Raw genomic sequence first — 121,896 nt, 5'->3', positions numbered from 1 at the left:
GTATTTTCTTCTCTCTCCAGGATGCCTATAATTCTTATGTTTGGTTTCTTTACATATCCCACATTTCTTGTATGTTTTAAGTCTCTTGCTTCTGTGTTCTTTTTCTTCATCTGATTTGTTTAGCACATAGGCATTATCTTCAAACTCTGAGATTCTCTCCTCTGCGTAATCAAACCTATTCTTAAGGCTTTCCATTGTGTTTTATAGTTCCTTGAATGCCTGTTTCATTTCCAGTATTTCTTTTTGGTTCTTCTGTACTACTTTAATTTCTCTGGATAATTTTTCATTCATTTCCTATATTATTCTTGTGTCTTCTTTGTGTTGGGTTTCTATTTTTTCTTCAATTCCATTGAGTTTTCTTATAATCCATATTTGGAATTCTTCCTCTGTCATTTTAATCATTTTGTTTAAGTTAGTATCCATTGTTGAGGATCTAATGGTTTCTTTTGGGGGTGACTTTTCTCTCTGATCTTTCATGGTTCCTGCATTCTTTCACTGATTCTTTCTCATCAGGCTTCTTGGTCATGAGCTGGGGATGCTAGGACTGGTTTATGGCCCTATCTCCAAGTCCCTGTGGGTCTTTCCTTGACAGTGCTGGGGAGAGGCATGCTGGTCCTGTATTGCCTTAGGGTTACTTTAGCAAGTTGGGTTACCTCTGACCTGTTGTCTTCACCTATTGCCAATGGAGACTAGTGAGTTTGATCCCCCAGCTTGAGCTCCAAGCTGGTTGATTGCCCTTGTGGGTGTGACTCCACTGCCCTCTAATAGCTTGAGATGGAAGGCACTGTGTTAAGCTATTGGGATAAACTCTCTGTCATTGATTGTAGTTTGCATTGAGGAGCCAGTTATCAAGGTAATCTGATGTCTCTGTGGTAGGTTCTGGTCCCCTGGATGGAGTGTACAATTGCCCTGATCTTTGGGAGAGCCTTTCCAGCCCTGAGGGTTGCTTGGACCCTGTTCCCCCTGAAGGTGGGGATAGGAGCAAGATAGATCACAGCTGGTGCCTGCAAGCCTGGGTGTGTGTGCTGCTATGGTTGCTTGACCTGCTGCTGAGGGAGCCGCTACTTCAGGGCTCTTTCACCACACTAGGGAGGCTGCTTCTGATGGGAGGGGTCAATTGGTGCAATTGCTGAGGTCTCTGGCCAGGTTTTTCCTTCCCTGGCCACAAACCTCAATGTTGGTGGTTGCCTGAACCCAGAAAGCAAGCCCTGGAGTTATGTTCTTATTAGATGACCTAAGCTGGTCTGGCAGGCAGAATCAACAGGCCGCCAACTGCTTTTCAGCACCAAAGTCCCGCGGATTCACTCCACTTGCACGGAGAAAGCAGCTTTTCTCACTTCTCCCCACCTCCAAGGGTGTAGTCCTCTGTGCCTAGCAGGAAAGTCCTTGGGCTGGGGGAAGGAGTGTTGACTGAAACCGCTGCAAGCAGCAGTGTCTCCAGGCTGGGGTCCCCAAAGATGGCAGCTGCCTACTCCTGGGGAGCTAGCATTGGGGGTGACCACTCAGGAACTGGCAGAAGCCAGTCTGGCAGGCTGAATCAACAGGCTGCCTGCTGTCACCTCTGCATCACAGTCTTGCAGTCTCGCATCTGTCTAGCAAAGGGCCCTGCTCTTTTTGTCCTGTCCTGAGTCTGCTGAATCTCTAGTGATTTCCAGGGGCAGTGCCCCCTTCAGCATTCACCTCCTGTGCTCTGGTCCCAGTGCCCACCAGAGGCAAGGTGCCTGTCTCCAAACTCCTTTGGGTGGTCCCGGTCACAGGGAGTAACCACTCAGACCAGTCCCTCCCCCGCCCAGCACATTCTCAGCACAGAGCACCAGGGAGTTCAAAACGTTTCCCACTATTGTCTCCTCTCCACAGAGCCTGTCATCCCATGCCGTGATTTTGCGCCGATTTCAGGTGCGTCCCTGTCTGAGTGGGTGTGGAGTCTGTGGGGGAGCCAGGCATCCTCCTGTGGGTCAGACCACACAGCACTGGCTGGCTGGGCAGGCACGGCCCTCCGGCACTGCTCTCTATTCCCTATTGTATTTCTTGCACTCTCTAGTCTTTGTGGACTTACCTCCCTTTCACCTTTTTTCCTGTGCTGCAAGTCCTACGCTGTTTCTCTGCAGATTCACAACGCTGTTTCTGGGGGGCAGCGGGGTGCAGTTGAGTGATCCACTCATGTGTAGCTGTCTGAGTTCTTCACCTCCTTCTCTGGGAGCAGTGAGCCTGGAGGCACTACTGATCTGCCATTTTCCCTCAACCCCACCATACTTAACATTTACTTGTTTATTACAAAAGATGCAACCCAGGAACAGCCAGATGGAAGAGATGCATAAGACAAGGTAGAGGGAGGGCATGGGGAAGGTTTCTCCCAAACTTCTGTAGCCATCACTGAACACTAGAATGTTTCACATCCCTGGGAGGGGTTGCCCAGAATATGGAGCTTTTAGTGCTAAAACTGCAACAGTCAGTCCAGAGCAAGCCAAGACAGTTGCTCATCCTGGTTTTCTGTCATGCTTGCTCACCCTATATGCCCCCTTCATTTTCTTCACCCTTTTCCAAATATCCCCTGCCCAGTTTTGATTCCCTTCCTCATAGAAAGCTTCCGTGTTTCCTCCAGGCACATCACCCTCCCAGCACCTCCATGTATTCACCAGCCCAGAAACTCTCTGAACTCCAGCATTTAGGGATTCTATTACACAGGCATGATTAATTAAAGTATTGGCTGTTGGTGATTGAACTCAACCTCCAGCCCCTCCTGGCTCCCTGGAGGTATGGGTTGGAGACCGAAAGTTCCAACCCTCTAATCACATGGTTGGTTTCTCTGGTAACCAGCCTCTGTTTTCCAAAAGTCATCTCATTAGCATAAACTCAGATATGGTTGAAACAGGCATTTTATGCATAACAAAATTCATTTCTCTTACCCCTAACACTCAGGAAATTCCAAGTGTTTCAGAAGCTCTGTGCCAGGAACTGAGGGCAGAGACCCAATATATATTTCTTATTATGTCACGGGTCCTGTTGCACCTGTGTACACCATGGCTCAGTCCCACCACCTCCGTTAGCCTCAATCTAGGAAGAATGATGACCAGATCTCCGTGCTAAAAGCCTTGTTATCTCATCACAGTCCTCACCAGGCCCTGAGTTCCAGCTTCGTTTCCACATGAGCTTAGGCATACTTAACTGGCATTGAGCTTCTCCTATGTCTAACATTTTAACGTGGTGTCCTGCTTTCTACTGATCCTTCTGGCTATTTTTTCCCTTGCTATTTACTTTTTTAATGGAGACAGCTAGTATAGCTTGTTCTTGAACCTTTTTTTAGATGCTCCCTGTTATTTGGAAGCTTTGCATCTCTTTGTTTTGATCAAAAGTCACATAGCCCTACATTCGCTTATTAAAGAAAATTTGACCTAAAATACAGTTGTATTTTAAAAATAACAAATAAATATATTGCCAGCTTGGGGAGACCTGGGGACCTGATGTTGTCATTATCATTTCTCTACAAGTGTTGCTGCCCCCATCAGAGTCCTTATGTTTCCTCTTGCTGAAGCTGTCAATTCTTCACTCTCGGCATTTAATTTACCCATTCCATTGCTTCTTGGCCTTTGTTAGCATTTGAATATATCCTACTTGTCATCAGTCCTTCAAAGTTAACTGCTGAGGCTGACTCCTTGCACAATGACTATGACAGCGTGAGTCAAAATAGTTTTTTCTGGGTTCTGAGAATGTGGTTTGTATATGTCTCTCATTCACTGAAACCATATTTGTAAATGAAATATTGGTATATTTAAGTTCCATTGTTTTCTCTATAGGATCAACACTGAATGTTTTTGCACGTATGTTTTGGTTCTTGATGCACCAATAAGAGACTTCACAATGGAAATGAAATCTACTCTGTGCTGAGAAATCTATGGCTGTACAGCTTTCCAGAGAGATCTATGTCTGTTCAACACATCAACTCCAACCACACTCAGGTTCATAGGGTTTGGGTATTTCTGCATTGCAGCTGTTGTGACAGTTTCCCACAGGTGGTCAAAGACATGCTCCAAAGTCTAGATCTTCATGGTGCCAGTGGCCAGTATGATGTCTTCTTGAACCTCATTTGAACAGAATCATCTGGCTTCATTTGAGCCACACCATGTCTGTGGGATTCATTCATGTCATTGGTGTAGCACAGTGCGTTCATTTTCACTGTGCATGATATGCCACAATTTATTTATCTGTTCCACTATTGATGGACATTTGGGTTGTTTCCAGCATTTGGCTTTTGGGAATAATGCTGCTAAGAACATTCTGGCACATGCCTTTTGGTAGATACAAGTACTTATTTCCATTGGGCATATACCCATATCACCTGTATTTTAAAGCCTAAATAATAAAGGCCCTTCCTCCGTGTCTAACTTTATTGATATTTGTTTTAGGAACAAAAAATCCTCATGTGACTATATTAGAGGAGTTGCCACCTGGGTCTTTGCCCCTCATTAAATTCTACAAGTTCACTAGCTATTTGGGAAAAAATAAAGTTAGGTCACTAGCATATGACAGATTTCAGGATAAATTCCACATAAATAAATTTTTGAAATTACTTTTATTGTAAAATAATACACGGACACAGTAAACCAACATATAACTTAATATGTTTATACGAGGTGCCACCTCTGTAACTTTCTTTGTAGTTTTATCATCCAAATGAGCATCCCTGGATCCTATAATTTAGTCTTACCCTACATGCTTTTACAATTCAAAATCTCTTTTAAGTCTCTCTTAATTTTCGTGTTCCCCCTCCATCTCTTTTTTCCCTTATACTTCATCTGTTAAAGGGCCATGTCATTAGAGTTGTATTTCCTTGCTTTCATCAACAGCATTTGTTAAGGCACAGTAAGGAGGACCATTGGGACCACTGTGGTAGGTATAAGGACCATGGCAATGGGGTTTTGCCGTGGGAGAGATGGGGCTCAATTTCCAACACTGCACGGGCAAATGGGATTGACAGCCAAGGAGCAGGGCTGGGGATCACTAATTACTAAGAAGAAACAGGAGTAGGGGGATTTTGGCTAACTCTACCTAACAGGATTCTTGATGAAGGCAGGACAGGGTAATCAGACATGACCTAGGGGACGGTGGAGGATGAGGAACCCAATCAGATGGATGGTGAGGGTGGGAGTTCTTGCTAACCCGAGTTAGAAGTGCTCTTTGCTAAAACTGGATTTTGCTAGGAAGTGTACAGATGGCCTCGGAGAAGGTTCAGGAGTCTGACTAAAGTTTGGCCAAGCAAAGAATCTTCGTCACCCTCATGGTCTGGATGTTGCTGTTTTTGTGTTAATTGTGCTTTTTAGCCTGCTTCTCTGTCCTTGAAGTTTCCTGCAAGCTGGGTCAGAGGCTTGGTTAGACCCAGGTTCAGGCCCTTTGGCAGGAAACTGGATACTGATGGTGTGTTTCTTCATCAGCAAGCACCTCATGTCTAATTTGTCTTTTTGTGATATTAGCAGCTATTGATGCTCAATACCTAAATCTGCTAAATCCATCAATTTATTAGGGGTTACAAACTTTAATATTCTAAATTTATCATTTTCTTTTTCTTATTAGCTGAAATGCTTTTATTAAAATACACAAACACAAGCGAATGGGAATGGAATGCTTTTATAAAGAGACATTTCCCCTTCTCTATTATTTGTTTATCCATCAGTATAAATCACACAGGAAAAGCAGGGTAAATGCCTAACTTTCTCCTCTTATTTACTAACTTTTAAGATAATAAATTTGTCCTATATTATTCTCTAAAGGTAGCCAATTACTTTTTTTGGTATCTTTATGAACTCATTTTTAAGCATACATAATGTGTTTTAATCCATTACAATGATTATGCTTATTGAAGCTCTAATTTTTCCATCTTTGGCCAGTTGGGGGCTCTTTTAAGTAGATTCCCAAGTCCCTTAGTCATGACTCTACTGGTCCTGCTAGTTTCCTGGCCATCTGGTAGGACACAATGTTTTGGGCTCATATTGTATATTTCTGGTGCCAGACTTGGAAGCAACCATTTGTCCAAGTCTCCGTTTTTCCTTTTACAGGGAAAAGGTGTTTCAAAACCACGATCTGTTCTCAGGAATAGGAATGCTCGATACTATTAGGTTGCTCATTATTTCTAAGCCTTTTCAATGGACAGAGCTGGGAAATATATATACATAGTTTTAAATACCTCATGAATTCATACCTCCAAATCCAATTCGGGTTTTTAAGCTAAATCTTTTCTATATTACATCTTTATCTCTTTTCTTCAACAGTGAGAATCCTGGATCTCGAGGAAATAGGGAATAACAGAATTAATACATTTTATTATTACTCATTTGCTTTTTCCTACATCATTCATGGTGTCAAAAAAAAAACAAAACAAAACAATACTCATACTACCATCAACTATATGATGACTGAAAATATGTTAAAAATTTTTTTGTATTTGTTCTCTTCATTCTCCTCACACCCTCATCCCCTATTTAACAAACATTTGCGCTACCTCTGCATTGTCAGACCATATAGTCATTGCAAACTATATCTCTGTCTTTCAACCTTCGCTTGGTGTTAGCTCTACAAGTAACTCGTATTTCATGCTCACCACCGTTCTTTGTGTCAGTGTCTGTCATCATTTCTGTTTGCCTTAAGCTCATTTTCTAGCAGTCCATAAGAAAGGGCGCATGGGAACGCGCTTCTTTGAGTTCTCACATGATGATAACAGTTTGCCAGTTCCCTTTTGTCATAACTTAAATTAGTTTTGCTCCTTGTAAAATCATTGATCCACATTTTATTGCCTTGAGTATCTTAAATATATTACTCAGTTTTCTTTTGGCATCAAATACTGCCATCCAATTTTTGGTAATCTAATTTTTTTCCCTGACAAGTCACTTGCTCTTTTTACCTAGGTGCCCGAATGATTTTTTTTCTTTTAAGTTCAACAACTTTACTAGTGTGTGTTTTCCTATTATTACTCATTCTAGATTGACATACTTAGGTATGTTGTGGCCTCTTTCAAAATGTAGATTCAAATCTCTTTTGGTTTTCTTTCTTAAAAATTTTTTTACAGTTTTAGAATTTATTCTGTTCCTTGCCTTATTTTTCATTATGAGAGACTCCTATTATCCATATGGTAGATTTTCCTTACCTATAATATCTTAACTTTTTTTTTTTTTACCTTATCTTGAATGCTTTTCATCTCTTTCTTAATTTCTTGATTTTTAAGATTTTCTTCTTTTTCATCTTCTATTTCTCTTAATGCATTTTATGTTCATTTATTCGTGTATTCTACATTAGTATTCATTTGTGCTATGAATTTTTCATTTATTCTAATTCTTTCTTGAATATAAACCTCACTTCTGAGCTTTGCTATTTTTTATTGCTGTTGTTCATTCATGTCATGTTATTTTCTTAATGTCTTTTAGTTCTTTTTAAAACCACAGGGTACAGTTTTGGCCTGTTTTGTAGACATGTTTTTCTGGCACGTTTTTATTGTTTGTAGAGATTTTATTCCACTCTTTTTTCTTCATTGTATGAAATTTGACCTTGATTTTTTCCTATTATTCATTTTCCTATAAAATTAGTTTTCCTGTACATTTAGAAGGAGACATGGTTCAGGATAGTTTTTCTGACTTCACGGAGTGCCCTCCTCTACCGTTTTGGGGAGTGTTAAAGAAAGCGGGGCCCTGCTCTGTGTAGGGTTCCCGATTATCCCTGCCTGCTCTTTCAGAGTGGGATCAATAGTGGATTGGACAACACCCTTCCCAGCTTTATCTGCTGGTCTCAGATTAGCCTGCTGAACTTTCCAGTGAATGCCTACTGGCATTCCAGGTTGTCAGACACCCCCTTGCCGTTACATTTTTCTTGTGACTTGGTATTTTATCCTCATCTGCTGGTATTTTGGATTTGGGGGATACCTCACCACCTAATTTTGTTATAAATATTGTCCATGGGATTTTGTTATTTGGTTGCTCCATCTTGTTTCTATGAGGAGACTCGAGTAAAAGTAGAAACTATACCAACATGAGCTTCCCAGAATCCTCTAGGCTAGGAAAAAAAAAAAGAGAGAAACAAAAAGGAAACCAAAAGTATAAAAGTATTAGTTGAAAATATATGTGAATTGTTTAATAATTTTGAGGTGTGAAGCCTTTTCTAAACATAATATTAAAAGCCAAACGCTAAAGAAATACAAAGGGAAAAAGTTAATATATAAAAAATAAAAATTAGAAATCCGTGTACAAAAATCATCATAAACAAAGCAAAAGACAAAGCATAAACAGGAGGAAATATGCAACTTACAACTAAAGGGTAATATTCTTAACATGTGCTTCACAGATTAATTTAAAAAATGAACTTCTAATTCATAAAAGAAGAAATATTAATAAAATGGGCAATAATCAGAGAAATGCAAGTTGAAATAACATACCATTTTAAGACTATCAGATTTGCAAAGTTAAAACAAATAAATTGGCATCACTTTTCGGGAGGGCAATTTGCTAATATATGTTAAGTCACTAAAAAAACACCTACTCTCCTACTGAGCAATTACACTTCTAGGAATTTATCCCGGGGAAATAATCATTTAAGTGGTGCAAAGATGTATGTGTAAAGGAGGTTCATGAGAGCCTTGTAAGAGAAACAGGTAAAAAAATCTAAATGTGATTCGCCCATTAAGGGATGTGTTAAATAAATCATTGTACATTGAAATCATGGGATACTTCTCAGTCCTTACAAATGATGATGTAAAACTAAGTTTATTGACACGGGAGGAGTGAATGATATCTTAGGTGAAAAACTAAAAAATTTAAAAACAGAAGTCATAATGTGCTAATATGAACTTTTTTTAACAGAAATATAGGTGTGTACAGGAAAACTTTGGTCAGATAATTGCCGAAATGTTGATGCTGGTTACCTAGGGGGTGGGGCTCGGGGGGCAGTTGATGAGCATCGTCTCCTTAACCACTTTCTGCCTTGCCTGAAATACTGTTTTTTAATGAACATGCATTATATTTATAATCTGAAAAAAATATTTCATTAAAATTTACAAGATCACCTCCTCTAATTATAAAACTACCTTTTACGAATTCATATTTGTTGCCTACTGTCTCTACCACACAATTTAAGACTTATTAATATGCCTTAGTCATGCATTATTCACTAATGACTTTGAAGTGTCACTCAAGCCTTGCCTACATTAAATGCAAGCTCCCCAAGACTAAAGTTTGTCTTTCCACTTCTTTGCTTTGGAAGCAGTATAATGATTGATTGCCATTTGTAAAAAAGTTAAACACAACTTTATGTGCTCCCACGATCTGGTAAAAATGTGTTCAGGGGGTATCAGCTCCTATCTGTGGAGAAAAATTTGGAGTGGCCAGGGACATTTAAACTCACTCTCAGGTACTTGTGATGGGCTCCCCAAAGATGTCCACATCCTAATCCCCAGAATCTGTGACTATGTTTCATAACATAGTAAAAGAGAATTAAGGTTGCATGTGAAATAAGGCTGCTAATCAGCAGGCCTTAAAGATAGAGAGATTGTTCTGAATTATCTGGGTGTGGCCAGTGTAATCACAGAGTCCTTAAATGTGGAAGATGGAGACAGAAGGGCAGTTTAGAGTGATGCAATGTGAGAATGACTGAGTCTAACACTGAGGGCTTTGAATCTGGAGGAAGGAGCTGCGAGCCAAGGAATGAAGATGGTCTCAAGAAGCTAGAAAAAGCAGGGAAATGTACTGTCTCCTGGAGCCTTCAGAAGAAACACAGCCCTGCGAACACCTCGATTTTAGCTTAGTGAGACCTGTGCCAGACTTCTGACTTGCAGGGCTGTCAGATAAAAAATTTGTGTTATTTTGTTACGCCAGCGGTAGAAAATTAATAAAGTACCCAACAGAACCACCATCATTTTAATTACGAAACCCAGTCTCAGTTCAAAAACAAAACCTCCTTCAGATTAGACGTGGGACTAATGAAGGCACGCCCCTCCCATTCACCACTTGAAGGCTGAGGGTGGGGAGGACACCTAGGAAGCAACAGTGCTTGACAAAGACAGTCTTACCTGTCTGATTACCTCTACCCCATCCTGTTCTTTATTTATTTGAAGCTGATCATAAGAGAGGAATTAGGGATCGTTTTCCCAGTTGTTCCGTTTCTAAATTCTGCATCCAGAATCTGCCTTACACTCGGTATGATATATTGACGTCTCTCAGATTGGCAACTCAGTCTAAACTGAAGCAGAGAGTCCCATTTTATTTAATAATAACTTGCTACATATGCAAATAGTAGTTGCTAAATAAACACATGCAGTGCTGAGACTGGCTCATATATCAGATTTGCTGTTGAAATATGATGTCTTCCTTATATAAAGCAAGCTTTTCTATTCTCTGTGTGTACTCTTCAATGATCTGTCTTAAGGTATTTTTGTGCGAACAATGGAAGCCAAAGGCCTTGCTGAGGTTACCTTCAGTTTGCTTCAACTTGCCCCGGGTCCAAACTGGGAAACTGCTGAAGGCAGAGCTCTCTGTGGCTGCTAACTGCCAGTTTTCTTTAGGAAGGTGTACATTTTATTAGCATAAAGACAGAGGATAGAGTTGTTAATAATATGCATGTATGAGTTATTATTATCAATATCACTAGCCTGATACTTGAGTGTACATCCATTAATATTATAGAAATACTGTCAACTAGATCAATCCCAATGTGATCACCTAAATAAGTTCCCACCTCTGGAACTAATTATGCTTTTGTACTGAGAAGTGAGGGTGACTGTTAATTTAGTACCAAGGGATTTATTACTTTTAGCGATTCTTCAGGGATCATTTCTGTTCTGCCAAAGAGAAAGTTTGAGCTCTTTAAATTCAAATTACACAGACTCAGGTACTGAACAAAAATCACAGTTGAAGAGGGGAAGTAGGGGGTTGAAGGATCTGGTTTCCACGTTGGGGAAGTGTATTTATGGAGTTGAAAATGCCCAGCCTCCCACAAGCCCAAACCAGACTCCTGCCACTGGTGTCCTTGGCTTTGGAAGCCAGCACTCTGTGAGCGGCTTCTCCCGCTGTGTGGCCCAGACTGCGCTCCTGGGGAGGAGTGTTGTGGGGAGCCGAGGGATCGCCATGGCAAGCTCTCACCAACCCGAGTCCTTGAGATCCTCCCTGGACGGTGCAATACAAGTATTTTTAAAAAAATGTTTCCTTCAAGTGATAATGAAAGCAGTCAATAGGGGATTTACAGTGGAAGGATCACACTGCAAAGAGCAGGATAATCAGAAAATCTCAAGACGGTAAAACTCTGGGGCACATTGGTGGCGTGGCAGCCAAATCATATTTATCTACCTTTGTATGCATATATGTGTACATAGATATGTATCTATGTATAGACACATACATAAGTTTACTATTTATTTTGAAAATATTCTAGAGTTACAGAAAAGTTACAAAAACAGTAGAGTATACCCTTCGCTCAGCTTCTCCTAGGGCTAATATTTTACATAATCATACTATAGTTTTCTTTTTTTTTTTTTTATTTTTTTATTTTTTTTGAGACAGAGTCTCACTCTGTTGCCCAGGCTAGAGTGAGTGCCGTGGCGTCAGCCTAGCTCACAGCAACCTCAAACTCCTGAGCTCAAGGGATCCTCCTGTCTCAGCCTCCCGAGTAGTTGGGACTACAGGCATGCACCACCATGCCCGGCTAATTTTTTCTATATATAGTTTTAGCTGTCCATATAATTTCTTTCTATTTTTTTAGTAGAGATGGGGTCTCGCTCTTGCTCAGGCTGGTCTCGAACTCCTGAGCTCAAACGATCCGCCCACCTTGGCCTCCCAGAGTGCTAGGATTACAGGCGTGAGCCACCGCGCCCGGCCATACTATAGTTTTCAAAACCAGGAAATTAACATTGATACAAACAACACAATTAACTAAACTATAGGCCTTACTCAAATTTCACCAGCTTCTTTACTAATGTACTCAATGTGAGCCCTGTATCTCACATTGATTGTCATTATCTTCTTAGTCGCTTTTCATCTCTGCTATTTCCTTGTCTTTTTTGGCCTTGACGCTTGTTAAGAGTTCTGCGCAATTGCCTTGCTGAATGGTTTGTTGGCTGCGTGCTCATTATTAGACAGAGGACATTTATTTTTTGGCAAGAATGCCACCAAAGTGATGCTCTGTGCTCCATAGAGCATCATATCTGGGGGTATATGCTGTTAATCCATCTTGTTAGTGACGATCTTAATCTATTGATTAGCAACACAAATTTTGAGTTAGGAGATGGTGGAAGCAAAACAGTCTACAACCACTGGAATGTTCCAGCCTGGGCGAGGGGCTGGCTTGATGGAAAACACTGGTTTTGGCTTCGTCAATCCTGTGCTATAAGTGTCTCTCAAGCACTTTTGACTCTGACCCCATAATAAAACAACAATAACAAGAATGATAAAAATATTAATAACAAAATAAATGACACTGAGCCAGATGCTGTAATAAATGTTTTCCATTTAATATTTCCTGTTACTTCTTACAACAAACCTATGAGATAAATACTATTATTATGATCACAATTTTTATGTAAAGAAATTGAGACCCAATGAGATGAAGAGACTTACCTGTAAGGCTGGTGGCGGGCACCCCTCCCCTCCCTAATGGAAAAAGAAGAAGCCCACGAGACCTGCCGAGAACAATGCCTGCAAGGCCCAGCTAAGTTAAAGAATAGCCACACCTGGATGGTTACCCAGATAAGGGTCTGGGTTCCTGGAGTCCACACATACTACCGGCCCCTCCTATTTCTCAATACCCGCTCTAAAACTACAATGGAAAATTCCTTGCTCTCCCCACCATAAATCTTCCTACCAAAGAAACCCCTACCCCATCCCTAAAAACATATACAAGCTCACTCAAAACTTCTGGGCGGGGCGACTTCTCTGGTCCACTCGTGGGACCCGTGAAGCTCGCCCGGGTCCGTCTCTTGGGACCTGTTACCCTCACCCAGAAGCCTCTTTACTTATCCCTTTCAACTCTGCTCGTCTTTCTCTGGTGCTGGCCAATCCAAAAACCTTATATCTGGTGCCGAAACCCGGGAGGGTGCTTTGACTTTCAGCTGTACCGCCCCTCCCAGGGACTCTGGTCTTAAACCTTACATTACCCAAGGTCACAAAGTTCCTAAGAGGCAGTGTCAGGATTCAAGTTTAGGCTGCCTGGTTTCTGACCATTCACCACACATCATGTGGCCTCTCACCAGCCCAAGGGCCATAGGAGTAATCCCAGCCCACTCATACTCACGTACCACACACACTACAGGCACCACACACGTACACACAGCACATATCGGACATACAATGCGCCACATACCCCACACACCACATACACATATATACCCACACCCACGCATTCCACACACATCACAGACACACCACACAGCACACCCTCCTCCCCACACCCATACACCACACATTCTGACCTCTGCCCACCCTAGACCCAATCTGCTCCTCCCACGACCACCTTCCTCGTGTCAGCTAATGGCACGGTTCCAGTTTTGCTCAAGCCAAAACCCAGAAACCATCCAGAACTCTTCTCTGGCACTCACATCAGCAAATCCCATCAGATCCACCTTCAAAGTATATCCCAAATCCAACCACTTCTCAGCACCTCTGCCTCTACCCTCATCCCATGTCTGGATATCTCTGCAGCCTTCCGGCTTCTCTTCTTTTCTCCCTGCATCTGCCCTTGCCCCTTTTTGTCTATTGTCAACACAGAAGCTGGAGACCTCATCTCTGTCATGTCTCTACCTAAAGGTAAGGGTGCTGCATGCTACGGGCTGTAGAATTCTCAATTAAATTTGAATTTAAGAGAAATAAATACTTTTTCAGCATAAGGCATATACTAAAAAAATGAATGAATTCTTTATATTCACTTCAACTCTTTTCACCTGCTATGTCAGTATCGAAAACATGGAAAAGAATAACTTACTCTTCTGTTCGTGGTTTGTTCAGTACCTTTCCCCATTGTTATTTGTATTAGTATTATATGTGCTTAATTTTACATAGTATATACTATATATTATCACGCATAAATATGGAGTACATTAATATAAGCATATGCATTGTATTCTTGATATTACATATTTTGTTTCATCATTGTGATGGTTAATTTTGTGTGTCTACTTGACAGGGCCAAGGGGTGCCTAGATCAAGCATTATTTCTGGGTATGTCTGTGAGGATGTTTCCAGATGACATTAGCCTTTGAATTGGTGGAGTCAGTAAGATGGATTGCTCTCTGCTGTGTGGGTGGGCATCATCCAATCAGTTGAAGGCCTGAGTAGAACAAAAGGTGGATGAAGGAGGAATTCACCCCTTTTGCTTCCTGCCTGCCTGCTTGAGCTAAGGTATTTGATCTTTCCTTCCCCTTGGACTGGGACTTGCACCGTAGGCTACCCTGGTTCTCAGGCCTTGGGACTTGGACTGGAATTACACCATTGGCTTTCGTGGGTCTCCAGCTTGCAGACAGCACATCGTGAGACTTTTTAGCCTCCATAATCTCGTGAGCCAATTCTTCATAATAAATCTCTCTCTATATCTCCTATTAGTTCTGTTTCTCTGAAGATCCCTGACTCATACAATCATACATACATTTATTGTCCCCATAGACAACACTAATTCTTAACTTTATGCAGGATATTAAATCCTCAGCCATACATAGTGCACCTAATCAATTCTATCCTTATCAGCACACATATTACCTCCAGCATCATTGCTTAACATGTGAGCTTTAAGAAACCAGCAATGTCTTGAGTAATGCCCCTCCTCTTATCCTGGGTGCATTAATTATGGGGCGGGGGGGTTCCTGGCTTGAAACTACCTGGTACCTGGTTCTTCGGGGCCATCTCACCTAAAATCCCTGAAATTAAAGACAATTTCAAAATATATTTTTTTTACAAAGAATTCTGGCTTAATGGGCTGAATTTTTTCCAGTTCCTATTATGAAATTCTTCCCCCTGCCTTTCTACCCAGAGTTTGAAAATCTTTTCAGAAGATTTGATTTGAAATTGTTAAATGCAGCTTAATTCAAAGCAACATATTGAAGATGTCTAGATGAGCTCTGTAAACACTTAGACTTGGTCCTGACTGTTTTATTCACTTTTAATAAAATACATATGCAAGTATCCACATTGCAGTGAGAATTGTCTCTAGATCAAGGTCCAGAAGAAGCAGGTATCAAGCACACTACGTATGTAGCTCATTACTCCTTGTTCAACTCATCTCTCTGACCTTATTTCTTTGACTCTCCTCACTCAGCCCCAGCCATATTGTTCCCCAAAGGTGGGGCAAACTTGCTCCCACCTCAGAGCCTTTATATATGCCGTTCTTTCTGTTTCACATATTTTTCCTCTCAAATTCTGCATGGAGAATTTTCTTTTCAAATTTTTTGGCATTTCCCTAAAACACAACCTTCTGAGGCCTTCCTTGACCAAATTATTTAAAACCAGACTCACAACTACTCAGCTATAAGAAACAATGGTGATATAGCACCTCTTGTATTTTCCTGGATAGAGCTGGAGCCCATTCTACTAAGTGAAGTATCCCAAGAATGGAAAAATAAGCACCACATGTACTCACCATCAAATTGGTTTCACTGATCATCACCTAAGAGCACATTTAGGAATAACATTAATCGGGTGTTGGGCAGATTTTGGGGCTGGGGGAGGGAATGGGTGTATACATACATAATGAGTGCTATGCGTACCGTCTGGGGGTCTGGGGGATGGACACGCTTGAAGCTCTGATTCGGGGCGGGGGAGATGTCGAGCAAGGGCAATATACATAACCTAAACTTTTGTACCCCCATAATATACTGAAATAGAAAAAAAAAAAAAAACTGGACTCACAAGTCTCCCAATTATACATCTCTGTTGCTTGCTTTATTTTTTCTCCATAGCACTTTCCACATTGATATACCATATATTTTACTTGTTTGTTTCTTTTACTGGAATTTAAGTATCATGAAGGTAAGAGAGTTTTTCTTTCTTTGTCTCTTTTTTTTCATTGTTCTAACAGCAGTGACTAGAGCAGTGACTGTCACAGAGTGGACACTTACATTAAACACTTATTGAATGACTAAATGAATGAATGAGACACTGGTTCTGGGGAACAAAGCTAGTTAGGAAACACTGCCCTACCTTATATAAAAAGCACCCCCATCTTCCCAGGGCTCATCTTCTATCCCCTTCTAATTTGCTTGTGGAACTTAAATGTGCCCCTGGCTCCAGAGTCTCACAAATGGGCATTATTATTATTATTTTTCCCCTGCCCCATGTGTTTTGGAACACACTTTACAGTGACCTTAAAACCTTTGTGAAGTGCCAGGGTGGAGAAGCAAATACAAAATCATCATTATGTGGCCTTCTTTTTGCAGGTTAACATGGTTTGGTCCTAGGGATTTTTGTGTTTACACAAAGCCTTCAAGGGCAAGGAACCGTATTCTGTGGAGTACACTGTCCTATATTCCTAATGCGCTGGCAGGTTTCAGAGAGACAAAGTTCTTACAGAGCAGTGATTCTCGAGGGGATGGGGGAAACATTTTTAGTTGTCATACTGGCGTGGAGGGAGTGTGGGGTGCTACTGGCCTCCAGTAGTCAGGGATGCTCAATATCCTACAATTAGGCTTGTATTTTTAGCAAGTAAAGATGGAGGTAGGTAAGGTCACCAGATGAAATAAAGGGACTGACTGCCAGTTAAATCCGAATTTTAGATCAACAAAATTATCTGAAATTCAAATTTAACTGTATTTTGTCCAGCGACCATAATGCACAGGACAGTCTCCCATAACAAAGAACTATCCAGGCCAAATTGTCAAGAGCGTGGAGGCTGAGAAATCCAACTATACAGCAGTTCTCAAATCCTAGTGTGTATCATACCCACCTCCAGGGCTTACAAGGCGCAGATTGTTGGGCCCACCCTCAGAGCTTCTGACTCAGTTGGACTGGGAGGGGGGGGTTCCAGAATTTGCATTTCTATCAGTTTCCTAGGTGATGTTGTTAGTTTGGGGCCACATTTAAGAACTACCATCCCAGAGACAGAAACTCTCCACGCTCTCCTGATTAGGAGCAAGGACAATTTCCCGAGGAGGCCGGGGGTTGGTAAGTGGCGGGAGGGGCTGGCCCTGCGGTGGGGGAGCTACTGCTTCTGTCCCGGCTGCAGACAGAGCACTTCCGGGTTTTCTCTAGGCCTGCGGAAGTCCCGGAGTCTCGGTGATCGCCGGGAGCGGGGGCGTGGCGGGCAGGCGGCGAGGCGCCGCGAGAGCTCTCGTGCCGGACGTTGCGCGGCCGCGACGCCCTAAGCTAGGCCAGGGGCGGCCCCTGCACCGCGTCTGGCTCGGGCAGCGCAGGTAGGCGGTGCCTGCTCGTGCCGCAGGCCCGGCTTCGCTTGTGTGCAAGAGCGGCGGGCCCTGAATTGGCGTTTTCTCCACGGCGCCCCGCGCGTCCGTCATTGCTGCGCGCTGACGGTGGGCTGGCGGGACCGAGACAGGGACAATGGGCCTCCGGGGGCCGAGCTCTGGGGCCGCAAGGGGACGCTCTCGCTACGGCCAGGGGGTCGGACCCGGGTGGGTGGGACCAGGGCGGGGCGAGACAGGTGGAAAGAGAGTGAGGGCGGGGCTGGGCGGGGGCTGGCTAGAGCGGGGTGGGGGCGGGGTGGGGGCGGGGCGGGGCCGGGGGGGCGGGGCGGGGCCGGGGGGGCGGGACTAAGCGCGCGGTGGGGCCAGAATTCCACGCCCCTGGGGGCGGGACGGCTGCTCTCGGGACGGTCTAAGGGCCCCATGTCTCCGACTTTCTGCGCTTCGACCTTTCTTTGGGAAACCGGTGAGGTTTCGGAGGGTCTTTGTTTTTCCTACAACTCTTTAGAAATTGAGACGACGAGGAGGGAGGGTACCCCCGTATCTCACAAAGACCTTTCTTGAGGCATTTTGCACCTGGCACAGCTTTTAGGCATTTACATTTATAGAATGTCCTTTTAAAAATAATTTTTTATCTTGAGATAATTTCAGAACTTAAGACTGTTGCAAAATTAGTACAAAAATATCCATATACATTTCATCCAGATTTCCTAGGTGTTAGCATCTTATTTAACAGAACAATCAGCAAAACCGGGACACCCACATCTATAGTCATCATTCACATCTCTGTTTGTCTTGCCTATTGCCTTTTTGTGGTATAAGGTCCAAGGCAGGATTTAGTTGCATTTAGTTGTCCTGTCTCTTTGGAATGTTTACATTTTAAACATCAGATACCCCCTCTGCCCCCCTCTTCCCAAGACCCTTCAGTCCCGGGAGCTCCAGGTCTTAAATCAATGTGCTTTTTCTTTGCTGGGTGCCTAGGCCAGTTGTGAATATCTGCCTGGGCCTCTGGGCAGCTTTGGCACAGGTGACCACCCTCCGTTCCCCCTTCTAGTGCTCTAGCCATAAGGGCCTGAACTCCAGGAGGCCTCTCTGATCAGACTTCCCCTCTTGTCTTCCCCCACAATTATCGAAAGTTGTTGGTTTTACTTTTTTAATCTCTCTTAGGTTTGCCCATTTCTCTCCATAGGCACCACCATCATGCAGTAGCCTTTATGTCCATGTCCCTGTACCTGCTTTGGTGCCATCCTTCAATTGTCCACACTGCAGTCAGAACAAGCTTGATAACATGCAAACCTCATTAAGTTATGCTTTGCCTAAAATATTTTTTTGATTTCTCATTGTCCTTAGGACAAAGACAGGCCTCTTTAATGGGGCCTTCGAGGCTGTGCCTGGTTGGTCCAGCCTCTTCTTGTACTTTATCTCCCTTAAGTTCCCCACTCTGGCCTAACGGGCTTTGCTTTCCCCTCATGTGCTGTTCCTTTTGTCTGGGATGCTGTTCCTTGTTTACTCGGGGAATTCTTACTCTCCTTGTAGCCCTGGACCCAGTTATCCTTTCCTCAGGGAGGTATTTTTTGGCCTCCCTGACTGGGTCCAGGTTCCATCTTTGGGTCCTGATCTCTCCTACCTCCTCTCCTTGGTGGCCCTGTCATTGCAGAAATTGTATACATATGTGCCTCATGCCCAGTAGATACTTCCGATGCTTGCCAAAGGAAGGAAGAATAGGGCACTTACTGTGGCTGCCCAACAGCCTCTGTCTACACATTGTTCCCTTTGGGAGTTTGCGTAGCCTGTAGGGCACTGGTTACCCACATCCCATTTCTTTGTCAGTTCTCTCAGGTGGGGCAGGAAAGATGGAGGAGCCATATGTGAGAGGATGGAGGGTGTGGGGAGCACAGTCTGAGGACTACTGAAAGGGAGAATGGATTTCTGCTGAGCGTCGTGCCTGGTTGTCCATCTCTGACCTGGCTGAGTTCACTGTATTAGACCCTCCATTGACAGACATTTCCCATGCATGGTTTCAGAGGATCTTTTAGGTATAAATTTTGGCTAGGGTCAATCACATTTTAAGAGTTTCTAGTTCTTATTAACATAGCTGTCTTGAAGCTAACAAGTGAAGACCTGCTGCAGGTTGAGGTGGATGAAGTACCCTGGAATGTGTCTGTTTGCTCAGTGGCACGAATAGTTTGGTTCAGCAAGTATTTATTGAGGGAGTGTCTTCTGTACACCAGGAGCCAAGTGGCTTATGGGAATACAAAGGTGGGGTCGACTTGAAGATGGATCATTTCAGTCTATCTTGGTGAAAGCTGTGATAGGGGAACCTGTAATTGGAAGCTTGCTGGATGGAGAAGGACATTGCAGGGGATGGGGTGGCCTGAGCTGAGGTGGGACCAGTCAAGGCTGGGAACCAGGCTGTGAATGGGCCTCAATTTTATTTCAGAGCCTAATTGTTGTGTGACCCTGGAAGGTTCTCTGCAGGCCCTCAGGACAGTCTGGTGCCAGAATGACCAGTTGGAGGCTGTCAGTCTGGATCTTGGCAAGTGGATGGAACCAGCCTAAGGCACAGAAGAGGAAACGGTGATGAGCTGCTGACAGGTAGAGCAACTGTGAAGTGGTAACACGGGTCAGGCTCCCTGACCCAAACCTGGCTGGACATGGGGAAGAAGTCAGAATATCTGAATTTCATCAGAGTCATTCTGAAACACCCCTTAATCAAACACAGAATTTCTACAGCAAAATGTATGGATATCTGTAGTAAGTATTAATAGAATTAGAGACTATAAAGAGCCTTAGATCGGTTCAGATTTTGCTGCCAAAGAGTTTGTTGCAGAGTTTTGGAAAAAAAAAAGTTCCATTTTCCAAGCATTTTTGGCTTTTGGGATTGTGAGTGAGGGGTTGTGGATTTGAAATGATAGCTAACACTTGTGAAGTCAGGCCTATTGTGTGTGCTCTACACATATTGACTCTCACTGTTAACTAATGAGGGTAGGTCCCATGATAATCCCATTTTACTGGTAAGGAGACGCACAGAGAAGGTAAGTGACTTGCTAAAGTCACACAGCTTGTCACTGGTGGCTCTATATTCCACATTTTTACTGGGCTACTGATTTGTGAATGGGGGTTGGGGGAGGTTGAAGGACCAAGGTCTTTCTCCCACACCTCACACACCTGGCATCTGCCTGCAGCAAGCCTATGTTAGTGCCAAGGAAGATCAGAACAGAAGGGAGGCTGGAACCCCATGGACACCATGGTCACATAGCTGGATTCACTGAGGGCACTTGTGAAGACTTGTGTCTATGATTCCTGGAGCTTACAGTCTAGTCAGGTGATGAGCTTTTCTCACAAGGCATAGAGGAAGTGTGACATCAAGCTGACCAGAGGTAGTGATCAGAGACCCTTTGTGCAGAAGTTGGGATACAGGCTGGCTGGGCTTTGAGAAAATTCAGGTATATAATTTTACAAGGATTCCATGAGGAGTTTCTTCATAAAGGTACAGACTGTTGAGAGGGGAGATGACTGTTCTAATTTTCTTCCAGCTGTGCAAGATGTGTGCTCTGGATCACCACAGATGAATGTCTTTTGCCTGTGACTCCTTCATCACTGCAGAGCAGCAATCTTCCCATTAGGCCCTGACGGGGTCAGCTGGAGAATATTTGCTAAGGTGTTTCTTTGCAAGTGCCCTTGTGCCTGTGTGTGTGTTATGTGAGTATGTAAAACATGCATACCAAAATATATAAAATGCACAGGAATGGTTTAAATAATTATGAAGCAACTCTGAATATCATACTCAGTTTAAGAAATAGAACCTTCTTATCAAAACCTTAGGTGCCTCTGTATGTCTGCCACAATTGCATATATATTTTTTTTATTTCGGAATTTTATGGGGGTACATACATTTTGGTTACCTAATTTGGTTTTGTACAGTTTAAGTCATTTATAAGTGTTCCCTTCAGTCCGTTAGTGTGCATTGTACCCATTAGGTGTGAATTTACCCATCCCCTCCTTCCCCTTCCCCCCTATTTATTTCCCTTGAATTTTACTTCCATATGGGCACCTAAGTGTTGATCAATTAGTTCCAATTTAGTACTGAGTAGATACGGTGTTTGTTTTTCCATTCTTGTGATACTTCACTAAGAAGAATGGCCTCCAGTTCCATCCAGGTTGTTACAAAGATACCAGATCATCATCATTTTTTTTTTAATGGCTAGGTAGTGCTCTGTAGTATACAAATACCACATTTTATTAATCCACTCATGTATTGATGGGCACTTGGGTTGATTCCACATCTTTGCAATTGTGAATTGTGCTGCTGTAAACATTTGAGTGCAAGTGTCTTTTTCATAATTTTTTTTTTTTCCTTTGGGTAAATACCTGGTAGTAGGATTGCTGGATCAAATGATAAGTTTACTTTTAGTTCTTTGAGGTATCTCCATACTATGTTCCGTAGAGGTTGTAACTAGTTTGCAGTCCCACCGAGAGTGTGTAAGTGTACCTTTCTCTCTGCATCCTGGCTAGCATCCGTTTTTTTGGGACTTTTTGATACAAGCCATTCTTACTGGAGTTAGGTGATATCTCATTGTGGTTTTGATTTGCATTTCCTTGATGATTAGCCATGTTGAGCATTGTTTTCATGTGTTTTTTGGCCATTAGTGTATCTTCTTTTGAAAAGTTTCTGCTCATGTCTTGCCCAGTTTTTAATGGGGCTGTTTGATTTTTTTCTTGATGATTTGCTTGAGTTCTTTGTAGATTGTGGTTATCAGCCCTTATTGGATATATAGCATGCAAATATTTTCTCACATTCTATAGGTTGTCTGTTTGCTCTATTGATTGTTTTCTTCACTGTGCAGAAGCTTTTTAATTAGATCAGGTCCCATTTATTTATTTTTGTTGTTGCTGTGATTGCCTTTGTGGTCTTCTTCATATATTCTTTGCCTATGCTGATATCTGTAAGAGTTTTTCCAACATTTTCTTCTAGAATTCGTATACTTTCCTGCCTTAGGCTTAAGCGTTTTATCCATCGTTAATTAATTTCACAATTGTATCTTTTTTCTGCAGAGGTAACTACTATCCTGAAGTTCCTTTTAATCATTTCTTTGATTTTCTTTATAGTTTTATTATGTATCTGTATGTATCTTCAGATAACATATTTTCAGTTTTGCTTAACTTTTTGGCCCTTATCAAATGAACTCATAAAGGAAGTTTTCTGTTTTTTTGTACAATGCGTTTTTGAGATTCATTCATGGCAGGTGTGGCTGAAGCTCTTCATTCACTTTCTCTGTTGTATTCCGTTACATCCATTCTACGGATGGCCATTTGGGCTGTCTTTAGTTTTCTGCTACTTATGAGTAAACACGATTGCAGTGAGCATTTTTGTCAGGGTCTCCTGGTACACAGGTATAGTAATTCCTCTAGAGCAGTGGTTCTCAGGAGCGGTGAGGGGAGGAGATGGAGGTGGGAGGAAGGGAGACACTTTTGGTTGTCATAACTGAGAGGTAGGGTGCTACTGGCATCTAGTGTGTCGAGATCAGACATGCTGCCAAACATCCTGAAATGCACAGGACAGACTCATATCCTTACAACCTCCCCTCCTTGCTGTCCCACCCCCCAGATGCCACTGCTGCAGTTGAGAACTCCTGGTTTAGGGGAAGCACTTGGAATGGATTGCTGGGTGATTGGGTTTGTGCATGCTCAACTTTAGAAGACAACTGCTGCTACAGTGTTTGCACTCCTTTCATATGTGGCCTCTTGCGTTGCTCATTCTCTGCTCCAACACTCGATACCTGCATTTAAAATTTTTGCCACCTTGGTATATGTGAAATGATACCTTATTGTGGTTTTAATTTTCATTTCTTGAATAATAATGAGATTGAACATATTTTCATGTTTGCTGCCATTCTCCTATTGTGTTATTAATATTTGGCTTTCTCTTAGTGGTTCCTGGGATTTTGTTTTATTTTATCTTTTACATCCTAGATTTTTTTACGTATCCTAGATACAAATCCTTTATGTTTGTTGTAGATAATATCTCTTGTTTTTGACTTTTTTCTGATAAACAGAAAAGTTCTTGATTTAAATGTGGTATCAGTCATTTTCTTCATGGTTAATGCTTTTTTGTATCTTGTTTAAAATATCCTTCTCTACCTTGAATTTATAAAGATATTCTTGCATATTATCTTCTAAAAGATTTGTGGTTTGGTCTTTTACATCCTGCTTTTCATCTACCTAGAATTAATTTTTCTGTATGTTTTGAAGTAAGGATCCAATTTATTTTTTCTATGAATAACCAGTTGTTACAAGACCATTTGTTACTTGTTCAACTTGTCGTTGGTGATATAATGTCCACTTTGTCATAAATCCATGTGTCTATGCATCTTTGGTTTATCTCTAGGCTTTCTCTTATGTCTGTCTAAATTGTCTATGTGCCTATGTCCACACCAGTACTGTTCTGTCTTAATTACTTCCACTTTAGAATAATGTCTCTGTGCCAGTAAGGGCAGCTCCCCGCCCCTGTCCTTTCCTTCAGGGGTGTCATAGCGGTTCTTGGTCCCTGGTGCTTTCATATCATAGAATCAGTTTGTCAAATTCTACACATGAAAAACAGAAAAAACAATTCATTGATATTACATTGAACCCATATTCATTGAACCTACATTTTGGAGAGTATTAACATGTTTGTATGTGTCTTTCTGCAAACTTGGTGTGTCTCTCAGTTTATTTAGAATAGATCAGAATATCAATTCTGCTGTTCAAGTCAGTAATTTTGTTGGTTTGATGATCAGTAATTGAAAGAGGGGTTGAAATCTCTGTTATGATTGATTTGTCATTTTTCTCTTAATTTCTGTTAATTCTATTTTCTATTAATTTTTACTCTATTTTGTATATTGCACACAAGTTTATATTATATTTTCCTGATTAGTCAAATTTTTTCTCTTGTAAAGTGACCTTTTTTTCTGATAATGCTTCTGTTTTTGTTTTATTTTGCTTTATTTTACAGTTTTTACTTAAGGTAAAAAAACTCATACAATTTATCATCTTAACCATTTAAGTGTACAATTCAGTCGTATTAAATATATTCACATTATCATGCAGCCAATCTCCAGAACTTTTTATTTTCCTGAGAGACAGGTTGTCACTCTGTCACCCAGGCCAGAGTGCGGTGGCCCTATCGTAGATCATAGCTCACTGTAGCCTCAAACTCCTGGGGGACTCAGGTGATCCTCCTGTCTCAGCCTCCTGAGTAGCTGGGACTACAGGCATATGTGCTACCATGCCTGGCTAATTTTCTAAAATATTTTTAGAGGCGAGGTTTTGCTGTGTTGCCCAAGCTGGTCTTGAACTCCTGACCTTAAGGGATCCTTCCACCTCAGCCTCCCAAATCACTGGGGATTACAGGCTTGAGCCACCATGCCCAGCTACTCTCCAGAACTTCTTGATCTTGTGAAACTGCAGCTATGCCCATTAAACATCAACTTCTCACTTCCTCCTCCTCCCAGCTTCTGTTAACCAGCATTCTACTTTTTATTTCTATGAATTTGATTACTTGACTTCTTATATGTGGAATCATGCAGTTTTATTTTTTTTTTTAGTTGGCTTATTTCATTAATAGAATGTTCTCAAAATTTATCTGTGTTGTAGCATGTGACAGGATTTCCTTCCTTTTTAAGTCTAATATTCCATTTTGATTCCATATTGATTCCATTCATCCATCAGTTGGCACTTGAGTTGCTTCTGCCTCCTGGTTATTGTGAATAGTGCTACCTTGAAAATGGGTGGACAGCTCTTTGAGTTCCTGTTTTCACTTCTCTTGGTTATATGCCCAGAAGTGGGATTGCTGATTTGTACATGATAATTCTTTTAATTTTTTGAGGAATTGCCATACCTTTTTCCATAGTGGATGGACCATTTTATCATCTTGTCAATAGTGCCCAAGGGTTTCAGTTTCTGTACATCTTCACTGATGCTTGCCATTTTCTGTTTGTGGTTTTTTTGTTTGTTTGTTTTGTTTTTTTGGATAGTGACCATCCTAATGGGTATAATGCACTATCTCATGATTTCTATTTGTATTTCCTGAATGATTAATGATGCTGAACGTCTTTTCACATGTTTCTTGATCATTTGTTTATCTTTTTTGGAGAAGTGACTATTCAGATCCTTTGCCCGTATTATAAGTGAGTTATTTTTTGTTGTTAAGTTGTAGGAGTTCTTTATAGATTTGGGATATTAACCTCTTATCAAATACATGATTTACAAATATTTTCTCCTATTTCATAGGTTGTCTTTTCTCTCTGTTATTGTGTCCTTTGATGTAGGAAAGTTTTTAAGTTTGATGTAGTCTAATTTGTCTATTTTTGCTTTTGTTGCCTGTGCTTTTGGTGTCAACAGGCAAGAAATCTTTGCCAAATCTAACATCATGGAGCTTTTCTCTCATGTTTTCTTCTAAGAGTTTTATAGTTTTATCTCTCACATACAGGTCTCTGATCCATTTTGAATTATTATTTTTTTTTTTGAGACAGGATCTCACTCTGACACCAAGGCTGGAGTGTAGTGGCAATGATCATAGCTCACTGTAACCTTGAAATCCTGGGCTTAAGCAATCCTCCTGCCTCAGCCTCCTGAGTAGCTGGACTACAGGTTATGTGTGACCACACCTGGCTAATTTATTTTTTATTTTTTGTAGAAATGAGGTCTTGCAGTGTTACCTTGGCTGTTCTTGAACTCCTGGTGTCAGATGATCCTCTGGCCTTGGCCTCCCAAAGGGCTGAGATTACAGGTGTGACACTGTATCTGGCCTGCTTTGAGTCGATTTTTGTATATAGTGAAAAGTACAGGTCCAGCTTCATTCTTTTGCATGTGGATACCCAGTCGTCCACACACCATTTTTTGAAGAGACTATCTTTTCCCCATTGAATGGTCTTGGAACACTTTTTGAAGATTACTTGACCATGTACGTGAGGGTTTATTTTTGGGCTTTCTATTCTATTGGTCTGTTTTTTTCTTTTTTTGAGACAGAGTCTTACTCTGTTGCCTGCGCTAGAGTGACTGCCGTGGCGTCAGCCTAGCTCACAGCAACCTCAAATTCCTGGGCTCAAGCAATCCTCCTACCTCAGCCTCCTGAGTAGCTGGGACTACAGGCCTGCACCAACATGCCCGGCTAATTTTTTCTATGTATATTTTTAGTTGTCCAGATAATTTCTTTCTATTTTTAGTAGAGATGGGGTCTCGCTCTTGCTTAGGCTAGTCTCGAACTCCTCAGCTCAAACGATCCACCCGCCTTGGCCTCTCAGAGTGCTAGGATTACAGGCGTGAGCCACCACGCCTGGACTTACTGGTCTGTTTTTGTACCCGTATCACGCTATTTTGATTTCTGTAGCACTGTTACATGTTTTGAAATTAGGAAGTGTGAGTGAGTCCTTAAACTTATTCTTTTTCAAAATATAGTCATTTGTGGCTTAATCATGGGAATAACATTGGAGAAATGCATTGTTAGGCAATTTTGTCATTGTGTGAACATTGTAGAGCATACTTCACCAACCTAGATGGTATAGCCTACTACGTAGTTAGGCTATGTGGGATAGCCTGTTGGTCCTAGGTTACGAACCTGTTCAGCATGTTACTGTATTGAATGCTGTAAGCAGTGGTAACACAACGGTGTATATTTGTGTCTCTGAACATATCTAAAGTTTAAATATTTGTGGCCGGGCGCGGTGGCTCACGCCTGTAATCCTAGCACTCTGGGAGGCCGAGGTGGCCGGATCATTTGAGCTCAGGAGTTCGAGACCAGCCTGAGCAAGAGCAAGACCCCATCTCTACTAAAAATAGAAAGAAATTATATGGACAGCTAAAAATATATATAGAAAAAATTAGCCGGGCATGGTGGTGCATGCCTGTAGTCCCAGCTACTCGGGAGGCTGAGACAGGAGGATCGCTTGAGCTCAGGAGTTTGAGATTGCTGTGAGCTAGGCTGACGCCATGGCACTCACTCTAGCCTGGGCAACAGGGTGAGACTCTGTCTCAAAAAAAAAATAAAAAAGTTTAAATATTTGTATCTAAACACAGGAAAGGTACAGTAAAAATGCAGAATAAAACAAAAAATAGTGCACCTATATAGGGCACTTACCATTAATAGAGCTGGCAGGACTGAGTGGAAGTTGTTCTGGGTGAGAAGTGAGTGACTGTGAAGGCCTAGGACATCACTGTACACTGCTGTAGACTTCATAAACACTGTACACGTAGGCTATGCTAGATTTATAAAAACTATTAATATTTTTCTTCAATCGTAAACTAACCCTGTGGTTGCCAACCCCTGAGCTGTGGACTGGTCCCCGTCCGTGGCCTGTTAGGAACCGGGCCGCACAGCAGGTGAGTGGCGATGAGTAAGCGAAGCTTCATCTGTGTTTACAGCCGCTCCCCATTTCTCAAATCACCGTCTGAACTCTGCCTCCTGTCCCATTTCCACCCCCGATCCTGTCTGTGGAAAAATTATCTTCCATGAAACCAGTCCCTGATGCCAAACAGGTTGGGGCACCGCTGAACTAACCCTGGCTTGCCGTAACCTCTTTATGAAGTTTTTAATTTTTTTTAACTTTTTGACTCTTGTAATTACACTTAGCTTAAAATACCAAGACATTGTACAGTTGTACAAAAGTATTTTTTCTTTCTTTATATCTTTATTCTGTAAGCTCTTTTCTATTTAAAAATTTATTAGTTTTTACATTTTAAGCTTTTTTGTTAAAAACTAAGACACAAGCACACACGTTAGCCTAGGCCTACATAGGGTTGCGGTCATCAGTATCACTGTGTTCCACTACTATGTCTTGTTTCACTGGAAGCTCTTCGGGGGCAATAACATGCATGGTGCCTTCTGGAATACATTCTGAAGGACCTGCCTGAGGTTGTTTTGCCATTACCTTTTTTTTTTTTTTTTTTGATAAGTAGAAGGAGTACATTCTAAAATAACAATGTAGAACATAGTCATTTATTATCATTATCAGGTATTGTATGTGCTATACTTTTATATGACTAGAAGGACAGTAGGTTTGTTTACACCAGCATTACCACAGACATGTGAGTAATATGCTGCTTTAAGACATTGATTGTGGCTGGGAAGTTGCTAGGCAATAAGAATATTGTAGCTCCATTATAATGTTATAGGACCAGCATTGTCTGTATGGTCCTTTGTTGACCGAAACATTGTTATGTGGCTCATAGACTGTAGTTTGGCTGTTTGGGGTCTCTTGATAATTTCGTATGAATTTTAGGATGGATTTTTCTGTTTCTGCAAATAATGCCATTGGGAATTTGATAAGGATTGCATTGAATCTATAGATCACTGGGTGGTATTGACATCTTAACAACATAACATCTTCTAATCCATGAACATGGAGTGGGTTTTCATTTATTTGTGTCTTCTTTAATTTCTTTCAGCAATATTTTGTAGTTTTCAGTTTACAACTCTTTTACCTCCTTGGTTAGGTTTATTCCTAAGTATTTTTTCTTTTTGATACTATTGTAAATGGAATTGGTTTCTTAATTTTCTTTTTGGGTTATTGATTGCATAGAAATATAACTGATTTTTGTGTGTTCAGTTTGTATCCCACAGCTCTGCTGAATTCATTTATTATTTCTAGCAGTTATTTATAGAATCTTTAGAGTAATATGTGAACAGAGATAATTGTACTTACTGCTTTCCAATTTGGATAGCTCTTAATTCTTTTCACCAATAATTACGCTGAGTGAGCCTCCCAATACTATGTTAAATAGAAGTGATAAGAATGGACATGCATGGCTCACTCCTGTTCTCAAAGGAAAGGCTTTTAGTGCTTCCCTGTTGAGTCTGATGTTAGCTGTGATTTTTTTTCATATGGCCTTTATTACGTTGAGGTAGTTTCTTTCTATTCCTAGTTGGTAGAATGTTTTTTTATTGTGAAAAGATGTTGAATCTTGTCAAATGCTTTTTCTACATCAGCTGATCATGTGGTTTTTATCCTTCATCTTGTTAGTGTGGTGTATTATATTGATTGATTTTTGCATGTCAAACCATCCTGCATTCCAGGAGTAAATCCCATTTTATTGTGGTGTATAATCCTTTTAATGTGCTATCGAATTCAGTATTTTGAGAATTTTTACATCAATATTCATCAGGAATATTGGTCTTTAGTTTTTCTTTTCTTTAAATTATTATTATTTTTTTCTTTTCTTCTAATGTCTTTGTCTGGCTTTGGTATCAGGGCAGCACTAGCTCAATAATTGTATTTTACAGCAGCAGAATTTCTGGTTGTTTTTTTTTTATAGTTTCTGTTTCTTTGTTGATATTCTCATTTTGTTCATGATTTACTGATTTTCATTTAGTTCCTGATTTCATTTACCTGTCTATGCATGTTCTGTCTTAGCTCATTGAACATCTTTAAGATGTTTTGAATTCTTTGTCAAGAAGTTTAGAGATGAATTCTTATTTTATTTTATTATTTTTTTCTACACTCCCATGTTCATTGATAGTGATCAGTTCTGAGGGTCAAGTTCTAGAGTTTTATTTTATTCCTTTGATTGCATCATGTTTATCACTTTCTTTGTATGCCTTGTGACTTTTTGTTGACATTTGTGAAAAAACAGCCCACCTCTCCTAGTCTTTCCATGCTGGCTTTATTTATGAGAACTTCACCAAGCAGCCTAGCTATGGGCTCTTAGACCTTTCAACCCTCTTCAGAGTGATGTGTCTTCTCTGGGCTTGTGCATATACTTTTAACTGCCTCAGTTTCCGTAAGCCACTTGTCCCTGTTTCTTATCAGGAGCCTGTAATCTTTTGCTCCCCCAGCATCTGCCTGCAGTGTGCCATGGTGCTCGCTTCTGTTTTCAGCAGCTTCTAAACCATGCCATCATTCCTGTCAGTGTTTCAAGTCAGGCAAGACAGAAACCAGTCTCTCAGGCAGTCCGAGACAGGCCAGAATGCTGGACATGTGGTCCACGCTTTTGTTTATGTTCCAAGGGAGGAGCCCCAGTACAGTTTCCTCCCCAGTACACCAAGCTGGGAGAGGGCCATTGGCATGCAAATGCCACAGACTTTCCTGTGCCTGTTGATGGCATACCTTCTTGGCTTTTTGTTGACCTGAGTGCTGCACCTTCTCAACTGGTTTTTGGAGTTCTCAACAAAGGTATTCTGATCTGTATATTGTTGTTAACTCAGCATCTTTGTGGGGGAATAAAGGCCTGGAGCTTCCCAGTCTAACATCTTGCCGATCTCACCACCCTAATCTCTGCCATTTGATTAGTTTTTTTTAATTAAAAGATTTTTTTTAAAAATTTAAAAATATTTAATTGACAAAGATTGAATATATTCAAAGTATACACCATGATGACTTGATGTGTATATACATTATGTAAGACTACCCAATCAAATTAAATTATTAATAACACCCATCACCACCCAAGCTGTACATTATATCCCCAGAACTCATTCATCTTATGACTGAACATTTATATCCTGTGACCAACATGTCTCTCTTTCCCCTACCCCCGGCCCCTGGCAATCACTGTTCTATGAGTGCCATGTTTTTAGATTCCATATGTAAGTGAGATCATATAGTATTTGTTTATATCTAGCTTATTTCACTTAGCATATTATTCGGATTCATCCACCTTTTTGCAAATGACAGGATTTCCTTTTATTTGATTAGGTAGTTTAATCCATTTACATTTAAAGTAATTATTGATAAGGAAAGACTTATTTCTGCCACTTTGCTATTTGTTTTCTTATGTCTTGTAGCTTTCTTGTCTCTCATTTCCTCCATTACTGACTTCTTTTGTGCTTAGTTGATTTTTTTTTTAGTGACATATTTTGATCTTCTCATTCTTTTGGTATATATATTTTTAGATATTTTTGTGGTTACAAGTGGGATTACATAGAATATCCTAATATAACTATCTAATTTGTAGTGACATCAACTTTATTTCATGTATAAAAACTTTTCTCTTACAAAACTCTGCCCCTTTTATGTTACCGATTTCACAAATTACATCTTTCTATTGTATTTTCTACTTTTGTGTTTTAAATTCTATAGAAAATAGAAAGTAGAATTATAATCCAAAATTATAATAATATATTTTGTATTAGTTTATGTATTTACTTTTATTGGAGAACTTTGTATTTTTGCATGGCTTCAAGTTACTGTCCAGCATCCTTTCATTCCAACTTGAAGGATGCCCTTTAGCATTTTTTTAATGGCAAGTCTAGTGATAATGAACTCCATCATATTTTACTTGTCCAGGAACATCTTAATTTCTCCCATTATTTTTGAAGGAAACTTGCCGAATATATAATTTTCAGTTGACAGTTTTTTTTCTCTTTTATCACTTTAAAGATACCATCCCATGGCATTCTAGCTTCCAATGTTTCTGATGAGAAATCTGCTGACAGTCTTATTTCAGATTATTTGTATATGACATGTTGCTTCTTTATTGCTTTTTTTCAAAATTTCCTTTGTCTTTTGACAGTTTGATTGTAATATTTCTTGATGAGAGTCTCGGGTTTGTCGTAATTCAAGTTTGGTGAGCTTCTTGGATTTGTAGATCTATGTCTTCCCTCAAATTTGCAAACTTCTTTGCCACTATTTTTCAAATAATCTTTCTTTTCTTTTCTCTCACTCTTCCCCTCTGGGACTCCCAAAATGTGTAAGTTGGTCACTTGAGGGTGTCCCACAAATGTCTTAGGTTCTGTTCACTTTTCTTCATTCATTTTTGTGTTTCTCAGAGTCAATAATATCAATCATCCTATGTTCAAGTTTACTGAACCTGCTCTATGTTGAATTCCTCTGTGAATTTTTCATTTCAGCTTTGTGCATGTACCATTTTTCTGTTTTTCTTTAGTTATTTTTCCATGTTTTCCCTTTTTCCCTTAACTCTTTCAGCATATTTGTGACCAGTTTTTTTAAAGCCTTTGTTTGGTAAGTGTGATGACTGGGTTTCCTCAGGGTCAGTTCTGTCATTTTATTTTGTTTCTTTGAATCAGCCATGTTTTTTTTGTTGTTGTTGTTTGTTTCTTTGTATGGCTTGTGATTTTATTTGTCTTTATTTTTTTAAATTTTGATTTGTGATTTTTTTTTTTTTTAAATTGAGCATTTTTCTCTTATGGTAACTGTAGAAATTAGATTCTCCCTCTTCCCCAGGGTTTGCAGGGTGTTTTTACTTTTTTCAGTTGCTGAAGGCTGTAGGTGTCCAGTTTGTTGAAACCTTTTCAAACTATTTTTGCAAACTCTTATTTTTTGTCATGTCTGATCACTGAAGTCTCTGTTTCTGTAGCTTATGTTCAGCTAATATTTTGACATAGATGTCCTTGAATGCAAGGGGCTAAAACAAACACACAAAAAAATCAAAATCCAAAAAATGAGAATAGTCACCTTTCCCAGTCTTTGCAGATTGGCTCTGTGTTGGGAAACTCCTTTACCACATAGCTGGTTGTACTCTGATTCTAGGGATTAACCCAAGGTGAAAGTTTAAAGTCTTTTCTGGAGTTTTCTGAGCATATGTCTTGCCTGGGCTTGCATGTGGCTTTCTAACTTTTTCACGTGTATGTGGCTGCTTTTGAATTGCCTAATTTCTCAAATAATCTCACCCCAGCTTCTTTGGGCCTTAGATGGTCTTATTTTATGTCTCCATCTATAATTTCTTACTTTATGCATTTGTGGGTTTATATTTTGTCTTGTAGCTTTTATGAGTAGTGCCTGTCATTTTCCCGCCTGCATTCTCAGTTATGCAAAACAGAAGACTAGCACCTTGCATCTGTCCTTCAGTTATCCCCCAGACAAGTAAGAATAGGTGCACATTATAATTTGCAAATAAAGGTTGCTGTGCTTCTACTGGCTTGAGGGCAGAACTGGGAACTGGGCTTTCTGCCTGCTCAAGACCATGATTGTTACTGCACCAAGGAGGAGGTAGATCAAGGGTAAGAAAAAAAATACCACAAAACCTTTTTATTGTTTTCCTATTGTTGACTTTTTATTGATTGTTTGCTTGGTTGCTGTAAACCTTTGACTGTATTCAGAGCTGCTATAAAGTTGCTTCAGATAACTCTGGTCATTTTTTCAGTGTTTCTGTGGGGGAACAAGAGCTTATAACTTTCTAGTCTTCCATTTTGCCTAAGTCACTCCCTGTTTATGACTTTTTAATTTGTTGTTATATAGTTTTTATTCCTGTTTGTTGTATTTGGTTCTTTTTAATTGTGCTTGGCCTTTTTTTCTTTTTAAATTTCATGTTTCTTGTTAAAATTGTTTCATGCAACATATTACACATACTTATTTTATATTGTTTCTGATAATCACAGTATCTGTAGTCTGTGGGTCTGATTATGCTGCCCATTGTTTCTGCTGCCTCCCATTCCTACTGCTCATTCCCTTGTTTATTTTGTGACTTTTTTTTCAGATTGTGAATTTGTGTTCTTTGGATCTGTTATCAGTGGAGTTCTTTGAAGTCTCTGTTGGTGATATATTTCTCCAGAGAAGTTTTGTCTGGCTCCATCAGTCCCTGGGGATGCACTACTAATGAAGGGCTCTTTGGGTAAAATTTTTTGGCCTCATAAACCTTCTTGGTTACAAACTCTTAGGGGATTCCTCCCCCCCACCCCCACTCTCCACTTCTATCCAGTGGTAGGTAGGTTAAATCAGGCATGTTTACTTTCTGGCCTCTTCTTCATAGTGGGGTTACTTTTCATTCATCCTATTCTCCAGGGTGCAGCCCTTTGGTGGCCCTTTGTGCAGGCCTGTCTTTCCTCTAGTCTTTGTACTCCATGTTCAGAATAGGAGGCTTGGTAGTCACCAGGGTTCATGAGAGCTCCTCGGGGTGAAAGTTAGCTAAAGGACTCATTAGCTGCTTTGCGCTTCCAGATTAATTTTGATTTTTGACTCAATGAGATTCCATATTTTCATGTCCTTTAGTTCAGTGAGATATTTTAAATTTATCTACTTCTTTAAGTTTTCATTAGGATAGTTATTCAGGATATGTGGTCTGCCATACTGCTAGAAATGGAATTCAAGTACCTCATTTGATGGGTGCATTTTCTACTTCTCCTTACTCCTGAGAGCTACCTCAAGGCAGGATTGCGGGGCCAGAGAAGTGGAGCTTACTAATGGCAGGAACTACATGTTCTCTTGTCCTCTATGTTTGCAGAACTTAGCCCAGGACCCACTGCAGAGGGCATGACAGCCGCCGTTACTGCCTGACCAAGGGAGCTAGAGAGTGAACCTCAGGGACAAGGTGAGAAATTGAGTAGTTGGGGAGAGGAAGATGAAAATAGCATCAGGAGGGAAAAACATCCATCGTCTTTTCTGGAGGGCTAAGGGGGCTAAGTGGTAAGCTGGAGCCAAAGAGATTCCCTGATGTATGCAGAACTCTTAGAATTGGCTGCAAAGGGCCAGATGAAGTCAGAATTTGCTGAGCATAGTTTATTTTTGAGTTTGTGGGTAGATCATTCAGTGAACTTGCCTGACAGTGGTTCATGGAGTAGTTGGCTTTAAAACCGCCCTGGGAGAGCACAGGGAATCTATGGATTGGCCCTTTGGTGAGGACTCTGGCCACACACCATTGAGATTGTATCTGCAGGTTATTAGGACAACTAGTTGATGCTGGAGTCATTTGGGCCACATTGCGTGTGTAGGGTACCAGGAAACTCCTAACTCTCTTCATTCCTGGTCACATTTTGCTTTCACTTTATCACTGTCTACATGTCTTAAGGTTTGGGAGCTGTTGGTTGGCCTGGAGAGCAGTCCACTGAGCATCCCTTCCCCTGGTGGGTGGAGAAGAGGCTAGAGGTATTAGTGTTCTTATTATGGGAGAAAAGGAACTTGAGGAGCTGCTTTACTGAGAGTATTTTTATACTCAAGGCCTTGGTCTCTGTAGTCAAGTCTTAAGAATGGGGGCAAGTGGCCCTTGGGTGATGCCTGCCTGGAAGGGGATTATGCCTGCCTGGAAGGGGATTAGCTGGGGGATGGAAGAGCAGACAGAGAGAGGCCTGGAGACCTGGTAATGGTCTGACTTGTATTAGAGAAGATTAGGAAACAGAGCTGGGGAAGATTAAGAAGGTGATGCTGAGGGTTTTATTTTAGACTTCAAGGGAAGGCTTTGGATTCTCATAGAAAGAAAACTTTTCAAGGCCCCTGCTGAGGGCAGTTGGCAAGCTCTTGTGTCACTAGCCCCTGTGAGTGAGCACTGTGTATGACCAGATCCAGCCACCCTGTGATTGTGCTTTGGGTATACAGTGGAGAGCAGACCCAGACTGGAGCAGATGGCAATCATGGAATGGTCTCATAAACACAACGTGAGGGAGACTGGCCTGTGAAGAGGGTGCTCTGGGTGGCTGACAGAGGGGGCTTGGCCCAGTCAGTGGGGGCTGGGTGGAGATAGTGTGACTGAGCTGAGACTGCAGGGCCCGGTGGGGTTTCAATAGGTGGAGTGAGGCGGGAACTGTGCATTCATTCAAATGCATTTTAGGCAGGTAAGGCCATATTTAATTGAATAGCATTGACACTTGTTCTTTGTATTTGGTATTTTGATGTAAGGATTCTATATGCATATGTTAATACATCCATGAAGTTATCATGAATGTGACAGCTACAGATGCAAAAGGACCTGCATGTGTTATACTGATGACTCATACCACAAACATTGATATTGTTGGTGACATAATTTTCCAAAATGGTGAGTAAGCATTAGTAAAGTTCTGATGACAAATCGTCATCTTTTCATTTTCTCTACTAGTTGTATGTTTACTATGCTGTCTTAAAATTGTGTAAAAGATGTTTTATATTTATATTGCCATAAATCTGAGTTTGGTTCTAAGTTCAAGTCAAGTAATCACAGGTAAGTTTTGGCAGGACCGGTAGACGTTGTGAGAGTGTGAGACAGGCCTGGCTTGCAGGACTGACCCACACATTGCAGGAGAGTTGAGCCCCTCTCCTCCCCTTTCCCATTGTGATAACCAGCTCTCTTCTCCAACAAATTCCAAAGCACCTTCTGGGTGCTGTACTCCCTCTTTCTGCTAACTGCCAGAGTTCTGGGTGCAGCAGGGAGACAGGGAAGGCTGTTTAGCATGGGGAGGATGACCCTGGGCAGGAAAACCACTGGAGGTGTGTAGGGAGGGGTTGCTAGTCCCTTCTTGCTGTTGCAAAGGTGGCCCAGGGTGAGTTGTCCAGACAAATTAAAATGCAGGAAGTTTAGTGTCTTAAAAGGAGGAATTAACCTGAACAGCTATCCAGGTGCTTCGCTATTAGTCATCACCATTTTGAAAATATGGCTATGGAGTCTCTGAGGTGCTGGGGTATTCCTATAGCCTGAATCCTTGCTGAAGCTCCCACCATCATTGTGTGCATGTGCAAATCCCTCTGCCCCCGTAGCACTTGCCACCAACAGTGAGTTCAATTTCTGTGAGCTCTGTGGGTAAACAGGGATGCTTCCTGTTTTTCCCCAATATAACTGCATATTGTCAGTATATTGACAGGGTCAAGGTGACTGATTTTCTATTTATTTAAATTATTCAAGTGTAGTAGTCTAATCTTCCTGGAAAACTAAGTAGATGCCCTTAGATACTAACACCTAAGCCTACTGTGATTTTATTCTGCATCCCTGGGCGAAATCACTTCTTTCCATGCCTCAGTTTTCTTGACGGTAAAATGGGGGTTATTACCTATCACGAGAGGTCATGGAGGGAATTAAATGAGTTAACGCTTGTAGAAACACTTCAGACAGTACCCAACAGTTGAGTTCTCAGATGTCACTTGCTAAGAAAGCTTCCAATATCTTTACTCCAAAATATTTCAAGCAAAATATACAGAAAAATGTACTCAACATGCATGTCTCACCTCCCAGATATGAGAAATCTTAACACATTTTGCCATATTTGATTCAGATTTTTAAGAAAGAAATAATAGCTAGTTGACCTCCCCTCACCCCATTCCATCTTCTCCTACCCTGGTCCAGTTTCCCTCTCTCAACCTGTGGTTACCCCTTCAGGAAATGAGCTAATATGTATCTTTCCGGTCCTGGCTTTCTACTCCTATACTGCTTGCACAGTATCCATAAACAACACATGGAATTGTTTGTGGATATTTTAAGCTATGTAAGTGTAGTTCTACATTTTTCTCTCTGCAACTTTGTTTCATTGTTTTGTTTCATTGTGTTCTTTTCGAGATCTGTATCCTGTAGTTCATTCTTTTTAAGTCCTATGTAATACGGTTATATTCATTTCTCACTTGGTAGTCTTTTTGGTTTTTCTGATGTTTTGCTATTATGAACAGTGCTGCGGCAGACTTCCTCATGCACGTCTTCTTGTGAGTGTTTCTCTGGGCTGTGTAGCCAGAAGACGGTTGTCTGGGTTGATGTGTTTGCTCATATTGAGTTTGCTGGGTTTCCAAATTGCTCATAGCCCTTGGTATTGGCAGACATGCATTTCCATAAATCTAATGGACATGAGATGGCTGGTTACTGTGATTTTAATCTGCATTTTTTGATTTCTCTTCAAATGTTCATTGACCATTTAGGTTTCCATTTGTGTGAATTCCCCTTTCACATCTTTTGCATGTTTTTTCCAGTGTGGTGTTTGTCCTTTTCTCATCGTTTTGTAGGAATTCTTTATATATTCTGGATAGTGGTTCTTTGCTGGTTATATGCATCGTGAATATTTTCTGACAGGCTGTGGCTTTGGCCTTTGTTTTTGGTGCTTTGCTATATAGCTATTGTATTAGTTGTCTGTTGCTGCATAACAAATTACCCCACAACTCAGAAGCTTAAAAACGACATTGATTATCTCAGTTCTAGTGGGTCAGGAATCCAAATATGGCTTAGCTGAGTTCCTGTGGCACAGTGTCTCTCATGAGGTGTCAGGGAAGCTGTCATTGAGTCTGTGGTCTCATCTGAAGGCTCACTGGGGGAGTGTTCCTCAGGATTTGATGTGTTGTGTGTTGTTGAACTGAGGACATCAGTTCCCTCTGGCTGTCGGCGAGAGAACTCACTCAGTTTTTTGCTCCATGGACCTTTTTCCCTAGGACGGCTCAGAGCATGGTCATCGGCTTCCCTCTGGATGAACGAAAGAAAGATAAAGAAGGAAAGAAGCAAGGTAGAAGCCCAAGTCTCTTTGTAGCCTAGTCTTAGAAGAGACATTCCATTACTTTGGCCATATTCTGTTTGTTAGGTCCATTCTGTTCAAGGCGAGAGGATTGCACAAGGGTATGGATATCAGAAGGATGGAAATCTTAGAGGCCACCTACTACAGATTTGTTGGAAGTTTGAGGAAATTAAACTTATTCATTTGCCTTTAAGTTTTTTTGCATTTTCTTTAAGAAAGGCTTCCTTATTCTCTGGTTATTAATATACTTTAACAGTTTTGCTTTTTCACAATTGGTTTTTAATATATTTAGAAGTGCACTGTGCTGTCTAATACAGTAACTACATGTGACTATTTAAATTAAACTTACATAAAATTAAAAATTAAGTTTCTCAGTCACCCTAGCCATACTTCATGTGGTCAATAGCCACACGTGGCTTGTGGCTGCCATATTGGACAACACTGACACAGAACATTTTTGTCATCACAGAAAGTTCTGTTGGCAGCACTGATCTAGAGTGTAGTTGGCAAGCAGGGGTGATTTTGCCCCCCAGGGGACAGTTGGCAATGTCTGAGACATTTTTGGTTTTACAACTAGGAGGACAGGGTGTTCGACTGGCATCTAGTAGGTGAAAGCTAGTATGCTATTCAACATCCCATAATGCACAGACCCTCCTACCAGCAAAGAGTCATCTAATCCCAAATGTCAATAGTTCTGACAGCAAGAAACCTTGCTTTAGAATGTATTTTGGTGTGAGTTGTGAGATAGGGAAACTTACTTTTTTCCCCTCTGACTAACTAGTAGACCAAACACCCCTAAGGTAGTGAAACTTGACCTGGAGATGTTTTTTCCTTAAATGGTAGAGAAGATCCTATTGCCTTTTTAATCTGATTTTTAAAAATTGACTTTGATTGTCTTACAGATTCTTAGACTCTGTGAGTAGAGACAGCCTTGTCTTCCCAGTGCATCATGGCTTCAACTTCAAGGTAGGAGTGTCATTTGGCAAAATGCTTTATGGAAGTATTTGGTCCCCTATGTTTTTGAAAGGCCAAGTTCGTGACATTTTTAGGCCTCAGTGCTGCTGGCCTCACTAAACAGGTGGTGTCCAGGAAGCATAACGGAGGAAAGGAGAGAAGAGAGGTGGGAGAAGAAGGCAGAAGAGATGGAGCTGACAGGGAGTTGTGTGTGGTATGGGCGTGGTCATGTCACACAATGGCTATACTTAATATATTAATAAAAACATGACTTCACTTTCTTCATCTTTCAAGATGAAGACACCAGACAGTCGCCCCTGGGGTACCAGAGTCCCCTGCAGGCTTTCCTGCACCCAGGATTTGAATAGTCATGTGCAGAAGTTGTTTGAGGGTCTCAGGGTGAGCGGGAGCTCAAGCACTAAGACTGGCAGGGCCCCTGGCCTGGCAGGCCCGGGTCTGCGCCTATGAAGAGGATGAGGCCAGGGCAGGGAAGGTGTGAAGATGGCTGCTGTCCCCCGAGAATCTGTCTCAGTCCAAGGCTCATAGGAAGGGCTTTGGGTTTCCTCTCCCTTCAAGCTGATCTCTCCTCGTGACCCATGCGCAGTTCAGATGTGTGAAGACCCCATGTCCCTGAAGGTCAGCATGCGGGCTGGTGGAGTCAGTGTCCAGGAAGTGAGGTTGGGGTGAATCTCTAATGCAACCTGAACTCCAAAGTCCATGGGCAAGTGTGCACTGAAGTAGCCTCTGCAGTAAATTTTTCTTACTTTCTTTTGGGTGGAGGGTCTTTACATGAGGGTTGGGACGTGGAGAAGGGCACGGGACAGCAAATGGGCATCTGTGCCCAGGCTCCATTCTCCTAGCCAGAGTGATGTGCTTCAGCCTAGATATGGCTCCTCACTGCCCTGTTCTATCATCCCTGGGGCTTCCCATGACAGCTGAACACCACTGGAAGTCCTGGCCAGGGCCGCTGGGGTCCTGTGGGGCCTGCCTCCCCCCCCCCCCCCCACCTCTTTGCTGTCTGTCCTCACTCCACCTTCAGCCTCACCGGCTTCCTTGTTCTGCAGATGCTGAGGGCCTTCAGCTTCAGGGCCGTGCACCTGTAGTTCTTTCTCTCTGCTTGGGACATCCTGTCTCCAGCTGTCTGCAGGGCTCACTCTCTCACCTCCTTCAGGCCCCCTCCCTGTCTTCCTCAGCCTTCCCTCACCATGCTGTCTAGAGTAGCATCCCTAGCTGTACCCGTTTATTGCATTCTCAGTCCCTTATCCAAGTTGGTACTCATCGCTACCTGACACTGTCCTGCATAGCTACTTGTTTGTTGATCTGTCATCTGTCTCCTCTAGTTAGAATTAAAGTGCTGTGCAGGTTGCGAGTGGAGTCTGCCCACCGCCAGCCCCTGGGCAGTGCCTGCTCACCACTGGTGCTCGTTAAATACAAGCACAGACAGTTCCTGACTTACCGTGGTTTGACTTACGATGGCATGAAAGTGCTACACATTCAGTAGAAACCGTACTTTGAGTACCCACATACAACCATTCTGTTTTTCACTTTCAGTATAGTATTCAGGAAATTGCATAACATATTCAATGCATTATTATAAAATAGGCTTTGTGTTAGATGATTTTGCTCAACTGTATGCTAAAGTAAGTATTGTGAGCACATTTTAGGTAGGCTAGGCTAAGCTATGATGTTGAGTAGGTATTAAGTGCATTTTTTGACTTAACGATATTTTCAACTTGTAATGGGCTTGTTGGGGTGTAACCCCATTGTAAGTCAAGGAGCATCTGTACCTCTCGCCATCCATTTGGTTCCTGTGCCCACAGGGTGAGAGTTAGAATGGCAGGAATTTCCATGTTTTTCAAATCTTCTTGGCTTCTGAATTGCAGTTAGCATGCAGTAAGGTATCCACAAGGGAGCCCTCTGAAAATGCTCATCTGCTAAGTTCTTGAATTCAGGTAGTGAGATTTCAAGTAGGAAGAGTTCGGGAATTTGGGAAGTGAGGGAAACTTCTGTTTGTCAAATAAATAAGAGTAAAGGAAGAGATTAGTAAGAGAAGTGTCATAGCAATGCTGCTGGGGCCACTGAGTCTGAGGGCATGGCAGTGGGTGTCACTCCTGCTGACCAGGGCTTCCCACTGCACTTCCTATTACCTGGGTGGTGACAGCAGCACCCAGATTCATCACCTGAAGGGATCCTCTACTCAAAACATGTTATTTAATTAAGAAGGAAAGGCATGAGGTAATGCCTCCTCAGACTGCTTCCCATCAGTAAATACTCTGCACTTAAAAGTATGATCTGTGTTTATCTGGAAAATTCACTCAGTTGGTGCTGTGCCTGGTGGTGCCAGATATGTGAGGCTGTTCAAACAAAGGTGCTTTCGGTGGTGGCATCGCCCTCTCCTGCTGGAGCGTTGGCTTTCTGGCGCGGCTTCCTGCTGACCCTGTGTCCGGTTGTTGCAGAGATGTCACCGCCGGGAGGGGCCCCCACCCAAAGATGAAGCCTGCGAAGCTGCTTGAGGTTCTGAATGCTCTGGAGGAGGAGGAGTCTAGCCACAGCAGAGAGGAGATTTTCATCGCACCTCCTGACAATGCCTCGGGGGAGTTCACTGACGAGGACTCGGGTGACGAAGATGGCCAGCAAGGTGCTCACCTGCCTGGCAGCGTGCTGCATGCTTCAGTCCTGTCTGAGGAGTCTGGCGCCGGGGAGGACAATGACGACCTGGCGCTGCAGCCGGCCAAGAAGAGGCTAAAGACCGTAGTAAAACCTCAGCGCGTTTGGACCAAAAGAGATATTCGACCGGATTTTGGCAGTTGGACAGCATCAGATCCTCATATCGAGGACCTCAAAAGCCAGGAACTGAGTCCTGTGGGCCTCTTTGAGTTGTTTTTTGATGAAGGAACAATTAATTTCATTGTTAGTGAAACCAATCGTTACGCTTGGCAGAAAAATGTCAACCTGAGTCTCACAGCCCAGGAATTGAAGTGTGTTTTGGGCATTTTGATTTTAAGTGGGTACATCTCCTATCCAAGGAGGAGAATGTTTTGGGAAACCTCTCCTGACTCACATCACCATCTTGTGGCTGATGCAATTAGAAGGGACAGATTTGAATTAATCTTCTCGTATCTGCATTTTGCAGATAACAACAAACTTGATGAAAGTGATAGGTTTGCCAAGGTCAGGCCTCTCATAGTTCGGATGAACTGCAATTTCCAGAAGCATGCACCCTTGGAAGAGTTCTACAGCTTCGGTGAATCCATGTGTGAGTACTTCGGGCACCGGGGCTCTAAGCGGCTGCATGCAGGAAAGCCTGTGCGGCTGGGCTGTAAGATCTGGTGTGGGACCACCAGCCGAGGCTACTTGGTGTGGTTTGAGCCCTCACAGGGCACACTGTTCACCAAGCCAGACAGGAGCTTGGATCTGGGAGGCACTATGGTAATAAAATTCGTCGACGCGCTTCAGGAGCGTGGTTTTCTGCCATACCACATATTTTTTGACAAGGTTTTTACCAGTGTCAAACTGATGTCCATTTTGAGGAAAAAGGGGGTAAAGGCCACAGGAACTGTTCGTGAGTATAGGACTGAGCGATGTCCTCTCAAAGATCCCAAGGAACTGAAAAAAATGAAGAGGGGTTCATTCGATTATAAAGTTGATGAGAGTGAAGAGATCATTGTGTGCCGCTGGCATGACAGCAGTGTGGTCAACATCTGCTCCAATGCTGTGGGCATAGAGCCAGTGAGGCTGACCAGCCGTCAGTCAGGAGCAACTAAAACGCGGACCCAGGTCCATCAGCCATCGCTGGTGAAGCTGTATCAGGAGAAGGTGAGGGGTGTTGGCCGGATGGACCAGAATATTGCCAAGTACAAGGTGAAGATCCGAGGCATGAAGTGGTACTCGAGCTTCATCGGCTACGTTATCGACGCAGCCCTGAACAACGCCTGGCAGCTGCACAGGATCTGCTGCCAAGATGCCCAGGTGGACCTCCTCGCCTTTCGGAGATACGTTGCCTGCGTGTATCTGGAGAGCAATGCTGACACTTCCTCGCAAGGGAGGCGAAGCAGGCGGCTGGAAACTGAGAGCCGCTTTGATATGATCGGGCACTGGATCGTCCACCAGGACAAGAGGACCCGGTGCGCCCTCTGCCACTCCCAGACCAACACCCGGTGTGAGAAGTGCCAGAAGGGCGTCCATGCCAAGTGCTTCAGGGAGTACCATATCCGGTGACGTCGTGAGGCGTGCTTGTTTGCTTTTATAATGGGATATTTACGGCTAATTACATATAGCAGTTGGACCACTTTTGTTTTATTTGTGTTGGAAAAAAGACCTGAATTCCTGATGACTTGGTTTTGTTTTCTCCCTACTCTCATTGCAGTTATCTTTTTTTGTGGCGTTCTATTATGCCTACATGTAACAGAAATCAATGTTTATATTAGTAATCTTAAATATTTGCAGATCTTTGTTATACTGTTATTATTTAAGCTGATGGACCCCTTTTTATTAAAATAAAAATCTTTCTTTGGTGTATGTTTGAGTCTTAGTAGGAATAATCAAAGAAAAACTTGCATTAACGATAAAAAGATGTTGCCATTACATGCCATGGTTTATAATCTAAGATACAGGCAATAGTGTATAAATATTATATCAATATGGATTTCTTAATCATATTTATCACACCTTCCAGGGACAGATAATCTGTCTTGTATTTTTCAGAGGGCTAAAGTTGCAGAGTTCATATTTTCTTGATAAAAATATTTTCCTAATATATGTATATCCATCTGGAATCCATTTTTATAAATAATATGAGGTAAGATCTATTTTTCCCCCAATGGATGGTCAGCATAATTTATTAAAAATTATATGTATTTCCCCATTGATTTAAATTCCACCTTTATAAATTCCTGAACTTAGGAGGAACGTATTGAAACAAGGAAACATTTTTATGTTGGAAAAGCTAGTGGAATATATTCCAGAAGAAAGAAAGAAATATGTGTAAAAAATGGGTGTATTGGAAATCTAAGAGAGCATGTTGAATATCTTCTCTTTGGGAAAAAACTTTTTTACAACAGCATAAAAAGGAAACATATTAATAGATTTAACTGTATAAAACTGGAAAATTTACATTCATTATTAAAATTAAATGCAAAAATTTGGAAAACTTATGTTTGTAATAATATCCTTGGTGAATAAAGATCTCACAAACACATAGATGGTAAGAGAAAAATGTGCAATGGACAAATAATGGAAAATGAAAAATTAACAATGAATGTATGTAGGAGACTGAGGTGGCAATAAAATGTAAAGAAAAGCAATTAGATACCTTTTTTTAATCAAGTGCATTTGTTATTTACAGATAATTACTGGCAGTGTGGGTTTGGAAAGGTGGCTGACTCATGCAGTGCCTGAGGGAGTGGAAGTCAGTACAGTGTATCTGAAGGTGATCTAATAAGTTATGTCCAAAATCTTTAAAACTCTTCATACTCATAGAATAAAGCAACGTTCAGTCCATAGTGCTATAAATAAATAAAAGAGGGAGAAGGAACAGATTCTCCTTATGATAGAATCCCACTTAATAAATGTAGAAGAAAAGATAGAAATAAAACACTACTATTTGACAAACACCAACTGTGTAATTCGCAGGCCAGAACTATCAGTGGATGCTACACTTAGTAGGCTAAACATCTCCTAACAAGATATCCATAGTTATAAATGGAAAAAACTATGGAGAAATCAGTGGAGAAATCAGGCAGACACCACCTCAGCAAGCACTTCAAGTTAATCCCACCTGTAATGAGACATTGACATGGTGGGTCTCCCCTGGCACTCTCCCCTGCCCCCCTCAATATGATGTGCTGTGTTATTCCTGCCCAAAATGCACAACCTGAATTCCAAATCCCGAGGAAACATGGCACAAACAAATTGAAGAACATTTCACAGAACAGTTGACTAATACCCTTTGAAAGTGTCAAGGCCATGAAAGATGATGAAAGTGTGGAACTGTCCAAGATTGGGTGAGACCAAGGAATTATGAAGAAAACGTAATGTGTGTTACTGGCCTCAGATCTACAAAACAGATTTCAAGAAATGACGTTAGTGGGACAACTGATGAAATTTGAATAAGGTCTATAGATTAGTTAATAGTATCTTATAAATATTATTTTTCTGACTTGGATAATTGTACTGTGATTATGCAAGTTGTTCACATCTGGGGAAGATGGGTAAAGGGAACTATTGTATTATTGTAACCTTTTTGTAATTTTAAAATAATTTCAAAACGAACATTAGAAAAATGTTCATACATGCAATGCTCTATTTATGTCTTTAGAAATCTAGCCTGCACATTTTCAGGTATTAGTTGTAGCAAGTTTGTTGTTGAGCAAATTCTATTTAATTTTCTTCTCCTGCATCATGATAATCAGGAATATTAGCGGATATTTGCCAGGTATTTTTACTTTACTGATGGTCCAAATGAATGACTTGAAATGGTTGTGAAAAGTCTACGTAGACTCTAGAAGCTACTGAATGGCCAATTGTGACTCCTTTCTTAAGAGTTAAAGAAAATACCACTACTGACAGATGAATAGTCTCAGGTTGTAATAGATGTAGGAGCATGTATTCTTTCCCAAGGAACTACTGAAGTCTAAAGTAATATTCAGTAGAAAGTTGTGTGGACAATATCAAGCATCACAGCTGGCTATGAAGGACAGAAAACATTCTTTGTTGATGTGTGTGTATGTGTGTGTTTAGACAAGGTCTCACTCTATTGCCCAGGCTAAAGTGTAGAGGCTGATCATAGCTCACTCTTAACCTCAAATTCCTGGGCTCAAGTGATCCTCCTGCCTCAGCAGCCTAAGTAGCTGGGACTACAGGCACACACCACTATGCCTGGCTAATGTTATTTTTTATTTTTGGCAGAGATGAGGTCTTGCTATGTTGCCCAGCTGGTCTTGAACTCCTGGCCTCAAGCAATCCTGCCACCTCAGCCTTTCAAAGTGTTGGGACTGCAGGTGTGAGCCACCACACCTGGCCTGTTGACATATTCTGAAAGGCAGACTTGAAGGCACAAAAGGAAACTGGGAGATCATCACCTTTCAAATAGGGAAATAGTTGACCAGATTGTCTACCTTGTCTACCATAGTACAGTGAAACCATTGATGCTCTTTTAACTCAGAAAATAAATTGTTCTGGCTATTCTGGATGAGAGATTTCAATTATCTTTCTTGGTGCTAATAAATTGGGCACAACTGAAAAACTTAGTATATACTGATAGACTGGAAGCCTGGACAACTTGAGGCTCTTCAAGAAAATGACCCTGTCTATAAGATTTCATTAAGCTTGCTGGACAACTATGTATTTTTTTTTAATTATGGTAAAAAATGTAAATTTACCATCTTAACTATTTTAAATATACAGTTTAGTGATGTTAAGTATATTCACGCCATAGTGCAACAGATGTCTAGAATTTTTTCATCTTTTAAAACAAGAACTGTTCCAACAACTTGCCATTTCCCCCCCAGCCACTGTCAACCACCATTCTGCTTTCTGCTTCCATTAGTTTGGCTCCTTTAGATTCCTCATGTAAGTGTTATCCCACAGTATTTTTCTGACTGGCTCATTTCACTTAGCGTAATGCCCTCAGAGTTCATCGATGTTGTAACATCTGAGAGGATTTTTTTTTAAAAGGCAGAAATATAGTCCATTGTATGTTTATAACACATTTTCTTTACCTATTTATCTGTTGATGGACACTTGTGTTGCTTCCACCTCTTGGCTACTGTAGTAATGCTGCAGTGAACGTGGGTGTGCAAATATCTCTTTGCGATCCCGCTTTCAGTTCTTTGGGATATATATCCAGTTGTGGGATTACTGGATCATATAGTTATTATATTTTAAATTTTTTGTGGAACCTCCATACTGTTTTCCATAGTAGCTACGCCATTTTACATTCCCATCAGCAGTGCAAAGTCTCCAATTTCTCCACATCCTCACCAGCACTTGTTACATTCCATTTTTTAGATACTGGTCATCTTAGTGGGTATGAGGGGATATCTCATTGTGGTTTTGATTCACATTTTCCTAATGATGAGTGATGTTGAGCATCTTTTCCATAAGCAGCTTGGCTATTTTTATATCTTTTCTTAGAGAAATATCTATTCAGTCCATTATCCATTATTTGATCAGGCTATTTGTTACTGGGTTGTAGGAATCCTTTATATTATACATTCTACAACTGACCCCTTTCCAGATAGATGATTTTTTTGCAATTATTATTATTTTTTTTTTTTGTGACAGGGTCTCACTCTGTTCCTTATGCTAGAGTGTAGTGGCATCATCATAGCTCACTGCAACCTTAAACTCCTGGGCTCAAGCGATCCTCCTGCCTCAGTTTCTCCAGTAGCTGGGACTACAGGTGTGCGCCACCACGCCTGGCTAATTTTTCTATTGTTTGTAGAAATGGAGTCTTGCTCTTTCTCAGGCTGGTCTTGAACTCCTGGCCTCAAGCAATCCTCCCACCTTAGCCTCCCAGAGTGCTAGGATTATAGGCGTGAGCCACAACCCGGCTTGATTTGCAAATATTTTTTCTCATTCTGTAGGTTGCCTTTGTCTTTTTTTTTTTTTTTTTTTTTAATGCATGGAAGTTTTTAAGTTTGTAGTCCAATTTGTCTATTTTTGCTTCTGTTACCTGTGCTTTTGGTGTCATATTTAAAAACACATTGCCAAATCCAAGATCGTGAAGATTTTCTTCTGTATTCTTTTAGGAGTTTTATAGTTTTGACTCTTACATGTAGGTCTTTCATTTGTAGTTAATTTTTGTATATGGTGTAAGGTAAGGTCCAACTTCATCCTTTTGCATGTGTATGTACAGTTTTGCCAGCATCATTTGTTGAAGAGACTCCTTTCCCCATTGCATGATCTTGGCACACTTGTAGAATAGGGCTTATTTTTGGGCTTTCTTTGCTGGTCCATTGGTCTGTATGTTTGTATTTATGCCAGTACCACACTGTTTTGGTTACTATAGCTTTGTAATATTTTTTGAAATTGGGGCGTGTGAGGCCTCCAGCCTTATTCTTTTTCCAGATTGTTTTAGCTATTCAGGGGTCCTTTAATATTATATATGACTGTTAGATTTTTCTTCTGTTTCAGCAAAAAATGCCATTGGAATTTTGGTACAGATTTCATTGAATCTGTAAATTGCTTTGGGTAGTATGGACATGTCTTCTAATCCATGAACACAGAATGACTTTCTATTTATTTATGTCTTCTTTCAGTAATGTTTGGTAGGTATCACTGTATAAGTCTTTTGCCTGCTTGGTTAAATTTATTTCTAAAGTGTTTTATTCTTTTGATGCTGTTGTAAATGGGAATTTTAAAAATTTTGGTTTTGGATTGTTTGTTGTTAGTATATAGAAACACAGCTGATTATTGTGTGTTAATTTTGTATCCTCCACTTCACAGGATTTATTAGTTCTATTTCTTTTCTTTCTTTCTCCCTCCACCTCCCTCCCCCTCCCCCCTCTCCCCCTCTCCCCTTCTCCCCCTCCTGCCGCCTCCTCCTTTCCCCCTTCTCCCCTCTCCCCTTCCCCTTCCCCTTCTCTCCCTATTCCTCTCTCTCCCTCTCCCTCTCTCTCTCCCTCTCCCCCCTCCCCTTTTCTCTCCCTCTTTCTCTCTCCCTCTCCCCCTCTCCCTCTCCCTCTCTCCCTCCCTGAGATCTTTTTTCTTTTCTAATGTAAGCATTTGCTGTTATAAACTTTCCTTTTCATACTGCTTTCACTGCATCCCATTATGTTTTAGTATGTTGTGTTATTTTCATTTGTCTCAATTTATTTTTTGATTTCCTTTGTTATTTCTTCTTTCACCCATTGGTTGTTTAAGAGTGTATTGTTTAGTTTCCAACATGTTTGTGTATTTTCCCATTGTTTTTCTGCTGTTGATTTCTAGTTTCATTCTATTATGATTGAAAAGATACTTGTATGATTTCAATCTTCTTAAAGATTCTTTGTTCAGACTTGTTTTGTGGCCTAATATGTGGTCTATCCTGGATAATATTTGATGTGTGCTTGAGAAGAATGTGTTTTCTGCTGTTACTGAGTGGAGTGCTCTGTATATGTCTGTTGGGTCCAGTTGATCTATGGTGTTTTTCAAATCCTTCAATTTCTTATTATCATTTGTCTGGTTGTTCTACTTATTATTGAAAGTGAGGTATTGAAGTCACTTACTGTTATTCTGTTGCTATTTCTTCCTTTAATTCTAGCAATGTTTGCAGTATATATTTGGGAGCCTGGATGTTAGGTGCATATATTTTGATGTATCTCCCTCATGAATTCACCCTTTTATCATTATATAATGACCTCTTTGTCATTAGTGACAGTATTTTACTTAAAGTCTGTTTGATATAATTATGGCCACCCTTTCTCTCTTTTGGTTACAATTTGCATGAAATATCTTTTCCCAGCCTTTCATTTTAGCCTATGTGTTCTTAGAGCTAATGTGAGTCTCTTGTAGACAGTGTATAATTGGGTCTTTAAAAGAAATCCATTCAGCCATTCTTGGGAGAAAATATTTGCATGCTATACATTTGATAAAGGGCTGATAACTAGAATCTATATAAGACTTAGGAAAATCAGCAAGAAAAAAAATCAAACAACTGCATTAAAATGTGGGCAAAGGGCATGAACAGAAACTTTTCAAAAGAAGACAGACTTATGGCCAAAACAAACATATGAAAAACTGCTCAACATCTCTAATCATTAGAGAAATGCAAATCAAAACCACATGAGCTATCCCTTATCTTCAGTGAGACTGGCTTTTATCAAAAGGTCCCAAAACAATAAATGTTGGCGTGGATGTGGAGAGATGGGAACACTCATACACTGCTGGTGGGACTGCAAACTAGTACAACCTCTATTGGAAAACAGTATGGAGATACCTCAAAGAGCTAAAAGTAGAACTACCATTGGATTCAGAAATCCCATTACTGGGTATCTACCCAAAGGAAAAAAAGACATTCTGTAAAAAAGACATCTGCACTTGAACGTTTATAGCAGCACAATTCACAATTGCAAAGATGTGGAAACAACCCAAGTGCCCATCAGTACATGAGTGGATTAATAAAACGTGGTATATGTATACCATGGAGTTCTACTCAGCCACAAAAAAAATGGTGAACTACCTATTGTATTATCCTGGATGGAGCTGAAGCCCATTCTTCTAAGTGAAGTATCACAAGAATGAAAAAACAACCACCACACATACTCACCATAAAATTGGTACTAATTGATCAACACTAATGTGCACATGTGGAAAGTAAGATTCATAGGGTGTCTGGCAGGTGGCAAGGGGGTGGGCAGAGGGGATAGGTAAATTCACACCTAACAAATGTGGTGTGTGCTGTCTGGGGGATGGGCATGCTTGTAGCTTTGACTCAGGTGGTGCAAAGGCAATTTATGTAGCCAAAGCATTTGTACCCCAGTGATATTCTCAAATAAAAATAAATACATAAAAAATCCATTCAGCCATTCTGTGTCCTTTGAGGGGATTAACTCATTTACATTTAAAGTGATTGTTGACAAGGAAAGACTTCCTATTGCTCTTTTGTTGTTTTCAATATGTCTTGTAGCTTTGTTGCTCTTTTCCTCTCTTACTGTTTTCCCTTGTGTTTCATCGATATTTTGTAGTGACATATTTTGATTCCCTTTTCATATAGTTTTGTGTATCTTCTATAGGTATTTTTTTGTGCTTACTATGGGGGTTACATACAATATTTTAAAGTATTAATAATCTATTTTAAACTAATAACAACTAACTCCAGTTACATACAAAAACTATATTCCTTTATATTTGTGCCCCCCTAGCACTTATTGATGTCACAAATTGGATTTTTTAAATTATGTGTCCATTGACATATATTTATAGTGTTTGTGCTTTTGTCTTTTATCTTTATTTATTTATTTTTTTTATTTTTTTTTTGAGACAGAGTCTCACTCTGTTGCCCAGGCTAGAGTGAGTTCCGTGGCGTTAGCCTAGCTCACAGCAACCTCAAACTCCTGAGCTCAAGGGATCCTCCTGTCTCAGCCTCCCGAGTAGCTGGGACTACAGGCATGCACCACCATGCCCGGCTAATTTTTTCTATATATATTTTTAGCTATCCATATAATTTCTTTCTATTTTTAGTAGAGATGGAGTCTTGCTCTTGCCCAGGCTGGTCTCGAACTCCTGAGCTCAAACGATCCGCCCACCTTGGCCTCCTAGAGTGCTAGGATTACAGGCGTGAGCCACCTCACCTGGCCGCTTTTGTCTTTTAAATTCTATATAATTAAAGGGATTTGCACAAACATTACAATACTATAGAATTCTATTAATGTATTTGTGTGTTTATTTACCTTTAATAGAGCTTTATATTTTCATATGGTTTTGTGTTGCTGACTAGCATCCTTTTGTTTCAACCTGAAGGACAAAATTTAGCATTTCTTGTAGGGAAGGTGATGAATTTCCTTGGCTTTGGTTTATCTGGAAAAGTGTTTTTTTTTTGGCAAAGAATCTAAGTAGATATTTTTCCAAAAAATATACAAATGGTCAATAAACACATGAAAAGATGCTGAACATCATTATGTCTTAGGGAATTGACAACCAAAATCACAATAAGGTCTTACATTTAAGTCTTTAATCCATTTTGAACTGATTTTTGAGTATAGTGTAAGAGAAGGGTTCAATTTCATTTTTTTGCGTGTGGAGATCCAGCTTTCCCAAAGCCATTTATTGAAGAGTCTATCCTTTCCCCATTGTATATTCTTGGCAACTCTGTTGAAAATTAGTTGACTATGTATGTGTGGGTTTATTTCTGGGTTTTCTATTCTGTTCCATTGGTCTGTTCTTATGCCAGTACCATACTGTTGTGATTACTATACTATAGGTTTGTAAAACAGTTTGAAACCAGGAACTTCGATGCTTCCAGCTTTTTCCTTTTTTTTTTTTTTATTTCAGGAAATTATAGGGATACAAGCGCTTTGGTTACATGTTATGACTTTGCCATATCCCAACCATGATTTGAGACGTGCCCTTTTCCCCTCTACAACGCTCACTGTGTTCATTAGTTGTGAGTTTATCCACCCCAACCCCCAAAGAATATTACTACTGTGTGAGCACCTTAGTGTTGATCAGTCAGTGCCAGTTTGATGGCAAGTACATGTGGTGCCTATTCTTCCATTCTTGTGATACCTCACTTTGGAGGATGGGCTTAAGCTCTATCCAGGAAAATATAAGAGGTGCTAGATCACCATCGTTTCTTATAATTGAGTAGTATTCCATTGTACACATATACCATATTTTATTAATCCACTCATGGATTGACAGGCACTTGGGTTGTTTCCACATCCTTGCTATAGTGAGTTGTGCTGCCATAAACATTCGGGTGCAGATCTCTTTATTATAGAATGTCTTTTGTTCCTTTGGGTAGATGCCTAATAGTGCTACTGCTCGATCAAATGGTAGTTCTACTTGTAGCTCCTTGAGGTATCTCCAAATTCTTTTCCACAGACGTTGCACTAATTTGCAGTCCCACCAGCAGTGTAAGAGTGTTCCTGTCTCTCCACATCGTCACCAGCATTTGTTGCTTTGGGATTTTTTGACAAAGGCCAATCTTACTGGAATTAGGTGATATCTCATTGTGGTTTTGATTTGCATTTCCCTAATGATTAGAGATATTGAGCATTTTTTGTGCGTTTGCTGGCCATTATTCTGTCTTCTTTTAAAAAGTTTCTGTTTGTGTCCTTTGCCAATTTATTGATGGGGTGGTTTGATTTTTTCTTCTTGATTTTTTTGAGTTCTAGATAGATTCTTGTTATCAGCCCTTTATCAGATGTGTAGAGGGCAAATATTTTCTCCCATTCTGTAGGTTGTCGATTCACTCTAATGATAGTTTCCTTGGCTGTGCAAAACCTTTTTAATTCGATCTGGAAAAGTCTTAATTTCTCTTTTATTTTTTAAGGATAGTTTTGACAAATATAGACTTCTTAGTTGAGTTTTTTCTTTTACCACTTTTAAAGCTTTTCAGTATATTTATTGATATGTAATAGATGTATATATTTTGGGGGTACATGTGATATTTTGATTCATTCATATAAATGTGTAATGATCAAATCAGGGTAATTGGGATATATGTAACATTAAATATTTATTTTTTCTATATGCTTGGAATATTTAACAAATTTGTTTATTCTAGCTATTTTGAAATACATGATAGATGATTTTAAACTATACTCACCTTACTAAACTGTTTAACTAAGTTTTATTTCTTCTATCTAACTGTATTTTTGTACACTGTTAATCCACCTCTCCTCATCCTCCCAACCCCTACCCTCCCCAGCCTCTGCTAACCACCAGTCTACTCTCTATATTCATGAGATACACTTTTTTAGTGCACACATATTAGTGAGAACATGCAATATTTGTCTTTCTGTGCCTGGTTTACTTCACTTAACATAAAGACCTCCAGCTCCATCCATGTTGTTGGAAATGACAGGATTTCATTTTTTATGGCTGAATAGTATTCCATTGTGTATATATGGCACATTTTCTTTATCCAGTCATCTGCTGATGACCACTTAGGTTGATTCCATATTTGGGCTATTGTGACTAGTGCTGCAATAAACATGGGAGTGCAGATATCTTTTTGATATATTGATTTCTTTTCTTTTGAATATATACCCAGGAGTAGGATTACTGGATCATATGGTAGTTCTATGTTTAGTTTTTCTGAGGAACCTCTGTGCTGCTTTTCTTACTGATTCTACTAATTTACATTCCCAACAACAATGTATGAGGGTTCCCTTTCTTCACATCCTTGGCAGCATCTGTCATTTCCTGTCTTTTTGATAAAAATCCATTTTAACTGGGGTGAGATGATATCTCATTGTGGTTTTGATTTTCATTTCTTTGATAATTAGTGATGTTGAACATTTCTTCATATATCTGCTGGCCATGTGCATGTCATATTTTGATGTATGTCCATTTCTTTCCTCAAATTTGGGAGGTTTTGGCCAATATTTCTTCAGGCACGCTTTTTTCTCTTTTCACTCTCTCTTCTCCTTCTGGGACTCCCATAATGTGTATATTGATGTTGACAATGTTCCATAAGTTCCTTAGGCTCCCTAAATGTCCATATGTCTGCTTTTATGCCAATGTCATGCTTTTTTGATTGCTATAGCTTTGTAGGATATTTTGAAGGCAGTTAGTGTTGCTTCTAGCTTTGTTCTTTTTGCTCAAAATTGCTTTGGGTATTTGGGGTCCTATGATTCCATACAAATTTTAGAATTGTTTTTTTTTTCTATTTCTATAAAGAATGTCATTGGTATTTCTTTTATAAGGATTGCATTGAATCTGTTGATTGCTCCGGGTGGTATGGACATTTTAACAATATTCTTCCAGTCCAAGAACACACAGGATATTTCTCTATTTATTTGTGTCCTCTTCAATTTTTTTCATGAGTATTTTATATTTTTCAATGTAGATGTCTTTTACCTCCTTGGTTAAATTTATTTCTAGGTTATTATTTTTTATAGTTATTGTAAATGGGGTAGTTTTCTTGATTTCCTTCTGGTTAGTTCATTATAGTGTATAGAAATGCTACTACTGATTTATGTTTGTTGATTCTGTATTCTGCAACTTTAGTGAATTCATTTATTCTAACAGTTTTTTGGTATAGAATCTTTAGGGTTTTCTGTATACAGGATTATGTGATGTGCAAACAGGGACAGTTTTACTTTCTTCTTTCCTATTTGGGTGCCTTTTATTGCTTTCTCTTGTCTAATTCTACTTCCAGTATTATGTTGAATAGAAGAGATGAAAGTGGGCATTCTTAGAGAAAAAGGTTTTAACTTTTCCCTGTTGAGTATGGTTTTAGGTGTGGGTTTGTCATATCTGGCTTTGATGATGTTTCAATACGTACCTTCTATGCCCAATTTATTGAGAGTTTTTGTCATTAAAATATGTTAAGTTTTGTCAAATGCTTTTTCTGCATCTATTGAAATGATTGTATGTTTTTTTGCCTTCATTCTATTAATGTGATAAATGATGTTTATTGGTTTGCATAAGTAGAACCATCCTTGCATTCCTAGAATGAATCCTACTTGATCATGGTGAATGATCTTTTGAATATGCTGCTGAAGTCGGTTTGGTAGTATTTTCTTGAGAATTTTTATATCTGTGCTCATCAGGGATATTGACCTGTAGTTTTCCTTTTTTTGTCATATCCTTGTCTGATTTTGGTATCTGGGTGATGCTGGCTTCATAGAATGAGTTTGGGAGAATTCCCTCCCAAAACTATTGCTGTTATAGTTTGAGAAGAATTGGTATTAATTCTTCTTTTCTTTTTAAATGTTTGGTAGAATTCAGGTCCTGATATTTTCTTTGATGGGACACTTTATTACTGATTCAGTCTCATTACTTATTATTGGTGTGTTCAGATTCCTATTTCTTCATGATTCATTCTTAGTAAGTTTTATGTTTCCAACAGTTTATCCATTTCCTCTAGGTTTTCCAATTTGTTGGTAGTTAGTCATAGTAGTCTTTTAATATCCTTTATATTTCTGTGATATCATTTGTAATGTCTCCTCTTTCATCTCTGATTTTATTTATTTGAGTGTTCTTTTTCTCTTAGCAGTCTAGCTAAAAGTTTGTCCATTTTATCTTTTCAAAAAAACTATTAGGGCCGGGCGCGGTGGCTCACGCCTGTAATCCTAGCACTCTGGGAGGCCGAGGTGGGCGGATCGTTTGAGCTCAGGAGTTCGAGACCAGCCTGAGCAAGAGCGAGACCCCACCTCTACTAAAAATAGAAAGAAATTATATGGACAGCTAAAAATATATATAGAAAAAATTAGCCGGGCATAGTGGCGCATGCCTGTAGTCCCAGCTACTCGGGAGGCTGAGACAGGAGGATCGCTTGAGCTCAGGAGTTTGAGGTTGCTGTGAGCTAGGCTGACGCCACGGCACTCACTCTAGCCTGGGCAACAGAGTGAGACTCTGTCTCAAAAAAAAAAAAAAAAAAAAAAAAAAAAAAAACTATTAGTTTCATTGATCTTTTGTGCTGTCTTTCTTTAGTACTTATTTTGATTATTGCTGCTTTGATTTTTATTATTTCTATCTTTCTGCTAATTTGGGGCTTAGTTCTTGTTTCTTAGTTTCTTGTTCTTTGAGGTGCACTGTTAGGTGGTTTGTTTGAGATTTTCCTAATTTTCTGATGTAGGCATTTATTGGTATAAACTTTTCCCTGAATACTGTTTTACTTCATCCCATAGATTTTAGTATGTTGTTGTTCCATTTTTATTTGTCTCTAGAATTTTTTAATTTTGCTTTTAATTTCTTCATTGACCTAGTCATTGGTTTTTCAGGGCATGTTGTTCAATTTCCACGTACTTGTATAGTTTCTGACATTTGTCTAGTTATTGATTTCTAGTTTCATACCATGAAACTAGTGGTTGGAAACAATATTTGATATAATTTAATTTTTAGCAATTTGTTGACTTGTTTTGCATCTTGTCATATGGTCTATTCTAGAAAAGAATCTGTAGTCTGATGCTGTTGGATGGAAAATTCTGTATGTACCTGTTAGATCCATTGTGTCTAAAATCCACAGTGCAATTCTAGTATTTTCTTATTAATTTTCTTCCTGGTTGATCTATCCTTTGTTCAAAGTGGATTATTGAAGTCTCCTACTATTATTGTATTGTTATCTATTACTCCTTCCATGTCCATTAATATTTACTTTATATATTTAGGTGTTTTCATGTTGGGTACACATACATTTACAATTGTTATGTCTTCTTGATGAATTGAGCCCTTTATCATTAAGTAATGTCCTTTTTTGTCTCTTCTGACAATGTTTTGACTTGAAGTCTATCTAATCCAATGTAAGTATAACCATCTCTCCTTTCTTTTGGTTACCATTTTCATGGAATATCTTCTTTCATCTCTTTACTTTCAGCCTATGTATGTCCTTAATGCTAAAGCAGGTCTCTTTTAGGCAGCATATAGTTGAATTTTTTTAAAATCCACTCAGCCATTCTGTCTTTTAACTGGATAACTTAGTCTATTTACATTCAAAGTAATTATTGATAGTTAAGGACTTCCAATGTCATTTTGTTAGTTGTTTTCTGATTGTTTTGTAGATCTTTTGTTCTTTTCCTCTTTGTTTTCTTGCTTATATCTGTGATTTGATAATAGTAATCTCTCTTCTTTTCCTATAATTGTGTCTTTTCCAGAATGTCATGATATTCATCATTTTTCTAGGTTTTTAAGTGAGATATAATTCATATGCCATAAAATTCACATTCTTACAGTGTACAATCCAAAGGTTTTTAGTGTATTCACAAAATTGCACAACCATCATTAGTATCTAATTTCAGAACATTTTATCATCCTCAAAAGAAACACTCTATACATTAACAGTTACTCCTCCTTTCCCCTTCCTCCTGACTCTGAGACCACTAATCAACTGCCTATCTCTAGATTTGTCTCCTCTGAATATTTAATATAAATAGAATCATACAGTATATGACCTGTTCTGTGCCTTTTTTCCCACTGATAATAATGTTTTTAAAAATACTTTAAGTTGTAGCATGAGTTATTACTTCATTTTTTTATGACTGAATAATAATCCATTGTATGGACGCACTATCCTAAACTTTGTTTATCCATTCATTAGTTTATCTGGGTGGTTGCTACGTTTTGGGTATTGTGAATATTATTATTATAAACATTCATGTACAAGTTTTTCCTTATATGTAAGAATGAAATTGTTGGGTTTTACAGTGACTCTACATTTAATTTTCTGAGGCACCAACAAACTGTTTTCCATAGCAGTTTCACTGTTTTGTATTTCCACCCAACAATGTATGAAGGTTCCAACTACTCCACATCTTACCAGTATATCTTGTGATTTTTGTTTGCGTTTCCCTAATGGCTAGTGATGTGCATATATTTTCATGTGCTTATTGGCTATTTGTATATCTTTGGAGAAATGTCTATTCAAATACTTTGACCAATTTTAAAATGGGGTTATTTGTCTTTTTGTTACAGGGTTGTAACAGTTTTTAAATATATTCTGAATGCTAGGCCCTTATCTGATATAAAATTTGAAAACATTTTCTCCCCATTGGTAGGCTGGCTGTCTTTTTACTTTTTCAATAGTGTCTTTTGAAGCACAAAAGTTGTAAATTATGATGATGTCTAATTTATTTATTTTTGTTGCTTATATCATATTTAACACATATTTGGTTAATATTTGATATAATGTTTAAGAAACTTGTTGCCCTATCCATGATGACCATGAAGATTTACATCTTTGTTTTCTCCTGTGAGTTTTATATAATAGCTTTGGCATTTACATTTCGGTCTTTGATTAATTCTTAGTTAATTTTTGTATATGATATTCAGTCTTTTGCATATGAATTCAGTTGTTTCATCACCATTTGTTAAAAAGATTATTTTTCTCCATTGAATTATCTTGGTTGGCACTTTTGCCAGTCATCAATTGTTTATAAACTTATGGGTTTATTTCTGGGCTTTCAACCCTATTTCAATGACCTATATGTCGCTCCTTATGCCAGTACCACATGGTCTTGATTACTGTAGTGTTGTAGTAAGTATTGAGATTGGAAAAGTGTGAGTTCTCCAACTTTATTCTTCTTCTTCAAAATTATTTAGCCTATTCTGGATGGATCCCTTGCATTTCCATTTGAATTTTAGAACTGGCTTTTCCATTTTTTGTAAAAAAAGAAAAAAGCCAGCTGGGGTTTTGCATTGAATCTATAGATCATTTTGGGGGATTATTGCCATCTTAAGATTAATTCTTCCAATCCATGAACACGAGATATCTTTTTCCATTTATTTAGATCTTTAATTATTTAGATCTTTAATTTTTTTCACTGATGTTTGTACAACTCTTACACTTCTTTTGTTAAATTTATTCCTAAGTATTTTCTTCTTTTGGAAACTATCATAAAAGGAATTGTTTTCTTAATTTAATTTTAAGATTGCTTATTGCTAATGTATAGAAATACATTTGATTTTTATTTATTAATCTTCCTCCTGCTGCCTTGCTAAATTTAGTTATTAGCTATAATTGTTTTTCTTTTTTGTGTGTGTGGATTCCTTAGGATTTTCTATATGTAAGATAATGTCATCTGCAATAGAAATACTTTTTAATTTGGATAATTTTTGTTTATTTATTTTGTTTTTTGCCTAATTGCCTGGCTAGAATCTTCAGTACAATATTGAATAATAGTAGTGAGAGTGGAAATCCTTGTCTTGTTACTGAGGATAGGAAACATAATTTTAGTCTTTCACCACTAAGTATGATGTTCACTCTGGGTTTTCTGTAGATGCCTTTTGTCAGTTTGTCCCTTTTATTCCAGATTTGTTTGTGTTTTTTATCATAAAAGCATATTTGATTATGTCAAATGCTTTTTATTTTTTGCATCTATTGTGATTATTTCATTTTTGTCCTGTGTCCTAATAATATGGTGTATGATAGGATTGATTTTGTATATTGAACCAGCCTTACATTCCTGAGATAAATCACACTTTGTCGTGATGTAGAATATGGATATACTAGTGAATTATTAAGTCCCTTAGGTCCCATTGCAGTACATTTATGCTCATACTGTCAGACATTAGGACGATAATATTTCCATAGCATTCCATAATATTTATATAGTAGGCTAAGCCACATTCAGTCTATTGTCCTTTCTGTTGAAATGTGAAATGTGTTTTTCCTATAACACTAAATGGCAGAAAGGCAATAGAAATGTAAAAAATATTCAAATTCATTCTAGTAGTATAAAACTGCGGATAACTGTCCATTTCCATTAAGTCCAATATAATTGTGTGTCCTTGAAAATAAAAAGTTGGAATTAAAATCTTAATAAGTATACTTTTTGGTAAAGGGGACAATTTCATAAAATAATTAAATTTTAAGTGGCAGAATAGTGTTTGAAACTAATTGAATTGGCTTTTTGTTTAGGTCTGTTAAAGACCTCAGAGATAACCTAAGCTAGCCCTTTCATTTTACATGTTGAAAACCAAGAAATCTTCAGTTTTTATCTTTACTTCTGGAGCACTTCTGGATTTTCAGTGGTGTTTGGCCTCTTTCAAGAAAAGAACTTGATACACATCTTCTTTGTGGTGGAATAAAACATCATTGATTCAGTTACTTTTCTTGGTGAAACTTTTTCATCATCACCATCACCGTCACTACTTTCATCACTTCAACCACCACCACTACCACCACCACCACTGTCACCATCATTATCATTATCCCTGGACTGCCTAAATTCTGAAGGTTCATAGTCCAAGTGTGTGGGCCTAACATCTTCAAGGAATCATGAAAGACGATAAGCATGTTTCACCAGTTTTATGTATATATGACCTGAATCCATGGAGCCAGTGGTTCCATTGAAGTTTTAAGTGTGGAAGGATCACAACTGAGAACTTAACCTTTAAGCAGGGCTGACTAAACTAGCAATTATCATCTGTCATACATCTGTGGTCTAATTTGAGTATAGGCAGCATTCCAACACCTTTTTCAGAGCAACCACCACCTCCTTGCTCCTTAGACTATGGATGAGGAGGTTCCTCCTGGGGGTGAGGGTGGCACCAGGCATAAAGAGAATCTGGTAAGAACTAGGCCTCATATAGACCAGCATGGCTGGACCAAAGTAGAGGCTCGTCACAGTCAGGTGGGAGGAACAGGTAGCCAGGGATTTGTTCCTGTCCTCAGGGGAGTTCATGTGGAGGACAGTAAGGAAGATGAGGGCATTAGAACTCAGGATAAAGGACAAAGGAATGAGGAGCACCGCAATGCTTGTCACCACCATCACCTTCTCATAGGCAGCGATATCGTCATGGGCCAACTTTAGGATGGCCATGACCTCACAGAGAGGATGGGAAATCTCTCTGGAACCACAGATGGAGAAATGCATGGCATAGGCTGTGTGTGCAAGTAATGTAAGGGTACCCCCAGCCGAGGAGATGGCAGCCATCTTCAGACAGACCCTCTGGCTCATGATGAGGGCATATCTCAGAGAGTTGCATATGGCTACATACTGGTCATAGGACATGAGAATGATGAGGATACGCTTGGTGATTCCTAGAGTCAGAAAGAAGAAGATTTGAGTCCCACAGGTCACCCATGAGATGTTTCTCCTCCCTGAGAAGAAGTCAGTTGCCATCTTGGTTACAGTGCTAGAGATTAATGTCAGGTCCATGAGAGCCAGCTGGCTGAGCAGGAAGCACATGGGCCTGTGGAGGTGAGAATCCACCCAGATCCAAAGAATAAGAATAGAGTTTGCAGTGAGAGCCACAGTGTAGACCAGGAAGATGGTAGAGACAAGGAAGTTGATATGTTTCATACCGGGGAAGAGGCCCAAGACAATAAAATCCATATTCAAAGACTCATTCCTTTTATCCATGTCTCTGCCTTATTAGTTGGAAGTACTCAACCCTGGAATAAAGTGAGAGTTGGACAAATCATGAAGATTTATTAGATTCTCTTCCCTAAACTCTTTTCTTTCTTGCCCTTGATCAGCATCAGCAGGCTGTAAACTTTCTGCAAATGACAACACTTTAGCTAATTTCATGGCTAAGGAAGCCATCTCATGTTGTCACTCATCTTCTTCACTCCTAGGACAAATTGCTGCCAGTCAGGACAGTTAATGTCCAGCCCACATCTAACAGCAATAGCCCAGAGTCAATACTACCACCTTCCCTTCTGACCACCTCATTTCTCAGAGAACCTCCTTCACTTTATCCTGACTCACTCTCCTGCTTGAACCTTTGGAAAGTTTATGACATTTGCTCCATCCTCGCTCAATCACATATTTTTCCATCGTAGTATGTACCAGGCACTGTGCTAAGCATTTGGGAGACAAAGATGAATAAACTGTGGCTTCTGAGGCCAAAGACCTTTAACCTCATTGAAGAAGGTGACTGGTGAAAGGTAATATTAAAAAGGGTAAAAGATGTTATAAAGGAAGAATATATATGATACATTGATCACTGAACATGCAATATTTTTCATTTTTAATTGCTAGAATAATTGCATGATGATAAAAGTCTAACCTTACATAGCTTTTTTTTTTTTTTTTTTTTTTTAGGTGAACCATCAAATCTGAGACTTAACATCATGGAATTATAGGCTTTTAGAGAGGAAAGGTGACTAAGAGATTATCTCATCCAGAAAGGTTAAGTACCTTGTCTAAGGCCACATCACTATTTGATACTGAAGACAAATGACTAAAACTCATGTTCCAGCAATTTTTTCAATTACAGCCTATTTTCAGGTCCTTGTTAAACATATTCTCAGTAGCATTTTTATTAAACTAGCCTGTATTGTCCTTTTCTTTATGTATTAGGGAAATGCTAGCTCCTGTAATAGATAATCTCCAAAACCTCAGTGGCTTAAGATAATAGAAATGTATTTCTCATGAGATGAAGTCCAAAATAGACATTGTTGACAGGCATGTGGCTCTCCTCTGGGTGACATTTCAGGGGCCCAGGCTCCTGCCATCTTGTTGCTCAGTGGTTCATCTGCATCAAGCAGGCAGCAGGCAAGATGTGGGAATGTTAACAGGCCAAGACTGAAAGTGCTGCATATAGTCATTCGACCATACTTTTCTGCTGGGAACTCTATCTAGCTTGGTACACAGGAAGAAGAGGAAGTGGGTTTGGTGAACAGTTGTCTGTTCCTGTCCCATCTACAAAGTTAATTTGTGTGCATAAGGCCTATAAGCTGGTTCATGGTAAAGACACTGTTTTGCATTCCTTTACATGACCATAATGGTTTGACCACAATGGTGGTGCTATCAGTACTTACTGAATTGAATTGAACATACATTTCTAGCCACTCAGGGGAACAGTTCCTTGCTCTCCTTCTGTGGACCTGATTCTTGGCCCTTTCAAAATAGAATAATTTTCTATTGCTTCATTATAATTATCCCAAGACTTACCAGCTTAAAACAACACACACTTAGTACCTCACAGTTTCTTTCCATCATGAGTCTGAGTGTAGCTTAGCTGGGTTTCTCTGCTAAATATCTCTGAAAAGACTGTAATCAAAGTGCTGGTTGGTGCTACAGTTTCATCTGAATGCTCAGCTGGGGGAGGATCTGCTTCCAAGCTCACTCAGTTGTTTTTGGCAGTTCAGTTCAGCCTTCGTGATCTGTTGGAATGACAGCCTCGGTTCCTCACTGGCTGTTGACTGGAGGTCTCCCTCAGTTCCTTGCTTTTCCATGGGGCAATTTACAACATGAAAGCTGGCTTTCTTCAAGAAAGAGAGAGAGGTAATGTAGCAAGGGGAGGGAGAGAAAGAGTAAGATGGCAGTCACAGTATTTTTGTAACCTAATATCAGAAGTGATAAATGATAAGGTCTAGCCTTTGTTCAAGGGAGAGAATTACACAAGGGCATAAATGTCAGCATGCAAGGATCATTGGGGTTATCCTTGAGGCTGCCTGTCACAAAGATTCTCCAAGTTTATTGTATTTTTCTAGTACCTTTGAAATTTAGACTTAGAAGGTGTCTTAGAAAAGTCTAGTTCACTCTTATCCCCAGTCATTTTTATCTTTCTGTTATTTTAGTGATGAAGAAATTAAAGTTCAGGAAATTTCAATGATTAGTCCCAGATCACCCAGCTAGTTAACAATGAAGGAACTACACCCAGCAATACTATAACCTCGGCTTTCTTAATTACTTGCAGGGCTTTACTATAAATTATTCCTTGAGTTAATTTTAACTCTTCATATTCTGTTACTACTAGATCACTTAGGGAACAAATAAAGATGCTCCAAATTAGTGTAAAATTATTTACTTTAATGGATAAGGACTGCGGGGAGATGTTAAGCCATGAATATAACTAATTTTAAATTTTTGTTATAGTTTATGTGTGGGTTTTAATCATCTAGAACATACAAAAAATATTAATGTATTTCAATTTTACATATTTATAAATTTCATTTATGCATAAAACTTAGAAAAGTCTACTTATTTAAACGATACATTTAGCCCGTAAGCCTTGAATGAAGATCTATGAATATACACGTTATTGATATATCTTGAGGTATGACCATGTCTTGGAAGATCAGGTGTTTTGATAGCCATCCTGTCTGTAATTGTCAGGCAAATGAGTATTTTCAGTTGCTCTACAAGGTGGTGTGATAGCAGAGCCAGCTTAGAAGACTCAGTCATGGCAGCGGCATTTTAGGGTAGATTTTGCTCCTTGATTTAAACCAGAGTTATTAGGCCCACTGGCCTACGTCTCCACCTGCTCTGCAACTTTCCTTTTTCTGGGTCTGAACCTTTGTATTTTCAGATGTGTAAATTCAGGGCTCATAGCTCTGAACAAAGTAGTGAATAGGTTCATTACTTAGAGTGCCTGTGTGCTCACTCTCAGCATCTTCTGGCCAGTTCACATGCCAGTGAATTCTTTGGATGATGATGTGACCGGGAACATTCATCCTGAGATCCGTCCCACTTCCACCATGGTCTTGTTGGTGAATTACTTTCTTTTCATCCTGGGAGGCCTTCATGCTCTGACATCTTTTCCCTGATTAAACTCCTTTCAGAGAAAGATCTGTTAAATGGATGTCGTGTGACTCAATAGGCTGTCCTTTATAAGGAGGCACTAAGCTCCTCAGGAAAGAAAGCCAGGAGTCAAAGACACAGGCATCTGCAAGAGTCATCTTTGGCCTCAGAAACTGACTGGAGGAGAAGCAGCCTGCAGGGACATTCCTGGCACCCCTGCAAGCATGCACGTATCTCTTCCCTTGTCCTGTCTCTCTTCTCTCATCTCTTTTTTGTCCTTTATCCACACATCTATAAACTTCAAGTCCATGCACCACTTAAAGTTGTATGTTTAGTCTCTCAAGGGCATCTCGATGATTTGTTTCGCTCATTAAAATTTTATTCTTCTAATCACCATTCCTTTCTGCTTCCCTTTCTTAGCTAGTCATTGACTCTGTTACATCTGTTTTCTAAAATTTCCTTCAGGACCATACCCTTAGACCCTTTATACGTAGTCTCTTTCCTTTCAGAAAAAATCAGATTCTAATTTCTCTGATGTTGCCAGGACAGGAAAATATATTTGCACAGAAAATATGTAGGTGATGTATAAGGAGATGAGTTTCATTATTTCCTTATTAGTTACTGACTAACCAATCATGATGAATGGAACATTCTTTCCTTTAGAGAACATTACCTGGTTAGAGGAACACATGATTCACAGATACTTCTGAGAGGTTTTATTATCTTTACAATTAGGTATTCTAAATTGTATCACTTTTGGAAAATTTTCTTAATGTTATCACTTTTAAGTCAAAGAGATTTGCTTCTTTTTCTTTGATTCAAAGTCAGTTATTTTAACAGGTAACTCAATAATACAAAACAATCTTATAAAACATAATCTGATACTTTGGATTTGTTTGTGAAATATTTTGTATCTTAGTCAAAAGAATAGGTTTCTGACTTCACTGAAATGAAACTGCTTATGACATATGTTTAGTACAATCAAGTTAAATGTTATGTCATAATGGAGACCATTTCTCTTTTACCTCTCATCTTACCTCAGTTTTTTAGTTTAATGTATAAATATGTAGTTTGACAACCTTTGCATGTCTTTGCTTTGTCCATTTCCTTGGGGATAATCCAGCCAGGTAGACAGAACCAATAATTTCTTGTTGCCATCTATAAAAGAAAATCTAGAAATTGTTATTAATAGTTAGGTGGGTTTTTATGTTTGTGATTTTCTCCCTGGTTTTGGATTTCAGCCAGCAAACAGGAGTACTCATTTCTGTATGCACAGTTCTCTGCAATGACAAGAACCATCATCTGCCCTTTCTATGTTGTCTTTTCCCAAGGGTTCCAGTGAAAGTGAACTCAGAGCCCTCCTGGGGTCCCTGTAGCTCATTTGGTTGTCCTGGTTGCCTGCTCCAGGCTCCTTTCTGAACCAGTTGCACATGGGAACCATGCTGAGTCTGCAATTGAGATGCACATGGCTCTGCTTTGAGGTTGAAACCAAAATTTGTATTAGTTCTGGAATTTAGGGTTTACAAATATGCTTTCACTTACTTTATGTCATGCAATCCTCAAGAGCACAGTGTGAGACTGCATTCCCATCTCAACATCAGTTAGACAATCAAAGATCACACAGCTACTAAGATTCTGGGTTGTAACTCACACCCTCTTCCCCAGATTCCAGATGGCCCTGGATTTGCCTCTCAAAGAGTTCCTGCTGGATTTATTCTATTTCCCAAGAAACTAATAGTGAAATGAAACCTCCCATCTTCCTTCCACCTACCCTTCACCCTGAAGGAAAGCCGAGGCTGGAAAATAATTTCTCAAGAGATGGTTCATTTGATTGATCAGATTCTACATGTTAGAGTGGTTGTGTGTGTGTGTGTGTGTGTGCATGTGTAAGTATTAATGTAACATTAGCTAGGTACATATAGGTTATTTGTAAATAGTTTCAATCAGAAGTATCTTCAGGTGTATACTAGGTTAAAAGTTATGGCCAGGAAATAATCTCAAGGGATTAGTTATAATTCTGAAATCCCAATGGCAGGTTAACCAGATGTTATAATTGTCAAATATGTGGTGATTTTTCTGACATAAATAAAAAATACGACATATGTGGAAAATTTAAGGGATGAATATCATTCTACTTGGAGGAGATGGTTTAGTTCTAGCCCTAAACAATCACATTAGGTTCCACATATATAGTTTGTGTTTAGTTTTGATTAAGTTGATCGATTTCAGCTATTCTATGATGTGTCCCATTTTATTTAGGACAAAGATAACAACAACACAAATCATAGCTAACATGTATGGCATGTTTTCTAGGTGCTTGGCAGTATACTAAGCTGTGTGTGTGTGTGTTATCTCATTGAATCCTCATAATCTTCCTAACAGCCCCATGAGATTATTAATTAATTAATGATCATCACAACTTATTCCATTATTTATAAGATTTAAAGAGCTACATGCATGATACAAAACAAAAGCGTATTCTCTAATGTCTATTATCCCAATGACCAACGATTGCAAGAATGCTCATTTGTCATTTCATCTCAGAATCACGGGTACCTTTGGAGTTTCTTCCAAATGAGAGATGTTGAAACTTCGTCCATATATGAGATAAAAGTATATACTTTATGGGTATTAATGGGATAGACATACTGACATCCTGCTAGGGACAGTGACTTATTATCTTAGTCTTTAATAGAACTAGGGGAATGAGTACGGGGTTGAACATCAAAGGCCGGGTCTGTAGGGCACGGATTAGAGCCATTTCTCATATCAGGCCTGGCACATCCCTAGGAATAAATGAGCCAGAGCCATCTTGTGCCCAGACTTCACTTAACTGGGAGCTGTAGCTCTGGAGTTGGCTTTCTCATGAGACATAGTTGTCTAAAGAAATGGAACCATCTTCCCATCTACTTGGTCTTCTCTTCACTTGCTACTGAGAAGCTCTTCCCAAAGGTCAATGAATCTATTTTTAGGTGGTGTCAGAACTTGTGGTCTTAGCCCATTGATTGGATTATCAGACAAGCTAATTAGCTTTATTTGGATTACTGCCTTCACTCACATATTCCACCCCCACATGCTAGGAGCTGTTCACTGCAATGCCCCTCTCTTGCTGATTCCTCACAGGATGCACATTTAGGACATTTACCAATAAAAAGTAATTCATTTTGGTACCTTTAAGTTGTTTCTGAACAACTAGTGGATGTGGGAGAGGTGGGGGGTGGGTGGGTGTGGGTAGGAAGGTGCAATGGAAAGCATCAGAACAAAGTTACAGAGCGGATTGCAGGAAATAAGAAATTTGAGAGAATGAAAGAAATTTTCTTTTTCTGAACTTTAAAAAAGTACATGCATTCTCTCTCTCTCCCTCTCTCTCTGATTTTCTAGTAACCTGCTTGACTCTCATCTTTCACTCTTGAGAATGAAAATTTATTGTCACAGAATATTTGCTTAAGAACCCACAACTAATAAAGATATGATATCTTCAGGGAAATGCAAATCAAAACCACAATGAGATATCACTTAACTCCAGTGAGAATGGCCTTTATCAAAAAGTCCCATAATAAATGTTGGTGTGGGTGCAGAGAGACGGGAACACTCACACACTGCTGGTGAGACTGCAAACTAGTGCAACCTCTGTGGAAAGCAATATGGAGATACCTTAAACAGATACAAGTAGACCTACAATGTGATCCAGCAATCCCATTATTGGGCATCTACCCAAAAGAACAAAAGACATTCTATAAAAAAGACATCTGCAGCCGAATGTTTATAGCAGCACAATTCACAATTGCAAAGATGTGGAAACAACCCAGATGCCCATCAATACATGAGTGGATTAATAAAATGTGGTATATGTATACCATGGAGTATTACTCAGCTATAAGAAATAATGGGGATATACCACCTCTTGTATTTTTTTGGACAGCGCTGGAGCCCATTCTACTAAGTGAAGTATCCCAAAAATGGAAAAATAAGCACCACATGTACTCACCATCAAATTGGTTTCACTGATCATCACCTAAGAGCACATTCAGGAATAACATTAGTCGGGTGTTGGGCAGATGTGTTGGGGGGAGGGGATGACTGTATACATATATAATGGGTGCGATGCGCACTGTCTGGGGGATGGACACGTTTGAAGCTCTGACTTGGGGGGGTAGGGGGGCAAGGGCAATATATGTAACCTAGACTTTTGTACCCCAACAATATGGTGAAATAATAACAAAAATGTCAAAAAAATAAAAATTAAAAAATTAAAAATTAAAAAATATATATTTAGAAAACAACAACAAAAAAAGATATGATATCTCATAGCCTTTTAACATTAGAAGATAACCTTTAATTGGTATAGTGCCATGCTTTTATAGGCTGGTAGGGGTTAACACTCAGGATGTATGATTTTACTGCTCTATAGAAATTTAACTAGCGATAAATATAACTTAGTAATCTTATACAGGCACTATTTTCTCAACTGACCACATAAATTCTTCAAATGGTTTGGAACCTGCTACTTAGTCTTCCCTCTAGTTCAGTCAGTAGGAAAGAAAAATAAAACTTTAACATATGCCAACAGACAACTTTGAGGACTTCATTTTTTTCAGGGAATATGCCTTTTCCCTTTAAGACGTAAGAAGTTCTTTTATTAATAGATTGTGAACCTGGAACACAAACAAAAAGTGAAGAGGAAAAGAGAGGGCCCCTCTTTAAATTTTTGGAGAAGCACATTCAAGACTTTCCTTTTCCCAATCCAGCTCAAATGGATCAGGTTTAATGCTATTTCATGGACCACTGTGCTTAGTGGATGCAGGACATGGGGGCAGGTATTCTCTCTCTGACCAGCTTCTTTTCCCAATGCTGGTAGCAATCCTAGATTGAGGCTTGTGAGGAAACAGTTAATGCAGCAACTCTGGTTTGCTTAATCCTTGCTTATCTTAGGGGACACCTGGAGCTGGCAATGTCCTGTAGCTTTGATTAGAGAACTAAACGTTGGAATGCTAACACAGTCAATGATCACAACTGATCAATGATGCTATTTTGTGCACCTGGGGAACTGGGAGGGATGCAGCAGACACTGGCAGCATAGTTTAAAGTAAACACGAAGACTTATCATATGCACCTGGTACCTGGCTGGAGGTTCCCATCACGGGTGGGTGTGTAGTAGGTATGTGCCAGGGGTGTGCCTATGTGATCAGCTTCCTTTAGAAACTCTGAACTCCAAGACTGAAGACTCTGAGGCTCAGGTTAGAGTCACCCAGGACGAAAGCTGATTTCATACACATGAATATCAGGAATGATAGGCTTCCTTGGATAGAAGCATCTCACAAGTGTCTCATCTCTGCAGTTTGCAGTTGTAGAGAAAGTACATGCACGTGACCCTTGCCCAGGAAGTATTTGGAAGATTGTGCCTCTCTGCACTCTACTAATACCTATCTTTGTTTTCTGTCCATCCTGTTTTTGTATCCTTTGCTATAATAAACTTTAGCAGTCTGTCTAAGCTTTTACTTAGTTATGTGAGTCCTTCCAGGAGATCTCTAGGCCAGAGAACCCAGAAAACCAGTGGTGTAAGTTCCAGTCTGAGTCCAAAGGCCTGAGAAACGAGAAAGATGATAGTGGAAGTTGCAGTCTGGGGACAGGCGAAGACTGATTTTCCAGTGCAAGCAGTCGGGCAGGAGTGGGGACCATGGGAACATGGGTGGTAATGGGACCCTAAAATGGGACTATTTCCTTGACATGAGGAGACCCTAAGGTGGCCTATGGCCTCAGGGAGACTAAATTCTTGACCTTTATCTTCTCCTCTTCTTGCTGGCTAGTGTGTTCAGAGTTGGCCTTCCTGCAGTCAAAGGAAAGACTCAGGCTTTGAAGGGTGATGGGGAAAAACTGGCTGCATGGCCTGTCTTGTTTTTAGGCTCTAGACCTGCCTGTAGCCTCAGCAAAAGTGGTCTGTATGAATTGAGTTGACTTCAATTTAAAAAATTCGTTTGTTCACTTTATGTATTTTTAGAATTTTTTTGAATACATACTACAGGGATATAACACAAAAGAGTTTATACTGCTCCTTCTGTCCTCCCTATCCTTATATGCAACCCCGGAAGGCACAAATGTTGCCAGTATCTTATATATCCTGTCAAATGTGAATACTTTTCTCTTTCTTACACAAATATTAGCACACTGTATTTTACCTTATTTACTGTTCTACCCCATCATTTTTGAATTTCATTTTATTTTTAAATTTTATTATTGTTTTTCTTTTTTATCACTTAGCATTTTATCTTGGAAAACTTTCTATATCCGATCTAAAAAATTGTCTTGTTTTTCTAAAAAGTCAGCAATAGCACATCCCATTGTAAAGATGTTCCCTATTTTTTGTAGCCACCTTTTTATTTTTTTTATTTATTTTTTTTTTATTTTTTATTTTATTATTATTTTTTTTTTTTTTGAGACAGAGTCTCACTCTGTTGCCCAGGCTAGAGTGAGTGCCGTGGCGTCAGCCTAGCTCACAGCAACCTCAAACTCCTGAACTCAAGCGATCCTCCTGCCTCAGGCTCCTGAGTAGCTGGGACTACAGGCATGCGCCACCATGCCCGGCTAATTTTTTCTATATATATTTTTAGCTGTCCATATAATTTCTTTCTATTTTTAGTAGAGATGGGGTCTCGCTCTTGCCCAGGCTGGTCTCGAACTCCTGAGCTCAAACGATCCGCCCACCTCGGCCTCCCAGAGTGCTAGGATTACAGGTATGAGCCACCACGCCCGGCCTGTAGCCACCTTTTTAATAATGATGGACACTTGAGTTGTCTCTAATCTTTTGCTATATTATTATTTTTTATACTACCTATTCAATTTATTAAAAATTGTAATAAACATAATCAAACTAGGGCTCCAAACTTATGCTGTTCATGTAGAAGACACTACAAGAGAAGACACAATAGAGACTGCCCTGCAAGTCCAAATTCCTTCTATAGAGATGGAGAAATAAAAGGACAGATCTAGTTGTCTAAAAGACAATTCACTGTACACATTTTATTTACAGTTTTGTACACTGTCTTAAAATGAATGGGACCACTTTTCTACTTGAGCCATTTTTAACCAAAGCAAAATAACCTAAGTAATACAAAGTGTTAAAATACAGCATAAAGATACAAAAACAGACATGCCTAGTTAGGAATGTAATTATGATGTTACATTTTTTTTAATCCACAATTATGTTTAGGAAATCACACAAACATAGATCACTGATTTGAATGAAATGCATAAATTTGTAGCAAAGCTTGGTAGTTACAAAAAAGAAAAAAATTACCAAAGAATGCACAAAATTAATGTTTATTCCACCTTTGTGTCATATTCCCGGATCCTTCACCAATGTTACATGAGGAAAAAAACAAAAGCAAAACAAATGAAAAACTGAAATCAGAATCACTAATGTTATCAAGTAGGGAAACAAATAAATTAAAATCTAGCAGCCATCAGCAAGAGTACAGCAGACACTGCTGTAAAAAGAAACAAAGAAAATTGCTAGAAAACTGTATGCATCATACTCTTTCAAACCAGCAAAATATGCTCCTGCATACAATGGAACATAAACAGAACTTCTTTCCTGTACGGTATAGAAATGCAAATTGTTTTTTGAATATTGTGGATGGGTAAAATGTGTTTGTAATGGTAATTCTACTAAACTATTACAGAGTGGGCCAGGAACACATTTATGGATTCTGGGGACTATGTGTACTGTAATTCTTTGATTGGGATAGTGGACACTCTAGCCAAAATTAAAAAAAAAAAAATGTGAACACAGAAGTACAAGACAAAGGTGAATGAGACTTCTCTTATATATTAGCAACATTTAGATGGAAATCAAATTTAAATGCAATCCACTCTGCTTTTGAAGAGGCAGGCTTTGGTTCAGCTCCCAAATCTCGATTGCTTGACGCAGTCTCCTATGAGAATACTCAGGTGTCTTCTTAAACAACAAACCTATTTTTAGTGGTGGAGCCGCTCTTAGTAGCTGTGTCTGCATGGGACTGATAACCAATCACTATCTTTGGAGGAAGTCCTAACCTTTCCTTGTATACCCTCCCTGTATGTGTAACGGCTTCTCTGTTTTCACATTCAGTAGTCCATATTGCTATCTTATCACCTATAGCTCTGACATTAACAGCAGCGCCACATACATCATTGTTGTAGTCATCAAAAGATCTCCAATAAGGCTATATTATTTTACTTTAAAAATTTATCTCATATATATTTATGGGGTACAGTGTGCTGGATCTGTGACTCCATGAGGGCTGTGTGAAAGTCTCCTGCAAAATACATCCTCCAGAGGAACTCCATCCTGCTACTCTGTCTCCCGAGCAGGGGCTATCTCAGTCAGCGTGTACAAGGAGCAGTGTGGTGGTCATTTCAGTGCCATCACTCACAGAAAATATAAAGCAGCTCTTTAATAATCCACTGACTTTTTATGTTATTTAAATGAAGTTGTGATTTTCCTGATTCTAACCCAAAGCTGGATAGTGAGAATTCTATGAGGCCCAGCCACTGAGGAGCTTGCAGTGTGGGGCACTGAGGAACGTACACATTATACTGCTGATAAGAGGAGCTGCAAGAAAGAGACCACAAACGTTGTCACACGTAAAATACAATTTACCTATAAATCAAAATGTGATTTTTATATTCCCAATAAAGCCAAATGACTAATTTTGCAAAGTATTGAATTTCCTCCCAATGAAAGAATAATCTTATAAATTCAGTCATCCATTAAATAAACTTTGTTGAGTTCTTGCAAATCTCTAGAAGGGAGGTTTTCTCGGGCCCGACTTTCTCTCCCAGGCACTTCCCCATGTGTCTGGGCTAACCAAGGTTAATGGTAAACCTGAAGCTCCGCTCAGAGTCACACAGGATGGAAGCTGATGTCATACACATGAATGTCAATGGATGATGGCATGGCCCACTGGGATCCAAGGCTCTAAATAATGCTCAGAACTCCCAGTGTGCTGAGTGGTTCCCTGAGGTCAGCCTAGTTCTATGTTATGGATGAGGGTACTTACTTCAAGTCATAGAGAGAGTATGATGGAAGGTCTGGGAGTATGGTCAGAGGGCTGGGAGAATATTTAGGAGGTGAGACCGTCGTGGGGGCTGGGAGCATTGCCCTTGGCTGGGAAATGTTCAGAGGGTTGAGAACATGGTGAAGCAGTGCGGGTGTAGATCCTAGAGACAAGACTTCTACGGTTTGACCTGTGTCATCTCTTTTAGTTCTTTGCCTTGGACAAATTGTTAAATTCCTTTAGACTTCAGTTTTCTCTCCTATAAAATGGATGTGATAATAACAACACATTGTTGAGCTGTGGTTATATTTGAATGAGTTAATATTTGTAAAGTGCCAAGAAGAGTTCAGGCTCATAGGAATTGCCTTGCAAGTGATTGTCACACAAAATAAAGAACTAAAATAACATTTGTTTGATAAAGGGCTATTCATCATTAACACCCCATCATTTAGTATTGAGTTGAATAAAAAATATTTATCAAGCACTTACCAAGTCCAAGGAACTTAGTTCAGTTTCTCTCTTAAAGTATTTATGAAGCATTTTAGAGGAACGAGAAGGAATGTAAACAACTATGTGCACTGGAACTTTTATAATAAACACAAGAATTAGATCCAACATGGGGTCAAGCGTGACTTTCTAACAGCAGATGGCAGTTTTTGATGAAGTAGGAGGAAGGTTGAAATTTCCACTGAAGCCACTGGTCATTAGTGTTTGGCTGGAGTTGATAGCACCCCAGCACCTGTAAGTCAGACATCTCTCTTAAGATACTGACTCCTTCCCCCCAGATTAGCCAAACTACAAAACCCTTAGTCAGATTATGTCTTAGAGTATAAACTGGGGTGATATTTTTTAAACTTGCATATGCCACAACCATCCATTGTCAGTGAAATCACAGTAAATTCGGTTTAAATCGATAGTAGCTATTTTGTCTCCTTAAGACTCATCTTAACACAATTATGGACCAAGGGAGGTATGTTGTTCAAGTCTTCACATGTATTGTTTCTTTTAACCCTCAGAACAACCCTATGAGAAAGGCCTATTATTATTTCCAATCTGTGGATGAGGGAACAGGAGCTTGGAAGATGATATAACCTGCCCAACATCACACAGGAAGTAAAAAGTGAATCTGGGTTCAAACACAGCCTCGCTCTGAAACCGTCATACTTCTGAGCAGAGGACTAGGGGTGGCTTTTCATCCCTGATGAATTTTGGCTCTGCTCTTTGACACCCAAGCTAATTACCTACCAGGGCTGCAGTGAGTCAACACACTCCCTAGAGAGCCCTCAGTGTCTTTCCCGGTCCACAGTCCTGTTTTTAATCTCTTCATCATGGGCTACAAGAGACAATCTGGGTGTGACATGAGCTTGTGGTGCCGACTTCAACAGGATCAACAGTTGCAACCGTTTATGCTCCACACAGAGAGCCTAATGTCTCACTTGATGAGCTGCAGGATACAGCGGGAGATGTAGAAGAGTTCAGAGCCCCTAGGTGGGGACAAGAACAGACACACTCATGATGACAAGGTAACCCAACACTGGAGAAAGAAATCACTGTTCCTAGGCTCGTGTGGGAAGATGTGAAGGTGAGAGTCAATTTGTGAGGCTGTATACGGGGTAATATCCTGTAAGTGCTTTAGGTACAAGCTCCAAGATCTGTTAGAATCTTCATGAACAGCCGCATGAGAACTGAATGAATGGTCACATCCCAGGGGCAGAATATATTTGAAAGTTACATAAATCATCTGTATTTATGTGCACACAGTTTATAGTGATACTATACTAAACAGCTACTATTCAGTCAGTAACTGGTCAGTCTGAGCAAAATGTTAATAGTTAAGCTAATTGTGCATAAATATAGATTAAATCCTTGTGTCCTAGGATGGGGCTTAAGACACCTTTGTTGTTTTCTAAACTTTGAGAGGAGATTCTAACCAAGCCAAGTTTCAATAAAAGTATCTAAAATTTATTCAATACACATCACAATATTTGAAACACAGGCTGAAGATTTACACACTTGACAATATATACTTAAATTCATGCTTGAATTTTAAATTCGACATATACTCATGAAAGCCTATTATGAGCCAGGGCAAAGCTGCATAGAAACCTCTCCCTAGTTGCTCTTCTGTGACATGATCTGAGCTCATTTGCTCACCTTGACAATGCTATCAAGTCTGAAAATTGCCTTTTCAATGCTTCAGTTAAGAATACTTATGTGATCATCTTATCTATAGCTGGAAAAGTCATAATGATCATTATGATTTTGTACTGGTCACTTCCACTCCATTTGAAGGTGAGCTCCACTCCACTCCTTGCTGAGGTGCTGTAGGACTTAACTGTACAGAGAGGATGAATGCTGAGGGGCAGTGCCAGAGACCAACAGACTCTTGGCATTTCACTGGGCAGTGCCAGCGGGTTTCTTGGGAACCAAACATCAGAGTAAGCAGCAGGGGCATGTGACCAAAGCAGTCTCTCTACAGGAATCTCAGTTTGCATTAACAGGATGCTCTGCTCTATCCCTGTTCCTCCTACTCTTTCCACATGCATAGAAGCATCTTGTCTTCTTTGTATCTTTCCATTCAGTTATTTCGTAAATATTGATTGAGTGCTAAGTAGCAGGCAACTTCCAGGCACTGCCAGTATACAGTGGTGAACCACTTTTTTGCCCTCAGGAAACCTACATTTTCATGGAAGAGACACGAACATGCAAATAAACATGCAAATAGATGTTTCATGAGATTTCAGACGCTGTTAATGAGCATGAAGGGACTTAAAGCAGGGATGAGGGATGAAGCCAGCCAGTGGTATGCATTAGATAGGGTGGCCAGGCAATGACGCCAAGGGAGTGAAGTTCAGGAAGGAGTGGAAGGAACGATGCCTCTCCTCTCACACCCCCTGCTTTGGACTCTGCTACCGTCCATCTCTCTCCTCTTCTCAGATTTCCCTCCTGCCTTTCTCTCATCCCACCTTCTCGACTTCTCAATATCTTTCTATGTTAATTGGCAGGTATAGAAAACTGAAGTATTTCTTTTCACTCATTGAATAATTGTGCTCCTGATAATTTATTTATTTATTTATTTATTGGGGGGGAGGACAAAGGGTCTTGCTCTGTTGCCCAGGCTAGACTGCAGTGGCATCATCATAGCTCACTGCAGCCACAAATTCCTGGGCTTAAGTGATCCTCCTGTCCCAGCCTCCCAATTAACTGGGATTACAGGTGCGCACTACCACACCTGGCTAATTTTTCTATTTTCTGCAGAGATAGGGTCTTCCTATGTTGCTCAGGTTGGCCTCAGACTCCTGGCCTCAATTAATCCTCCTGTCTCGCCCTCCCAAAGTGCTAGAATCACAGGCATGAGCCACTGCACCTAGCCTGATAATGTATTTTAAAAGCAAGATAATTGCAATTATTTTATTTATTTATACTTTAAAACAAAGCTGGTAACATATGTTTACATTAATCAAACAAAAACTTAGAAGGTGCTTTCTGTTTGTGTTTACTCATTCTTCATTGTTCTCTAAAAAACTGGCTCTTTTTAGATGACAGGTTTTTTCCTCTCCAGTGTAAACCAGTTCTGTGTCAATTAACAAGAACATAAACAATCCCACAAAATCAGGTCAAAACAAAAATTATGATTTAATTTAGAATTTCTAGAAAGAAATTCAAGTCACCCCTTGTCAATTACTGAATGTCCTTGAGTCTAACTCAGTATTTCCAAAATAGTGTTCCACTAAACCTAACAGACCAGGGAGTGTTAATAAGTGTAATGGGAAAAACAAGCTCATTGTCAAACTATAGAAGGTATTGGATAGCAATTGAAGACTTTTTTTTTTACCTGCAAGATTTTCCAGGGTCTTTATTATGCTATTACAAGCCTCTGCAGGTGAGACAGAGTAAGCAATGTTTTACAAACCTATTTTGCAGAATGTCTTACAGAATGCCCTTTGGAATATCTATCTTAAGTACTCCAGTTACGCTTTGCCAATGTCATCAGACAAAGCTTGACAACTGATGCTTTAATTCTGTTCTTTGAGATGGCTAAAGACTAGCTGATTGTAATTTTATATACACTTGGTATCATGTTAATAAACTATCTGGAATATTGAACAAATGATTCTGTTTTCACATTTATTTTCTAGTACTGGGATGTACAATTGTGCTGTGAGGTAAAAATGGTGATGAACCATACTTTTAAAAAACACAGTAACAATAGATGAGAAATTCCTATGAAGGCTATTCAAATCCATTTCATCTGGACTCTACACCATGACAGTTCTTGGCCATCTTAATTTTTGCTTGCCTCATCCTCATCATAAGGAGATAACACAAGTGCCTATAAAAGATGAACAAAGCCAAATTTTTAGATAAGATGATACAGAATGTTTTAGAAAGATCTGCTTAAATGTCTATATTTATTGCATGGGAGAAGGTGACATGGTAGAGAAACAGAAGAAAACAAGCAGCTTTTGTAGGAATTATTCACTGGAACTTGATATGCAGTTTCTCAGAAACTAAGACTGGAATTTCCAAAGTCTGATATACTTCCAGTCAGTCTACATTGGCTGATTTATCACGTGGACCCCAAGGGCCAGTTAAAGCTGACTTCAAGGCATTCTTGGCCAGTCCCAAGGGTTAGGGCCATCTCTTATCCTACCTGTGGCTGATCATGCCACCTACCTCGTCCTGAGTCCCCTGTGGGCAACTCTAGGTGTCGGGGTGAATCTGGAAGTGAGAGGTAGGCAGAGGCTCCAGATGGCATCAGTGACCGTGCATTAGTAACCGTGTCCACACTGGATTATGTCTGGGTGCTCTCTGGGCATCACATTCCCCAAATGTATGGTGGTATTACTATCAACTAAAAATTATACTTGTAATCCTTATGAAATTATAGCAACATTGTGCTGAACAGTACAGTAATATGATGACCAAACTCAATAGTTTTCAATTCTTTTATCTTTCCAGATGGATTGCTAAATAGTATTGTTAAAAAATAATGAATAACAAATGAGGATGCTTTTCTGCTTTCAAATACATTGTGATATATTTGGATTCATTTAGTAAATACACGAGCTTCAGAAGTAAATCCAAATCAATGATACTTTTATTTGGGATGAGTGATTTTGTGGTGTGTGTTTTTCTCTGTGATCCTCCAGAGCAAGCCAGCAGACCAAGACATGGGGCAAGATAATGGATCCTCCGCAACAGATTTCATTCTTCTGGGCCTATTCTCTGACTCCCAGTATCCTGGTCTCTTCGTAACCATAGTCCTCCTAATTCTTGGGGTGGCCATCATGGGAAACTCTGTCCTGACCCTGCTAATCTGGGGCAATGCCCGCCTCCACACCCCCATGTACTTCCTGCTCAGCCAGCTCTCCCTCATGGACCTGACACTAATCTGCACCACTGCCCTCAAGATGGCCATCAACTTCTTCTCAGGATACAGAGGCATCTCTCGTGTTGGCTGTGGAGTCCAAATCTTTCTTTACTTGATGCTAGGAGTGGCTGAATGTGTTTTGCTGACTCTCATGGCCTTTGACCGCTACTTGGCCATCTGTAGCCCCCTGAGATACCCAGTTATTATGACCCCCAGAGTTTGCGTGCAGATGGCCACCTGGTCATGGGCTGGGGGTGTGCTTGTCTCCCTAGTGCATACAGTTTATGCCATGCACTTCTCTACTTGTGGTTCTAGGAAAATTCACCATTTCTATTGCGAGGTCATGGCCCTTTTGAAGCTCTCTTGTGAGGACACCTCTACCTATGAGAAGGTGGTGTTGGTGTCTGGCATTGTTTTCCTTCTCATCCCCTTTGGACTCATTCTGACCTCCTATACCCTAATCTTGCTAACTGTTCTCCACATGAACTCACCGGAGGGCAGAAACAAAGCTCTGGCTACCTGCTCTTCCCATCTGGGTGTGGTCAGCCTCTACTTTGGTCCAGCCATGATCATCTACATGACTCCAGGTCCCTCTCTGCCCCCAGAGGTGGACCAGCATCTCTTTGTGTTTGATGCCATAATCACCCCCATGCTGAACCCCCTCATTTACAGTTTGAGGAATAAGGAGGTGTTGGTGGCTCTGAGGAATGTTCTGGGAGGAAGCTTGACGTTTAAAAAGGAAAGATGATTTTATTGAGAGTAATATTAGAGCTTCCTATGGGCCAAGATAGTTGTGAAATTGACTCATTTAGTCTTCACAGTGATTTATGGTAGAGGGTGCTGCTATTATCTACATTTTGCAGATATAGAAACTGAGTCCCATGGTCACATAGACAGAGAGTGGGAGATCCAGTTTGGAAGCCAAACAGCCTGCATTTCTATTTACTGCTTCTTAAAAGCCTGGATTCCTTATTCCTTTCCAAGAAACTGACCAGGCAAGTGTAAAACATGCACCTTACTCCTCTAGATTTCACTTTATCACCAGCAGATAAATTATTTTTTTGATAAATTCTTTTAAAACATTTTTAAGGGACAAAATTGTATATATTTTATGGTGTACAACATTATGTTTTGATATATGCTTACATCGTGGAATGGGTAAATCAAACTAATTATAACATGTATTATCTCACATAACTGTCATAGTTTTTGGTTAGAATACTTAAAATTTACTCTATTACCAATTTTCAAGTACACAATATACTTTTATTAACTATCATCACTGTGGTACACAATAGATCTCTTGAACTCATTCCTACTGTCTAACTGAAATTTTGTATCCTTTGACCAACATCAGCCCCAGCTCTCCCTTTCCCCATCTACTGGCAACCACCATTCTACTCTCTGCATCTGTGAGTTTGACTTTTATAAGACTCCATTTATACGTGAGAGCTCATGCAGTAGTTTTGTTTCTGTGCCTATTTCACTTAACGCTTTCCAAGTTCATTGATATTTTTTCAAATGACAGAATTTCCATCTTTTTAAAGGCTGAATAGAATTCCTTTATATATATTTATTTACCATATTTTCTTTATCCATTCATCTGTTGATGAACACTTAGGTTGATTCCATATGTTGGCTATTGTGAATAGTGCTGACGTGAGCATGGGAGTGCAGACATCTCTTCAACATACTGATTTTGATTTATTTGACTATATACCTAGAAGTGGGATTGCTGGATCATGTGGTAGTACCATTTTTACAACTTTTGAGAAAACTCCCTATTGTTTTCCATCACAGCTGAACTGATTTACATTTCAATCCATAGTATACCAGGATTCCCTTTTTTCCACATTCTCACCAACACTTATCTTTCATCTTTTCATAAATGCTACTCTAAAAGATGTGAAGTGATATCTCATTATGGTTTTCACTTGTATTTTACTGATGATTAGTGATGTCGAAAATTTTTTCATATCCCTATTGGCCATTTGTATGACTTCTTTTAACCAGCAGGTAATTCTTACATTTTTAATGAGCTGATTGTCTTGGACTGGGTAAAAATATATATATGGCTCACTGATATTTATGGGGAAGGCCCTTATAAAGTCTTTCTCCAATGAGCTTGATAAACAGACTCATTTGAGAGCCCTGTTAAAAATCCATCATCCTTGTTTTCACGCTAGACCTTCTAAGTCAAAACTTCCTTGGAGAACCTCAAAGAATAGCCAGGGATTCTGTCTTAAAAAGCACCACAGAAAATCTTAGAGTCAGGTATATTTGTGAAACTCTGCTCTGTAGTTCTTCATCTTCTTCTCCCTTCATTTTATCCTGTATTTCATCCTTACTGGAATATTCCAACACTTGAAAGAGGCTTCACAAATACTCCTGATCTCTTCCAGCCTGAAATGGCTCTCACCCACCCTGACTATCCACTGATATTCCCCAAACCTACAGCCGGATGTGTCAGCTCCTCCCTCACTGTGTCATCAGGACTCACCTCTATCTTTAGAAAATCCCCTACTTTGTTTTGGGATGCCTGCATGTCTTTACCAAGAGAAGGTCAGATCTTGAGAACAGAGCATTGGTCTGAGTCATTTCTGCATGCCCCACAGTTCTTTGTATCTGTACTTGACCAGTAAAGTTGATGAATTGGTGAATATTTGCCTTAAGTCCTGATCTGAGTCCTTACATGGTTTCATGGAATCCCCTTAGCAGATCTGAATTCCTACGCCAGGTGAAAGGCTGCCTCTGACTCCTTAGACGTGGGAGCATATGAAACCAGACTGGAAACAACATCACTAACATTCATCAGACTCATTCACACATTTGCCCTTTTGGTTCTTCTTGATCTGTTTTCAGGAATTTCTTTCTGGCCTTCGTTGTTGCAACACAGTATGTACCAAAATTCTCAATGTATCACCTTTTCACTAATTGCTAACTGTGCATTTAGATTTTTTGAATATTTAAATAATTTTGACAGAGTTAACATTATATTACAATAAAATTAAGTAATAATCTATTAATGTTTTCACTCTATTGTAGAAATAAAAATTAAGAACATAATATTTTGTCACAAAGTGCAAAGTCATTCAAGGGTTAGAGCAGAATCAAGAACAACAAAGACCATATAGAAAAACAACACTCAAAACTGACGACTTCATTCACTTTACAAGGGTTAAGTTGGAAAAAAAAAAAATATATATATATATATATATATATAAAAGAACTAAAAATAAAAAATGAGTAAAGTTAATTTTTATGTAAAAAATAAAAACAAAACAAAATAAAAAACTGAGGATGTCAAGTTTAAATTATTCCAATTGTGTATCTTCTGGTGTCATTACTAGAGATAACCTGCATTCAAGTCAGCAGAAGCATTCTAGTAACTGGGACAGATTGGTAATAATAACCCTTTGCACAGAGATGTGATTGTCCGAAATCAGGTCTAATCTATGCTTTGTCCATTGCCGCCCACACTTTCAAGTTTATTCCCAGCCACTGACCCAGCAACTTTTGTCATCTATGAAGGCCACAGCATATGTGGTCTATGTGCCTTGGGACAGTACCTGTATATTTCTTCTGGGCTCTTTTATGTTGCTATTTGGAATTGGTCTCATTAGTGAACTTTGAGGGGGTTTTTCTGTTTGTTTGTTTGTTTGTTTGTTTTTAAGTAATCTACTTATTTTTGAGGGCACAGACTCTGAGAGCTTAGTTTCACCCTCACTACTGCAATTGATCAACTGTTTGTTTTACGAAGTAGTATGAAGCAAGAGCAGATACCGGCCATTGCAATGGTAGGAAAAGCAGGCACTCTTCAGCCATGCAGATCCTGAGGCCCAGCTGCATCCTGCTGGGCACACCACATGGGACATCTCCTCTGTATAGCGAGGATGTTGGTACTTTCCCCACCAGGACTGCTGCGATGATTCAGTGAGCCAGACTATTTAAGGGTCATTTCCTGAAACTGATGTTAAGTAGAACATCAGTTTCTACTTCTGCTAAATAAGAAAGTACTTGTCTAAACACGTGCACAAACTAATACATATTATATCAGACAGGCTGTTGTTAATAATCTCTATATCTATCTATCACCTATCTAATTAGCCCATCTGCTGCTCCCACTTTCATGCACTCAGAGTATCTTTGTCCTTATATTATATAAAGGATATGGCTAGGAGTTCAGGTTCAGAATGCCTAACGTTGGACCTCTGTGCCTCAATTTATTCATGCATTCAATAAGTCTAATTATAGAAACTTCCTAGCAGGATTACTGTGGGGATTACCTCACTTTATATGAGAAAATTTAAAAGTGTGCTTGTACACTGTCACGATTTGATAAATGCTCCTGTTGTCATCACTATTTGTTCTTCCTTCTCACAGATAAGTCCTTGGGATTCATGATTCAGGACTTTCTCAGTCTGAGGAGTTCATAGTAGGAGTGGTGCATGAAGAAAAGCACCACAGAGCCTGCAAGCCAGGATGGAGGGAAGCCCAGACCTGTACATACTGGGGGTCCTGAGAGACAGGATGCTTGAATTGAATCTTGGAAGTCAGATGAATGTAAAACAAAAGGGTGAGAAAGGAGGCAGTGTTCTATAGGCAGAGGGACAGGTGCAAAGGCCTTGAGGCTTGCCATAGCATGGCAGGTCTGGGAATGGTGAGCAGGGTATGTTGACTATAGCTGGGAAGGCGGAATATGACCACAGATGGAGCCAGCTGACTGCAGTCCTAACCTCCAAGTTCAGACATCCCTCCCTTTCCAGCACCATTTTTTTGTTTTCATTTTCAATGCCAGTAGGAAAGACTCAGCTAGAGCTGGCACTGGGCAGAGAAATGGGGATACAGAGATGAATAACTCCTGGGTCAAGCAGCTTACCCCGTGGTGAGTGAGAAGAATGCATATAAGAGGCCATTTCCCTAGTGTTGAAGGGTGATGACAGAGGTATGTTTAGAACAGCAGAGAAAAAATGAAGACTGGTATGTAGGCTGATATGTGAGTTTAGGTGAGGCTTTGTAGAGGAACTGTTCTCTCCCAGGGTATTGAAGGACAGGTAAAGTTAGCCTGAGGAAGAAGAAGAGAAGCCAGATGGAATAGGGTAAACCAGGCTCCCAGCAATGGAAGGCCTGTGTAGCAGGAATCAGGAACACTGAACCCTTACTGAGTGTGCTGGGTAGGGCGGGGCCCTAGGACCACCATTGGCTACTCAGGCTTGTTCAGACCAGAGAAGAAACATGTTCACAGGGGTCTGCATGTTTATTATTTTTTTATCTGATGAAGTTCAGCTTGGTCTGGAGAGCCATGTTAATTAAAGTCTGGGGATTTTTTTGAGCCAGGACACTCCCTTGAGACTCAGCATCTCTAATGTTGGCATTGCCCTGTATTTAATCTCTATTCTACTTGGAATTTGGACCATAGAATAGTCAAGGCTGAAATGTGTTCACTTTTAGCAGCCCTTGCCTGGCGTTTTAGCTTGTCTTTCCACACTGGCCGTGTTGGCTCACTGTCCAAAGGGAAGCAGCAACATGTAGAGGAAAAGGGTGAGTCCCTCTGCCTGTGCAAGAGGCAGCCCCGGGAGGGCTTGAGTGGAGAGCTATGAGCTTAGTTAGCTTACGATGAAACGATGATCTGGATCATGTGCCAATACTCTTACCTCACGTTGGGTAGATTTGTCCCTGATTAAGGATTAGTTGGTAAATTACTGAGGTAGCAGTTGTTCAGACCAGAGTGAGCAAACCCGTTAGCATGGTGGCCACGTTCTGATCTCGCCCCCCATGTTGCACTGTCTGGCCGCACCAGGTTGGGTAGTTGTGCCCTGACACACCATGTTCTGCATTCCTCAACTGCTATGTGGACCAAGTTCCAGATTAAGGCGAAATAGCACCCCCCACCCCCCACACAAACATACACACAGTGCCTTCATAGAGAAATCTCAAGTGGGGGGGGATTTTGTGTGTGTGCTTTTTGTCTTCTAAATCTTCGTGTCTATGGTGTTAGTTTTTGCTATTATTTTTTGTTTCTTTGACAGTGACATAAACTGGGGAGAGGTCATCTCTGGCCTCTGTCCCAGCTCCTGTGTCCACCATGCTGCCCCTATTCTCCAGGCCTTCCCAGAAGCCCCTCTGAACTGGGCTGTGGGGTTTGGGGAGCTCCCGGGTGGAGGTAGGGCCACAAGTTAGCTAAGGGGTCTCCTACCAGCCCCAGCTGAGCAGAGCCCAACGCTGCCTGATGCTCCCTGAGCCCGTGCTGTGGCCAGTGGGACTGGCATCAGCATCTGAGCCTGGCTCAGGTACTGGGACAGAGGTCTGGGTGGAATCCCAGCCCCAAAGCCCTAGACCCTCCTGTCTTCCTACCCCTCAGCCCATGTGTTTGTAAATACTCTGGCATCTTTTGGCCCTGAGAAGGTTTTAAAATGTGTTATTTACTTCTCTAAACATGACAATTGCTAAAAAATAAACAAAAGTTTAGAGGGAAAAAAGGCTAAATAGCTATGATGATCAGATAGATGTCTTGGAGTGACCTTCGGGAGAGTGGCTTTTTAGGAAGGAGAGGTGTAATGCAGATGACAAGAAAGTCCTTCCACGCGTTTCGTTTCTTTTTCTTCTTTTAAAAATCTCAGATGCTCAGGGGAAAAAAAAAACCCTCAAGTAGCCAATTCCTTAGAGCTCTAAGGATTCACTGAAATAGAGGAGAACCATAATCTCTTGTGAGTCCTGATGGTATATGAAGTCTGGAGAAAGGGGATTGGGATTTAAGTGGGCCAGTATCATGATCTATAATAAAACTTTTTCAATGACCTGTACAAATATGAAAAACAATGGGGCATCTGAATATACTGCTCATATACTGACAAAGAATATTTGGGGTATTGATTTTTGATAATTATGTCCATTTATCAAATGCTTACCAATTGCCAGGCACTGTGCTAAAGGCTTTATATGTATTTCCTAATTAAGTCCTTGAAATACACCTCCAAGGCAGGCATTTGGAGAGTGGTTAAGTGCGTGGGCTGTGGAGCCAAATCCTGTCTCTGTAGTTAGGAGCTCTGTGCCATTGAGTAAGTGACTTACTCTCTCTACACTTTATGTTCTCACATGGAATTATTTGTGAAAAATAAATGAGTGCTTAAGTGTCAAACATTCAGAACCATACCAGGATGTGATGACAGTCTAGTGTTGTAAACATTATTTTTGTTATTTGTACTTTCCAGAAGAGGAAACCGGAGCTTCAAAAAGCCCAGTAACTTTATTGAGATATTTTTGGATAGTGAACAAAAACCCCAACAACGACATGTCCCTCTACTCACTTCTTGGCACCAGCCACAGGGCCGTGGAGTTTGCTCTTCCCTCAGCCCTACACAGTAGTAAAACCAGTGCCTTTTCCTCCTTTGGGGCCCATTTTAGATGCTTTGTCAGGAAGATCCTCCCTGGTCACCTCATCTAAAACAGGTGCATTATGTGGATTCCAGCTCTGTCCTTTGTAGTGTTTACTGCCACTGTAATATTAATGGTTTATTTGCTGTCTTGCTTGATACTGTCTATTCTGCTGGATATCATCTACTTGAATGTAGTCATCTCCTCGTGGTGATATCCTAGGACATAGTCAATGAATATAGAAGGCACTCAGTAAATATTATACCTAATAAAGATTTCAGGTCAGAGGAATGACAGGTGCTTGAAATATTTAGTCTAATGATCTGGATTATAAATCACACATAGGAACATGAGCCCACTAGTTTTTCCTTGGCTTATCTTTTCCAACTGGCATTTGGACTATGTAATCACTGCAAGGTGATTTTCAAGTAACACATTGTTCAGGGTTTGGTAGGACCAGGGAGTAAGCCAGGCTTGAGAGAATCCCAAAAGGACAGAGACAGAGGAAAACATACCATCAGGAGAAGTGCAAGTACTGAGGGGAGGGTGGATGCTTCCTATACAAAAAGATTTAGCCATTCCACAATGTATATATACTTCAAAACATCATGCTGTGCATGATAAATACATAAAGTTTTGTATGTCAATGTAAAAATAAATAAATAATAAAAATGAAATATCAATGATTAATCAGATATAATTAAAATTGTCAATCCAATAAATTTAATTTAAGAAATCTATCTTTTTTGCTGAAGAAGCTAGAAATTTGAGGTTCTTTTTCCCAGGTCTCCTGGTTTTCTGTGAGGGAAGGCAAAATTACATTCTGACATTTGTTGCTTACAGAACCATCTTTCCAAACCACAACTGATTAGCTACAACATACTCTTTTCATAAAATCTGATGCTGCTACTAGTCTTTTTTTTTTTCTTTTTTATTTTAGCATGTTATGGGAGTACAAATGTTTATGCTATGTATACTGCCTCTGCCCCACCCGAGTCAGAGCCTCAAGCGTGTCCATCCCCCAGTGCCTCAAGCACTGCACCCATTATGTGTGTATATTCCAATCCCCCTCCCCCTCCCATCTTCCCAACACCTGATGAATGTTATTACTATATGTTAACTTAAGTGATGATCAGTTAAAACCAATTTGATGGTGAGTACATGTGGTGCTTATTTTTCCATTCTTGGGATACTTCACTTAGTAGAATGGGTTCCAGCTCTATCCAGGAAAACACAAGAGGTGCTAGATCACCATTGTTTCTTATAGCTGAGTATAAGAAACATGGTATACATATACCACATTTTATTAATCCACTCATGTATTGATGGGCATCTGGGTTGTTTCCACATCTTTGCAATTGTGAATTGTGCTGCTATAAACATTTGGATGCAGGTGTCTTTTTTATATAATGTCTTTTGTTCTTTTGGGTAGATGCCCAATAATGGGATTGCTGGATCACATTGTAGATCTATTTGTATCTGTTTAAGGTATCTCCATATTGCTTTCCACAGAGGTTGCACTAGTTTGCAGTCCCACCAGCAGTGTATGAGTGTTTCTGTCTCTCCACATCCACGCCAACATTTATTGTTATGGGACTTTTTGATAAAAGCCATTCTCACTGGAGTTAAGTGATATCTCATTGTGGTTTTGATTTGCATTTCCCTGATGATTAGAGATGTTGAGCATTTTTTCATACGTTTGTTGGCCATTCTTGTGTCTTCTTTTGAAAATTTCTATTCATGTCCTTTGCCTACTTTGTTATAGGGTTTTTCTTTTTAATATTTCAATTTCTTTACTGAATTTTTCTTCCAAGTCCTGGATCAGCTGGAGTATACAGGCCAGGAGGTGCCCCGATGGAGCTGGGATCCTGGTGCCCTGTCCACAAGAGGCTGACTGCTCACTGGGTGGCGGCCATCTCTGGGCTGGTGTTACCAGGTCTCTCCCACCACTCTGGAGCCCACCAGCAGTCCAAGATGCAAGGGAGGGGAAATTTAACCACTCCACCTACCCTTGTTGATGGTATCCAAGCCTTTTGGGGACATTTCTCCTTCCATTTCTCCTCTACAACTTCCCGTGGAGTCTCCTGTAGTTTTAGGCACCCTTCTGTCCAACCCTCATCCAATCTATATTTGTCTGCCTCTTTATTTTTTTTCACTTTCTTCTAAAATCTATCTTTCTTGCAGAGACACTCTGGCTGGCACTTTTTGTCATATGCCATTTTCCCACTCCCTTCTGTCCTCTGTGGTTTCTTTCCTCAGTGTTTCCTAGTTCTCCCTATAGAGATCTTTCATCACCTTGATTAAGTATATTTGTAGGTATTTTATTATCTTTGTAGCTACTGTGAATATTATTGAGTCTTTGATTTGACTCCCAGCTTAACCATTATAGGTATATAGAAAGATTACTGATTTATGTACATTGATTTTGTACCTTGAGACTTTGCTGTTTTTATTTATAAATTCTAGGAATCGCTTGATGTACTCTTTGGGGTTTTCTAGGTACTAGATCATGTCATCAGTAAAGAGCAATAGTTTGAACTTCTCTTTCCTCATTTGGATTTCCTTTATTTTTTTTCTCTTGCCTGATTTCTCTGGCAGGACTTCCAGCACTATGTTGAATAGTAGTGGTGACAGTGGGCCCCCTTGCCTTATTCTAGTTTTTAGTGGGAATGTTTTCAACTTTTCCCCATTCAGCATGATGTTGGCTATGGGTTTGTCATATATAGCTTTTATAATTTTGAGACATGTTTTGTTTTATGACTGGTTTTTGAAGGTTTTTATCAGGAAAGGGTGCTGAATTTTGTTGAATGCATTTTCTGCATCTGTTGAGATGATCATATGGTCTCTGTTTTTGCTTTTGTTTATGTGGTGAATCACATTAATTGATTTTCATATATCAAACCATCCTTGCATCCCTGGAATGAAACCCACTTGGTACTGTGGATTATTTTTTTATGTGCTGCTGAATTCAGTTTGTTCATTTTTTTTGAGGATTTTTGCATCAATATTCATAAGGATTATTGACTTGTAGTTTTCTTTTTTTGTTTTGTCCTTTCTTGGCTTTGTTATTAAGGTGATACTGGCTTCATAGAATGAGTTGGAGAGCATTCTTTCCTTCTCAATATTATGGAATAATTTCTATAGTATGGGTACCAGCTTTTATTTGTAAGACTGGTAGAACTTGGCTGTGGATCCATATGGTCCAGGGCTTTTTTGTTTCTGTTGTTGACAAGATTTTTATTTCTGCATTGGTCTCACTGCTCATTACTGGTCTGTTCAAGAGTTCTATTTCTTCCTGATTGAGTCTTTGGAGATTGTGTGTTTTTGGGAATTTGTTCATTATCTCTATGTTTTCTAATTTATGTGCGTAGAAGTTTTTACAATATTTTTGGGTGATATTTTGTATTTTGGTGGTATCAACTGTAATGTCTCCATTTCATTTCTTGTTGAGCTTATTTGGGTCTTTCTCTTCTGTCTTGGTTAATCTAGCAATAGGCCTTTCAATTTTATCTTTTCATAAACCAAGTTTTGTTTCATTGATCCTTATTATTATTTTCCATTTCATTTAGTTCTGGTCTGACCTTCATTATTTCTATTCTTCTGCTGGCTTTGAGTTTGGTTAGTTCTTCATGTTCTATTTCCTTGAGTTGTGACTTTAGGTTGTGAATTTGTGATCTTTTTGTCTTTTCGATGTATTTAAGGCTCTGAATTTTCCCCAGAGGAATGGTTTTGATGTGTCCCATAGATTTTGATACCTTATGTCCCCTTTGTTGTTCAGTTCAAAGAATCTTTTGATTTACATCTTAATTTCATTCTTGACTCAATAATTGTTCAGGAGCAGATTGGTTAATTTCCATGACTTTGTGTAGGTTGAGTGTTTCTCTTGTGATTAATTTCTAGTTTTATTCCACTATGGTTTGAGAAAATACATAGTTTGATTTTGAGTTTTTTTTCTATTTGTTGAGACCTGTTCTGTGGTCTAAGATATGACCAGCCTTGGAGAATGTCCTGTGTGCTGCTGAAAACAATGTATATTCAGTTGTTTTGGGGTAGAATGTTCTGTAAATCATTGTTAGGTTCATTTGACTTAGAGTTTAGTTTAAGTACATTTTTTAACATTTATTTTCTGGTATAATGATATGTAAAATTCTGATAGTGGGGTGTTGTGATTCCTGACAATTATGATGGTTCTATTTATTTCTTTGTTTAGCTCTAGTAAAATTTGTTTTATATATCTGGGATCTCCTCTGTGGGATTCATACATATTTACAATTGTAATGTCTTCTTGCTGAATTGCTCCCTTTACCATTACATAATGACCCTTTATGTCTTCCTTTACCTTTCTTGGCTCAAAGTCAATTTCAACTGATATGAAAATGACTACACCTGCTCTCTTTTGATTTCCATTTTTATGGAATTTTTTACAACCTCTTACCTTTAGTGTGTGTCGTTGTGGTTTGTATGTATTTCCTGAAGACAGTAGATACTTGGGTTGTGTTTTTTTATCCATTCAGCTAGGCTTTGTCTTTTGAGAAGAGAATTCAGACCATTAACTTTAAGTGACAGGTTGGTATGTGGGATGTTGATCTGTCCATCCTGTTGGGTAGTACATTATTTTGTTTTTTGTCTTGTTCTATCATTTTATCAGTTGTGAATTTTGGGAAGTTTTTGGGTGATTTTACACTGATAGATATCTGTTTTGCTGATTCTTGTATAATGCTATGTTCCTACAGGGCAGGTCTGGTCAAGGCAAATTCCCTCAGTGTTTGCCTTTCTGGAAAGACTTAATTTCTCAATCAATTGTGAAAATTAGTTTTGTAGGATACAAAATTTTAGGCTGGCAGTTGTTCTGTTTGAGAAGATTGAAGATGGAGCTACATTCCCTTCTGTCTTGTAAGGATTCCACTGAGAAGTCTGCAGATAGCCTGATGGGTTTTCCTTTGTAGGTTATTTGTTGCTTTTGTCTTGCTGCTTGCAGAATTTTTTTCTTCATGTTTACTTTGGCCAGGTTGATTACTATGTGTCTTGGAAATGTCCTATTTGCTATGAATCTTCCCAGTATTCGATTTCCATCTTGTATCTGTATGTTTGAATCTGTGGCAATACAGGAAAGTTTTCCCCAACAATTCCCTCGAATACGTTTTTCATGCTTTTAACTCTTTCTTCTTCTTCCTCAGGGACACATATAATTCAAATATTAGTTCACTTCACATAGTGGCATATCTCTCTCAATGATTGCTCAGACATTTTTATACTCTTCTCTGCCTCTTTGAATGACTGGGTTATCTCAAGAGCCTTGTCTTCAAGCTCTGAGATTCTTTTCCTTGGTTTAGCCTGTTATTAAAGCTTTCTGGTGCATTTTGAAATTCCCTAAATGACTCTTTCATTTCTTTAAGTTCTATTATATTCTTTCTTATGTTGTCTAGCTCTGTAATGACTTACTTTTTCATTGTTTTCATGGATTTCCTGAAATACTTTTTTTTTCTTTTTTGGCTTTATTTTCAACTTTCTCTTCAATTCTCTTCATCTTATTTACCATCCATATTCTGAATTCCATTTCTGTCATTTCAGCAATTTCCTTGTGGATGGAATCCAGAAGGACTCCATTATGTTCCCTTGGGGGCGTCAAACTATTCTGTGTTTTCATGTTGTTAGGGTTCTTTTGCTGATAACTTCTAATTTGGCTGCTTTTCTCTTAGCTCCAGTTTAATAGAATTGCTGAGCACCTGTTCTACTTTGCTGGGTGCTCTCCTGTTTAGTTAGGAGAAAGGCAGTTCCCTAGATAGAGCTTTTGTGTCCTACTCTAGAATGTTGACCCATCAGGGAGGAGTGAGTGCACTGAGAGCCTATAAACCAGCTGTTTTGCTTTCACCAATTACACTGTGTTTGCCACAGTTTGAGGCAGTGCCAGGTGATCTTCTTGTGAGGTGGAGGAAATTTCCCTGGCTCATTGTTGGACATTCATTTTAGGGGTTGGTTGTGACCCTCTCCTTGGCAGTTGTTGTTGTGGGGGATTGCTCTGGCTGGGGTAACCCAGTGGAGGTGACAGTGGCAGCTTGGTAAGTCTATTTAGGCAATGGTCATGTATGACCAAGCAGTGGACATTTGCTCAAATGAAGACCAGGAGCAATGGCTGCTCAGGACTGAGGGTCCTGTGTGAAACGGACATTTTGGAGGTTCCACTGACCCAGTGGCAGTGGTGGGGCATCAGTGGTGGGGTCTTGGGGCCCAGGATCAACTCTGGATTCTCAGGGGTGGTGTGACAGGCCTGAAAGGGTCCCTGGAATTACAGGGCCAGAGCCTTGGGGTTGGTTACACTGACACCTTCAGGGCTGGCTCTGGAGATTATGGGGGCAGAGCTTCACATATAGAGGCCTGTTCTTCCAGCATGGAGACTGCTGATGCCCAGTTACACAGGCAAGGATTTGTCTCAGCATTCCAGGGACCTCATAAGTAGGCCAGAGCTGTTAGTTGTTCAAAGTCCACCCTCACACCTAAGACATGCTGAGGCTGTTGCCCGAGGCTTCCCAGGTGATACCTGTGGCATCTAAAGCCCCTCCTTTGTTCAGATACCATGCAGGGAGAAGGCATGCTCATCTCCTAGTCACAGGGCACGATGCAGGAGAGCTTCTGTTCTGTTTTCTCCCTCCCTGCCTCGGCTACTGCTGGAAGGCTGAGTCCTGAGCAGACCTGGATATGTGCACCAGGATGAAATCGGGATGACATCAGTTGCATATACCTGGGATTGACAGTCAGCAGATATCTGCTGCACCTGCTCTCCAGTGCAGTGTTTCTGCGCAGACTCTGAGCAGCTCCCCTATATTTTATTCTCTTCCCAGCAGTGTGAAATTGTATTGGGATCCCCTGAGCATAATCTCTGAGTTGGTAGGTGGTGCTTGTGAGTAAGAATCACTCATGCCCTGTTTGATTGAGTAAGTAGATGCTATAATGAGTTGTTCTCCTGCCAGTGGTGGAAGCTTGCAGAAAGAACCAACTGCAGAGATGCTCTTTTGTGCCTGCAATAGGCTCTAGCACCTTAGGAGAAGCACTTGCATGCCCCAGGCAGTGAGAGGGGCCCTGTAGCTTCCAGGGGATTGCTTTTTCTCTACCACAGCAGAGGTATGTAGAGGAGCAAGGCTGGATCGGGTTAGGTTATGTGAGCCTGAAAGGCTCTGTAAAGTCTCAGCAAGGCTCAAAGGTCATTTCCCAGGCCCCTAGAAAAGGCCACTGGGAGAGGGGCCAAAGCAGCCTCTCCAAACTGGAAAGGCTGCTCATGGGGGAGGGGCTATGTGTAATTCACTGCCTCTTGGAGTGAGCTCCACCCCTCTCTCACTATCCCTGCCCTGAGTCTCCCTCCAGTGTCTGTTTGCAGATGGACACCTGAATGTGTCACTCTTAGCAGCAATGGTACCCTCACTGGGAATGTCATGGCAGGGGATCCACCCTATTCCAACAGGTGACTTTTCTATGGGGGTACCAGCACTCCACCAGATTGTCTTGGCTCTTACCTACACTGTACTCTCTCATCAGTTCTGCCCATGTGGGCTCCCTTGCCTCCCGAGTCAAGCTTTTAAATGTCTTCCTTGTGCCCCTACCAACCCACTCAAGTCACAGGGGCATGGGATCTGGCCTGCATGTGTGATTTGTTGGTGTTTGTCTCTGGGGAGTGCCAGCAGGCAGGAATCTCACAGATTGGACATCCCTGGGTCCACTGCAGTTCCTCAAGGGGAAAGAGGTCGGCCCTCCTCTCTCTGTAAACCTCAGACTGGAGGATGCTGCAGCTGATAAGACGCAGCCACTCCTGAAAATCTCAATCTTCCCTCCCAGTTGCAGTGGCTTGGGGAAGCATGGAAGAGGAAAAGAATCTGAATGGAAGATATCTGGGATCTGGCTCCTCTAGTCCCTCTCTCTGGAAGGAGGCCTGCGTGGAATATCTAAGCTCTGAAACCCTGCTAGTTCTCCACACAATTCAGTGGTTGTAGCAGTGCTTGGGGTAGTAAGGGTGGAAAAGCTTTCAAACACTCAGTAGCCTGCTGCTTACCAAAGGTGTTTGGGAAGGAGAAGCAGAATCCCCCTTTACCTCTTCACTGGGCTTTGAGCCTTTTTGGATTTGATCCTCACTGATGTCTTTTTTTTTTCCCTTTTCATGTTCTGCTTCACGATTTCCTTCCATGAAGTCCCCAGCAGATTCTGGCATTTTTTTCCTCTGAATTACACCTGAGCTGTGCCCATTTCCTCCTCTTCTTTATCTGAAACCCTTCCTTCCCTTTGAGATGCTCTGGCAAGTGATGTCTCTAGTCAGCCATCTTGCCCTCTCTCCCTTGGATTTTGTTTGTAAATTTATTCTGCCAATGCATGGTTTTGAAGTGCAGTTTTTATTCATGTTTAAAGTTAACATGAACATGTGAGGTTTTATTACTTTCATAATGTTAACTCTTACCCAGTTGTTTCATAGCCTCAATTGTGTATTTGTTTTATAAGACCTGTGAGTGTGATACTTTTGTGTGCTTTTATAATGGTGAGTATCAACCTTTCATTGCAATGTTTATAACTCTTTTGAGCGTTTCTTTTAGGGCCAATCTAGTGGTTTTGAATTCCCTTAGCATTTGTTTCATTGGGAAATACTTTATTTCTCTTTCATGTATGAAACTTAGTTTAACAGGATACAAAGTTCTTGGCTGATAGTTTTTTGTTTAAGAGACTTAAAATAGAACCCCATATCTGCTCTTGCTTGTAAGGTTTCTGCTGAGAACCCTGCTGTTAGCTTAATGAGACTCTCATGATAGATGATTAGACATTTTTCTCTTCCTCCTCTTAGAATTCCTTTAACTTTTGACAATCTGATGACTGTAACACTAGGTGAAGTCAGTCTTGCATTGTATCTCCAAGGAGATTGTTGAGTTTCTTGTATCTGGATGTCAAAATCTCTAGCAAGACCAGAAAATCTTTCCTGAATTATTCCCTTTCATAGGTTTTACAAACTTTTTCTATCCCTTCTTCTCCCTCAGGAATACCTATAACGCATAACATATTTAACATTTAACATAACCCCATATGTCTCAAAGGCTTTGTTCATTTAAACAATTATTTCCTTTATTTTTGTCTGACTGGGTTAATTCAAAAGCCTATATTCAAGCTTTCAAATTCTTTCTTTTGCCTGGTATAGTCTATTTTTAAAATTTTAACTCTATTTTGTGATTCCTTTAATGAATTTTTATTTCCAGAAGTTCTGTATTTTAAATATCTGTTTTTTTAGTCAATTTTCATTCATATCCTGAATTGTTTCTCTGATTTCTTTGTATTGATTTTTCACTTTCTCTTGGATCTACTTGAGCTTTTTTAAATAATCAATATGTTGAATTATTATCTGGTATTTTAAAGATTTTATTTTGGTTTGGATCCATTCCTTGAGAATTAGTATGATTCATTGGGGGTGTGGGAAACCTCTGTTTTTCATATTAACAGAATTGCTTCTTTGATTTCTTCTCATATGCATAGCCTATCTATTATTATTATTTTTTATTGTGAATTGCATTTTAATTTTTTTAGTGTTTTTTTTAATTTCAACATATTATGGGGGTACAAAAGTTTAGGTTACATATATTGCCCTTGCCTCCCTTCCCCCCGAATCAGAGCTTCAAGCGTGTCCATCCCCTATGTGGTGTGCATCGCACTCATTATGTATGTGTACACCCATGCCCTCCACCCCCCACATCTGCCCGACACCTGATTAATGTTATTCCTAAATGTGCTCTTAGGTGATGATCAATGAAACTAATTTGATGGTGAGTACATGTGGTGCTTATTTTTCCATTCTTGGAATACTTCACATAGTAGAATGGGTTCCAGCTCTATCCAGGAAAATACAAGAGGTGCTAGATCACCATTGTTTCTTATAGCTGAGTATAAGAAACATGGTATACATATACCACATTTTATTAATCCACTCATGTATTGATGGGCACTTGGGTTGTTTCCACATCTTTGCAATTGTGAATTGTGCTGCTATAAACATTTGGGTGCAGGTGTCTTTTTTATATAATGTCTTTTGTTCTTTTGGGTAGATGCCCAATAATGGGATTGCTGGATCAAATGGTAGGTCTATTTGTATCTGTTTAGGGTATCTCCATATTTCTTTCCACAGAGGTTGCACTAATTTGCAGTCCCACCAGCAGTGTATGAGTGTTCCTGTCTCTCCACATCCACGCCAACATTTATTGTTATGGGACTTTTTGATAAAAGCCATTCTCACTGGAGTTAAGTGATATCTCATTGTGGTTTTGATTTGCATTTCCCTGATGAATAGAGATGTTGAGCGTTTTTTCATATGTTTGTTGGCTATTCTGTCTTCTTTTGAAAAATTTCTGTTCATGTCCTTTGCCCACTTTTTGATAGGGTTGTTTTATTTTTTCTTGCTGATTTTCCTGAGTTCTAAATAGATTCTAGTTATCAGTCCTTTATCGGATGTGCAGCATGTGAAATTTTTTCCCATTCTGTAGGTTGTCTGTTTGCTCTCGTGACTGTTTCTTTGGCTGTGCAGAAGCTTTTTAATTTAATCAGGTCCAATTTATTTATTTTTGTTGTTGCTGTGATTGCCTTTGGGGTCTTCTTCATAAGTTCTTTGCCTAGGCCAATGTCTGTAAGAGTCTTTCCCACATTTTCTTCTAGGATTCTAATAGTTTCACTCCTAAGGCTTAAGTCTGTTATCCACCGTGATTTGATTTTTGTGAGAGGTGAAAGCTGTGGGTCCTGTTTCAGTCTTCTACATGTGGCTTTCCAGTTTTCCCAGCACCATTTATTGAATAAGGATTCTTTTCCCCAGTATATGTTTTTGTCTGCTTTGTCAAAGATTAGATGGCTACATGAGGATGGTTTTATATCTGGATTCTTAATTGTGTTCCACTGGTCTGTGTCTCTGTTCTTGTGCCAATACCAAGCTGTTTTAATAACCATAGCCTTGTAGTATAGTTTGAAGTCTGGTAAATTAATACCTCCTATTTTGTTCTTATTGCCTAAAATTGCTTTTGCTAAGTGGGTCTTCTCTGGTTCCATACAAAGCGTAAAATTATTTTTTCTGTATCTGTGAAAAATGATGTTGGTAATTTAATAAGGATTGCATTGAATCTGTCGATCACTTTGGGTAGTATCATAAATGAGGAAATCAAGATGGAAATCAAAAGATGCTTTGAACTAAATGACAAAGGAGACAAAAGTTATCAAAATCTGTGGAACACAGCTAAAGCAGTCCTGAAAGTAAAGTTTATTTCCATAAATGCCTATATCAAAATAAAACAAATTTACAAATAGACAACCTAATGAATAGACTCAAAGAGCTGGAGAAAGAAGAACAGACCAACCCCAAACCCAGCAGAAGGAGTGAAATTAATAAGATAAAATCAGAACTAAATAAAGTGAACAACAGGAAAAGTATATGGGAGATTAATAAAACAAAAAGTTGGTTCTTTGAAAATATAAACAAAATCGACACGGCTTTGGCTAGACTTACTAAGATCAGAAAAGAAAAATCTCTAATAACCTCCATCAGGAACAGGAAAGGAGAAATTACAGCTGATGGCACAGAGATACAAGGTATCATCTATGAATTCTACAAAAACCTTTATGCACACAAACTTGAAAATGTGGAGGAAATGGACAAATTTTTAGAAACACACAGCCTCCCTAGGCTCAACCAGGAAGAAATAGAATTCCTGAACAGACCAATATCAAGAACTGAAATCGAAACAGCAATAAAAAACCTCCCCCAAAAGAAAAGCCCAGGACCAGAAGGTTTCACACCTGCAAAGAACTGGCACCTATTCTACAAAAGTTATTCCACAAAATCCAGAAAGACAGAATCCTCCCCAGCACATTTTATGAAGCCAACATAACTCTAATACCAAAACCAGGAAAGGACTCAACAAAAATAGAAAATTACAGACCAATATCCCTCATGAATATAGATGCAAAAATTCTCAATAAAATCCTAGCATATGGAATCCAGGTGCTTATCAAGAAAATAATCCATGACGACCAAGTGGGCTTCATCCCAGAGATGCAGGGATGGTTCAACATACGCAAATCTATAAATGAAGCAAAAACCAAGACCATATGATCCTTTCAATAGACGTAGAAGAAGCATTTGACAAAATTCAACACCCTTTTATGATAAGAACACTTAACAAAATAGGTATAGATGGGGCCTACCTAAAAATGATACAAGCCATATATGACAAACCCACAGCCAACATCATACTGAGTGGGGAAAAATTGAAAGCATTCCCACTTAGAACTCGAACCAGACAAGGTTGCCCACTGTCCCCACTGCTATTCAACATAGTGCTGGAAGTCCTTGCAAGAGCAATCAGGCAAGAGAGCAGAATCAAGGGTGTCCAAATGGGGACAGAAGAGATCAAACTCTCACTCTTTGCTGCTGATATGATATTATATCTAGAAAACCCCAAGGATTCAACCAAGAGACTTCTGGAACTGAATTCAGTTCAGGAATCAGAGACTCCTGATAAATGAATTCAGTAGAGTCTCAGGATACAAAATCAACACACACAAATCAGAGGCATTCATGTATGCCAATAACAGTCAAACTGAGAACCAAATCAAAGACTCAGTACCCTTCACAACAGCAACAACGTAAATAAAGTACCTAGGAATACATTTAACTAAGGAGGTAAAAGACCTCTACAAGGAGAACTATGAAACACTGAGGAAGAAAATCGCAGAGCACATAAACAGGTGGAAAACCATACCATGCTCATGGATTGGAAGAATCAACATTGTTAAAATGCCTATACTATCCAAAGTGATCTGCAGATTCTCTGTTTTATATGAAACAATTCAATTGAATATTTTATTTTCAAAATAATTAGCTTTGTATGCTAATTATTTTAAATGTTTTTTGTTCATGTGTTTGTGTGAAAGATTCAGTTATGAACAATATGCTTGCTTTTAGAGAGCAGCCAGGTGGTTCTCCAGGTGTTGTGTGTTGGGCTAAAGGCATACAAAAAGAAACCTAATCCTCAGAACCAGGCCATAGTTAACAAAAATAGCACATCACACTTACTTGCTGAGAAATATTACAAAGAACTGCACACTTCTTGAAAATACAAATGCAAGGAAGGGCTATCTGCAAAGTATCCAGCCATATAACATGTTCTTGTATATTACATCTCAGTGAGATAGCTATAACTATACTCATACCCTCAGTTACAGACAACAGAAACACTCAAATGTTCAAGTTATTTCAAGAAAATTATAGTTATCAAGGTAACTTTTAACTCATATCTGTTTGATCCCAAAGTTAATTTATTTATATTAGTACACTAAAATAATATTATATAACTATCAAGCTGCTTGGAAAAATGTCTTTATCAGATAATTTGCAGGGACAGGGGGAAAGGTGGCTGACTAGAGACACAAGTTACAAGATTGTCTCAGAAAGAAGGACACGTTTTAGATGAAATAAAACACAACTCAGGTATAACTCTGAGGGAAAAGTGCCAGAACCTACCAGAGATTCCATGGACAAAAGTTATGAAGCAGAACAAGAAGGAGCAATATATCAGCAGATATAAACCTCTGAGAAACTTGGAGTTCCATGGAAATCGTGGGTGGGGTTTTTATTGCTCCTTCCCTCAAATCTCTGGTAGATAGCAAGCTCCTGAGCTGCTGGAGAACTTTTCTACCCTCAGGAGCCCAAAAGCTGCTACCACCAGTGAACTGGGAGCTTCTTCAAAACAAAGCACCAGGCTGCCAGCCCCCTTGGGTCGCTTCCCATCACCACAGACCCAAGCTGAGACAGTTGATAACATGTTATCTCTCTACCTGTTTTGTGCCTTTGCCCTTCCCAGGGAGATTCAGCCTTTAGTTTTTGTGTCACTTGATCCCACACAAATATTTCCTAATTCTGGCATGGACTGTGGTGGCTGCAGAGGCTGCTGGATCCCAGGAGATCTGTGTGACCCCAGAGCTTGGACATTCATGACATTCAGGTTTCCCTCCTGGGAGAGGGAAAAGATGACTAGAGTGACAACTTCCATTTAGACTATTTTCCTCCCAATCTCCTCCCCCTCTCCTCCCATGCCTACTGCTGCCGAGTTGCATGGGTCTCCCAAAGGATGATAGAGCTGAGATTCTCAGAAGCATATGTTTCACTTCTGTTGATAAGACCACCACACCAAGTCTTCCAGAGAGTAGGGCTTACAGCTTTCCTATTAAAGACCTACAGCAGAAAAAGTGTTGCTCTGACTATGGGCTCCCTGACCACTGGCCCTTCCTGGTGTTGCTTGCCCAGCTACTCCAACAGAGCAGAGCATATCTCAAAGTTGAGGAACATTAGACCTGCTTGAACTCGGGACCAGCATGCTTCTCCCTGGCATGATCAAGGATTGGATTTGGGGTACCAGGCAACAAACCCACAGGCCAGATCCCATAATCCCAGGACTCAATTGTGTTGCTTGGTAGAACAGAGGGGAGATTTGTGACCTAATCTCAGGAGGTGAGGGAGCCCATATAAGCAAACCTAAAAGGAGAGTTCAGAGTGGTTCTGAGCCACAGCACACTCAAGGAGCACCACTATCCACACAGGGAAGCCATACTTTTGCCCTGGGGAAGAATCCTAGACAGGGAAGCTCCCAGCCCAAAGCACCATTGCTGGTAAGTTCAGCTCATGACTGTGGCCAGATTCTGGAAGGAGACCTTTGGGCAGGGGAGGAGGAAGAAGAATGAAACCCACTCCCAACAGCAAGACTGTGAATCCCAGACAGCCCCTTCCACATGAACAGAGTATCTTTCTTCATGGGGCCACTTCAGCCCCTCCCTGGTTGCTTTCCCCAGTGGCCTGAGAGTGGACCCTTGACCCCTGCTGAGATAGCTCTTGTGCCTGCATTTGTGACGCTTAAAGGAAGGCTCACCAAACCCAGCCTTTCACAGCCTCACTCCTCTACATACATCAGCTGTGGTGGACAACGATTCCTCTGGGAGCTCCTGGGCCCCACCCACTGCCTGGGGCATTCAAGTGCTTCTCCTGAGAGACTAGAGCCAATTGCAAGTTCCGTGAAAGAACATTACAGATGGCTCTATCTAGCAAGCAACACCTACTGGCAGGGAGGACAACTTGTAGAGCCTATTACAGCTTTTACTGACTCAATTATAAAGGATGTGGCTGGCTCTTACCCACAAGGAACTCCTGTCTCAGAGATTAAACTGGGCATTCCAGTATAATTCACACTGATAATAAGACCACAGCACTGGAAAAAGAGGAAGAATTTTAAAGGTCTCCATCTTTCCACATCAACAAGAGATAGGGAAATTACCCATACACATAGTACACCACTGCTACAGCCTACAAATAGCTAGCAGCTGAGAAAATCACCATACTAAGGATATCTAAAACCAATGTACCAATGTAGATCCAGAATCTAGACACCCATCAAAATACCCACAAGCAAATCCAAAGATCCTTGCACAACATATCCACATAGACACTCTTAAGAATGAGTTGGGGAAAAGCCTAATCTAAATCAAAGAAAATCCCAAAGCAAGAATCAACAGCTGCTCCAGATGAGAATGAATCATTGGCAGAACTCCAGAAGTATGAAAAAATCAGAGAGAAAGGACATCCCAAAGGAGTACACCAGCTCTCTAGCAATGGATCCTAACCAAAATAAGAATATTGAAATGACAGATAAAAAATTCCATATATTAATTGTAAGGAAGCTCAATGAAATCCAAGAGAAAATGGAAAACCAACTCAAAGAAAGCAGAAAAATAATTCAGGAAATGAATGAAAGATTTATTAAAGAGATAGACATATTAAAAAAACAAATACAACTTCTGGAAATAAAAAAATTCATTTAGGAAATACAAAACACAGTGGAAAGCTTTAAGAATAGATTCGATCAGGCAGAAAAAGAATCTTGGAGCTTGAAGACAACATTTTTGAATTAACATAGTCAGTCAATAATAAAGAACAAAGAGTCAAGAGGAAAGATCAAAGTCTATGAGAAATATGGGATTATATATAATGGTGAGATATAGGAATCATATGCATCCTTGAGGGTAAAGAAGAAAAAGCACAAAGTCTGGGAATCTATTTGAGGGAATAATTGAACAAAAACTTCCCTGGTATTGCTAGAGGCTTAGACATCTAGATACAATAAGCTCAACAAAGTACCTGGGAGACTCATTGTAAAGAGGGAATCACCAAGACATATAGTCATCAGAATGGCCAAAGTCACCATGAAGGAGGAACTTCTATGGGCAGTTAGGAGAAAACATCAAGTAACTTATAAAGGAAAACACACCAAACTAACTGCAGACTTCTAAGCAGAGAAATGCAAGCCAGAAGGGATCGGGGCCCCTTCTTCAGTCTTCTTAAACAGAACAATTGCCAGCCTAGAATTTTGTATCCTGCAAAACTAAGTTTCGTATATGAAGGAGAAATAAAGACTTTTCTACACAAGGAAACACTGAGGAAATTTGTCACAATCAGACCTGCCCTGCAGGAAATAATCAGAACTGCATTATACATGGATCAGCATAATAGATACCCACCAGTGTATAATCACCCCAAAGCTAAAGCTCATAGCTCATATAAAACAATAGCATAAAAGGGAAAGCAAAGCAGTAAGGTACTTACCCAACATGATGAACAGAACAGCATCCAACATATAAATTCTATCACTCTATGTTAGCAGTCCGAATGTGCCACTCAAACAACATAGGCTGGTGGAATGGATAAAAAAAAAAAAAAACCAACTCAGGTGGTTTCTATCTTCAGGAAACACATATAAACCCACAAGAATTCACACTGACTCGAGGTATTAAGACAGAAAAAAATATTCCACTCAAGTGGAAACCAAAAGTAAACAGATATAGCCATTCTATATCAGATAAAATTGACTTTAAATCAACAATGATAAAGACAAAGATAGTCATTATATAATGGAGAAGGGAGAAAATCAACGAGAAAACATAAAAATTCTAAATATATATACTTCCAACACAGGAGCTCCAAGATTCATAAAGCAAATTCTACAAGACCTAAACAAAGAGAGAATTACAGCATCATAATTGCTTGGGACTTCAACACCCCACTAACAGAGCTGAATAGATATCAAAGAAGAAAATAAATAAACACTGGACATAAATGGGACTCTAGAACAAATAGACCTAACAGGCATACAGAAAACATTCTACCCAAAACCTACTGCATATACATTCTTCTCAGCAGCATGTGGGACATTCTGCAAGATTGATTGATCATATCTTAGGCCACAAAACAGTCTCAAAAATTTTAAAAAATTGAAATTATATCATGTATCTTCTCAGATCACAGTGGAATAAAACTGGGAATCAATTCCAAGAGAAACACTCAAATCCATGCAAAGTCATGGCAATTAAACAACCTGCTGCTGAACAATTATTAGGTCAATAATGAAATTATGATGGAAATAAAAACAATTCCTTGAACTTAATAACAAAAGGGACACAAACTATCAAAATCTGTGGGATTCAGCAAAATCACTTCTCCGAGGAAAATTTATAGCTTTAAATGCTTGAATCAAAAAGACAAAAAGCTTATTAATAACCTAATTCATACCTCAAGGAATTATTATAGAAAAGGAAGAGCAAAACAAATCCAAAGCTAGCAGAAGAAAAGAAATAACAAGGCTCAGAGCAGAACTAAAAAATGGAAACCATAAAAGCAATATAAATGATCAATGAAACAAAAAGTTGGTTCTTTGAAAAGAAAAAAATTAATAGACATTTTGCTAGATTAAGGAGGAATAGAAGAGAAAGGACCCAAATAAGTTCAATCAGAAATGAAAAAGGAGATATACAATTGATACTACAGAAATACAATATATCATCTATGAATACCACAAAAATCTCTGTGAACAAAAACTAGAAAATGGAGAGAAAATGGGCAAATTACTGGAAACACACAACCCCCCAAGACTCAATAGGAAGATATAGAACTCCTGAACAGACTAAAAATGAGCAATAAGATCAAAGCAGTAATAAAAAATATCCCATCAAAAAAAAAAAAAAAAAAAAAAAAGCCTCAGACCAGATGGATTCACAGCACAATTCTACTAGACCTAAAAAGAAGAGCTTATATTCGTACTGCAGAAATTATTCTCCAATCTTCAGAAGGAGGAAATCCTCCCTAATTCATTTTATGAAGCCACTATCACCTTGGTAACAAATCTAGGAAACGAAACAATAAAAGACTATGGACCAATGTCCATTATGAATATAGATGCAAAAATCCTCAATAAAGTACTAACACAATATTTTGATATAAAACATTAATAAATAAAAAGGTCAAAAAATACTAGCAAACCAACTTCAACAGCACATCAAAAAAATAATTCAGTATGACCAAGTGGGCTTCATCCCAAGAATCCAAGTATGGTTCAAAATGCAAAAATCAATAAATGTGATTTACTACATAAACAGAAGCAAATATAAAGACCATAAGATCAGACGGAAAAGATGGCAGAGTGGAGGTAACCTCCTGGCTTTGTGCTCCCAGAGAGGAAGGCATAGATCTCAACCTGACCCAATGCGAGTGAATCCACGGAGAGAACAGTGGTGTGAATCCACGGAGAATCTGCATGGGACACAAAAAGCAAGAAAAAGATAAGGTGAATGGGAGATAAGATCACAAAAATCTGGAGAGTATGGGACAAAAAATAGAGAGTGGAGCATGGGACGGCTGTACCCGCCTCACCAGCAAGTGAGGTGGGATCAGTCCCACAGAAGACCATTTTTCATCCCCACTGACCTCCACACCCACTCAGTCAGGGATCTGCGTGAAGTCAGTGCAGAATCACCACGGGAGACATGGGGCTCTGTGGAGAGGAGATATTAGCAGGAAGCATCTTGGACTCCCGAGCTCTGTGCCCATTTGGACTCCCGAGCTCTGTGCCAGGACTGCGCTTGGTGGGGAAGGAACTGGTCTGGGCTACCGCTGGAGGCAGTTGGGAGACAGTTAAACTGCTCCTACCACTCAGCAGACCCAGATTGACGGAGACGAAAACTAATTAAGGGACTCTAACCTGGAAACCACTGCGGGCTATTAGGCCCGCTCAGGGTGCATCAGAAAGAACCAGAGACCCTGCTGAACAGGTAAGAGATGATGGGAAGGCAACATAAATGAGACAAGAGGGCATCTTGACAACACAGCCCCCGGATCCGGCACCTGCCAACCCCTGAACATTCATCCCCAGTGCTGGCGATCTATGGGTGGACAGTTGCCATATGGGTGGACAGTCACCATATTCGGGGTCCACAGCCTAGCCACTGTGATGCAATAGGATGCCGGGCGGCTCCCTAGGCAGCTCCCTCCCCTAGCCTATGGACTCTCCATAGGAGCTCCTCCTTTGTGTGAACTCTGAGTGCTTGCCCAATCACAAGAGATTAGAGTGTGGCCCTTGCAGACATTGGGCTGGGGCAGATCATCGCCTGTGGGATCTGCAGCAGCTGGGGTGCTGGGCGAATGAAGGCACCAACCCCTCCCCCTAGCCAGTATCTTTTGGGTGTAAAGAGGTAGAAACCACCCCTGGAGAGGGAGAGATAAGAAAAAGACACTTTCTTCCTGCAACCAGTGTGAATCTTAGCTGCAGATCAAGACAGTCCAGTCACTTAACTCATCAAACAGGTTTTAGGCCAAACAATACCCTGGGGCTGGAACCACCAGAAAAAAAAACCCCAATTGTGGTAGAAGAATCGTGAACAAAACATAAGTGGATCCCCCTGGTGACAAAGGAAGCAACACACCTAGGCTGTTATGCAGCATAGGAACAGAAAACAAAACGTGTTACTATCCAGACGAAAGCTGAAAGAAGAGAGCTAACCATTGATCCAGATGGGAAGGACTCAGTTAAAGAACTCTGGGAGTGTAAAGAATCAAACGAAAATCATGCCCCCAAAGAGGAACAACAGCTCTCTAGAAATGGACACAAACCAGATTCAGAAGAGTAAAATGTCACAGGAAGAATTTGAAACATGGATTGTAAGAAAGCTGAATGATATGCAAGAAAAAATGGATAACCAACACAAAGAAACCACAAAGAAAATCCAGGACTTGGAAGAAAAATTCACTAAAGAAATTGAAATATTAAAGAAAAATCAAACTGAACTCCTGAAAATGAAGAATTTATTCAGGGAGCTATACAACATGGTGGAAAGTCTCAGGAGCAGGGTAGATCAAACAGAAGAAAGAATTTCGGAGATTGAAGATAACACTTTCCAATTAAATAAGTCAGTCACAGAGATAGAGCAAAGAAAAAAGAGAAAAGACCACAGTCTGCAAGAAACGTGGGATTATGTGAAGAAGCCTAACATGAGAGTAATGGGCATTCCTGAAGGTGAAGAAGATAATAAGCAAGGGTTGGATAAGCTATTTGAAATATAATTGAGGAAAATTTCCCAGGCCTTGCTAAAACTCTAGCTATACAGGTTCAAGAAGCTCAAAGGACCCCTGGGAAATTCATTGCAAATAGGAAGACACCATGTCACGCAGTCATCAGACTGACCAAATATCCACTAAAGAGGCCTTTCCTAGAGCTATAAGGAGAAAAAAACAAGTAACATACAAAGGAAAGCCCATTAGAATTACGCCAGCTTTCTCAAATGAAACATTACAAGAAAGAAGAGACTGGGGCCCCATTCTCACTCTTCTGAAACAGAATAATGCCTAGCATAGAACATTGTACCCAGCTAAGCTAAGTTTTGTATATGAAGGAGAAATTAAGACATTATCAGATAAAGAAAGACTTAGGGAATTAACCAAGACCAGACCAGCCCACCAAGAGGTATACAAAACAGAGTTGCACAAGGAACAGCACAAGAAAGACCCATGAATGTAAAATTACTCAAGACCTAAAGATCAAAGGCCAGATACCACAATGGCTCGAGAGAGAAAACATAGCAATGAAGTTCTATCGAACAGGATGAACAGAAATCTGCCCCACCTATCAATTCTCTCAATAAATGTGAATGGCTTGAATTCCCCACTCAAGAGACATAGGCTGGACCAATGTATAAAAAAATACAAGCCAAGTGTCTGCTGTCTCCAGAAAACTCATCTAAACTGCAAAGATGCATTTAGACTGAAAATAAAAGGGTGAAAATCAATATTTCAAGCAAAAGGAAGCCAAAAGAAGGCTGGAGTGGTGGTTTTAATATATGAAAACTTAGTTTTTGAATCAACAAAAGTAATGAAAGACAAAGATGGTTACTATATACTGATGAAGGGTACAGTTCAACAAGAAGACATAACTATACTTAATACATATGCACTTAACTTAGGTGCACCCAGATTCATAAAGCAAACCCTACTTGATCTAAACCAAATGGTAAACAACAACACTATAATAGCCGGAGACTTCAACACCCCTCTGACAGCACAGGACAGATCATCCAAACAGAAAATAAACAAAGAAATAATGGGCTTAAACAGAATGCTAGAACAAATGGGCCTGACTGACATTTACAGGATATTCTACCCAAAATCCACTGAATATACATTCTTCTCATAAGCTAATGGGACATTCTCTAAGACTGACCATGTCCTAGGACACAAAGCATGTCTCAAAAAATTTTAAGAAATAGAAACTATACCATTCATCTTCTCATATCACAGTGGAATAAAAGTAGAAATTAACCTTAACAGAAATTCTCATTCCTACTCAAAGTCACGGAAGCTAAACAACCTTCTCCTGAATGATTATTTTATAAATGACAAATTAAGACAGAAATCAAAAGATTATTTGAATTAAATGACAAAGGAGACACAACTTATCAAAATCTGTGGGACACAGCTAAAGCAGTCCTGAGAGGAAAATTTATTTCCATAAATGCCTATATCAAAAAGATGGAAAACTTACAAATAGACAACATAATGAATAGACTCAAAAAGCTGGAGAAAGAAGAACAGACCGACCCCAAACCCAGCAGAAGGAGAGAAATCACTAAGATCAAATCAGAGCTAAATGAAATGGACAATAAAAAAAAACCATATGGGAGATTAATAAAACAAAAAGTTGGTTCTTTGAAAAGATAAACAAAATAGACACACCTCTGGCTAGCCTAACCAAGAGCAGAAAAGAAAAATCTCTAATAACCTCCATCAGGAACAGAAAAGGAGAAATCACAACTGATGCCACAGAGATACAAGATATCATCTATGAATTCTACAAAAACCTTTATGCACACAAACTCGAAAATGTGGAGGAAATGGACAAATTTTTAGAAACACACAGCCTCCCTAGGCTCAACCAGGAAGAAATAGAATTCCTGAACGGACTAATATCAAGAACTGAAACCAAAACAGCAATAAAAAACCTTCCCAAAAAGAAAAGCCCTGGACCAGATGGTTTCACACCAGAATTTTACCACACCTACAAAGAAGAACTGGTGCCCATCCTACAAAAATTATTTTCCAGCATCAAGAAGGATGGAAATCTCCCCAACACATTTTATCAAGCCAACATAACATTGATACCAAAACCAGGAAAGGATGCAACAAAAAAAGAAAACTATAGACCAATATACCTTATGAATACAGATGCAAATATTCTCAATAAAATCCTAGCAAATTGAATCCAAGTGCTGAAATAAAGAATCCATCATACCAAGTGGGCTTCATCGCAGAGATGCAGGGATGGTTCAACATGTGCAACTCTATTAATGTAATTCAGCACATAAATAGAAGCAAAAATAAAGACCATATGATCTTCTCTATGCACACAGAAAAAGCATTTGACAAAATTCAACACCTTTTTATGATAAGAATGCTTAACAAAATAGGCATAGATGGGGCCTACCTAAAAATGATACAAGCCATATATGACAAACCCACAGCGAACATCATACAGAATGGGGAAAAAATTGAAAGCATTCCCACTTAGAACTGGAACCAGACAAGGCTGCCCACTGTCCCCATTATTTTTCATCATAGTACTGGAAGTCCTTGAGAGAGCTATCAGGCAAGAGAGCAGAATCAAGGGCGTCTAAATAGGGAGAGAAGAGATCATACTCTCACTCTTTGCTGCTGATATGATATTATATCTAGAAAACCCCAAGGAGCCAACCAAGAGACTCCTGGAACTGATAAATGAATTCAGTAGAGTCTCAGGATACAAAATCAATACACACAAATCAGAGGCATTCATATATGCCAATAGCAGTCAAATTGAGAAACAAATTAAGGACTCAATACCCTTCACAATAGCAAGAAAGAAAATAAAATACCTAGAATTATATTTAACTAAGGAGGTTAAGGACCTCTACAGAGAAAACTATGAAACACTGAGGAAGGAAATGGCAGAGCACGTAAACAGGTGGAAAACCACACCATGCTCGTGGATCGGAAGAATCAACATTGTTTAAAATGTCTATACTACCCAAAGTGATCTATAGATTCAATGCAATCCCTACTAAATTACCAACATCATTTTTCATAGATATAGAAAAAATAATTTTACGCTTTTTATGGAACAAGAGAAGACCCCATTTAGCAAAAGCAATTTTAGACAATAAGAGCAAAATGGGAGGTATTAATTTTCAGACTTCAAACTATACTACAAGGGTGTGGTTATTAAAACTGCATGGTATTGGCACAAGTGCAGGGACACCGACCAGTGGAGCAGAACAGAAAATCCAGATATAAAACCATCCTCATATACCCATCTAATCTTTGACAAAGCAGACAAAAACATATACTGGGGAAAAGAATCTTTATTCAATTAATGGTCCTGGGAAAACTGGATAGCCACATGTAGAAGACTGAAACAGGATCCACACCTTTCACCTCTCACAAAAATCAAATCATGGTGGATAACAGACTTAAACCTTAGGTGTGAAATTATTAGAATTCTAGAAGAAAATGTGGGAAAGACTCTTATAGACATTGGCCTAGGCAAAGAATTAATGAAGAAGACCCCAAAGGCAATCACAGCAACAACAAAAATAAATAAATTGGACCTGATTACATTAAAAAGCTTCTGCACAGGCAAAGAAATTCTCATGAGAGCAAACAGACCACCTACAGAATGGGAAAAAATTTTCTCATGCTACACATCCAATAAAGGACTGATAACTAGAATCTATTTAGAACTCAGGAAAATCAGCAAGAAAAAATCAAACAACCCTATCAAAAAGTGGGCAAACAACATGAATAGAAATTTTTCAAAAGAAGATATAAGAATGGCTAACAAACATATGAAAAAATGCTCAACATCCCTAATCATCAGGGAAATGCAAATCAAAACCACAATGAGATATCACTTAACTCCAGTGAGAATGGCCTTTATCAAAATGTCCCAAAACAACACATGTTGGCGTGGATGCGGAGAGACAGGAACACTCATACACTGCTGGTGGGACTGCAAACTAGTGAAACCCCTTTGGAAAGCATTATGGAGATATCTTAAACAGATTCAAGTAGACCTACCATTCGATCCAGCAATCCCATTATTGGGCATCTACCCAGAGGAACAAAAGTCATTCTATAAAAAAGACACCTGTACCCGAATGTTTATAGCAGCACAATTCCCAATTGCAAAGATGTGGAAACAACCCAAATGCCCATCAATTCATGAATGGATTAGTAAATTGTGGTATATGTATACCATGGAGTATTGCTCAGCTATAAGAGATAATGGTGATATGGAGTCCTTTTTGTTCTCCTGGATAGAGTTGGAACCCATTCTATTAAATGAAGTATCCCAAGAATGGAAAAACAAGCATCACATGTACTCACCAGCAAATTGGTTTCCCTGATCATCACCTAAGTGCACATTTGTGAATAACACTAATTGGGTGTCAGACTGAGGTGGGGGGTGGGGGGAGGTGATGGGTGTATAACTACATGGTGAGTGCGTTGCGCACCATCTGGGGAATGGTCACGCTTGAATGTTCTGACTCGGGGGGACAGGGGTGGGGGGAGTGGATGAGTGTATAACTACATGATGAGTGCATTGCGCACCGTCTGGGGAATGGCCACGCTTGAATGTTCTGACTCGGAGGGATGGGGTGGGGGAGGGGATGGGTGTATAACCACATGGAGAGTGCAACGCGCACTGTCTGAGGAATGGACATGCGTGAAGTTCTGACTCAGGGGAATGGGTGGGACATGGGCAGTGTATATGGCCTGAACTTTTGTACCCCCATGATGATAAGCTGAAAAAAAAAAAATGCTCAACATCTCTAATCATCAGGGAAATGCAAATCAAAACCACAGTGAGATACCACTTAACTCCAGTGACAATGGCCTTTATCAAAAAGTCCCAAAACTATACATGTTGGCATGGATGCGGAGAGACAGGAACACTCATACACTGCTGGTGGGACTGCAAACTATTGCAACCCCCATGGAAAGCAATATGGAAATACCTTAAACAGATACAAATAGACCTACCATTTGATCCAGCAATCTCATTATTGGGCATCTTCCCAAAAGAACAAAAGGCATTCTATAACAAAGACATCTGCACCTGAATGTTTATAGCAGCACAATTCACAATTGCAAAGATGTGGAAACAATCCCAATGTCCATCAATACATGAGTGGATTAATAAAATGTGGTATATGTATACCATGGAGTATTACTCAGCTGTAAGAAATAACAGTGATATAGAATCTCTTATGTTCTCCTGGAAAGAGTTGGAACCCATTCTACTAAGTGAAGTATCCCAAGAATGGAAAAATAAGCACCACATATACTCACCAGCAAATTCGTTTCCCTGATCATCACCTAAGTGTACATTTGGGAATAACACCAATTGGGTGTTGGACAGATGTGGGGGGGTAGGGGATGGGTGTATACCTACATAATGAGTGTGATGATCACTGTGTTGGGAATGGACATGTTTGAAGCTCTGACTTGGGGGGGGTTGGGGGGGCATGGGCAATATACATAACCTAAACTTTTGTACCGCCGTAATAAGCTGAAATATAAAAAAAAGAAATATAAGGTGATAACACAAAACTCAATAATTAGCTACTTCTGGGTGGAAGAGGGATATAATCAGGAGAGTGTGTAGCAGGTACACTAATGGGCATTTTATTAGTATTGTTTAAACCATACACACACAAACACACACACACATACAGGCCATGCACACAAATGCAAAATATATTATTCATAACATGTTTGCAAATGAACTGAAACAATGGTTCATTTTGCAAGTGTTAAACAAAACCACAATGATGGGTAGGCTAAATAACATTATAACTACAACAGAAATTTAAATAACTTTCAATTTCCTTGCACAAGTTCAAGGCTCACTTCTTATAAGTCATATTTCTACACTATAGTTGGATAATACTTTAACACATTTGGGGAATAAATTCCAAATAAACTGCTCATGTCATCATGAGACTTGGAGAGGAAGAATTATATATGAGCTCATCCTACATCCTGAATAAATCTATCATAATTAAAACGTTAGTATTTAGGGACCTCCTCTCACAATGATTTAAGCTGGTTTTTTGAGACTTTTTGTGAAAAACATCAATTCTTTAGTAGTACACAAAAAAGAAAACAGAGCTGTCAAATGAACTTAAACTGACTGCAGAACTTTTCGCCTTTGTTCTGTGCACCTTAAGTTCAGCCAAAAAAAATTCTACGTGGCCCTAAAAAAAAAAAAAGACCATAAGATCATCTCAATTAATACAGGAAAAGCATTTGACAAAATCCTGTACCCTATCATGATAAAAACCATCAATTATCTAGGCATAGAAGGAACATACCTCAAAATTATAAAAGTCATACATGAGAAACCCACAGCCAACATCATACTGAATGGGGAAATGTTGAAATCATTCCCCCTAACAACTGGAACAAGGCAAGGGTGCCTGCTCTCACCAGTTCTATCGTACATAGTAATGGAAGTCCTAGCCAGAGCAATCAGGCAAGAGAAATAAATAAAGTGTTTCTATGTTGGCAAAGTGGAGGTCAAACTATTACTTTTTCACTTAGGATATGTTCTTTTATCTAGAAAATCCCAAAGAATCCAACAAGATACTCCTGGAATTGATAAATAAATTCAGCAAAGTCTCAGGTTACAAAATCAACGTAGACAAATTAGGAACATTTCTATATACCAATAATAGGCAAGTTGAGAGTCAAATCAAAGACCCAATACCATTCAAAATAGCTATAAAGAAAATAAAATACCTAGAAATATATTATACTTAACCAAGGAGGTGAAAGATCTCTACAAAGAGAAGTATGAAACAATGAGGAAAGACATTGGAGATGACAAAACTAAATGGAAAAATATCATGCTCATAGAACAGTAGAATCAACATTGTTAAAATGTCCATACTGCCCGAAGTGATTTACAGATTCAACCCAATTCCCATCACAATACCAACATCATATTTCACAGATCTAGAAAAAGCAATTCTGTGCTTCATTTGGAACCATAGAGGATTCCAAATAGCTAAAACAGTCTTAATCAAAAAGAACAAATCTGGAGGCATCACATTACCAGATTTCAAACTATACTACAATAACCAAAGCAGCATGGTATTAGTATAAAAATAGAGATATAGACCAATGGAACAAAACAGGGAACCTATATATAAAACCATCTACCAACAGATCTTCAAAAAAGCATACAACACAAAATGGGGAAAAGAAGCCCTATTTAATATATGGTGCTAGGAAAATTGGATAGGCATATGCAGAAAAATGAAACAGAACCCCTATTTTTCACCACTCACAAAAATTAATTCAAGATGGATAAAAGAATTAAATGTAAGGCATGAAAACCATAAAAATTCTAGAAGAAAGTATAGGAGAAACACTTCTAGAGATGGTCTAGGCAAAGAATTTATGAGTAAGACTCCAAAGGCAATTACATAAACAACAAAAATGAATAAATGGGACTTGATTAAATTAAAAGGTTTCTGCACAGCAAAGAAAATAATCAACAGAGCAAATAGACAACCAACAGAATGGGAGAAAATATTTTCAAACTATACATCTGGTATAGGGCTAATATCCAGAATCTACAAATAACTGAAACAAGTCAGCAAGAAATGAACAAACAGCCCCATTAAAAAGTGGGCAAAAAATATGAGCAGAAGGTTTTCGAAAGAAAATAAGCAAATGGCCAAAAACATGAAAAAATGCTCAAAATCACTAATCATCAGGTAAACGCAAATTAAAACCACGATGTCATATCACCTTATCCCTGTCAGAATGGCTATTACTTAAAAAGACAATAAACAATACATGCTGGCATGGAGGCAGAGAGAAATGAACACTTATACATAGTTCATGGGACTGCAAATTAGTACAACCTCTATGGAAAACAGTATGAAGATTCCTGAAAGAACTAAAAGCAGACCTACCTTTCAATATAGCAATTCCATTAATATGTATCTACCCAAAGGAAAAGAAGTAATTTAATCAAAAGCCACCTGCACTCAAATGTTTATTGCAGCACAATTCAGGATCATAGCAATGTGAAATAAACATAAGTGTGCATCAGTTCATGAGTGGATTAAAAAATGTGCTGTATACATACCATGGAGTAGTAACTCATTCATGAAAAGAAATGAATTAATTTATTTTTCAGCAATTGTGTAACTGGAGACTATTATGGCAAGTGAAGTATCTCAAGGATGGAAAAATGAACACCACATGTACTCTTTAGTAAATAGGAACTAAACGATGGGCACACGTGGCCACAGGGGAAGTAACAATCATTGGAAACAAAGAAGGGGGTAGAGGGAAGGAGGGAAGGGGAAAAACCTACCAACAGGTACAGTGAACACTATTTGGGTGATGGGCACAGTGATAGCCTTGACTTGAGCATTATAAAACCTATCCACATAACAAAAACATTTGTAACCCTTTAATATTTTGAAATTATAAAAAGTATGAAGAAAGAAAAAAAATAAAATGAAGAAGAAAAGATAATTTGCAAAAAGAATTATATACCAATTGGGGAGAGTGTGTGGGTGTTTGTGTGTGTGTGTAAGAGTAAATGTGAAGATGTGCAAACTTACCATTCTTCTATTTTTTAAGTGTACCATTCAGGGTACATTGCATGTTTCCAGTAACATCTGGTCATTTACGCTGTGGTTTATCAGCATGGACACTCTAGAGATAGGATCATAGATTTGAAAACATTTAAATATTTTCAATGTTGAGGAACTTCTGTTTTACCTCATTTTACCTAATTTCTGTGGTTCATTGTTTTGATATGATACCTACGGTAATTAAAGTCTGGGGATTGTTTTCCCCTAGGTCATTCACTAGAAAGGTCTCTAGATCCTTGATGACAAATTACTAAGCAATCTGCCATGTTAGATCTTAGCGAATATATGAACCAGTTTTAATCATCATAGCATTATAGAATCAGTCAATGGGATTTTTTCCCCCAAAATGTTTGATTCTCTATCTACATCTAGCCAACTCCATTCAGTTTTCTATACAAAAAATGCTTAATGTTGCATAGTGAAGAGCTATATCTGATAATGAAAAATCTAGAATATACTAGCAATTCCAAGAGGCAGAGGTGATTTGAGATAAATAAAATTTAATGTAGATACCAAGGTAGGAATAAAGCTTATCCTGTATGTTACCTGGTAGTGGAAACTTTGTAGATAATTTATATGTCTAATGTTAATTTACATATCTAATGTTTATATGTCTGATGTTAATTTGGTGATTTTGCTTATAAGAGGAAAAATAATCTGTGACAGTCTTAGATATGTATTTGGTAGTATGCCCAGAATTCAGTTCTAAGGAAAAGCTGTATAGAATCAATATTTCTGTTTGACTATCTGCATGAATCTTATCAAGTAAATAATGGTGTCATAGCATACTCTTACATTATCAAGCCCAGTATAATATGAGTTATTATTAGGCAATGTTACATGCCTGAAGTGTGTAATCAAGTAGGATAATCCCTTGAATTTATCCTTTAGCTTTTAGAAAAACTGGTGACTGAGCTATGACGGGTGACTTGAGTTTATTTCAAACTATCTTGTATTTACTCAACACAGATGCAAACTCAAATCATGCCAACAATAATGATATGTTCTGTTCTACAGTGATATAAATAGTCATAATCTTGAAGACTTTTTAAAAAGTCAATAAAATCTTATGAGTTAACATGTATAACATTACACTCCTCATTTTGAGTAGATCTATCTTCTTCTGTATTAGGAAATAACGGAAATATGTTCAGAATTGAGCCTCAATAATGCTTATTCCATTGAATTAATTAAATGATACAAGGTGCTTTATCCTTATGAGAACAATTTAATTAATAATTTATAATTATTTACAGTTACAGTTAATTTTTATACTTAGAGAATATTTTCTTTTGTCTGGTTTTGTTAAAATCCACAGGTTTTACTTTCTAAAAAATAACTCACTATTTATTTCAGACAGTTATTAGTTAACATATATTTATACAATATTAGGTAAAATTTTAAAAATAGTAATTACTAAAATAAAAACAGATTAAATATTTTTTCTGTTTTTAATTTTTTCTCTAGTTTTTAATGTTTAAACATCAGTTACTTTATTCTTTTAGATGTGTTTTTAAACTCTTTTCCAGTTGTATTTTCAAATTTATAAACTAATAACCTTGATCAATGTAAAGTTATATATATATAGTTATAAACTCATAATTTTAATGAATATTATGGTTTATATAATGAAAAGTTAAGAGTATAGAAGTAAAGCAAATTGCAGCACAGGACAGCTGTAATGGTACTGATCATCATTATAATAAAGGACAATTTTGAGGCACTTACATTGTGCAATGTCTCACAGTCACCTTATAGTGAAGCTTCTTTAATTATCCTTATTCTAGAAAAATATATTTGGTCCTTATTGTAGACAAATCTTTTCAACATATAATATAAATAGGCAGATGTAATTGTCAGCTCAGTGAAGGAAATGGCAGACTAAGCAATGTGACATAATATAAATACACAGGTAAGAATTCCATGAGGTTATACAGGGTAAAAAACTGCAAAATTGCGGTTATATGATTCTAAATGGTTGAATAAAAAATACACGCAATAATTCCAATTTGTTTTTCACTTATTTTCTCACCTAAGCAATGTGACTTACACTGACAATTGACATGTATTAACCATTATGAATGCTTTCTTCCCTTTGTTCTTCGTATTTCCATGAGCTGCTATGTTCTCAGATAGACACAATTCAAATTAATTCTTACATACTTCTCTGGCCTTCTCTTACTCAGACATTAATTCTCTCCTCTCTATTGATATAGCACTCATTCCGTATCTAAACTCAAGAGTTTATTGAAGATATAGACCATGACCTAATTCAATTTTCCCCCTCCTCAGCACCTCCTAGAATATGTGAAATATAATGAGAATTCAGCAAATTTGGAATAAAAAATGAATGAACAGTATAGGCTTCTCAAGAACCATTTTAATTGTTACTCCCTGAAATAATGGAAATAAAACTTTCAGTGAAATTAGCATGTGCTGCTTATTAGTTACAGAACAAGTTTCATAATTAGCTCTGCATTTTATATTTCACCAGGTTTATGACTAAAATAACTAAAAGTTTTTCTTCTTAATTGATTCTTTTGGTCACAAAAGTGATCTGAATATAAACACCTGTAAAAGAATCATGACTTAAATAAGAGGGTGGCATTGTTTTACATTATAAAATTTTCTGCTCCAATAATAAAAAACAGAATTTCCAGGTATTTTGACATTTGTGCTGTGTAAATGCTGTTCTGATAGGAAATATCAATGCATATGGAAAAGTCCACATGTGCAGAACTTTTCTTATTTATATGGGAGTGAAGACTTCACTTTTTAGTAAGGCACCATTGAGGAGAATGGCTTTAGGTCTCACAATGAATGTCTGTCGCATGCTATCATTGAAATTATGTATTGCTGTACTCCATAGAGTTTATTCAACCTTCTTGTTAATAAGTATTTATTGGGTTCATAGTCTTTTGAAGTTATTGTTCTGACATTATTGGGCTATAGATAAGAAAAACATAATCCTAGCAGTCAAAATATTAAACGTTATTTGAGGGGAAATATGGATACACAGAAAAATGTAATAAAGATATATAGTATCAGGCACTGTCCTAAGTATTTACATATAGTAACTCATCTAAGCCTCATGACTACCTCATGAACTTGCTATTTTAAAGATGAAAGACAGAGTAAGTGATGGTGCTGGGCCTTGAATCCAGGCAGCCCAGCCCCTGAGACATGCCCTTGGCCTCCAAGGCACACTGTCTCTCAGCGATGCTGATAAATAATGGCATATGTGATGCAGTTAAGAAACTGCAGGACAGTAGATATGGACAGATTTCCTCCTTTAAATTTTAGGAGTTTTTATTCAAATAAGCCTTGAAGAGGCTCCAAGAATGGAGGTGAGAAATACAAGCAAACTTACAGATGTGTGAATCTGCAATAAGTGTGGGGAAACCACAAGATGATCCATTTGACTGGAGCTTATATTATGTGTTTAAAAATAATAGAACATAACTTTCAGAATGTAGCTTAAAGCTAGTCATTGAATATCTAGAATTCTACACTAATAATCTGAACTTTATTTGGTCAACAATGGAGCATATTGATGATTCCCGAGGTGAGCTATTATGTAAGTCTGGAAATTTCCATTGCTTTGTTTATAGTGTCATGGCAATTAACAAGAGAAAAGTAAAACAGGAGGATATTTCATTACAATTTTGCTAAGTAATTGATTTATAGTTTTAGTAACTAAATGAAACTGGATATTCCTTTATTTTTCGCAAATATATAACAGTTTTTAGCTAGACATCATAGCTATCAGAAATGGTGCATAGTATTTTAGGTGTATATTTCTAGGATGTGGGTGCACAGTTTTTACAATATTCTTCACTTAAAAAAATACGGGAAAAAAAAACTTTTTTTGCCAAATCAACAGAGGCTATGAGGCATTAAGTTTGATCATTCTTTTCCATATTCTCTATTAACTAAAGTTTAGGCAATATTTCAACAAATGGTGGTAAAATGTCTCTGATGAGATGGTGATAGCTCTTATCTGAGAATCTAGAGTTGGGGAGAAAGTTATACAATTTTTGATTCACAGATTGGATTGGAGGCATCAGTCATGGTGAAAAAATGTATGGATGGCAATATTTGCTTCTGGGATTCTAGGTCAGGGCTATACCATCATTGCAGACAATTATTTTCCTTTTAAGAGACTTCTAGCATGTTGCAGGACCCCAGTAGAGATAGAGCACCTGGTTATGGATACCAAGTGACACAGCATCTGGGGATCTTCATTATACCTTAGGTTTTATCAGATTCACCAAGTCAAAGGGGCTGAGCAGCAGTCTTTTGTAAGATGGAAATGGTACTATTGACCTTTACCGAATGTCAGTGGTTCTAATCCATTTTATTCACTCCCACCCCTGTCATATTTCTTGTAGAGGCATGGCTGGTGGGAATAAGTCCTCAGTACCTGATTTCATCCTTATGGGACTCTTTCCTGAGTTTCAGCATTCTATTTTCCTCAACTCCATGATCATATTCATCTACATCATTGCCTTCTTGGGAAACATACTTCTGATTGTCTTGATTTGGGGAGATTCTCGGCTCCATATACCCATGTACATTCTGCTCAGTCAGCTCTCCCTGATTGACTTGACATTAACTTCCACCATTGTTCCAAAGATGGCCTTAAACTTTTTCACAGGGGAAAGGACCATATCATGGTTTGGCTGTGGAATCCAGAGTTTCTTCTTCCTGATGCTGGGAATGTCAGAGTGCCTCATCTTGACCCTCATGGCTTATGATCGCTACGTGGCTGTCTGCAACCCACTGCGTTATCCCACCATCATGAGTCCAAGAATCTGTCTGTACATGGTTGCAGGGTGTTGGATTGGAGGCTCTATAAGTGCATTAATCCATACAGTTTACCCTATGCATTTTCCCATCTGTGCGTCAAGGGAGATACACCACTTCTTCTGTGAGGTCCCAGTCCTTATTAAGCTCTCCTGTGAAGACACTTCAGTGTATCAGTTAGTGGTGGTGGTGACAAGCATTGTGCTGCTTGTCTTGCCTTTTAGTGTCATCACAGCTTCCTATACTCTCATCTTCTTCACTGTCCTCCGTATGAACTCTGTCAGGGGAGGGAAAAAAGCTCTGGCTACCTGTTCTTCCCATCTAACAGTGGTGAGTCTCTTCTTTGGCCCAAACATATTCATATACATGACTTTCACTTCTTCTCATAGTCCAGAGCAGGACCAGGCTCTCTCTGTTTTCAGCAACATCCTCACTCCCATGCTAAACCCCCTCATCTATAGCCTGAGGAACAAGGAGGTGGTGGAAGCTCTAAGGAAGCTGGTGGGGAGATGCATGTTTCTTAACAGATGAGGAATACTTCCCAGCTATAAAAATGATATGCTTCTGACCATAGGAAAAACCTACAGATTGAAGTTTGAAGACTATGAATGTCGGCCGGGCGTGGTGGCTCACGCCTGTAATCCTAGCACTCTGGGAGGCCGAGGCAGGTGGATCGCTTGAGGTCAGGAGTTCAAGGCCAGCCTGAGCAAGAGTGAGACCCCGTCTCTACTAAAAATAGAAAGAAATTATATGGACAACTAAAAAATATATATACAAAAAATTAGCCGGGCATGGTGGCGCATGCCTGTAGTCCCAGCTACTCGGGAGGCTGAGGCAGGAGGATCGCTTAAGCCCAGGAGTCTGAGGTTGCTGTGAGCTAGGCTGACGCCATGGCACTCACTCTAGCCCGGGCAACAGAGTGAGACTCTGTCTCAAAAAAAAAAAAAACCAAAACAAAACAAAACAAAAAAAACAAAAAGACTATGAATGTCAACACATCTGGTGTCAGGGAACCAACATGATTGTAGCTCTATGTAGATGGAACTTTTCATGTGATTTTGTAGACCTTCAATGAAGTGTCTTTTTCTTTTATTGTAAATATCAGCAGCACATTATTGAGTTAGAAAAATATTAATAAATTTTTTCTGCATTTTGAAAAATAATATTTTTTTCTGCAGTTTAATGAAATTTAGTCTGAAATCTCTGAGATTAAAAATTTCCTACAAATAAAATAAGAATCTTGT

At 39.4% G+C, this 121,896-nt stretch overlaps 2 protein-coding genes and 1 pseudogene across 3 annotated transcripts; 1 reads left to right on the top strand and 2 right to left on the bottom strand.

The window, feature by feature from the left end:
* Positions 1 to 3,473: 3,473 nt before the first annotated feature.
* LOC138382495 (PRELI domain containing protein 3B-like) lies at positions 3,474 to 4,046 on the bottom strand (annotated as a pseudogene).
* Positions 4,047 to 19,836: 15,790 nt separating this feature from the next.
* PGBD2 (piggyBac transposable element derived 2) lies at positions 19,837 to 43,760 on the top strand. 2 transcript variants are annotated; one of them, XM_069466970.1, is made up of 4 exons: positions 19,837 to 19,957; positions 20,899 to 21,064; positions 39,368 to 39,431; positions 41,876 to 43,760. In XM_069466970.1, the coding sequence occupies exons 3-4, from the start codon at positions 39,415 to 39,417 to the stop codon at positions 43,635 to 43,637; spliced, it is 1,779 nt and encodes a 592-aa protein (XP_069323071.1). In that variant the 5' UTR covers positions 19,837 to 19,957; positions 20,899 to 21,064; positions 39,368 to 39,414; the 3' UTR covers positions 43,638 to 43,760. The 2 variants fall into 2 exon arrangements, with proteins under 2 accessions (XP_069323071.1, XP_069323072.1); XM_069466971.1 differs by lacking the exons at positions 19,837 to 19,957; positions 20,899 to 21,064 and adding an exon at positions 34,550 to 34,603.
* A 17,192-nt stretch (positions 43,761 to 60,952) lies between these two features.
* Positions 60,953 to 61,873, bottom strand: LOC138382881 (olfactory receptor 2V1-like). Its single transcript, XM_069467499.1, has one exon. The coding sequence runs from the start codon at positions 61,871 to 61,873 to the stop codon at positions 60,953 to 60,955; it is 921 nt and encodes a 306-aa protein (XP_069323600.1).
* Between the last annotated feature and the right edge of the window lie 60,023 nt (positions 61,874 to 121,896).

This window comes from Eulemur rufifrons, chromosome 4, assembly GCF_041146395.1.
Source record: "Eulemur rufifrons isolate Redbay chromosome 4, OSU_ERuf_1, whole genome shotgun sequence".
Classification (NCBI taxonomy): Eukaryota; Metazoa; Chordata; class Mammalia; order Primates; family Lemuridae; genus Eulemur; species Eulemur rufifrons.
This window is presented reverse-complemented; position numbering and strand designations above follow the sequence as displayed.

Coding starts and splice junctions, on each gene's coding strand:
- LOC138382881 (XM_069467499.1), bottom strand. CDS start 61,873: ATGGATAAAAGGAATGAGTCTTTGAATATGGATTTTATTGTCTTGGGC.